At 40.0% G+C, this 144,179-nt stretch overlaps 1 protein-coding gene across 1 annotated transcript; it reads left to right on the top strand.

Annotated features, from left to right (window-relative positions):
* The first annotated feature begins 57,163 nt into the window (after positions 1 to 57,163).
* On the top strand, positions 57,164 to 132,112 carry adamts5 (ADAM metallopeptidase with thrombospondin type 1 motif 5). The gene is made up of 8 exons (XM_003219046.4): positions 57,164 to 58,543; positions 80,456 to 80,588; positions 106,532 to 106,699; positions 117,106 to 117,389; positions 122,364 to 122,547; positions 124,355 to 124,530; positions 125,913 to 126,088; positions 126,803 to 132,112. The coding sequence occupies exons 1-8, from the start codon at positions 57,683 to 57,685 to the stop codon at positions 127,371 to 127,373; spliced, it is 2,553 nt and encodes an 850-aa protein (XP_003219094.1). The 5' UTR covers positions 57,164 to 57,682; the 3' UTR covers positions 127,374 to 132,112.
* The last annotated feature ends 12,067 nt before the right edge of the window (positions 132,113 to 144,179 follow it).

Raw genomic sequence — 144,179 nt, 5'->3', positions numbered from 1 at the left:
CTGAAGGCCAGTGTAGACCCTCTCTGTAACTAGTTTTTATTAATCATTCCTTCATAGTAATTTTCTAGTGTTGGGATTGAAATACTCATGTCTAAAGACTGGATACAAAATTTACTTGGTATGGTTTTACTCGTATATGGAAACAGAGAAGGGAGACATGATAGATTAATACTAATTAGTTCTTGTCACACTTAAGATCTTAATTTTGATATATAATTGCAGAAAAGCCTTGGCTAACTTACAGCAAAATCATACAGATAAATAAGTCCCACTGAGTTTATCACAGTTAATTTCAGACGAATAGGCATAAAATTGCAGCCTTAATATTATTTTCTCCTTTTCGTTTTGGTTATGCTTCACATAAGTTTCCAACATAAGTGTGAGCGTGATGGGGAGGCAGAACGTGAAACGGGACTGCTGATGATATAAGAGGCATGATTCTCTACTCTTAAAGTGATGGTCACCCATGCTTCCCCTCTCAATGTGATTAGGTGGTTAAACCTTCAGCAAAGGTATGCAAGTAAACAAATCTTGCAAAAGAATGAGGGAAAATGCAGCATGTTATAAACATTTTTTAAACATTTAATGAATTGTTGACTTAATACAGATCATGATTTCAAAGATTACATTTTGAGCAATCAGGAAATATATTACTTTTCCATTAAAATTTAAATTTGCCAGTGGAATACACTGCCTCAGAGTGTGGTGGAGTCTCCTTCTCTGAAGGGTTTTGAACAGAGGCTGTTAGAGTATTTGAACTATGTGTTCCTGATGGCAGAATCAGGTTGGACTGGATGGTTTTTGTGGTATCTTCCAACTTTATGATTCTATAAAAATTAATAATGACATGTCTACAATCACTTACTAACAAGTAAATGTGATTTACTTTACTAGAAGGAAGCTATATTAATTTATTACTTATGACTTCTTGTGCAACATCCATGTCCTCATTACTGTTGATTCCTTCTTGCTGGAACAGAGATAGTAAAGTGCAGATGTCCTTTCTGCATTACTCACAAGTCAAGCAATGAGAAGAAAATACCATCTTGTTTCATTTAAAATTCTGGTCTAAAGCCAGGTGGACACAAGTGCAAGCACATTCTTGTATAAATTCAAGTTCCCCAAAGGAAAAACCTTGATTCTAAACTATTAAGATTTGTTTTTCAGGAAAATAAAGTTGCAGTATTGCAAAAGATTCTCAGGACCTCATCACATACAAGTCTATACTCCCTCCCCCCTTCTTAAGCATAGACAAATGGGGGGGGGGTCTACACATTGAGTCTACACTGCCATATAACCCAGTTCAGTGTGGATACTTTAGATTTTATAAGGCAGTGTAGAGGGGGCCTTATACAATACAGTGCCAAGTTTCAGAATGTTTCACCAATCACCTGAAATTTGGGGAAATTTTAACCTTTTTACCATAACATTTTAAAAAAAACACAAAAGAAGGTTCTGGGAATTGAAGTCCCAACCAGTGCACACCACAAGAGAGGTGGAGGATGGGCACAGTCAATCAGGCCTCTGATTGGCTGAGAAATAAATGTGAGAAACACAGAGAGAGAGAAAACTCTACTCCCATCATGGCCTGGAAAGGAAAGCAGAGGCTCCTTCAATGCCCATGTGGTGCAAAGTGTTGCTGGGAAAACGGGTTCCTGATGGGGTCCTCTCTGGAGGAGAGGCTTAGGGAAGCCTTTCTGGCCTTATTTGCCTCAAACAGACACCTGATTTGCGAGGCTGCCCACACTCTGTGGCCTCCGCCTAAGGTATATTGCCACTCAGCTCCATTGTCCCCATTAGCCAAAAGATCTGGCTGGTCATGATCCATTCTGGCTGAGCCTTTGGCTTCCCCCTGTGTAGTCTGTTTTTGGAGGTCCAGCTGCCAGATCGCCAAATTTTCTCCGAATCTGGTATCGCCAAATGGAATTGTGCATACCCCTATTAGGCACAGTCTGCATTTCCAGTTAATAATAACATTTTGTATTTGCTACATTGATTTATCCTATAAATAATAGACTGCACAATCTTATTAATCAGAAGAGCAAATGTGAGGCTGCAAACATATATCAATTTATCCAAGAGGAGACTATACTGAAATCAATAGAACTTACTGCTCAGCAGACACACATATAGTACTGAGCAGCTTCTGTCATAATCTCTGGCATAAACCTGAACATTTTCTATGAAACATTCTAAGACTGAAATTATTTTGTAGGGAGTAAATACAGGTCCAGATGCCTATTGTAGTTTTCTCTATACAATATTCTGCATTTAAAATATACCATGAATTTATGTTCATCTTATCCTTTGATTTCCTGCGTGTGTTTGTGAGTGCATGTGTAAAATCTTCTGTGTTCTGAGGTGAAGTATTTATTGGTGTTCATGAGGTTGATATGTAAATGGGAGTAAATGAGGAAAAAGTAGAGTATGTTTATATTTAAATTGAGTGCTTACTGAAAGGAAATGTAAAGTATGAATTATAGTATGTTTAGAATTTCTTATTAAGTAGCTCCTTTGAAACAAAAGCCTAAGTCATAACTGTCCCTGGAAATATGTATATATTGGTAGATATGATGTATTAAACTTGTGAGTTGAATTTTTTCTGGTAACTTAATCGTTCTGCCTGTGCAGCGGACAGGGATGGTGAGAAATTTCAGTACATTCTTTAGCAAAATTAGCTAATTCCCTCAAAACAGGATTGGACATCGCTTCAGTAAATTCTTTAGCAAAATTAGATAATTCCCTCTAAACAGGTATGGAAATAAAAACATGAGAAAAACCCGGCCTGACCTATTCATCTATCTCGGCTCATGGTTTGGAATGCTTAAAAGAATTAGGATCCATGTGAATTCAGCTGAACTGATGCCAAGTCAGGGTGCATGTACACTGTAGAACTAATGTTAACATGCAACCTCATCAGATGGGTGGACTTTAGCATCCTAGGATGCTTTCACCCCATCTAATGGAAGGAGCCCCATATCAGCCATCACACAACATTGTGTGACTTCCAGCGGAGGCTCCACTTCCAACAGGGGTGAAGGTGTCACCGGAAACTTTTCCCACAACACAGAATGGTGATGCTTCCCCCATGTGATGGGGAAAGTGTTGCCAAGATGGAGCTGTGTAAAGGGCAATGTATTTACCCTGCTGCCCCTCTCCTTTCTTGGTGAAGCCAGGCTTGGTGAAGAGGGATGCTTTGCCTGGCCTTTGTGATAAGGCCCTTTAACTGCCATGGCTTAATGCTATGGAATTCTGGAATCTGTAGCTGTATGAGCCACCAGCACTCTTTGGCAGAGAAGGCTAAAGACCTTGTAAAACTACAAAGGAGGTAAGATGCATGCCACCACAGAAGAGTGGCTATACTCCTTGGGCATATGGACATACATACCAAATCTAGGGCACATTTAAACCAGGCAAAACTGCCCAGTATAGACATGCCAGAAGACATCCACAATTTTTTTTTAAAAAATAATTTTATTATAAGAACATTTACAATTCAATAAAATAAAATTCAATATCAATAGAAGGACAGAAAAATGGGGGGGGGAGTAAAGGGAAAAGGGGAAACACACAAACAAAACAAAAATAAAAATAAAAAATACTAACATGTTGACTTCCACCTAGTTCTAGATATTCATTAAATCTCTTTTGAGTACCCCTTTTCTCTGCTTTTCATGTTATAAGAACAACTATTTTTCTTGAATCTTCTTTCTTATTCAAGTTATTATTCTTACCTTTTCATTTCTTAAATAGTCCTTAATCGGTTGCCAGTCAGTATAGTTTTTCCCCCTTGGTTTGTTGTCACTAAAAAAAGTCAACCTGTCCATATCCATAATTTCCAATTTTTTTAGTATCCATTGGTCAATTGTGGGATTTTCTTTGATTCTCCAATTTCTGGCATAAACTACTCTTGCCTGTTGTTAAATATTAAAGACAATATTCAAAGACAAGGGAGTCAAGGATGGATGGGAGTTTTTAAAAAGTGAAATACTCAATGTGTAAATGCAAACAGTGCCAACAAAGAAAAAAAATAAGACAAGTGCAAAGAAGACAGAATAGATGTCCAAAGAACTTCTAACTGGTCTAAGACTCAAAAAGGACATGCACAAGAAGTGGAAAAGGGGATAAATCACCAAAGAAGAATTCAAATGTATAGCCAACTCCTGTAGGGAAAAGGTTTGCAAGGCTAAAGCACAAAATGAGCTCAGGCTTGCCAAGGACATTAAAAATAACCAAAAAGGGTTTTTTGCTTACATTGGTAGAAAAAGGAAGACCAAGGAGGCAATAGGGCCTCTGCGAGGAGAAGATGGGGGTGATGGTGACAGGGGACAGAGAAAAGGCAAAACTATTGAATGCCTTCTTTGCCTCGGTCTTCTCACAAAAAGAAAGCCATCTTCAACCTCAGCAACATGGAATGGATGAAGGATTAGGGGAATTCAACCCCAAATAGGGAAACAAGTTGTCCAGGAACACCTGGCCTCTCTAAACGAATTCAAGTCCCCAGGGCCAGATCAGCTACATCCAAGAGTATTGAAGGAACTAGCTGAAGTTATTTCAGAACCATTGGCAATCATCTTTGAGAGTTCTTGGAGAACGGGAGAAGTCCCAGCAGATTGGAGGAGGGCAAATGTGGTCCCTATCTTCAAGAAGGGAAAAAAGAATGACCCAAACAATTATCATCCAGTCAGCCTCATGTCGATACCAGGCAAGATTCTGGAAAAAAAATAATTAAGGAAGTGGTCTGTGAACACATAGAAACAAATGTGGTTATTGCTAATAGTCAACACAGATTCACCAAAAACAAGTCATGCCAAACTAATCTGATATCTTTTTTTGACAGAGTTACAAGTTGGGTCGATACAAGGAACGCTGTAGATGTAGCGTACCTGGATTTCAGTAAGGCCTTTGACAAAGTCCCCCATGACCTTCTGGCAAACAAACTAGTAAAATGTGGGCTAGACAAAACTACGGTTAGGTGGATCTGTAATTGGCTAAGCGAACGAACCCAAAGGGTGCTCACCAATGAGTCGTCTTCATCTTGGAAAGAACTGACAAGTGGAGTGCCGAAGGGTTCCGTCCTGGGCCCGGTTCTGTTCAACATCTTTATTAACGACTTAGACAAAGGGTTTGAAGGCACGATCATCAAGTTTGCAGACAAGACCAAACTGGGATGGATAGCCAACACTCCAGAAGACAGGAGCAGAATTCAAAACAATCTTGACAGACTAGAGAAATGGGCTGAAACTAACAAAATGAAGTTCAACAGGGACAAATGCAAGATACTCCACTTCGGCAGAAAAAATGGAATGCAAAGATACAGAATGGGGGACGCCTGGCTAGACAGCAGTACATGTGAAAAAGATCTTGGAGTCCTTGTGGACAACAAGTTAAACATGAGCCAACAATGTGATGGGACTGCTAAAAAAGCCAATGGGATTTTGGCCTGCATCAATAGGACTATAGTGTCTAGATCCAGGGAAGTCATGCTCCCCCTCTATTCTGCCATGGTCAGTTCACATCTGGAATACTGTGTCCAATTCTGGGCACCGCAATTGAAGAGAGATGTTGACAAGCTGGAATGTGTCCAGAGGAGAGCAACTAAAATGATCAAGGGTCTGGAGAACAAGCCCTATGAGGAACAGCTTAAAGAACTAGGCTTTTTTTAGCCTGCAGAAAAGAAGGCTGAGAGGACACATTATAGCTATGTATAAATATGTGAGGGGAAGTCATAGGGAGGAGGGAGCAAGCTTGTTTTCTGCTGCCCTAGAGACTAGAACACAGAACAATGGCTTCAAACTACAGGAAAGGAGATTTCACCTGAACATCAGGAAGAACTTCTTAACTGTGAGAGAGAACTGTTCGGCAGTGGAACTCTCTGCCCCGGAGTGTGGTGGAGGCTTCTTTGGAGGCTTTTAAGCAGAGGCTGGATGGCCATCTGTCAAGGGTGCTTTGAATGTGATTTCCTGCTTCTTGGCAGGGGGTTGGACTGGATGGCCCATGAGGTCTCTTCCAACTCTATTATTCTATGATTCAATGATTCTATGAAATAATATCTCTATTTTTTCCCCTTTTCTATGTCTAACATTCCTAGCAAAAAGTACTTTGGTTCCATTTGTATCTTTATTGGTAATATTTTCTGTACTAACATGTATTTCTCTCCAAAATTTCTTTGCATTTTCACAAGTCCACCATGAGTGGAAGAATGTACCAATTTGTTCTCCACATTTCCAACATTTGTTTCATGCATTTTTGTAACAGTAGGCCAATTTTTCTTTGGGGGGGGGGTGATATACCACCTGTACATCATTTTAAACCAGTTTTCTTTTAAGTCTATTGCATAAGTATATTTAATTTTATGATTCCAGATTTTTCCTATTCCTCTAGCCTTATAGGATTTCCGATATTTGCTGCCTATCTAACCAGGCATTCTTTAATTTGTTCCACTTTTGTCACCCATTCTATTTTTTTGTACATTTTAGTAATAACTTTCTTTTCCATTATCATTATTTTACCCCAAAAAGACAGCCACAATTTAGATTTCAATTTTACAATATAAAAAAAACTCTGTGGTTAATAGTAAACCTATCTTACCTCCTCTGTATGGCTGACACCCTAATTGGCCAGGGAGCTCCAAGCAAGCCCCCAGGCATTGCTGGTGTTCCTACTGATATCAAAACAGAGTTCCACATGACAAGGATGAAGGAAGCGTGTGGCAGTAACACAATCACAATTCATTCCCCTTCCCATTTAATAGTAACAATAGATATTAAGACACCAATCTAGGAGCCAGTTCAGATATTTAGAAACTGGCTCTCCAGAATGACCTTTTGTTTGAACAGCTATAGACGTCACTTCCCAGTACTCAATAACTGATGTTACCAGAATAATCTTTGACACTCATTTCTACATCTGTATGCATCTATTTCTATGTGAAGTTGTGGTAAGCCATGATGTTTTGCTTACTTTGCAGGGCAGGGCATGTAAGACACATCTGTTTCGACAGGCTTTTGAGTTCTGTTGTTGATGTTTTAAAAGGTGCTTTTAGGATGTTTTTAAGATGTTTTTAAGATGTTTTTAAAGATGTTTTTAAGATGTTTTTTAAATTCTTGATTTTAGCCGGTTCTTGTAAGCCGCTCCGAGCCCTAGGGGAGTGGCGGCATATAAGTTTGAAAAATAAATAAACAAATAAATAAATAAATTATTCTGTTTAATGTGGAAAAAGAAAACATTCAACCCTGCAAACTTCCTCCTTGACACAATCTAAACCAGACACCCATCCTTAAATAACATATTCAGAAGTACCCATATAGAAAACCATCATGTGACTCCATTCATTACTGAGGTTTTTCACTGTAGGCAGGGGATCCAATTCACCCAAACAATGGATAATCTTTGTACCTCACAACTCTCAAATCTGAAGGCTAGCAAGCACCCATGATCTGATAAAAATTTCAAGGAGACATTTCTGCTTCTCACAATACTTTCCATGAAATGATTGAAAAGATTTTAAGCAAGAAAATGCTGTTTTGACACCATGCAAATTACAAAACTAGAAAATTTCAAAGTGAAGCAATTACATCTGTCATATCCTAATTATGTTATTGCCTCAAAATGAGCCATCTATTTTCCTTCTGAAAGCATTTGCAAGGCATACCATTGAGCAATTTTTCGACTGTATGAATAATCCACCCATCTAGTTTGCCTCCAAAGGGAGGTCAAAGCTGTTTTTATGCACCCTGAACAGTTGCATTTCTCTCTGCTTATGTAATTCACATGTCAGCCGACTTGAAATACTTCATGCACTATTTGGACTGGCAAAAGAGAAGGCAAGCAGTTTGAGCAATATTTAACATAGTCAAACATGATTGAAAGTACAATTTTTGTTTCATTAGAAGATATTTTTAAACATTTCTTTAAAAATACTGTACTAAAGAATAGCCTAAATACTGAACTTTAAAGGATACATAAAATGTATAATGTCACAAAGAAACTTTAGCAAGGAAAGTTAATAAGCACTACTTTCCTTGCTATAGAAATGCAATTTACTGTAATTTTGAAAGATTGGATTTTCTAAACCCCTAATTGTTCTTTTGTAGGAACTAGCTAACATTAATAATTAAATGTGCATTCACTTGAACAAGAGCAATTACATTTTAACACTAAATTACAGAGGTCATGATCTACTGTATGGATAGTTGGTTTTAGTCGCTTGTAGTGAGCCAAGTCTGAGAGTCAACCTCGACTTCTTAAAGATGGATGCCACATCTTGCTCTCCAAGTAAATTTAAAAAATGGTCAATCAAAGCATTAAAGATCTTGAAATAAAATCTTTAAGTCCTTTCTTAAAATAATGGACAGATGGATTTTAAAGCTTAGAAGCAACCACTGAAAAGGTCCTCCATATTCCCATCAGATGTTCCTGTGAAGGGTTTGCTGCATTAACTTTAGACTCTGGTGTTAACCTGGTTTTATCCTGTATAAAGCCCCTCCTACACTGCTATATATAATCCACATTATCTGCTTTAAACTGAATTATATGGCAGTGTGGACTAAGATAATCCATTTGAAATCAGGAAATGTAGATATTCTGCTTTGATAACCTGAATTGTCTGAGAGTGTGTAAGGGGCCTTAGAAGATGGGGAATGGTCTGGAGTTTCATTCTTGATTAGTGTGGACAGTTGGACTGGATCTAATTTGAACTGGTCCACTGTCCACATGGCCAGGCACCACTGTTCTCTTTTTTCTGTACTCCACAGTTCAGTGAAAAGTGGATGGATTAGGACTGCATTGTTTATGTTGTCATGGTACTTGGCAAAGAGCTCTAGAGAACTCTTGGCCATGGCCTTGCCTTTGCTCACATCAGCGAAAGCATTCACACAACCATGGAAGAGGAAGGGGAAGTCTTTCCTCTTTCACCTTGATCATCTAGGAGCCTTTGTTGATATTGCAACAGCCAGGAACTCTTCAGAACTCTTAGTCAACTGCTGTAGTGACAGGCACAATGGTCTAGGCATGGGTGACCACCCAGTGAAGCCAAACTGGGTTCAGTCCAACTGGATGGACTGGACTCCACTCTCACCACCTTCCTGCCTGATTTGTGTAAACAGCCCTGCAGAATCCAAACTGGACCCAAATTATGGTGTATGTGTAGATGAACCCTAAGATTACAGAGGTCAATACTGATAACGCTATTCGAGTTATCAATATTTGTGTGCCTAATATACACTCACCATTAGTTTGTATGTTAACCTACAGCTGCAACATATGTTTATGGTGACTTCAGTTATTTTATTGTTGCCTTATCACACCCTCTCACCTCTTACAAAATTTTAACCTGCAGCCATTTTCTTCCTCCCGCCCTCCCATTATTTTGTAGAGTCTTATTCCATGAGATGATACAGAAAGAGGCCAGATGGGAATCTTTCAGGTGTGTTTTTTTAGTTGTGTATTTGCGCATTGCAGGTACCTCCAAATTGGAAGATTCTATGATTTTATGATAACTTGGATTGGACTGAAGCTGTGCTTTACAAGCAGTGTTGTAAAGCATTGTCAATTTCTTTTTCATAAGCCAGAATTAATGATTTTACCATTTTTGTCTTTCGTCATGTTGGCGCCATGACATTTTTCACATAGGTGAAATCATAAACTCCCAAGAAAGATTCCCATCAGTTTAGGATTCTTCTTGTCAGTTTTTCCTGATACTTGAGAAACCTATTTTTCAATCTTTTTTAAAAATAAATTTTGAATATTTTTCCTTTCTTATTTATAAATAATAACCAGCTTCTCAAATTGTGCTACAATTACATAGCTTAGTAAAATAGGAGAATAAACTTTAAAGCTGGCAATTGAAAAAAAGATTTTTAAAATAAATACATGGAAATAATAATAATAATAATAATAATAATAATAATAATAATTATTATTATTATTATTATTATTATTATTATTATTATTATTACAATTAGGAGGCATACAACCTGTAGAAATTTAAAGTTGCATATTGGTTTTTTTCATCCATCTTACTTCATACAGTTCAGCAAACATTGGATTATCAAAGCTCAGTTTGGCATTTCAGTTCTGAACTCAAGGCAACTGCCCAGCCAGCCAAACTGAACCTTCCCCAGAGCTTTGTGTGTATGAGCATTGTGTCCCTTAAGTTACTGATTTCTTTTGTAAACATAAGACAGTTTTAAGTCCTGGTGGTGATATCATAATAAATCATATGAGCTATACAAATTCCTTGCCTTTTAATTAAGGATAAGAGATGAGGATAACTGTTGGCAACGTGTGTCAGAGAAAGCAGATTATCAAAATTATTTTCAATTAAATCTCTTTCCTTTTTTTTTTGCTAACAATTGTGTCCAGATGTTCCTATTTTAAATTCTACTATTCTTGAGGCTTAGAACCTTCCTCTTGATTTAGCTATTAAGGATTTGATCCCAATAGTGACTTCAAGGGGAAAGCTTGTGGTGGAGGCTCCTTCTGTGGAGGCTTTTAAACAGAGGCTGGATGACCATCTGTCGGGGGTGCTTTGAATGCGATTTCCTGCTTCTTAGCAGGGGGTTGGACTGGATGGCCCATCAGGTCTCTTCCAACTCTACTATTCTATGATTCTATGATTCTATGAAAGCTAGTGTGGCATATTGTTTTGAGTGTTGGACTAGGACTCTAGGCCCCCTTCTAGACTGCCATATAAAATCCAGATTATCTGCTTTGAACTGGGTTATATGGCGATGTAGAATCATATAATCCAATTCAAAGCAGTTAATGTAGATCATCTTCTTTGATAATCTGGATTATATGGCAGTGTAGAAGGGGCCCAGAAGACCAGCTTTTGAATCTTCATTTACCCATAGGTCCCATTGGGCAGATCATACCCTCTCAGCCTAAGGCAAACATCTTCTGAACATATCCTGCCCAAAAACACCATGATAGGTTTAGTTTAGAGGAGTGGTTCTCAACCTGTGGTCCGTGGCCTCACCATTACTACACCATTGCAACGAGAGCGACTGGTCTCGCAAAACTCCCTTATAGTGCTGAGGCAACAGGGATGTCAGGAGGGGAGAAGCCGACTACCTATGAAAGGCATGACAACAAGCCACTTGACTGCTGCTTCTCCTCCTCCTCCTCCCCCCTGAGTGGAGCCGTTCCATGTGGTGCCTGGAAGCAGGGGTGCCTTGATGTCTTTGTTTTTAGGCCTGTTCTTGGGGTTATAACTTATTTGGGGTGCTGATTCAGAAAATTGTGTTGGATAGACCACATCAGTTCTAGATTATTAAATATGGTTTTCTGTGGGTGAGCAGATGGTGACTACTGGATGGCATATGTTCTGTATCAAAAACTAGAGTTAATGTGCTCTATCCAATGTAATTTTCTGAATCAGCACCCCAAATAACCAAATCAAATCAAAAACTGATTCATAACTCTTTTGGTACTAACGTTGAAGAGTGGCAGGGCCATAGATGGGGGGGGGGGGGGGTTAGGGTTCAACCCCCCCCCCCCCAAAGCCTGGTTTACTCATGTATTTTAAGCGGTTAACCAATTTATGAGTAAACCAGGTTTTTTTAACCTGACACATTTGGGAGAGGGTGAACTTTTAACCCCACCCCTTCTGGCTACAGCCCTGGAGAGTGGTCCCTGGTCAAGTAGCCCCTGGTCAAAAAAAGGTTGAGAACCACTGCTTTCGTGTTATAAATCAGAAACTACTTTAAGGCATACTACATCAGCAGCAACAACAAAACAACAGAAATGAGGAGGGAAAGGATAGGTACTTCCTCTCTTAACCTTTGTATGTTTTTAGAGCCCCCAGGTCAAGAGGTTCCAAAACAAGCTTTAAAAAATTAAAAATTAAAATCAATAGAAGTTTTTTGGGTGAGAGTGAGAAAATGTGAAAAGTTAGCACTTAAAGAAAGAGACTAGACAACAATTTTTTCTTGAGATAGAAATAATATGAGAAGTGCCTTGCTTGTAAAAAAAAAAAAAAGCAACCCAGGGCCCTTCTATGCTTACCTAAAACCCAGGAGGAAGTGGGTTAAAATAACCCACTTTCTCCTAGGACCCTTTTCAGAGAGGCCTAATGGCAGTCCAGTAAGTTTTTATTTTATTTTAAAGCTTTTTTTTGGGGGGGGGGGTCTGGGCTGTCCTCGTTCCAGCAAGGTAGTTACCATGCTGCAATGGGAACAACCCATGGGAAAACCCATTTGGTTTCTTAAACCAGCTCTGAAGCAGGTTAGATATATGTCTGGAAGCGCCCACCATGCATGTTCTCTTTGCTGCTATTTAAATGGTCTACTTGTTTGTCTGTCTTTGAGCTTAATCCTTAATACTAATGTAAGGGAAAAGAGAAATCAACAGAGGACTGCTGTTCCTTTCCTTTCCTCTCCTCCTGTCACTTGTTGTTTTCTAAAAGAGAGCAAGGGAACAGGCAGAAACAGAAAGAAGGGAAGGGTCAGAGGGCTCCATCTGCAGCATGTACTTTGGCAGGTGAATGATGATGTTGCCACCTGATGTTGGCCATATCAAAATTCCTGATTTGTCACCAAATCCCGCTCCCCACAAAGTCATAGATTTTTTAATGCTTTATATTTATAAGTAGAGATTCACTAGTTGTCAAGTATCCTGCAGGGAATTTTTGAATGCATTTTGGCTGCCAAGCCAGCTGCGTGGATCATTTTAATAAACAAGTGATGTTTCCTCCTCTCTCCTTACATTTTCTTACTAATCCCTCCTGTCTCTCCAAACACAACAGGAAAAGAGTCGAACTCCTTTTGGGCTTTTGCACTTTATCCAGATTGCTTCAGGTTTTCACAATTTTTCCACAGGAACTTCTTGTGGAAGAGAAAATACCCCTTTCTTCTCCTGTTTCTTAGAGTCAGCAACAGGATGATTTACCTGGAGAGCAGTTTGAAAGGGCTTTCCTATACCACAAAGAAAATTATATGGTTTCACAAAGGCCACCCAATGGGCTTATAAAAAAGAGGACCACTGAACACCTGTTTTCTTCCAGTAGAAACTAAGGGCCTGTCCAGACAGCCTAATAATCTAGGAGAAAGAAGTGAGGCAAAAAATCACAGTATCTGAAATCAAGTCCAAATATGTAGTGGTCAGTCCCAGCAAATAGTCCCCTGGCATCCTGAAAGGATTGTTTGTAGTGGATTTTAGAAATCTGCAAAATTAACATGAAACATCCTTTGGGAAATTTTCTTTTAAAAATTATTATTGACTCTCTGAGATGTGCTGGACTTCATAAGAGCTGATGCAGATATATGAATGTGTATATTTCTTGTCATTATCTCTCCTCACCCCCCCCCCCCCACTGCCTTTACATTTGTCCTCTTGAGCCCCACTTCCCTTTGGGGTCACTTGCCTGCCATACTGGTGGCCACTGTGTAAAGCTCTGTTTAATTTCATAAATATGAGAACAAAGGAATGGTTGCAGAGAGTTCTCATGGGGATTGCTTTTCATTTGTGCTTCTATTTAGTCACCTGTGTGTCTATGGCTCCATCTGTTTATAGCCCTCACCAGCTGTTTCAGGATATTAAAATAAGAACATCAGCTAGGGCAGTCCACACCAGCATATCGCAATAAAGACTCTTGTTTTTCTTGAGTGTGGTGATGTGAATAAACACATTTTCCAGCTGATCTAGGATTTTAAGCATACCTTTTCAACCCATGTTTTTCAGCTGATGGCGTAATCAGCACACATTTTGGGCAAGCACCATCTAGCCACCCCCTTTTATCCTGGTTTCTCTCAGATTTTAGGGCTTGTGTAGAAGGCCCTAAGTAGCAAATGCCCACTTCTTCAGCAGGGATAATGCATAGTTGCTTCCACACCCACCAAATAATACAATACAATGCCCGCTATTTGCATAATTACTTTAAATGAAAACAATGCAAAGGATTCTGGATGTATACATGAAAACTTTTTTATAGTTCTTTGCCACAAATTGAAACTTCATAGCCCATACCATTAACAAGGTCCAGAAATGTTAGCTATCATCTGAAAGCCAAGTCTGAAGAAGAACTTGAAAACTAGTTTGTAATCCAATCCAACAGAAGAGTAGCAAAAAAGCCCATGGAGACTATGTGGCCAAGTCTGCGCAAAGGAACTCATTTGCCATTCTAAAATACCTCAAGTCAAGAGGGGGCCACTTCATACCTGCAGCACTCAAACTATTTGAAGCCAAACCAGTGGCACAACTCCCTTATGGAGCCCAGCTAGGCCCCTTCCCCGATTTTGCTCCCCTAGAGCTTGTACAATCAAAATTTTTGAGATCAGCCCTGCAAGTAACAAAATGCGTCTCCAATGCCATTCTGTGACTGTAGACAGGTTTCATGAAAGTGGAGGCTAGGGTGTGGTGGTCATAGCTACTGGCTCAGAATATCTCACACTCCTCGTGGTCTTGCCCCACTAACCAGTCCACTTGGAAACAGGCAGTAGCAACGAAAATCTCATCTCGAGCGCCAATTGGATTTAGCCTATGTCCCAACCTTTATTGTCAATTAAGCCAGCAGATATCTTGCGTCCCCAATGGCATACTTATTACTTAACAAATCTGGAGGTTCCCAATCATTGGAGGGCCTCCCCCATGGCTCAATATTACACCCTTCTATCAGCTGTAATTGAGGGAAGAACCCCTAACCAAAGGGACTCTGTCCCTGTGACTCGGGTCAAATAGAAACAACTTAGCAGATGCTCCTCCAGTGCCTGTTCTACAGGGACATTCAATCCAGACTCATCTTGCCCCTGCTATATAATTACCCGGGCCATTCAGGACAATTTTACACCACCCTGCTGCTCTCAGATACCAACCTACAATGCTGCCAGGTTTTGTGCAGCAGCACTTAAAATGCCAGGTGATGACTGGTTCCAAAAGTTAGCAATCTAACTATCAGCTAACTGATCAGTGCTCCCCCCCCAGTCCTCTAGCTTTGTGCCCTGAATGCTCCTACCCCTCCATCAATCTCCCTCCTTCTCCATCCATTTCTAGTCCCTTCCCTTCTCTAAATAGTTTTTGTGCATTAATCTTCAACATACAGTACCTCTGTTTCTAGCCTTTTAGATTTTAATGTACAGTGCTCCCTCACTACTTCACAGTTCACTTTCTGTGGATTTGCTGTTTTGCGGTTTTTCAATAAGCTCTATAAGAATATTATAAATCATAAAAAATTACAATTTACAGCCTAAGGAAAGGAGGAAGGAGAAGGCGAAAGGAGAGAAAAGGAGCCTAAACGGCAACGGGAGGAGAAGGAGGCGATTTATCAACACACCATTGGTTGATAAAGACTTAAAATAGTGTATAATTACTAAAATAATGTATACTTATATAGTGTCCTTACGTTGTGGATTTTCACTTATTGCGGGTGGTCCTGGAACTTAACCCCCACAATAAGTGAGGGAACAGTGTACAGTGCTTTTATTAAACTGTACCCTACTCTCCTTAGGTCTATGACTATAATAAAGAATTTTGAGTTTGATTTCACTAGTTTTTAACATTTGAAAATTTACCTGCTGCAATAAAGTATCTATTTTATATTTGTTTGATACAAGCTATTCTTTTGAAGATTGTGAATAAACAGGAGCTTTATATATAAGCTGGCTACAAATATAATACAAACACTAAAAACTTCACGATCAAGGTGATATTTTGCTGTATCTTTCCTTTGGGATGCAGACAGGTAAGTCAGTAGCAATATTTGTATCTTTGCAGTCTGATACTGTATAAATAAGACCTGATACAAAGTCATCATGACATACTGGAGAGGAAACTGGAGAGAATATACAAGGTAACGAAGTTGAGATCGAGATCACAATTGTAATTTAACAGCACAAAACTGGACTCAATAGGTATCTTAATAGGCTACTTTCATTCAAAAGGTTATGACAATAACTGAACAGTGTATTAATCCAGATATGGTCATGCTTAGTCACGAAAGACGAAAATATCTGGTCAAACTAGAAATATGATCAAACAAAATTATCCCAACAAGCTAGATACTTGAAGAAAGCAGGTGTTTGAGAAAAAAAAGGTGTTCAGGCCAAAATTGGTCTTTTTCAACACCTGTCCGCCTCAATTCTTTATGTTCACAAAACATTTCAAGTTAATTAGTTGAGATTTTGAGCTGAACCAGAAATGGCCCCAAAATTAATGTGGCTATTATTTTTATGGAGTTGGATTCATCTGAAAAATGACTGTCACCAAAACTGAGCAATAACATCCTAAATATTTCTTACAGCCATTGATTAATGTACATAAATAGTTATCTGTTATGTTTCAGTCACTGCCCAACGTTTCTACTAAGTAACATGCCGTTGAATTGTTCACTACATTTCATTTGTAGTGCTTCTTCTTGCTGACTTTTTTTTTAAAAAAAAAATTAACATTCCACTCAAAATCTGATTATGGATGATGTTAAGAAATTATCTTATAGCATCGTGCCATCTAGCTCAAGTTTACTTGCTCTGTCCGGCAGTGGCATACCAGTATCTCAAACAGTTGTTCTTCTTTATCCCAAAACTTAAATCTGGTATTTTCTCTAAGCAAAATGTGTATATTCTACCACAGAGTTATAAATCTTCTCCTAAAAATGTTGTACAACTTTTATATAATGAAAATCTTTTCAATGCCTACTGTGGTATTAAACATTTTCCATGTAAACCAGGGAACTATGAGGAGTCAAACCTAACAGTTAAATAATAGGCTAGTTCCTTTCAGTCCCTAATCTGACGTACAGAGTTGGAAATCATAGCCAGCCCAAAACATCTTATTTCCTAAGGCAAAGTAGCAAATGGACCCTAAATCTACCTAATTTAAAGGATAAGGTGTCTAAAGTCAGTCATGTTGTTTTGGACACATGAAAGAGAAACATTTAATCCCCTCTCTGTCACTACATAACAAATGAAGAACTAATAATTTGCTGCCCTTTCATGACATCCCAAATCTGCTTCCCTAGTTAACTGTTTCATTCTGCCGAATAGTAGGGTCAGCCCTAATAGGAAATGGGATATTTCCTTGCAGATAGGGCTAGAAACATTGACTGAGTAAAGAATCAAAGGTTTCAAGTAATTATCAGAGAGTGATGTGTAGCTCTGAGTGACAATGTCACACCTTGTTTTCAAATACATAAACTAACTCACTGATTAATGGAGTAGTGATTTTATATAGGATAGGTTTTCAGTCACCAGCCTTCAGTCTAAACTGGCTGCTCTGCCATGTATTTCTTCAGCTGCTATTCAGCTTCTGTTGCAATCAGTAACCACTGTTATGACTCTCAACTGACTGAAGCATGGGGGGGGGGGGGCAGCTATTTGAAAATCCCAGTTAAGCAATACTCATTATAACTTGGAAACTTTTACACATGTAGTAGGAGAGAAATGATTGGGGAATGATGGAGGGCTGTTTTACAGATTTTCAAAGTGAAGAAAGAAATTAAGTCACCACTGAGAGAAGGAAAAACAACTCAGACCACCTAGTGTTGATGAAGGACCAGGCACCTGCCTTTAATTGCATGCTTGCAGAAAAACAGTAAAATCGCCGTCTTTAATTTATAATGAGTTTTGACTTGCCTTGACATAAGCTGTGAGAATGGCTGTGGGGGCAATTCGTTGAAAATAACAAGGATGTTCTGTTCTGCATTTTAGCATTGAGAGATCTGGCTTGTGGGACTGAAAAAAGACTAATATGGCCCCAGTATTTGATTGTCTTTGAAGAGTAGATTCCACTTACAATAACATACCTGCCTAAATATTTTAAAGGTATCATATCCTTTCTGAACTTTGGAGCTAACCAGGAACTCTGATTAGTATTTGAGTGGGAGACCAGGTACTATAAGCAACATGTGAAAGGGAAGACTAGCAAAACAACCTCTGAATATTCCTAGAATCATAGAATCACAGATTTGGAAGACACCTCATGGCCATCCAGTCCAACCCCCTGCCAAGAAGCAGGAAAATTGCATTCAAAGCACCCCCGACAGATGGCCATTCAGCCTAAGAAAGCTCTATGAATTTCATGGGGTGGCCCATGAAGTCAACAGACAACGCACACAAGTTTAATTGCTATCACCTTATTCATATACCCACAGGTCTTGTATTTAAAAAGAAGGATGGTCAACACTAATGATTTAACCTGAGACAGCACCAGCATAGACAAACTTGAATAAACCTACACTACAGAGTTATGATCATTTGCTACCATTTTAACTGGCTAGGAAATTCTGGAATGTGTAGCTTGGTGAGGTGCATAAATTTCTTTACTAGAGATCTCTGGTAATGTGGTTCACGGATGTGGCCTAGACTAGTATTTTTCATACTATCTGATGAGTGAAACTGGTATTTTATTCCATAACATGCCAGTAACACATTTGTCTCCATTGGCTACAACTGTCATTTCCTTTTTTCCTGAAATCTCTCCATGGATCAGCTATCAATGGATTATGGCCCAGCACCAGTCCATGAGCCACCACTTTGAATAGTAATAAACCCGAGTATGTAGTCTACACACACTTATCCTTATTCTTATTATACAACTTGCAACTTGGTTATTTTGTCCAGACTTAATAAGAAACCTGTTTTTTTACAATTAAAGAAATTTACCAAAATCTTTATCCAGTAACTTTTCAGAATTAGATGTAGTCACATGAACCCAATGTACAAACACACACTTAGAAAGATATTTTTCTATCTATCACATTGAATGTGGCAATTCCTCAAAGAATGATACTGTCCTTTTTATACCTTCATTTGTTTCTATATCTATATCATCTATATCATCCATAATAAAAGTGAAAACCCATATGTGTGTATGTAGCACAGGCGTCAACTCACATAGACAGCCTCCAGCCTCCACAAACAGGCTATAGTTCCCAGTGCTGAGGAACCACCAAGTCACTCCTTTCCACTGACATTGCCGTTACAGCGAGCTCCATGAACATGTAGCCCAAACCCTGCCAATGTCCTCCCCAAATACGATGGCCCACCACCCAAGGAATACTTTCATTCGGGGACCATTTCATCCTAGATTTTGCATTTTCCTCCACCACAGGCAGGCATCCCAGGGTTCTCCATTGGTGTGGAATTTGTATGACCCTGCCTACTGCCCTTCCCTTTCAAATCTGTCTGCATAACAAACACAGCAAAACTGAGCAGCAACTCAACTTCCTGGAGGATTTTGGGGGATTGACTCCACATGGTGGTAGTTGTCGTTCATCCTGCATCAAGTCAGAGCACTGTGACTCCTATTGGGGAATTTAGAGGTGTTGTAGTTCACCTACACCCAGAACGCTATGAACCCAAACAATGATGGGTCTGGACCAAACTTGCCATGCATACCCGATATACCCAGATTTGAATACTGGTGGGTTTTGAGGGGAATTGGCCTGGACATTTGGGAATAGCAGGTACTGGGATTTATAGTTTACCTGCAATGAATGAGCACTTCAAACCCCACCGATGATGGACCAGGACCAAACTTCGCACACAGAGCCCCAATAACCAACAGAACATATTGGACAAGTTTGGGGGAAAGGGAGTTATAGTTCACCTGCATCTAGAGAAACAGTGGCCCCCACTGACAATGGCTCGGGACCTAACTTAGCACAGAAAAGTCTCATGAACATACTGCAGGGGTTTGTGGGAAAGGGCCTTGATTTTGGGAGTTGTAGTTCACCTGCATCCAAACAGTACTGAACCCAGCCAACGACGGATCTGGACTAAACTTGGCACACAGACGCAGCATTGCCTGCTGTGGATACTGACAGATGTTTCGGGACAATTGCCCCGGGAACCTGGGAGTTGTAGTAGTTCACCCCCATCCAGAGAGCACTGCAGCCAAGCAATCATCAGGCAATGACAGATCTGGACCACACTTGGTACACAGATCCAAAATGGCCAACTCTGAATAGTGGCTGGGTTTGGGGAGGATTTTCAAATAACACGGGCATCACTGAGTCCACAAGCTAGTACTAAATATAACTTGACTCGCTGTTTTAGTGAGCTTTAGAAAGTGAGACAAGGCCTCTAAAATATTTATTAATGATTGTTTTAGGAGACAAGATCATTCCACTCTGTTTGTTATTGTTTCTGTTGTGGAAATGAGTGGGCATAGTGAGACATGGCATCAGTCCTTCTTAAAGCACACTGCTTATGCTTACTCATTAAAGAAGGGAGGAGGATTAATTAATATGTGACATAGTTGGAGATAATTCTGGTTCTGAGTTGCCAGTTTCTATTTTCCAAAATATAAGGGCACAGCCAATGTGTCTTTTCTCAGAAGGGATTAAGCATGTGGTCTTCAGAAAACAAGGGAACATGCAGAAATTGAGAGTGCCTTTATGGAAGAGTAAAGAGATTTGTGAGGGCTTTGGCGGGGAGAGGGTTGCAAGAAGAAAACTCACTGAAAGTAGAGAAGTCATAGAAATGATGAAGCTTTGTCTGCGGCTGGATCTACACTGCCATATAATGCAATTTAGAACTGCATCTATGTAGACCCATATAATGCAGTTAAATACAGTTATCAGGTTTATTGAGTAAATTGCTATTAACGATGTACGATTTTTGAGAACATACAGCAAGCCGTTTCTGTTGTGAGAGAACTGGCTTTCTACAGAGATGTTGCTCAGGGGATGCCCAGATGTGATAGCTGGGAGCCTTTTCTCATGTCCCCGCAAGCTAGAGCTGACACATGGGAGCCCACCCCATCTTGTAGATTCGAACTGGCAATCTTCAGGCCAGCAACCTAACTTTCAGGTCAGTGATTCAGCCAGCACAAGGATTTAACCCATTGCGCCACCGCAGAGAGGCTGATTTCCCCATGTCAATTAGGTAGTGAAACCATTTTCAGGTTTAGCAGCATGCATTGCATACATATCTGAGCAAACACTTCAACATGGCATTGTTTCTTTTTTAAGTGAGCCAAAGGTTTGTTGAATCCGGCTGTGAACTATAATGTGTGAGAAGTTTGAGTTATGGTTTGATTTTAGAAACAACATCTAGTTTTATTTTCTTCAACCTGAAACTAGCTTTTAGTTCCCAATCTCTATTAAAAGATAAGTAGAACATTAGTTATGGATAAAAATAGACAAGCGATTTCACTGAACACTGCTAAAGAACATATTTCCATATGAAAAGAAATCCATTTTTGTTGTGTTATATTAAAATCTTACTGTTTCTTAAATAACAAGCTTTTCAATTGAGCAATACACTTGTTATAGAAAGCTTAACAGTTCTTTCACCATGCTTATTATAATAGAAAATTAATCTTGTTTGCATGCTTTTGTGGAAAATACTAATGATGATCATTAAAAAGGTAGCCGAAAGGCAGAGGTACCTTCAAACATGCTTTAGTGAAGTATATAACTTAAGCAGCTTTGAAGAATCTTTTTGAGCTTTTTTTTAAAAGAGCAACATGAATGATTTAGAAATAGATTACTATCACCCACGCATGTAGCCAGGGAAGGGGGGCTTGAGGGGCTTCATCCCCCCCCCCCGAAATTCTCAGGGTGGTCCGCGAGAAGGCCTTACATTTATTATTTAAACTGTTATGTTTATTCATATCATGATCTGATCACCATGCTCAATATATCCCATATGCATGGGGGTCTTAGGATAACGATACAAAAGGTTTGCTAAGGTAGATCCTCTCCCACCCAGACTCAGCCCCCCCCCCCAACCAAAATCCCAGCCCTTCCCAAATCAAAATCCTGGCTGCGGTCCTGCTATCACCCTATCTATCTTTAGATAGAAAAGTAATATTTCTAGGCTGATTAAGGTCTTTCATAGCAGCTATTTCTGTACCATCCTATTCACAACCATTTTAAATTGGCAAATGGTCATCAACTGCCATTCACTTCTCATTTTACAAGTTTGTTCTATGTTGTTGTTTTTTTTAAAAAAAATTAAAATAAAATGGAAACATTCTGAATCCACTTATCTGATACAAAGTTATAGCTCGATGACTCCACTTTAACTCTCATAGCAATGCCAGTAAAATCTTGGGACTTGCAATTCGGTTATTTGGCAATTTGTCATTTGAGTTCTCTGGCAGAGAATGCTAACTACTTCTCCCTGAAAAGTAAACCCCAGAATTGCATAGGATGGAATCGTGGGGTCATAGCACTATAATTATGCTATGGATAATTAGGATCCTGGGTCTGGAAAGCTGCCTACAATCTTAAATTTCTTACAGGATATCAGATAGCACTCGTGTTGTGGGAATTCTACACAGCAGATAGGTTTCTAGATGCATCCACTATTATTTGATAAATGCATCACAATAACAGCATGTGAATGAGTGGGTGAGAAGTTCAAAGAGCTCCAAAAACCTTGGCAAGAAGCTTGGGACCTAAAGTTACCTGAATGGGCTGGTGCCAGTCTTGACTGTGAGAATAAGAGCTATCTCTAGATTCAGTCTTGGATCTCATACATATTGTATGATGGTCAGTGAACAAAGCCTTCATTTCTGGGGATCAATGGCACAGACAGAGATAGAGAAATAAGTAGGTATGTAGGTAGGTAGGTAGGTAGGTAGGTAGAATCATAGAATTATAGAGTTGGAAGAGACCTCGTGGGCCATCCAGTCCAACCCTCTGGATAATCACATTCAAAGCTCCCCTGACACATGGCCATTCACTGTTTAAAAGCCTCCAAAAAAGGAGCCTCCACCACACTCTGGGGCAGAGAGTTCTACTGCCAAACAGCTCTCACAGTCAGGAAGTTCTTCCTAATGTTCAGGTGGAATCTCCTTTCCTGTAGTTTGAAGCCATTGTTCCAGGGCAGCAGAAAACAAACTTGCTTCCTCCTTCCTATGACTTCCCCTCACATATTTATACATGGCTATCATGTCTCCTCTCAGCCTTCTCTTCTGCAGGCCAAACATGCCCAGCTCTTTAAGTCGTTCCTCATACAGCTTGTTCTCCAGACCCTTGATCATTTTAATTGCCCTCCTCTGGACACATTCCAGCTTGTCAACATCTCCCTTCACTTGTGCTGCCCAGAATTGGACATGGTATTCCGGGTGTGGTCTGACCAAGTAGCATGACTTCCCTGGATCTAGACATTAGACTCCTTTATGCAGGCCAAAATCCCATTGGCTTTTTTGCTGCTGCATCATATTTTTGGCTCATGTTAAACTTGTTGTCCATCCCCCATTCTGTATCTTTGCATTTCATTTTTTTTTTTTTGCCTAAATGGAGTATCTTGCCTTTTTTTCTGTAGAAGTTCATTTTGTTAGTTTCAGCCCATTTTTCTAATCTGTTAAAATCATTTTGGATTTTGTTCCTGTCTTCTGGAATATTAGCTATCCCTCCCAATTTGATGTCGTCTGCAAACTTGATGATCATGCCTTCTAACCCTTCGTCTAAGTCGTTAATAAATATGTTGAACAGAACTGAGCCCAGGACGGAACCCTGCTTATGACACTCCACTTGTCACTTATTTCCAGGATGAAGAAGACGCATTGGTGAGCAGCCTTTGGGTTCATTCATTTAGCCAATTACAGATCCACCTAACCATAATTTTGCCTAGCCCACATTTGGCTAGTTTGTTTGCCAGAAGGTCATGGATGACTTTGTCGAAGGCCTTACTGAAATCCTGGTATGCAACATCCACAGCATTCCCTGCATCGACCCAGCTTGTAACTCTATTGAAAAAAGATATCAGATTAGTCTGGCATGACTTGTTTTTGATAAATCTGTGTTGACTATTAGCAATGACCGCATTCCTTTCTAAGTGTTTGCAGACCACTTCCTTAACTATCTTTTCCAGAATCTTGCCTGGTATCTACATGAGGCTGACCAGACGGTAATTTTTTTGGGTCATCCTTTTTTTCCTTCTTGAAGATCGGGACCACATTTGCCCTCTTCCAATCTGCTTGGATATCTCCCGTTCTCCAAGAACTCTCAAAGATGTTTGCCAGTGGTTCTAAAATACTTCCGCTATTTCCTTCAATACTCTTGGATGTAGTTGATCTGGCCCTGGGGACTTGAATTCATATAGATCGGCCAGGTATTCCTGGATGACTTGTTTCCCTATTTGGAGTTGGATTTTTGGGTTTGGATTTCCCCCAATCCTTCATCCACTCCATGTTGTTGAGGTTGAGGACAGCTTTCTTTTTTGTGAGAAGACTGAGGCAAAGAAGGCAGTAAGTAGTTCTTTCCCCTATCCCCTGTCAGATAGATTGGGTAGTGGCTTTGCAGTACCTTACAGATAGGTAGATGATAGGTAGATGATAGATAGATAGATAGATAGATAGATAGATAGATAGATAGATACGTAGATAGATAGATAGATTAGTGGCTTTGCAGGTTTAGTTAACCAAAGCATCTGCTTATATTTAGCCAGAGCAGGGGCTCATTAATCAGTTACCATCATTTATATATCTAATTCCCTATATGGATACATTTTTATCTATATCTTAAAGTTATATCTTCAGTTGTGATCCACAGAAATTGAGGGCTTTTATTTTACTGAAAAAGCAAGCCATTCATAAGGTCAAAAAGAGGGGGGAAAGAATCTTAAAATATTCCATTTGGTATTTTCCCCCAAGGTCATTGCATTTTCCTTAAGCATTTGCACATATGGTGGCTCCTATCTTTTTTGGATTGATGCTAAAGCTATTTTTATACAGGATTTTGGTCACTCTCTGTTTTGCCATTCAGGTTTTTCGATGAGTGCTTCCTTTTCTTTTAAGCTTTAAATAAAACCCCTCTCTCTTTTCAGAGATTACATTACCATCCAGTGACTCTCCTTTGTTAGAGCCATCTGTCTAACAAAAAAGAGGGCCCTGGTGGCTAGGGCAAAGTCATAAACCACAGAGTTGCTTGGACTTTCTGACTAACTCTTTACAATCCCCATTATGCTAAGCAGCCTTTAGATCATTTCAGCATTGCAGATCATTAAGTCTGATCTTTCTTCTTTCATCACCCAAAGGGCATTAAGCTAATGTCTCCCAAATGAATAGTTTCCAAAAACATAAAAGAGTGAAAATGAGTATCCCTTCTTAGTCACCTGGTTGCATACAGAACAAGAAAACAATGAACAATAATGGCAATTTTTGTCTTCATTAAATGTTATAGCATAAGCCTCTTTGCCTTGTCCCATCATGAAAGTAGCAAAGATTGCTGGGACATTGGCTCTTTTCCATTAGATAGAGAGAAAAAGCTGAAGCAACATGAAAGCTATCCCATCACCAGTATGCTGGATACAAAGACTGGAAAACTAACGGTACCTTTTAAGCCTTTCAAGAAGAATTGATTTTTTTGAACAACAGGATACATTTAAAAACAAGAAACACAGTTTAGGGCAGAAGAGGGTTAGATGCAGTAAGCAAGATGTCTTTTACTTAATTATAGAGTCACTTCTCATTTATTAATTAGGGTTTTAAAACAGAGAAAAGAGAACCAACTAATGGAATAAAGACAAGTGTCCATTTGGAGCATGAAATTCACCATGTTTTTTATCATGATAAAAGTGGTTATATGTGGATTACAAAAATACAGCACAATTTTGTAAGTCAAGTGTTCAATTGTACGACATGGAAATGCAATGAAAATTTAATATTTGGAAACCTGCCTAGAGCTTGCCACAATTAAATCCACCAAACATATGCATGAAACCAGCTAATGTAGTTGGTTCAACAAATTTATCCAAAATACCATGAAATAAATTTCCTTTCCAGAGAGAATTTTCCATTTTATTTTTTCCTGGTGATAATTACTAAGCTAGGAATCTAGTTCACACATTTTCTTGCATTGACCAATATCTGTACAAGTAAAAACACTTGGGAATTGGGGTATTTGATAATTTAGAAGTGAATAGCCCAGCTGATTAAATTGTTTTCAGTGAAAGAGGTCTGACAAATGTCACTTTATCTCTTAAGTAAATTCCAAGTTGAAAATGTACACACTATGCAATCGAAACAGCCTAACTAGGCAACTGGATTATCAGTAATTACTTTACATTGTTATGCTGTTTTTCAAAAAAGATCATTGCAGTTCTGCAGTATAGAAAAATAGATGTGCTATTATTAAGACAGCATGGTTTATTACTCCAGAGTGATCCAGATAATCGTAAGCAATGTATTTTGTAGATCTGTAGCAAATATTGCATCCATTAAATTGTGGTTGAGACATAGGCTGGATCTACACTGCCCTATATCCTAGGATGTGAGCCCAGATTATCTGCTTTGAACTGGATTATATGAGTCTACACTCCCAGATAATCTGAGATAAGCAGATAATCTGGGATCAGGTCCTGGGATATAGTGCAGTGCCGATCCAGCCATAATGACCCGAAACAGAAAAATAGCAGCCAGAGATGACCCATTTGTAATGAAGAACAATGTTCTAAAATCCAATAATTATTATGGGCTTGGGCTGTGGCGCAGGCTGGAGAACAAGCCAGCTGTAACCAGCTGCAATGAATCACTCTGAGTTTGAGGCCCGCTTGGAGCCTATGTTTGTCTTGTCTTTGTTCTATGTTAAAAGACATTGAATGTTTGCCTATATGTGTAATGTGATCCGCCCTGAGTCCCCTTCGGGGTGAGAAGGGCGGAATATAAATGCTGTAAATAATAAACTAGAATTGTAGACCCATCAAATCAGTGGTTCTCAACCTGTGGGTCCCCAGATGTTTTGGCCTTCAACTCCCAGAAATCCTAACAGTTGGTAAACTGGCTGGGATTTCTGGGGACCCACAGGTTGAGAACTACTGCATTAAATCAATAGAATGTATATATCCTATATATACATATATATGTCTATAAATGTTAGTTAAAAATTGACCAAAAACCTGGGTCAATTAACACACAACAACAACAACAACAACAACAACAACAACAACAACAACAACAACATTATTCTTATATCCTGCCCTATCTCTCCAAGGGGACTCGGGGCGGCTCACATGGGGACCAAGCCCAGAATACACCATAAAATATAACAGCAAAATGCATTTAAAACAAATAAATATATAAAAACAAAGGCATATAAAATACAATAAAAACATACTCAATTGACCAATAGCCAGGCGTAGTGAGCATATTCAGGATTGGAAGTAATGGGTCAATGTAAGAACTGTAACTGAACTATCAGAAAGGGACCATCTCCTTCTCTGAGTAGAGTGACAAAAAGTGAAAGCTAAGTCCATCCTGGGAGAACTCAAAAGATTAACCCTCTACTCTCACCATCATAGCACTGCTTCTGGCTTTTTCAAATGCCTGGGTGGAAAATGGAGGTGGCAGTCAAGGGCAGCCGTCCCCCTGGGGTGACATTTGTGCTTTCCCCTCTTACTTATTTATGGATACTATCAAAATCCATAATTTTGGCCCCCAAACCTACCCTCGATTTACAAATGACATTAAATTATACACAAATATATACAGTACACATAATTTTATATGTTGAATTAACAAAGTCCCACTGATTCAAATGTCCTTAATTGGATTTAGGTCAGATGCATCTAGTTGCCCTGATTAAAACTTGGTCTGCATGCTGTTTTAATTGCCCAAAGAATATTAACTAACCCACTCTGAACTATAAGAGTGGGAAATCTTCAGATTCTTGTTCATATGGCAGGTTTCAATTTAATTTCTTTTTCTTTTTTTGTTTCTGATCAGTAGCAGAGAATAAGCTGGAGCTCTCTGATACCCCACAGTCTTCCAGTTCTAGGACCACAGCCATGACAAGGTTGATACAAATTACCAGGACCCGCTACATACCCTCTAACATTTCCCAAGTGAAAATTGTGACAGCCATGGGCAAGCAACATCAGAGTGTGGTCAGAACAGCAAGAGTTATTAATGACAAGAAACACAGAAATTATGGGAGGTGGCAGTAGTTTGCTTTTGCCTGAGGCTACTAATAACGGTAATATTTCATCTCCTCTTCTTTCTCCTATTAACAGAGTTTTAGAAAGTTTCAACAGTCAGTCAAATTGCCCATACAAATGGGCAGGAGGCACCAGCATGGCTTTGGTTCAGGCAGCAAAATGTAGTTTAGCCTTGGGCATGGAGCAGTCCAGCTGAATGGAGTCTCCTGTAGTCACAGAATCACTTCACTATGCACAGATGGATCCTTAAAGGCAGCTTGGCCTCTTGGCAGGTGTTGAAGCAGTGATCAATTTTTGCCATTCCATCACCATGACTGGAAAGACTAAATAGCATTTAGGATCAATCCTGAAAGCCTAATTCAGAAACATGATCCAAGTATTGAGGGAGCTGTTGCATAATTTCCATCACCTTCACTTGGAAGTAGTGATATGCAACAGTTGGCAGAAAGGAGTCTACGTTCATAATGGAAATAAAACCACAGTCTAACAAAGGCATATAAAAGGAATAACACATGTGTGAACTAAACTATTTCAAACACAGACATTTCAGACCCCAGGCCACTAAGTAAATGTCTCTTTTTAGATAGGGATTTGAGGAGTCTGAAAATAAAGCCTTTATTTCTTTGAGAAGGAAAACATTCCTTTGAAATTGTGTCAGATGTCTCACATTTCTGGCAATTCATTTCAGGGTGAACAGGTGAAAACCAAAGTACATTTTCCACCATTTTGAAAAAAAAACCATTTAACTTTATCCAATACAAATTTAAAGCTTTAAGAATGTCAGTTTAACAAAGAATTGATGTTCAGCCTAGAACAGAAGCAAAGTATTTTTTTAAAAAAGCTTTCAATATTACCATATGATGACTTACATTTAATCCTGTGAGCTCTAACCTTCAGCTAGAGACTTCAAATGAAACATGGTTGTTCACTAAAGCTTCCAGGGTCTTATTAATAATAGAATCATAGAATCATAGAATAGTAGAGTTGGAAGCTTTATTCAAATGTTTGCATGTACATGGTTTTAAATCATCTCAAACTATTTCAACTGTTTTAATGTGTTTTTAACTTGTTGTGGATCTGTTTAGCTTTTTAAAAATAAAGTTGATAATTCATATTGTGTTTAATATTTAATTATTCAGAGTAGTTCCATGGTATGCTGCTCTGAACTCTCTAAGGACCTGATCATATGAGCCGTCAGAATTGCCACAGATAATGGCAAATCTGGCAGTGTCCAGTGGGAGAAACATGTTGCCCCATGCCCCACATCGCCTGAATTACCCAGGGCCCTATCCCACAGATGGAAGAATTTGCTGCCCGGTTTCCTCCAGTGACCCCAATGCAACATGGGAAGCCTCTTGTGTTGCCGTCACAATGGCATATGCCGGGTCCTCTTTTCTTTTATGAAAGTCCTGCTGGAATTAGATGTGTGTCATGGGATAGGAGCCGGCGGGCATATGCAGCCACTTTTTACCCCATCTAATGAGGTTGAAAGTAGAGGATAGGATACAATTATTTCAAAAATACATACATACATGTGTAAATATTTTTTTCACAAATAAATTATTTACCAAAACCTTTCCCCAAAATCCTATCAGAAATTAAGAATAACCTTTGTACTTTACCCAGTGAGGAGAAAACACATGCAGAAATTTATTCTCTGTCCCTGTTTGGAACAGAACAGAACAGTTCAGTTTTTTTAAAAAAATTGGGTGACTTACTTAGCAGTGGTAACTGGTGGAAATTATGCTAGTGGAGCATTTAATCTGCTCTAGATTTTCACCAAGTTTTCAAAAGACTTTAAAGGTATCTAAGTCATATTTCTAAGATAGACTCAGCACCTTCATTAGTTACAGGAATTCAGAGTAAAAACCAGACTACTTTCATCATGCTACTGACACAGAAAACACTCCTGTATCTTCAAATTTAGAGCAGGCATGGGCAAACTTTGGCCCTCCAAGTGTTTTGGATTTCAACTCCCAGAATTCCTAACAGTCTTGATCTCAATCAGTGACAATCCCCTTGAAAGTAAATTCTTGAATTTCTGGGAGGATATTACAGAAGATAATCCTGCTCACACTGAAAGTCATTTCACCTGTATCTGGCAGAACAAAACTGTACATAATGAAATACAGACTTTTGAAAGAATATCGAATACCCTCCAATTCCCTGAATTCTAAAAGTCAGAGGGGCTTTACCTCATATATGCAGCATAATTTCACCCTTGGGGAATCTACAGATATGAGCCAACAGTATTTGGCTAATAGTAATGCTATTTTATTGTGAATATCAAGAATATGTTATTGTAAGCACACCTATCATCCATAATCACATCAGTGCCAGCTTCATCCATTCTGGAAAGGCTCACTTTGGCTGAGATGCTTATGCTTAACGACTGGAATGCAATCAACTTTCAACATTGAAAAACCTCCCCACCTAAATCTTTTTATGCTTTAGCTTCCTCTGTAGGATAATAAACTATGGTGGGAGTGTATGAACATATATTACATTAATAAGAGTAACAACCTGTTTCTCATCCAAGCTCATTCTGAGAACTGGGTGCACCTCAATATGCTCATTCCAAGGATTAACTACTTGGAAGCATGAGCTCAGCCTTTACACAATGATTTATATATCTAAATATTTTCCTCAGAGAAAAGCATACATGATGGCCTAATTTCCCATATAATTTAAAATTGTCTTGGAATCATGGAATCACAGGGTTGGAAAAGACCAAAAGGACTATCCGGTCTAACCCACATTCATGCCGAAATACAAAACACTCTTGACAGATGGCTATTTGCTTCTCTCTTACACTATCAAGCAATGCTGCTATGTAATAGACAGAGTAAAATATTGAGCCTTAAACCAAGCACTCTTTTTAATTCCCGAAGTAAAATCTAGACTAATGCATTATAGTTGTTTCTTTTTAACATTTGTGATATGAATTCAAAAAAATCAAAACCATCAATTAAATGCATATCAAATTACTGCATTACATACAGCCTTGAAACTATCCCCACAGGAGGAGCTATGTCAGGTCTGGAGCAATAAAAACTACTTTAACAAATATATTATACCAAAACTACAGTCCATCTGATGAGGTGGAGCTAGTCCATGAAGTTCCAAGTCATAATAAAGTTCTTGTCCATTTAGGTCAGGAGTTACCAACCTGTGGGCCACAGCCTACTAGTGGTCCCCAAGACCTTAAGTAAGGTCTGTGAGATATGCGTGGAAAATCAGCTCTAGATTATTAAATATGGTTTTCTGTGGGTGAGCAGATAGCAACTACTGGATGGTGGTCTATCCAATGCAGTTTTCTGAATCAGCACCCCAAATAACCAAACCGACCAAAAACTAAAGTTGACCAAAAACTGATTCATAACCCTTTTGGTACTAACATTGGAGAGTGGTTCCTGGTCAAAGTGGCCCCAGGTCAAGTGGTCCCTGGTTAAATAAAGGTTAGGAATCATTGATTTAGGTGCTACAATATTCTTCATAGCTTTTCCTGCTCATAATTGCTTATCCACTTGAACAACAAATAATAGTCTTTATAAAGTCAGCTATATGAAATTAAATTTTATCACTATTAAGAGCATATCTTATATTTCATAATCTTATATATGTCTACTCACTAGAAGTGAGCTCCTTTGAAGTCAATGCAGCATATATCTGAGAAGACAGGAAGAGGACCATGTTGTTAATATAAGGGCTTTCCTCTCTCAAAACCAAGTTGATGAAACCTAACTCTTAAGTATTTATTATTATTCCCAATCCTCATTTTTTTCCACAGCAAATATTTCTTGGATGTGTATTCCACCCATTCCCAATTCTCAAATCAGTTCATATTACAGAGAAATAGCATTGCGATAGATATCTTGTGTTACATATTACGGCCAGAGCTTGAATATTTTACTTTTTTGAGTTACCCTTCCAAATTCAATGGACCAGTATGACCAGTGGCCACACTGATTGTGAAATTCTGGAAATGGTAATCCAAAAACAGAAATCTTTCAAACTTCACTGAGGATGTAATCTTTGTAATTACTTTCTCACCACTGAGAATGAATAACTTTTGCAAGCTTCTCCATTTTCAAGTTGGTTATGAATTTGATGTGGGGAATACATTTTTTTTGCACAGAAAATTTGGGTGTTTTGGAAAGGGAGCAAATTTCCTGTTTGTTTGTTTTTTCTACATAATATTTGGTAAGTTTTGAAGGATTTTTTTGTTTTGCAAAAAAGAGTACATGATGAATTTTGTGCAGAAAATCTCACCAAGGTTGGAAAAAACAATTCTTGGGATTTTCCTCATGAGGCTAACTCAGAGCTCAGCAATTCTCCCTTTTTTCTGTAATTTGAATATGCTTTCTATCCTTATTCCCTACATAATTGCTTTCTTTGAGCTAAAGCCTTTCTCCCTAACCCGCTGCTTTTCAATATATTCTAATAGAGTACAGTTCAAGGAAGGCTTTAATGTCACATGATTTCTCTCTGTGTATCATTTGGCCTTTAGCCAAGTATCCTTGTGAGAAATACTTATCATTCCAGTGATAGTTTAGAGGCATATCATATGTAGCTAAATACATTTAGCAAGATATATCATGTGAAGGGTTGGCATGATTTAGCATCTACCCATAGGGTTTCCAAGACTCAAGGCTCTAGCTGAATTGCTGTGTTACTCTGGGTTTTTATGTAGGGAAACAAGTCAGGGGCCTTATTTTTATAGAATATGTGCATTTTTTTACAAATTAGTTTTTGAACTGTTAAGATTCCCTTCAGTTCAGGATTCCCATTAGTCAGGGCTTCCTGACACTCTTTAGACATTCTTTCCACCCCAGATCACAAACTGGTTCTGTGTAGACTTCTCATACTGGCTCAAACAACAGTGACAGCAAGAAGGAGGAGCAATAGAGTCCACTGTGTACTTGCTAATGGGCTTTCTAGGGAGTATACAGGTGACAGTTGTGCTAGGAATAGTAGGGTGGAGAAAGCAACAGTAATTAGAGACAATGCTGGTAAGAAGGTAGAACAGGGGTGGGCAGGCAACTGTGGTACAATTTCTTGCTCTGTAGTGCCCAACAGGGAAAAACTAAAACTGCAGGTGGTCAGAAATCCACTTCTGGTTTTAAACAATGTTCTGTGGGGGTTTATGAAACTAAGCTGTATGAAGGGTGGGATGGAGGCTGTTAACCTATTGAAAAGATGAACTGACATTTCCAGATGCTTTGGGGAGTCATGGTGCTCTAGGAGCATGGACTGATGACTGGAAATAGATTTATGGATGAGTGGGTAGTAGGGGGCATAAAGACTGACCAGGGCCATATTTGCCCGCTTCCCTAAAAGTTCTTTTAAAAACAAAACAAAACAAACAAACAAAAACAACCTAGAACCAGAATAAAAAGATATCTGTTAGATACATTTTCCAGTTTTGCTTATAGGAAAGGCTTCAGTGAGGGAAAGGAATGTAAGGCATTCATTTCTGGTGAGACAAAATCTAAGATGCCGCTGTAGTCTTTGAAATATTATATCACACATACTAAACTGACATGTTTAATTCTGGGTGTATGGAACCGTTAATGAGAAGTAGCTGACACAACCTTTCAGTTATTGCCATGAAGCTGATTTCGTTTGGAAAATATTTGAAAGAATTTTAGTCCACCTCCTCAGTTTTTGGCTTGGCCAAGTCATTACATGTTCATACCAAAATGGAAGAACAGAAACACTAATCACATTTTGGTTTCCAGCAGAAACTTGATTCTTCCCAAAGTGTTCATTTGGAAAGCAAAAATGGATTTTCTATCATATAATTATTTGATCTGTAACTATCCATGTCCCACAATATGCATGCATGTTTGTACATGCGTGCAGGAATGCTTGTGTGTCTGACCCAAAGGACCTTTGATGTTTAAAAGATATTGCTGATTGACTTTGGTAAACTGTGGCCAGACACAAATCATGTAAGTGATGTGTAAGTTGCACTCCTTTGAAGGGTTCTTGTTATGTCTTCAATATCATTTAGTAAATAAATATGTGTTACAAATGTCAACACAAGTTTGGCTTTGTTTTATGGATTGTGTCCTGTTCATTTAGAGTTAAATGGCAAAAATAAATAAACGGGAACTAAATGGAATCTAGTGTCACTCCTCAGCTTGTTGATAGCAGGTCCGAAAGCTAAGAACACTGCCATGTAACACTTTGACTTGTACTCCTATCCCACAGAATTGATAGACAGTTGGGGAGAATAGCAATCCTGTTCAATTTTCAGGATCTTTTAGCAGTTTTTACTAATTTTAAGCATGGGTCTCAGGGTGGTAACTAGTGAGACTACATTGGATAGTTGCTTTCCAATCAGAGAAATGAATATGGTACCCTGAAGGTCAAGGAGTGGGTCTCTGTGGAGAGATCAGGGAAGGAAGGGAGCAGAGAGAGAGAGAGGAGGGGATCGGGGAGAAGTGGGGGACTTGAGAGCACAGGATCGAGGTAAGGAAGATGCTCAGAGAAACCCCCAGACCCCAAAGAGTCCAGGAAATGAAGATCAGGCAGTTTTGGGAGGGTAGATTTCTCTCCCCAACCCCAGGCTTATGTTTGTCCCTGATGGAGGGGAAGCCAGAGGTTTCCAAGTTGCATTTTGCCAGGTTTCTGCAGATTTCAGGTAGGATTGATGCAGAGTAAAAGAAAAAGATGCAAGCAAGGAGTGGAGGGCAATGCTGATCGCAAATCGTTAATGTTTATTGGGGAAGAAGGAAGTGAGGAAAACAACCAGGCACATGGTCACATGCCTGACCAAACCAAAAGGAGCTTTCTCACCAAAAGGAGCTTTAAAAATCATCATTATTTTAATAATTTTTCTCCCTTTTCCCAATGGACAAGGGATGAGAGGAAGGGAAGGATGGGGGAAACTAGGGATGGGGGAAAACATCTGAGAAAGTCAGGCAGGAATATTGCACTTACTTGGTGGGACAACGGGGCAATCCCTTCAGCCCGTGCCCCACAATGCCCATGGCAAGGCTTCCCCATTATTTGGGGGAAAGCGCTGCCATGGGACTTCCCTCTGTACTGGCTCCTGAGACCAGCAGAACACAGGAAGCCTCCCGTGTTGTGGAAGAAGCTTCATAGGACACTTCCTCCACAGTTCAGGTATGGAGCCCCAAAGGAACTTGCCCTGCATCATGTGATGGGTAGCATGGGGCTCTATGCCTGAACCGCACTGGGAAGTCTCCTGCGGCACCCATCACAAGAGGCAGGGCAACTTCTAGTGGGGCTCCCTGCTTGAACTGTGGGAAAATGTCAGTGTCGTAGGACACTTCCTCCACAGCTCAAGCAGGGAGCCCCACCGGAAGTTGCCCTCCATCATGAGTTGGGCAGCGTGAGTCTCCATTCCTGAACTGTGCTGGAAGCTTTCTAGGACACTTCTAGTGATAAGTGTGATGAGGTTGATAGTCTCTGCTATGTTCTTTTTAATTCTTCAGAATGCATGATTCTCTAACATAAAGAATAAAGAATTTGTGTCCTTCCAGATGTGGAAATACAAGTTTCATTATCTTTTGCCACAGGATAGGACTAATTGAAATAGTAAGTAGTTCTCTTATGTTGCAGGTATAAAATGTCAGAGTATTAGCAGCGCAACAGTAGTTGGATGGAATCAGTGGAATGCAGAACGAAGTGACACCCAGAGACATTAGTAAAACTATATACAAGTTTTACTGTAAGCAGTAATAATCAAGACAAACAGGCTTGCAGGCAAAAGACGAACACAAGACTCAACACCTAGGCAGACAGAACTCGACTCAACTCAGAATTGAACGCAATCAGCAATGCACAAACACTTGTGTCTGGATACTCCCTAGCTCCAGCCACACATCAAGGACTTCTTAGTAATTAACTCTTTCCAGACTATAGTACACTCTGGATGATGCAATCAGTATGCAATACAGGCAAGACACAAATTGCATTTAAACACAACCAATACACAAATCCCACATTAACATAAATATCTTGTATAAAGGATCCAGAATACTTATCAGCCCCATAAGGCATGGAATATGTCAAATGGTGATGCAATTCATAATATAAAACATTTGGAGGACCCCAGAGTTCTCCCTCCTTCAGGCATTGATTTTGTCCCCAATAGTGTCATAGCTGCTGAGAATGAACCCAACACATGAGAACTACAACGTTTCCTTACATTGTAAGAAAACTAACTAACCAGAATGCGGATACAGTAATTTACAGAAGTAAACAGAAGAAAGTTCAACTAAATTACACCCACAACCACTCTCCTTGAAAGATGTTCCTGGTATACAAACAGCTTAGTTCAAATCAGAAATAGAAGGCAAATCCACATAAACAGGGAGGTGGCTGACCACACTATCCCAACCTCCTAAACACTGAAAAACAATCTGTGATGGAAAATCTGAGAAAAAGAAAAGAAATTATATGAATTTCACCTCTTATGAAAACCACAAATTTAACACTAGAAACAAGAAAATGCAACAATTTGACAAAAAGGTCAACCAAACCACAGGGTTTCAGTGACCCCATATTTTAAGAAGTGCATCCAAAGAGGACTAATTAGGGTCATGAAGGATCTGGAAACCAAGAACCTGGAGAAGCCTGGAGAAGAGAAGAGTAATAGACATGAGAATGGTTATCAAATTTCTAAAAGTCTCTCGTACAGAAGAGGGAACAGGCATATGTTAGACAGGAATGCAATCAGATGGTAGACACTGCAAGGAAGCAAATCTGGGCTACACTTTTTATAGTGTGTGCGGGGAGACTACTACTAGGGAGATCTCTTCAGCATTGAGCACACAACCAGAGGATTGAACGAAAATATAAAATCTATTGAAAGTCCTTCTGCATCAAAAATATGTTCTATTAGCCCCGATGAAAAAAATGTTTCAATTCTCGTTTCTAAAGTAGGCGCTTCGATATAGAAAGCATTTCCAATTTTTTCACCCAAAAATTTCGGATATTTCCGAAAATTCGTAATGATTCTAAATGTTTCTAAAATGGTGGACACACATGCGCAATCGCCAAAAAAAGGAACCTGGGGGGGGGGCTTTTACAGGGCTCTCTCGCCCTCATTTCTTGAGCTATCCTCATCAAATTTGCAATGCCCTTACAAGTTGTGCAAAGATACTTTGAAAACTAGAAATTCCCTTGCTATATTTGTAAGCAAGAAGGACACTGGAAATCAATGGTGTGTCTGGCTATGTAATCCCACAAGCCTCAACCCAATGCCTTCAATTAGAAATGGACCAGTGACCACCACACCAAGCAATGCCCTGGCAAGGAGTGCAAAGATACTTTGAAAACTAGAAATTCCCTTGCTAAGAGAAAGAACCAGCAACAAAACCCTAACCCTTTCTCCAAACCCCTCTGTGGGAACAGCCAGACTGGGCCCCTTCACCCTCTTTCTCTCTCTCTCTCTCTCAAGAGGCTTGCTTGCTCTCCGTTTGCAGACCACCACCCTCTCTGCGCAAATCCCAGCCCAGAATGGCTCACCCGGGCTACACAACAGGCTTTTATGGCAATCTTCCACGTGGACGCAGAGGACCCTATCCTCCACCTTTGTGTCCATCATGGAAGATTCTGATTGGCCGGGGAGCGGCAGCCATGTTAGGCTGTGCTAAGCTCCCATTCAAGGTAGGTTGCAGAAACAAATTTTTAAAAAAAAATATTTAAAAATATATATTAAAAATTATGGACCATTTCTCAGAGCGAGGGAGGGATGGTTTCCTTACAACTACTGATTTGAATTTGGTGTGTGAACAACAATACTATTTCAGTGTAGTGCATTATATATAGGAGTGGCATTGGGGCAGCTGTAGGGCTTCTAGGTTATTTTGATGGTGTGATGAGCCCTAAGAGGTTTGTCCCCCCCCCCCCCCCCTTCATGGAACAGAGCATTCTTAATTTTCTTGGAGATATCACCCTTACATAATCTTATGGAACTTAGAAAATCTTTCAAAGCACCTTGAACTGTAAATTATTTTTTAAAGAAAATATTAATACTAGCTAAAAGAAGGAAATGACATATTGACATGCTACCTTTGTTTGTGAGTGTGAGAAAAGTGTTAATTCCTGTTTTCAGAGTGGCATTTTGTGGAGTACTACAGATGTGGCTAGGTCCAAAACCACTATTTTGGAATTCCCCATCAATGAGGGGGATACAAAAGAACACTGATTGAGAGATTGCCAGTAGATTGAATTTCTTTTCAAAAACACAGTTCTGGTAAATGTTTATAACTCTAACTACTGTAGAAATCCTGTGATCTATAGTTTTCACTTTATTGCTCTGCGATCCAGCAAAGCCCAAATACCAAAGGCTGGAAAATGAAAGAAATTTGAGCCATTTAATGTAAACAAAACTCCCATAGTCCCACTGAATGCTTGCATACAATGCAAGTTTACCTGTGGTGAGAGAAACACATTTCAAAAGACATAATGGCAGAGCAAATACTCGCAGATCAGAGTTTTACAGTGCTTCCATATACTTTACTTACTTACTTACTTACTACTTACTTAGGCGATCCCTCGTAGCTCGAGGACGATTGTCTTCCATCTTGAGGGTGGGTTCTTAGGTGGCTGAAGAGACTGATTCTTGACCCGCATGTTCTCCCGCAGTGAGGACATCGGTTTCCAGGTGGAAGGCGGTCCCGGTCGGGGTTAGCTTGACGCTCCTTCCTCTTGGCACGTTTCTCCCTTAAACCCTCCGTTCGTGCCTCTTCGAACTCCGCAGCACTGCTGGTCACAGCTGACCTCCAATTAGAGCGCTCAATGGCCAGGGCTTCTCAGTGTCTATGCCACAGTTTTTAAGGTTGGCTTTGAGCCCATTTTAAATCTCTTTTCCTGCCCACCAACATTCCGTTTCCCATTCTTGAGTTCGGAGTAGAGTAACTGCTTTGGGAGAGGGTGATCGGGCATTCGGACAACGTGGCCAGTCCAGCGGAGTTGATGGCGTAGGAGCATCGCTTCAATGCTGGTGGTCTTTGCTTCTTCCAGCACGCTGACATTTGTCCGGCTGTCTTCCCAAGAGATTTGCAGGATTTTTCTGAGGCAACGCTGATGGAAATGCTCCAGGAGTTTGGTGTGACGTCTGTACACAGTCCACGTTTCGCAGGCATAGAGCAGGGTTGGGAGGACAATGGCTTTATAAACAAGCACCTTGGTATCTCTACGGATGTCCCGGTCACCAAACACTCTATGCTTCATTGTGAAAAATGCTGCACTCGCAGAGCTCAGGCGGTGTTGTATTTCAGTGTCAATGTTGACTTTTGTGGAGAGGTGGCTGCCAAGGTAGCGGAAATGGTCAACGTTTTCTAATGTTACACCATTAAGCTGTATTCCTGGCTTTGCAGAGGGATTAGCTGGTGCCTGTTGGAAGAGCACTTTGGTTTTCTCGATGTTCAGTGAGAGGCCGAGCTTCTCGTATGCTTCTGCAAAGGTGTTTAGAGTGGCTTGTAGGTCTTCTTCTGAATGCGCACAGACTACGTTGTCATCAGCATATTGGAGTTCTATAATAGATGTTGTGGTGACCTTGGTTTTGGCTTTCAGTCTGCTGAGGTTAAATAGCTTGCCATCTGTCTGATAGATGATTTCCACTCCAGTGGGAAGCTTCCCATCAACAAGGTGAAGTATCATAGCGATGAAGATGGAAAATAAGGTGGGGGCAATAACACATCCCTGCTTGACACCTGATTCCACCTTAAATGGGTCACTTGGGGAGCCGTTGATGTCCAAGACTGTTGCCATCATGTCATCATGGAGGAGCCGCAGAATGTTCACAAATTTGTTCACCCGATTTTTTGGAGGATGGTCCAGAGAGCGCTGCGATTCACTGTGTCGAATGCCTTTGCAAGGTCAATGAATGCCATGTACAGAGGTTGGTTTTGTTCCCTGCATTTTCCTTGGAGCTGTCGTGCAGTGAAGATCATGTCCACTGTTCCTCTGGAGGGACGGAAGCCATTCTGGGATTCTGGGAGGGTGTCTTCTGAGACAGGGAGAAGGCAGTTTGCAAGGATTCTTGCAAGGATTTTCCCAGCGGAGGTTAGAAGGCAGATACCGCGATAGTTCCCGCAGTCTGTTCTATCCCCTTTCCTGAAAAGGGTGATGATGGTAGCATCCTTGAAGTCTGCTTGGATTTTCTCGGTCACCCACACCTTTTCAATGAGCTGGTGGAGTTGTTGTATCAGCTCAGGTCCACCCGTTTTGAAGATTTCAGCAGGGATCCCATCAGGTCCGCTGGCTTTGTTGTTTTTTTGTTGGCAGATGGCATTGCTAACTTCTTCCAAACTAGGCAGTGCTGCAAGCTCATCCCTGGTTGTTGTTGCAGGATTTGTGAGAGGGTCTCTTCGGCCACATTGGAGCTGCGATTCAGCAGGTTTTAGTAGTGCTCTTTCCAACGTAGTGCAATTGATGTTTTGTCCTTCAGAATTTTGGTTCCATCTGATGAGCATAGAGGCTGTATTCCATGGTTTCTTGGTCCATAAATGATCTTTGTGGCTTTGAAAAATCCCTGAGCTTCATGGGTATCTGCAAGGTGTTGGATTTCTTCAGCCTTCTTTGTCCACCAGATGTTCTTGAGTTCTCTGGTCCTTCTTTGGACCTCAGCTTTTGCACTGGCATAGATCTTTTTCTTGGCAGCACAGTTGGTGTCTCTCTGCCATGTTTGGAAGGCTTTCCTTTTGTTATCAATTAGCTGTTGGATCTCTTTGTCGTTATCATCAAACCAGTCTTGATGTTTCTTAGTTTGGTATCCAATGGTTTCTTCGCAGGCTGTGATGATGGAGGTCTTCAGTTTGTTCCAATGTTCCTCAACATTTTTGGGGTGTTCTGTGAGTAGATGATCCTTGAGTGTTGTTTGGAGAAGGGCTCATTTGGAGGGCTCCTGAAGGGCTTGGGTGTTCATTTTGCGCCTTGCTTTTCTTCCTTGGAGTCTGTGTTTGGGGACGATCTTGATAGCCATCGTGGATCGGATTAACCTGTGGTCCGTCCAGCAGTCATCAGCACCTGTCATGGCTCTTGTGAGAAGCACATCGCGGCGGTCTCTGGCACATGTGATAACATAGTCCAAGAGGTGCCAATGCTTTGACCGAGGGTGCTTCCATGATGTCTTGAGCTTGTTATTCTGGCGGAAGAGTGTGTTGGTGATGAAAAGGTTGTGCTCTCCGCATTTGGTGAGAAGCAAGATGCCATTTGAGTTGCTGTTTCCGACCCCGTCTTTTCCTATGATCCCTGGCCACAGGTCAGAGTCCCTTCCAACTCTGGCATTAAAGTCCCCCAGGAGGATGATTTTGTCCTCCTTAGGTATCTCCGATAGGATGGTGTCCAGCTGACAGTAAAAATTTTACTTGATGTCTTCATCAGCATCTAGAGTTGGTGCATAGGCGCATATGATGGTTGCCTGTTGGATTTTGGCAAGGTTAATTCGGAGGGTTGAAAGTCGTTCATTGATGCCAGTGGGTGCTTCAGTCAGGTGCTTCACCAGGTCGTTTCTGATAGCAAAGCCAACTCCGTGTATTCTTCGCTCTTCTTCAAGCAGTCCCTTCCAGAAGAAGGTGTAGCCTCCCTTTTCTTCCTTCAGCTGTCCCTCTCCTGCTCTCCGGGTCTCCTGAAGGGCTGCTATGTCAATCTTAAAGCGTCCCAGCTCCCTTGCAATGATAGCAGTCCTGCGTTCGGGGCGTTCACTGTCAGTGTTATCCAACAGTATCCGTACGTTCCATGTTCCAAAGTTCATTACTCTTTTTTGGCCGCAGAGTGGTGACCCCTCTGGATGCGGCAGTCCAGTCAGGGTAGGAGAGGCAGACTATGTTTAGGGCATCTTTTCTAGCCCCTTCCCCGTGTGGGGTGAGCAGAGCGGATCCTAAAAAGGGCTGCTCAGTCATGGATACAGCTGCCGGACTACTCAACTGCCTCGGTCCTTGAGGTAGAACGACTGAGTCCATATCCACCGCCCATGTGCCAGTCTGTGACTAGGGGCTTCCAGATTTCACAGTCCTGCCCCCTGTCACCACTCGCTGATCATTTTTATTTTTGTTGGAAGACGCCTGTGCATGATTTTTTTTAATGTGTGGAGGTCAGTGCACGGCCGGTCAACACACAGTCTTCACAGAGTGAGGTTCCAGCAGTGGTGTGGTTAACACAACGAGAGTGGCTTCTCAGTCTGTTGCAGCCTTCTTCCGCCTTCACAGCCATTGTAACATGTACCATGTTATCCTCTGCCTGCTCCGCCGTTGAGGTCTTTGGGTCTTCGGATTGTGCTTGGTCTGGAACCTCCCCTGCGGCCACTCCTGGGAGTGCCTCACTCCAGTAGTTGTGCCCACAGGTTCATCGGAACACGCAAGCCCCCTCACCATGGCAAGGTGACAATCCATCGAGGGGGACAGTGCTTCCATATGTAGCACATTAATTAGGCAGTTAGCTATAATGGCTTTTACTACCTCAATCATCCAAATTCACTTATTTTTTAAAACCTTCATGTCACATTTTGGGAGAAATATAAAGTATTTCAAAAACAAATCCAAGAGTGACGATATCTTTAGTGAATTTCCCCCATTTTTCTAATATTTTTAAAGTATATGCACACATTTGCTGGAGCTTGGGCATAGGACCCCTATGAAAGTGAAAAGCCACACATATTTTTGTACCTAAAAGCACACCTCTCTAGGAATTTCTACGACTTCCAGCATGAACCTGTAGTCAACTCCTTCTGGAAGCTGACCATAGAATCACACTAGAGAACACAGAGTTGCCTAGAGAGGTGTTCTCTATAGATAGCTGTAGGTCCTCCAGCATGCCAGAAAGAAGTTGACAACAGAGTTACACTGGAGAACCTAAGAACTCTTAAAGTTTTCGATTCAAATCTGTGAGTAATCAAATATGCAAAGTCAAACTGTAAATATAGACATGTATATGGATTCATGGAACAAGAGACCTTATTCTTCCCTACCTTGAATACAACCTCATTGTAGGATTGAATTAAAAGAGGCTTTTCACAGCCACCAAATGCCACAGAGGACATTATGTAGAGGGCACAATAGTATTTGCTTATATAGTACCTGACATATATAAATTTCACTTGAATGATGCATTGAACCAAAAATACAAACTCATAATTAGGCCTGAGCATCCTTCTCTTCTATTTTTATATTTTACTTCATCGTGATTAAAATGTAAAAACTTTTCAGTGAAAATTTCTTAGCACATTATTTTAATATGTTAATTTAGCTTACTGAAAATAACATATTATTATTAATATATCAATAAATATTAATATATTATCCCAGGTAGCAATAATAAATCATATTCTTCAATGGGTCAGTTTTTCAACATTCATATACAAAAACCTTGACCACCTGTTTCTGATTTGAGATCTACCAGTCTTTTCACACGCTACCAATGAGCCACAGGAAATTTGAGGTGAAAACTAATTTTGTTAGATTTTGCTGTCACCAATAAAATAGCCATTTCACAGCTTCCAAGACTTGTTAGATGAGATGTACCTCACCTCAGCAATTTTCTCCTTTGCAAGGCTTGGAAAACATTTCTGACAAATAAAGTATGTGCAAAACACACACATTTTAAACAGCTAAAAATTGAGACAATGTAGAGGAGACATCATGCTTTAGTTACAAGTTAGTGTTGTGTAGTGGTTTGAGTATTGGGCTCTGGAGGCTGTACTTCAAATCCCTACAATCATCAAAATCTACTGGGCAACCCAGAGCAAGTCATACTCTCAGCCTCAGAGAAAGATAATTGCAAAACTTAAAATATATTAACAGGTGTATACAAATTTCAATGCTAGAAGGAAAAATAAAGACTTGCAACTTAGTACGAAAGAATGACTGGAATAAAATGGAAGTGGAATTCAGGGAAATGTAGTAGAATCATGGTGGAAAGGTTTTTGCATCCCTACAGAAAAACTCTCCTTAAGGGTTTTGTTACATAGTAAGTAAGTAAGTAAGTAACTGTATTCTTATACCCTGCCACCATCTCCCGACAGGGACTCGGGGTGGCTAACAAACAAATACAACAGTTAAAACACATTACAGTAAATAAAACCACAATAAAATCGACACTATAAAACAATACATTACAATGATCATAAAACTCATTTAAAAGCATAAAATAAGTACAGACATAGTAAAATGGAATGTACCACCAGGTTAATGGAGGGGGGTAGTATGGAGGGGACATTTGAAGTAAAGTGCAGTAATATTGTTATAAAGTGCTGTGGGACAAACGACAAGATGGAAAAAAAATTAATCGTTTACAGGGGATGGGCGTCCGGTTAATTATAAAGAGGGAACAGAGTGTGAGAAATATATTGATTTAATTTAGGACATGGGGACTGAGTTATTCAAATGCGCAGCGAAAAAAACAAATTTTTAACTGCTTTTTAAAAGATGCAAGGGTGGGAGCCTGTCTGATCTCCCTAGGGAGGGGGTTCCAGATCCGGGGGGCCGCAACCGAGAAGGCCTGCTCTCTCGTCCCCGCCAACTGAGCCTGCAATGGAGGCAGGAGCGAGAGAAGGGCCTCCCCCGATGAACAAAGAGATCATGCAGGTTCATAGGGGGAAACATAGGCAGAATTTTGTATTTAGAGAATCCTGCAATTGGCCCTGCTATGATGGGGACTTGGAATACATTTTCTTCGACATATTAGATTGAAGATAAAAAAAAATCCATTTTGAAAAATCAGAAAACTTTAGAATGTAAAGAAAGACAGTGAAATACTTAAGTATAATTAATCGATGACCACAAATAGAAAAACTGCATTTAAGAAACAGTAACGTGATAAGACTAAATAAAGCAAATGTTTCCTTTTTTTGGTAAACTCATGCCGGGTTGACTCTCCCACCTCCCACAACAACATTTAAATTCTAGGGTAAGGGAAGGCAAAATGTAAATTGAGAAATACTGTATATATGACCTCCCATCAGTTCTCCCTCAAGGTTTCTGACTTTCAATTGTTTAACAATAGCAAGACCAAAAGGCTTCATTTTCTTCTTCTGTATTAAGATGTTATCATACTTTCCAACTGTACTAATTGGACTAGGACAATCTTATTTATTTATTTATTTATTTATTTATTTATTACAATATTTATATCCCGCCCTTCTCACCCAACAGGGGACTCAGGGTGGATTACAATAAAACGCATATATAAAAATTATACAGTGCCATATAAATCAGTTACAAATTATTAACTTACATCAGTATTCATGAACCACATCCCATGAGGGTGGGGGACATGGAGGGAATAGCCTTCTTTGCTGTAACATTTCATTCTAGTCCATTTATAAGGAAAATAAATAATATATTCACCCCATCACCTGCAATGTATTTTTTTCATTTCTACAATAATCCTCTGTTTCTCAGCTATCATATGGCTGTAGTCCCTGCCCATAGCACTTTCATTTTTTAAATTAAAAAGAGGAAAACCTCAGTGTTGTGGATATCCCACAGGAATGCTCACACTTCGACATCACTACAATGATTTAGCACAAGGGAATCTGACAGCTCCCATGCCATGTTAAACTAAGCACCTTTAGCCATTTCTGTGCGAATTGGAAACTCTGAAGTTGATTGCTCTCTGACTCCAAAACCTTATACACACTTTAAAAATAGTTCAAAGACAGAGTCCCTTGGGGAAACTGCTGGAAGGAGTCTTGCATTGTATAATGGGCTCCAGGAACATATTTAAATTGTTTAAAAGTGTGTCTGATGAGGTCCTTAATCTCTGTATGCCCGTATACAAGTATTCAACTGCTTTTAAAATGTCACAGTTTCTATTTCCTCTTCCCACTTTCCCTCTTTGTGCTCAGTTTATTTAAGATGGTGTAAACTGAATTCAATATGCAAAGTAGTTTGTTTTTAACTTACTTAGCAGGATGAGAGGAGAGGAGGGAAGAATATATTGCTTTCTAGTAGGCTCAGCAAAAAGTAAACAACTGCAACCTAGCTTTTGTGTTCTCTGAAAAATAAAAAAGTCATCTTGACCACACTCTGATGTTACTTGGCTACATGTATCCCCACTTTCATCCATGAAATTTTGAAGAATATATGATATGGAAGAAAGAGAGGCAGTAATGAATTCTGAGATTTGTACTCTAAAATGAATTCATAACTTTTCCAAATTCCCCGTATTCAAATTTGTAAGGCCATGGATTGCCACTTTCTGCAAATCTACAACTTTGATGCAGAAAGCACTATTGCTGACAAATCGGTTCATAATTTACTGATAAATTAACAAGTTATTGCCTAGTCTACATAGAGACAACCAGCTTTTGTATTGTTTCCTCTAATCTAGACAGTGACATTTAGAAGTATATTAGTTTGTTGTTCAATATAGTAACATATTTTATAGCCATTTCAGCATTTCTAGGTCACCAGGGACAGGAAATAGATCTTTGTGGGCTGAAAGAAGCTGAAAACTGATTCACCATACATTTAGTTCCTGGAACGATTGAACAGAATTGCTATCTGCTTGCAGGAAACTGCAAAACAATTTAAGATTCCTTAGTCTGTCTTAAATGACTTACACAGTAGTGTCCTTTGAGATTAACTGCTTCCATTGTCTTATATTACTTTTCAATTATAATTTATCAGCAACAGAAGTATACAATTTCTCTTTCTCTTTTTAAGACAGGGCTTTCAGGTTAGATGAGAAAATGAGCCACACAGAACAATGGAGGAAATGAACTGGAAGAAAAGCATGAATACACAACATTTCCTCTGTCCGGCCATTAAAACAGAGCTACATAATGGATTATTATGCTCAATGCAACACCTGATCCTAAGGGAAAATAGTGAGAATCTCAAGTTATATCACTCTTCTGACTATAAGGGATGTATTGAAAACAACCTTGCAAGGTGCAGCCATGCTTTGTGGCTGAACCATACTCCCAAACCTTGCTTTGATTACAATTGCTGGCAGGCTAAACTGAGTATTTTTATATTATTTTTTATAATATTATTTTGGGCAAATATGAGGGATAAAGCAAACTTTAAGCAGCGGAAATTGGCCAGCTTCTATGATAATGCATAATCATTAGGTTGCCTGCCTTGGATGGAGAAATGAACATTACAGCTGTGATGAGACATGGAAACAGAACTCTAGAGCTGGCTTCATTTTTTACAAGTGCTAATATTACCAGTCTCTCATAGGCTATATAACTATGTGGAGGGCATTTTTTTTTACAAAAGAGAATTCATACACACACACACACACACACACACACACACACACACACACAATGGTTAGAATGATTAAAACTGACATGATTGTCATTTTTGGAGGAAATATCATCACAGTAAATAATTTCTATGCAGAAAGTCCCCTATTGATTCTCTGGCATTGCTGGTTAAATGGAATGTAACTATCTAAGAAGCAGGGTTTCAAAAGGCCGTGATCTGAGACTATTCTGCCACTCAGAATAGATACTACCGGTTTACAGTGTTAATAGTGATGGCAGTCAGCCCTCTGTATCCACAGATTCTGCATCCATTAATTCAACCATCCAGAGCTTGAAAAATTTTTTTTAAGTAAAATGGCTAACTTTGATTTTGCCTTTTTATATAAGAAGTACCATTGTATATAATGGCACTTGAGAAGCCGTGGGTTTTAGGCTCTATGAGGGCCCTAATGGATATTGAGGGTGTACTGTATAATTCCCATGACCCTTCAGATATTATTTAACTATAAAATCCACCATGAGCATTGGCTAACTGCAATGAATGTAAGAACTCCCAAGTTAAACGTCTTGCTGATAGAATCACAATAGAAAAGTGTTCAGAAACCCTGTACAGATACTATCATGTGGACCAATGGCATAAGGTAGTGTAATATATTCATGAGGAAGTAGGGTGCTTTGTTGAATGCAGTATGGAGGTCTCACATGATCAGATGGTTAGAGTGCAAGAACAGTACTTGAAAGATTCAGGTTCAAGTCCCCACTGTCCTTGGGCAAGCCTTTGTCAGAGTCACCCAATAAGGCTGATTTTTTTATTTTGTTTTTTGTCGTACCAAAGATCTTTATTATTTCAGCATTACACTTAGTTTCCATTAGTGTTCATACTTATACACGCTTCATTTTCATGTAACATTTCTTTTGTCGGCATTTTCAGTCCTTTTCTTATATAGACATTCAAGAGGTGTCCATTAAATGTTTCTGGCATTCATAGGGCTAGTGTGAAGACAAAGTGAAGAGGATCCCTGGCCATGTTGATCTATCTGAAGGAATATAAATACAACAAATATCTAGATCTGCATGGATGAAGGTTATGGCTTAACCTATGCATATCAGTAATTGACTTGACAATGGATATATCCATACTGCTGAATTTTAGCAGTGTGATGCCACTTTAACTGCATGGCCTTATTCTATAGTATTGAAGCCACAATTTGGAAATAGCTCCAGGCAGTGAGACCTGGAGCCACCGATGGCAGAAACCTAGGCAGAAGTGATTATCAGCTCCGGTGAGATTTCAGCTGGTTAGCTGCCCAGGCTGCCCTATGAAAAAATGTGCTTGGCAAGCAAGGAAGACAGCCAGAATACAAATCAGATCAATAGACAAGAATGAGGAAATTTTAATCATATGATTAAGATGCCGGTCTGTGGTAGATCACAAAGAGACTGACAGCAAAAACAGGGTTTTATACATTTCCAACATTTAAATTTCCCACCACCCCAAACTGGCTGGCTTGCTTGTGATTGGCCAGCCAGTTCCTCCTAGGGTGGCTCCCGCAACGAGAGGCTGTCTCCCGCTGACCAATTGGATGATGTTCCCCACTCTGGGAATTCCTTCAATCACAGGAGGAGGGGGGACTGGCCAGCTGGGGAAGTGTCAAAACAATAGAACAATGACGGTAAATGAGTCTCTTTTGTAAAAGAAAAATAATAAAATGATTCAGGCAGTACTGCCTTCCTGGTGATTTTATTGTTCTGTGAGGTCCAGCTGACAGGGCTCCCTCGGGGCCATCTGGTGGTTCCAGATTCTAAGTGTCCTACCAATTGTCTTTACAAAAATTTAATCATGCAAATATTGCTGAGGAAGGGAGCTGAAGAGAGGAATAATCCTCATCTGGCATGATGGGCAGTCGCACAGCCAGATCACAATGAAGGGTGGCCTTTCTTCCTGGGCGGGTCGTCAAAGGAGTAGTTGAAGTCCTTTGGGTGACCCTGCGATTATGGGTTGCAATTGTCCATGCAAATGTAAATGAATTGAAGCATGGGAGCTGGATGAGAGTTCCCTTGCTGTGATGTCCTCGGTAGCTTGGATTGCTCAAGAGTACACAAGAAATATTAATATAGACAACATTGAGGAAACGGGATCCCAGGAGGGAAATATTATATAAAATCATAATATTGGGAGACATGCAGGATTGGGGTAAAGGAAGATTACAAGGAATCATAGTGATATTTATCTTAACACAGTGAGGTGAATATAGTCTTCAGAATCCCTAGATTGGGTTAGGTCTCAAAAGAGGCCAGAGAGTGTGTTCTGAGATAGGAATATAATGAAAAGAGAGAGCTTAAACTATCAAAGGCTTTCTAATGAGGGGACCAGCGACCCAGCGAAAGAGAAGAAAGTGAGGAAAGGCTGCTTTGTAGCAAGGAGAGATACATGATAGCTAGGAAAGATACATTGTAGCAAGGAAAGGCAAGAGAAGCACAGAGTTCAGGGTAACCATTTTATTAAGGAGTTATAGGCAGTCTGAAGCTAGTTTCCCAATTGTCTGAACAAGCGCTGAGCCAAACCAGTGCAGTTGAAGTGCCTGCAGCCTTTGGAACTCTCCGCTGCAGGTACAAAGGAAACAAATAATAATTTTGCCTGGGAGTCCTCGGCAACAGATTCCTCAGATTTGTAATTCCAAAAAGTATTCAGAATTCTGTGAAAGGATTGGTGCTACACCATAATACAAATGCCAGGATTCTGTAGGATGGAGCCATGGCAGCTGAAAGTGATATCAAACTTCTGTAATTCCACAGTTCAATACACTTAATAACCAAGGAAGCTATTACCCAGAGAGCTTTGAAAGTTTTCCCCCTAAAGCAACAGTAGCAAAAAAGATCACATTTGAAACATACATGGATCCAGTTTAATGAGTCCCTAATCTTCATATAGTTGTACAGGAATAAATGTTTGAAGGTTTAATTATACATTTTTTCCTCTGACAGCAAAATAGTTTAAGGCTTCAACTTCTTCAGTTGGAAACTATATCATGACATATATCTTGTTTTCAAATAATTTTAAAATGTATATTTAAAACAAGTCTTTTTCTCTTTTTAAGAAGAAAGGCCTTATCTCCATTTTCAAAAGGAACATTTAACATTTTACTCTTCCATTGATATGCTTGCTGCAGTTTATACAAGAAAGAGTAAGGGTCTATAAGCATCCGATACTTCCTGTAGACAGATGCCTCCACCCAACATGTGTTTTAAACACATTGCATATTAGGTTCAGTGGTCAAAAATTACTCAGTCATTTTGCACAGTGATTTATGTGAGTTCAGCAGTAGTTTTCAAGGTAGAAGTGTGTGACATGAGGCCTCCACAAAGTACATACACTTACAGGAAACAAAATATATATTGAGGCTTTTTTATTATTATCTTCGCTTGCAGGGAATATCAATTAAAGTAGATCATATTGTGGGTGTTCACAGCATTAAATTATTTCCTTCTGGCACTGACTTCTGCAGCAACCCAGAGATGCACAGAGTGCATGAAATTTTGACTAGCACTATTTTGTACCCCTCACTCATTTCATGGAATGCTTCTTCCCCAGGTAATCCAACAAGAAAACTAATTACTTTGTGCCTGACCTAGCATTAACACTGAACCCCATATAGCTATTTGTCTTAGTCCTTGTGGGATATGTGAAGCTGATGTAGGTTTTCAGCCTGCTGAAATGGTCGGACATACGATATGTTACTTACGCACACACACAAACCACTTACTAAAACACAAGGCCAAAGCCAAAGGCGTTTCCTTGACTTCCCACGCTGCTGTCCTTCAGGAAGATATCACTGATCATAAAGAAAAGCAAAACCTTGCATTTTAAAGCTGCAGTGCTCCACAGGGGGAGAAAATAAAATCTGTTTTTAAAAGAAGTAAAAGCAATTCCCGATATGTACCCAACTTGCCTCCAGGCTATTAAAAGACTTTATTCATCCAAACAACCATATCCAGAGTTTCATATTTGCAGGTTACACTTTTCTCAGTCTTGCCACCTTCAGAAACATATTTGATGAGGATTCTTGGTGGACACTATCATAAAGCCATAGGCTGCAAGCCATTACACATTTTATTTAGAGTGGCCATCTTAAATTAATGTAATAAACTATTTTGAAGAAGTAACTTTACAGCACTGCAAAGTATGGGCAAACCCAGGCCCGGGGGGCGGAGGTGGCCCCTTGGGCTCTTTATTCAGGCCCTCCTCTCTCTCACTGTCCTATCAGCATGAGAATGTGGTGGCTTGTTACATCCTCATACTGAGAGGAGAGCCAGGGCAGTCACAGGAGGCCTCAGCACCAGTCCTTGCCAGAGCATCTTCCTGGCCTTCTTGACCTGTGCCTTGGCCTCCACTACCATTGCACTCAGCTGCTCCTTGCCAGCATGCTCCCCTTGTTCCAGGCCTTCAGCCTCGGCAATGAGGAGGGTGGCTCCTTCTCCACCTCCTCCACTGTTGCCTCAGAAAGAAGAGCAGGAGCAGGAAGGAAGGAGAGCCCTGGGCAGCCATGTGTGCCTGCATGGCGTGTCAAATCCTACTCTTGACAGGCGGAGGCCCAGGGCTTCCCTTCCCTTACCTTCTGCTCCTGCTCTTCTTCTTTTCAAGGGGAAATTTGCCCTTGAGAAAAGCACCAGATCTCATCTGATCCTGGATACTAAGCAGGATCAGTCTTGATTGGTACTTGGATGGGAGACAGTCAATGAATTTCAGAATAACATATACTAATGAATTCATGAAGCTTCATAATAAAATTTGTGCTAATTACTTTCTGAAAGCAATTTAGTCTATTTTGGAGGAAGGAAATGGTGCTGAAACCATGCATCTCGGGCATAACCCAAGGGTAGATGCAGCCATGGACCAGGCAAGTAACTGCATGTGAAACCCTCCTCCTGCACCACCACCCCTCCCTGGCTTCCATACCCTGCTTCAACTGCCCTCAGCCTCCCCCACACACCCCTCTCTCCAGGCCTGGCCCACTCACCCCAACCCACCAGGTGGCCCCCAAGTTAAAATGTTTGCCTATGCCTGCCCTAGTGGATCTAAGAAAAGTTAGGAATATCTTCATTGGCTTAGCCAAACAGCAGAAAACGTTGTTACATTTATAATTTAAAATCATCTAAAATCAGATGAGTGCCAACATACAACAACTTTACAATGGACAGTGTTTGGAGGAAAAAATAGACTAAAGGTAAGCATATTTGTATGTTAAGAACCATTCTCTTTCATAAAAAAATTCTGCTTGGCACAGATGGTGGAATTCTAGCACTTGCAAAGCACATGAAACTGTAGAGATCCAATCATACAGGTAAGAGATACGTGCCAGAGCCAGACACCTTGCTTGTTTTGGCAACATCCATTTATAGTGGAACCTCATTTGACCTTATCTTCAGGAACATCAGCAGGAATTATGATATGATTCCTTTAATTTCTTACATCTGTTTTTGTTTTTAAAGGGAGGCTCTAATCTGGGTTTCTCCCTTTGAGACTACAGAGACTAAGTGTGGGTGAAATAATGAAATCGCAATTAACCACAATCCAGATACCTCGTGTAACTGTCTGTACAAAGGGTGCCTTGCTGACTCATGAACACTGAGGCAAAAATTAGGAACAGTATTTGGAAAAAAAAATACTTCTCTTGGATTGTAACAAAAATGTGGAGCTTGTTTACAAAAGGTACTAAATTCATCTGAGCAAACTTTATAGGAACCGAAAAATGTGCTAAGGATAGGTATTGTTTTGCTATAAAAATGCAACTTTCCAAGCTCTGTACTGAAGTGATTTTATACATTTTGATAGTTTTGATCTGTGAATGATAGTTTACTCCTAGCCAACAATGTGCTGCCACCTATAACTAATTCTTCATTTTGTGGGCTTTGATAGTTTTTGGAATCACACTCCACAGATGGAGTCCACTTGGTTGAAGTGTAGCATGCTAGCAGCAAGGCATTTCTGTGACCTGCGATAATTAAAAAAAAAATCTTTTCCAAAGTCTGGTTGGGGTGGGCACAGAACAGGAAGAAATCACTCTAGGTTCGTCAAAAAGAAGGGTTAACTCTCCTTAACCTCGGGGCTCTCCTTTAGGTCTGGGAGGAAATTACAGACTTTCCAAACTAAGTGACAGTTGGCTTGGGATAATGACAAGTGAGAATCCCAAGCAGGACAGATAAAGTAGGGAAGGGAGAAATGAAGGCTTTGTTTTTTCTTCAGCTAGCACAGATGGAGCAGTGGTTGAGTTACCCATGAGATAAGGTCAGAGTTATGGTGCATTTTTCCTCTTGGTGCTACTCGCTAGCAACTCTACTCCACCATCCAAATAATCAAGCACTCACTTTCTACTTGAAAAATACCAGAAAAACACAATATATTAGAGCTTTCAAATGATGTGTCCTGAAACGTTAGCGTGTCAGCTGCAGTGTGTAGGTGTGTCATATGAGAATAAGTGGGAACATCTAAGTCTGTGTGAAACAGAAAGAAATCACATATTAAAATATATAAATGAAAGATTTTCATGAGATATATTGTGTCCCCATACATTTCATCATTACAATATATGTATATGTTCATATTGCTTATAAGGGGTTGGTTTAACCTCTGGTTTACTAGTAAAACTGCATTACTGTATCTCCTTTACTTACTTATTTACTTATTTACTTAGGCGATCCCTCGTTGTCTGAGTATGATGGCCTTCCAAGCGTAGGGTCTTGGCAGTGGGTCTGTGGGTGACTGTGGAGCCCTATTCTTGATCCATGTTCTTCCACAGTGAGGGCATCAGTTTCCAGGTGGCAAGCGGTCTCAGTCAGGGCCTTGATGTGCCTTTCTCTTGGCACATTTCTCCCTTTTGCCCTCCATTTGTGCCTCTTCTAATTCCACAGCATTGCTGGTCACAGCTGACCTCCAGGTAGAGCACTCAAGGGCCAGAGCTTCCCAGTGCTTGGTGTCTATGCCACAGTTTAAGATTAGCGTTAAGCCCATCTTTAAATCTCTTTTCCTGTCCACCAACCTTATGTTTTCTGTTCTTGAGTTGGGAGTATAGTAAGTGCTTTGGAAGACGATGATCGGACATTTGAACAATGTGGCTAGTCCCGTGGAGTTGATGGCATAGGAGCATCACTTCAATATTTGTTTCTTCCAGCATGATGACATTTGTCCGCCTGCCTTCCCAAGAGATTTGTATCTCTGTATCTCTAAATGATGCATGTCTAAAATGTGTGTCACCAACATGAAATGAATGACCCCAAACTGAAGAACGAAACAGAAATATGAAGAGACTAGACATAGCAGATGTCTCCAATCAGTTATCAAAGAAGAAACAGTCTACTCTTGCTGGAAATGGAATGTAGCACAATGGTGCCCAATCTAGTTTAATTTTGGGGCTGAAATGAGTTGAATATGCAGTTGCCACAATCAGACAAATGCATAATAAATTATCCTGTCTCCCATAATAACACCTGCACTTTAGGGGAAGGGTGTGAAAAATGTTTATTGAGAAACCTGCATAGATCTCTAGATGCTTTGGTCATACCACACCTGGAATCACACTGTGTCCAATTCTGGGCATCGCAAATGAAGGGAGATGTTGACAAGCTGGAATGTGTCCAGAAGAGGGCTGCTAAAATGATCAAGGGTCTGGAGAACAAGTCCTATGAGAAGCGGCTGAAAGAGCTGTGCGTGTTTAGCCTGCAGAAGAGAAGGCTGAGATGAGATATGATGAGGGCCAGGTATAAATATGTGAGGGGAAGTCATAGAGATGAGGGAGCCCTGGAGATTAGGAAGCAAAACAACGGCTTCAAACTACAAGGAAAGAGATTCCACCTGAACATTAGGAAGAACTTCCTAACTGTGAGAGCTGTTTAGCAATGGAACTCTCTGCCCTGGAGTGTGGTGGAGGCTCCTTCTTTGGAGGCTTTTAAGCAAAGGCTGGATGGCCATTTGTTGGGGGTGCTTTGAATGTGATTTTCTTGCTTCTTGGCAGGAGGCTGGACTGGATGGCCCACGAGGTCTCTTCCAACTATGATTCTATGATTTGCCATAGGTTTCCCCCCTCCCCTTCAAAGATTCTGACTGTCAATCCTTTAGCAACAGCAAGACCAAAAAGGACCCAGAAAGCACACAACTCATCTGCTATGGCACCTTCACTGACTGCCAATTTGTTTCCAGGCCCAATTCAAGGTGCTGGTTTTGGCCTTTAAAGCCCTAAACGGTTCAGGTCCAACTTACTTATCTGACCGCATCTCCTCATACCAACCTGCCTGCTCTTTAAGATCTTCTGGTGAGGCGCTACTCTCACTTCCAACGCTGTCACAAATGTGACTGACATCAATGAGGGAGAGGGCATTTGCAGTGGCTGCCCTGGCCCTGTGGAACACTCTCCCAAAAGAAATTAAAAGAGCCCCCTCTCTTTCTTCTTTCAAGAACCAATTAAAAACTTTCCTGTTTAGACAGGCCTTTAGTGAAGGAAGCGAAGCTGGAATGATAAGAAACACCATCGTGTTTATGGCCTGGAACAAAATGCAATATAATCTGACATGATGCCACAAGAATGTGAATGTATATTATTGTTGTTTTTAAGTGTTTATTTTATGATGTTTTATACTTATTGATGTATTTGGATCATTGTTTACATGATTTTAATATGTTGTAGGCTGCTTTGGGTCCTAGAATCATAGAATCATAGAATAGTAGAGTTGGAAGAGACCTCATGGGCCATCTAGTCCAACCCCCTGCCAAGAAGCAGGAAATCGCATTCAAAGCACCCCCGACAGATGGCCATCCAGCCTCTGTTTAAAAGCCTCCAAAGAAGGAGCCTCCACCACAGTCTGGGGGAGAGAGTTCCACTGCCGAACAGCCCGAACAGTGAGGAAGTTCTTCCTGATGTTCAGGTGGAATCTCCTTTCCTGTAGTTTGAAGCCATTGTTCCGTGTCCTAGTCTGCAGGGCAGCAGAAAACAAGCTTGCTCCCTCCTCCCTATGGCTTCCCCTCACATATTTGTACATGGCTATCATGTCTCCTCTCAGCCTTCTCTTCTGCAGGCTAAACATGCCCAGTTCTTTAAGCCTCTCCTCATAGGGCTTGTTCTCCAGACCTTTGATCATTTTAGTTGCCCTCCTCTGGACGCTTTCCAGCTTGTCAACATCTCCCTTCAACTGTGGTGCCCAGAATTGGACGCAGTACTCCAGGTGTGGTCTGACCAAGGCAGAATAGAGGGGGAGCATGACTTCCCTGGATCTAGACGCTATTCCCCTATTGATGCAGGCCAAAATCCCATTGGCTTTCTTAGCAGCCGCATCACATTGCTGGCTCATGTTTAACTTGTTGTCCACAAGGACTCCAAGATCTTTTTCACATGTACTGCTGTCTAGCCAGGTGTCCCCCATTCTGTATCTGTGAGGGAGAAAAGTGGGATATAAATATTTATTATTATTATTTTATTATGACACAGCAAACAAGATAGATATGCTGGATTTCATATCACAAAATCACAAGTCAAACACTTCCCAAGTGTCTAGGACTGTGTGATGTATTTTCAGATGATGTGCGCAGATCCCAGCAGGGTGGCCTTTATTATTATTATTATTATTATTATTATTATTATTATTATTATTATTATTATTAGAGGTTCGTTTTCCTCTTCTATAAAGAATAAGATGCTGTCATGCACTTCAACTGTACCTACTTGTCAGGAATCTCAGGTGTTTTTGTGAATTACTGTGTAGCACATGGATGTGTGTCTAAAAAGTGTCACCAACATGAAATATCTGCCATATAGTATGAGTCTTCATATTTACTATGCATCTGCAGAGAGAGGGGGAAGAAAAGTTTTCAAAAGGTAACAGTTTAATGTCGCTACCTCTCCTTATGGCACTCAAAAATGGTATCAGAACAGAGACTTGGAGGGTGGAGTGGAGCTAAAGCTGGCAGTGTTTGTCAGAATGGAAAGAAGCTAAGGGCCGAGGGAGAGCCACCTGACCGATGGAGGCAGAGTGCTGTCTTGGCCCCTTCCCCTTCCTGGCCCAAGCCTTCCCCGGTGCCCTCTCTCCCGGCTCCTTCCTCTCCCTCCCTCCCCCTCCCCCTTTGAGCGGAGGAAGTGCGGTGGGAGGGCTGGTTTTGAAGCTCTCCCTTTAAGAGGCAGCCTGCAATGACGAGGGATGAAATTGCCATTGCAGGATGGCATGCCGCTATAAATTCATTGTTCCACCTCCTCGCATCTTCACAGCTCTCGCCCGTCTCCTCTTGTTCGCATCGGCAGACTGGGGATAACTCCGACGGGGACGGGGACGAGAGCAGGAGCAGGAGCAGGAGCAGCATCCCTTGAGCTCCGGCGGAGGGGAGACTTGGCCGGGAACTTTCCCCCCGAAGGCGCGCCTCGCTTGCCTTGCTCTCTTGCTCGCTCTCGAACGGAAACCACCTCAGAGGCCAGGAGGGGAGGGAGAACTCGGCGCGGTCCGGGGCTTCTCGGAGAGAAAAGGGGAAGCGCTGCAACTTCTCGGATGCCGCTGAGCTGAGGAGGGAGCCGCGGAGAGGGAGACGCCAAGGCGGGACGCCGTTGTCACCCGCGGCTCGTAGGGCTCGCTTCTCCGGCGGCGGCGGCAGGGGCAGGGCCAAAGGGCAGGGGAGTCTCGCACCATGCTGCCCGCGTTGGCCTCCTGGCTTTTGCCACTGGCCGCAAGCCTTCACGCCGCCGCCGGAGTGCCGCCGCCACCTGCCCCTGGCGGGGATCGGGAGAGCGGCGTGGTGGAGAGCGTGGACCGGACCTACGCGGGCGGCGGCAAGGTGGGCTACCTGCTCTACGCGGGCGGGCAGCGCTTCCTGCTGGACCTGGAGCGGGGCGCGGGCGCGGGGCGCTGCTTCTACCGGGGCACCGTGGACGGCAGCCCCCGCTCCCTGGCCCTCTTCGACCTCTGCGGCGGCTTGGACGGCTACTTCGCGGTCAGGGACGCCCGCTACACCATCAAGCCCTGGCTGCGTCCGCGGGAGCCCGCCGAGGAGCGCGTCTACGGCGACGACTCCGCCCGGGTGCTGCACCTTTACTTCAGGGACCCTTTCCGCTTCCAGGCGCTGCCTGCCCGGCCCAGCTGCGACACCCAAGAACCGGAAGAACCGTTGGCGGCGTTCGGCCCGGCCAGCAGGGCGGCGCTCCCTCCGCGGCGTCGGCGTCGGCGGCGCTCCATCTCGCGGGCGCGGCAGGTGGAGCTCCTCCTGGTTGCAGACCCCTCCATGGGCCACAAGTACGGGCAGGGCCTCCAGCACTACCTGCTGACCCTCGCCGGCATCGCCTCCCGCCTCTACGGCCACGCCAGCATCGAGAACCCCATCCGGCTGGCGGTGGTCAAGGTGGTGGTGCTGGGGGACAAGGAGAAGGGCCTGGAGGTCAACAAGAACGCCGCCACCACCCTCAAGAACTTCTGCAAGTGGCAGCACCAGCACAACCAGCTGGACGACCAGCACCAGGAGCATTACGACGCCGCCATCCTCTTCACCCGAGAGGTACGTTTGGGAAGGGGAGGCATGGGTCCTCCGCCTTCAGCATCACTCGGCAGGAAAAAAATGACATGCAACGACAACGATACAGAATTTATTATTTATTTATTTAAAACATTTCTATTCCACCCCTCACTCAGGGCAGAGCACAACATAGATATGGCATTGACAAGCATTCAGTGCCAGGACATAAAATAATTATAAACATACACAAACGTTAAACATTAAACTCAGTTTTATTTACTTTAAAATCAGCTGCTTAAACCAACTCAGAGGACACCATGCTGGCTCCAGTCAGCAGAGTAGGTTTCCTATTATTGCCTCATTGTACTGCCCCAAAGATTTGGTCCCACAGTTTACCATCTTTCTAAAGGACAGGAGGGAGGGGGCTGATCTAATCTCACCAGGGAGGGAGTTCCATAGGTGAGGGGCAATCACTGAGAAGGCCCTGTCTCTCATCTCTGCCAATCATGCCTGTGATGGTGGCAGGAGTGAGAGCAGGGCCTCCCCGGAAGATCTTAATCTCCATGGTGATTCATAGAGGAAGATGCGTTCGGACAGGTAAATTGGGCAGAGGTCATTTAGAGGGATGCCTGTCTCCATAGCAGTAGGTGTGAAAAAGATCTTGGAGTCCTCATGAACAAGTTCAACATGAGCCAACGATGTCATGTGGCAGCTTAAAAAGCCAATGGGATTTTGTCCTACATAAATAGTATAGTGTCTAGATCCAGGGAAGTCATGCTACCCCAGGTTCCGTCCTGGGCCCAGTTCTGTTCAACATCTTTATTAATGACTTAGATGAAGAGTTAGAAGGCATGATCATCAAGTTTGCAGGCAACACCAAATTGAGAGGGATAGCTAATGCTCCAGAAGACAGAAACAAAATTCAAAATGATCTTAACAGATTAGAGAGATGGGCCAAAACTAACAAATTGAAGTTCAACAGGGACAATGCAAGATACCCCACTTAAGCTGAAAAAAGGAAATGCAAAGATACAGAATGGGAGATGCCTGGCTCAACAGCAGTACATGTGAAAAAGATCTTGGAGTCCTCATGGACAACAAGTTAAACATGTGCCTACAATCTGATGCGGCGGCAAAAAAAAGCCAATGGGATTTGGGCCTGCATAAATAAGGAGTCCAGTGTCTAGATCCAGGGAAGTCATGCTACCCCTCTCTTCTGCCTTGGTCAGGCCACACCTGGAATACTGTGTCCAATTCTGGGCACCAAAATTTAATGAGGATGTGGACAAGCTAGAATGTGTCCAAAGGACAGCAACTAAAATGATCAAGGGTCTGGAGAACAAGCCCTATGAGGATCGGCTTAAAGAGATGGGTATGTTTAGCCTGCAGAAGAGAAGGCTGAGAGGAGACATGATGAAGGCCATGTATAAATATGTGAGGGGAAGTCATAGGGAGGAGGGAGCAAGCTGGTTTTCTGCTGCCTAGAAGACTAGAACGTGGAACAGTGGCTTCAAACTACAGGAAAGGAGATTTCACCTGAACATTAGGAAGAACTTCCTCACTGTGAGAGCTGTTCAGCAGTGGAACTCTCTGCCCCAATCTGGTAGGGGCGGGGATCCCTTCTTTGGAGGCTTTTAAGCAAAGGGTGGATGGTCATCTATCACGGGTGTTTTGAATGCAATTTTCCTGCTTCTTGGCAGAATGGGGTTGGACTGGATGGCCCACGAGGCCTCTTCCAAATCTATGATTCTGTGATTCTGCTTCTGCTTTGCAGCAGGTGTGCTGCACTTGCTTCTCCACGAGGCCCTTCTGGGGGTATCCATTGAGTCTTTCTCAAAGTCAGAACTTTCAAAACATTTCACCTTGGTGGCTTTTGAGACATGCATCATTTCACCACACAATAATTTGGTTCGACTAGCAAACCAGAGGTCAAACTAACCCCTTGCAAGACATACAGACACATGAATAAATTGCAATAACAAAATGTATGGGGACAAAACATATCCAGTGGAAACCTTTAATTTATATTTTTGAGAATAATTAAATCACAGAGATAGAAGGGTCCTCACAGGCCATCCAGTCCAACCCTCTGCCAAGAAGCAGGAAAATCACATTCAAAACACCCCCGACAGATGGCCACCCAGCCTCTGTTTAAAAGTCTCCAACGAAGGTGCCTCCACCACACTCTGGAGCAGAGACTTCCACTGCTGAACAGCTCTCACAGTTAGGAAGTTCTTCCTAATGTTCAGGTGGAATCTTCTTTCCTGTAGTTTGAAGCCATTGTTCAGCATCCTAGTCTCCAGGGCAGCAGAAAACAAGCTTGCCCCCTCCTCCCCATGACTTCTCCTCCCATCCTGATACATGGCCATCATGTCTCCTCTCAGCCTTCACTTCTGGAGGCTAAACATGCCCAGCACTTTAAGCCATAGGGCTTGGTCTTCAGACCCTTGATCATTTTAGTCACCCTCTGGAAACATTCCAGCTTGTCAACACCTCCCTTCAATTGTGGTGCCCAGAATTGGACACCATGTGATTCCAGGTGTGGTCAGAATAGAGGGGTAGCATGAATTGCCTGGATCTAGACATTATACCCCTATTTATTCAGGCCAAAATCCCATTGGCTTTTTTGTCATTGCATCAAATAGATGATTTGAAAAATAATGACATCCTTTTCCAATATTTTTGTCATTTACGAGTCATAATATGTAAACATCTGCAAGAATTTAAATCATGTACAACACTGAAAAACAACTACTTACTATGTATGAGGTTGACACAATGAATATATGTTAGAAAGTTAGATAAAGACACTCACACTTCATCTTCAACATTTTTAAACTTCCATGTTTCAGTGGTATTGCATATTTCACATGGACTCAAGAGGTTCCTCATTACATTCACACAATGCATTTACACACTGCAACCAACGCACTAATGTGCTGTGACACAGTTTGGAAAGCTCTGTTCTAGGTTATCCATGGGGTCCTCTTCTAAGTTATCCATGGGGTCCTTTTCTGGGCTCCATGAATCAATGGCTGCATCGTTTATGTCTTTGAGTTTGAATGTTAAGCCCCCTCTCTTGTAATATTTCACAAACTGTCAGTCAGAGTTGTCACTGAAGACACATACCACCACCATTAATTCAGTTTTCACCACTAATTGATTATGTCACATGCCAAAGATCTGTTGGGACTCCTACATGAAAAAAGGTTGCAATGGGACTCACCTCCCTCCTGTGAGCCTACTGTGGGAAAGGAATGTTGAACCTTTTTCTATTACATCTCATATTGTGTGCTTAGGACATTTAAAATAACAAACAAAAAGTTAAATTCAGCCACAGCTTCCTCTTGCACTCATTGCCCAAGCCATTTCTCATCTCAGGGAACTCAGAAATGTTTTTACTTAAGGTCAGCATGGAGACTTGAGCATTGGCAGACAGATTGTTATTAATTTTGTCCACTTTCAAGTACTTGGAAATTACATTTTCCCATTCATTATCATTCAAGTGATAATGAGAAGACATAACTCACTATAAAGGATAGTAATTCTTGGTAAGGAAGGAAGCAGTGGGAGAGAAGGAAAGCACCATTAAAGATAAATATACTCAATCAAGGAAGCCATGACCCATGGCTCCCATTTGTTGTGAGTGTTTTGATTGTGTATTCCTAGATGTCGAGGATTTGGACTGAATGGCCCTTGTGGTTTTTTCCATCATTATTATTTTGTGACCCTGAGTCTACAAGATTGGAACAAAGCTGTTGAAGAAAAGGTGACTTGAATGTCTCTCATTCATAGAGTCATAAGTCAAAGTCAACGTGATCACAGTTAAGAACAAAAATCATTCAAATAGCCTCAAGCATGATTCTTACAAGGCAGTATGTACTGACAAGTGCCCTCCATGTGGCCAGCCCAATTTAGTCACAAGTAATTGTGCCTAGAATAGATTGTAGGCAGTCTGTTATTCCTGGGAAGATTCAAGAATTCCTCCCTTGAGGCATTATCAGTAAAAAGTGCTCTAAAAGGTGAAACATTAAGCAATATAATGAGCGATGATTGTGGTTTATTTTGCATTTTTTACTCATAATTTCTCACATAGGAATCTTGGTGCCCAATTTTTACTGTTTCATAGGTGGAAAGATGTTTGGTGCCCACTAGCCTACTCTTGAGTGGGCCTTTGGTTCCCTCATTTTAGGGTCCATCCTAATGTGTCCATGGGAAGTAAAAGCCTAAAGACTTTACAGGGAGATGGTGCAGCAAAAGTTAAATAGTTAATAATATTACAGAAGAATCAGGAGCTAGCAGACATTCCTAAACGGTGTGCTTTCCCAACAGTGGTTCTGAAATTGTATTTTTCTAAACTTTGTTAAATGAACTACTCCACTCCATTGAGTTATTCAGAATCCCACAAGCAAGATGAAAGTTGCCTTTTTGACTCTTCTCCGCCAGTGTCCTTGATGCCTTGTAGCAATGAGGTAAAAGCTTTGTGTTCTACATGTTTATTGAAAAGGTCTTTTCTTAGTGTTCATGTCCTTGTACTACGTTCAACCTGATAAGTTTCTCATAAGGCTTTTTCATGATTGAGGTTTGTCCCAAATTCCCCTTTGTTGTTGTTGTGTGCCTTCAAGTCATTTCAGACTTATCATGACCCCAGAGTGAACCTATCATGGGATTTTCTTGGCAAGATTCGTACAGAAGGGGTTTGACTTTGCCTTCCTGTGAGGCTTAAAGAATGTGATTTGCCCAAGGTCATCCAGTGGGTTTCTTTGGCTGAGCGGGAATTCAAACCTTGGTCTCCAGAGTTGTTATTCTACACTCAGACCACTACACCACACTGGCACTCAAATTATCCTCAGATAAATAGTACTAAAGAAGAATCTAATAGTGTACCTTCTATATGACAACATTCCAAACCAGTAAGCATTTCTCATTTAATAAGTTTGATATTGGTACTGAACAGATCCATTAGATTTTCTCTGTGTAGATAACTTAGCACATGTCTAGTTAATCATTGTTTATATCAACACTGCCATTATATATTAATGCTGAAATCCATGTTGAAACGTTCAATCAACACTACTAATAATGTAAGTCATGGATAGAGAGGAAAGTTAGAAAGTCTATTTACCAGAAAGTATTGTGGTGGTGATGTGTCTTTAAGTCATTTCTGACTTATGGTCATCCTAAGGGGAACCTATCATGGAATTTTCTTGGCAAAGGTTTGCCCTTGCTTTCCTCTGAGGTGAAAGAGTGTAACTTGTCCAAGGTAACTCATTAGGTTTACATGGTTGAGCAGGGATTTGAACTTTGGTTTGCAGACACCTTTTCCAGCATCCAAAGCATTAAACCATTTTGTTTGGTCAGGGAGTGTTAGTCTTTTGTTTTTCTTGATTCATTTTCATTTTTATTCACTTCCAACTAGATTCTAGGAAACCAAAAAACTATCAATGCCTTTGGATTATGTCCAGATCTGGCTTGGTTGAGATTACTTAGGAACAAAATGTGTGATGTAGACTTTAGGGAGCTCTCAATTTCCTTGCTTAGTTTCTGGTAATTTAACATGGCATTTCCAGCATGAAAAGAAAGTAGCAATAAAATTGGAAAGGCACAACATGTGTGGCGCATAAGAGGAGGATGTAAATTCAAACCACATGTAAACTCAGCCGGAGAAAAGTAGTGCACCAGGTTAGGTGAAGGGTGGAGTTGCAATGCCTCATTATCCTCAGGATGGAAACTGGTCTCTAAATCCGTTACAGTTCTAAACTGGCAAATATGATCATCACAGCTTTTTGGATGAGTTTTGAATGATACTTGAGAAGCATTGGCTGAACTGGGGAAGGAGGTGTGGCTCATGTGAACATGTGGCAATGTTTATGCAATAGGAACTTCTCAACACAAATGTCCCCTTCAGTGTGCTCTTCTACTTTCCCTTCCTTAATTCAGAAAAACACATAACTTTCCATTAGTTCCCTTCCTCTGCTACATCGCTAGAGTGGCTGCCAGAAAAAAGGAGGCTTGGGATGTTTTGTGGAATGAGCTACTCCAGTAAAGGGGTAAGGAGAAAAACATCACCTAGTCTGTTTACCACTTCTAAATACTTGAAATAGTCTTGATGTTCCTGCCGTGCTGCAGTTGTCCTGCATGTTCTTTCTGTTCATGTCTAAAGCCATTCATTTTCAATCATAACGTACAGGACTGGGAAACATCTCCAAAATAGTCATGTTTAAATTGGACCTTTAGAAATACAAATAGTGTTAGATATTTTTATCTTGAGAGAAAAATTTTCTTAAAATAACTATCTCATAAATGGTTATATATTTTATATTTTCCTTTTCATTGCACCAAAAGAGCATTTACTTTCTATCCGATTCTCATACATAGCAGAAATGTTAATAGAATTATAGAGTTGGAAGAGACCACAAGGGCCATCCATCCAACACAGACCTCACCATGCAGAAACACACAATCAAAGCACCCTCAACAGATAGCCATCTAGCCTCTGCCTAAAATCTTCCAGAGAAGGAGAATCTACTATGCTCTGAGGCTGTATATACCATTGTTGAACAGTTTGAACAATCAGGAAGTTCTTCCTAATGTTTAGGTGGAATCTCTTTTCCTGGAGTTCAAATCCATTGCTCCCTGTCCTAGTTTCCAGAGCAGAATAAAACAAGCTTGTTGACAGCAGGAATCACATGGCACTCTAGATGTCAATGAATTACATCTCTCATCAACCCTAGTCGACTTAGCCAATTGTGAGAAATATTGGGAACTGCAGTTCAACAGCAGCTGGGGAACCATTTGATTGACACCACTGTTTAAAATAATTCATATAGCTAAGGTGGGAGGTGTCACATAACTATTTCTGAGATGTATCTCTTAAATGTATTAATATTTCCTGTATCAGTAGCATGTGTGCTGACGTACAGATGATTTTATAACTCATTAGCTGTGTAGAGCACAAATCCTATGTGTGATAAGCTGTATGCAGATTTCCTCAGGGGAATTGTGCTGTGCAAACTGGCAACTTGTATCTTACTTGTTATTGGTTTAATAATAGAATCATAGAGTTGGAAGAGACTTCATGGGCCATCCAGTCCAACCCCCTGCCAAGAAGCAGGAGAATCTCATTCAAAGCATGCCCAACCAATGGCCATTTAGCCTCTGTTCAGCCTCCAAAGAAGGAGCCTCCACCACACTCTGGGGCAGAGAATTCCACTGCTGAAGAACTCTCACAGTGAAGAAGTTCTTCCTAATGTTCAGGCGGAATCTCCTTTCCTGTAGTTTGAAGCCTAGTCTCCAGGACAGCAGAAAACAAGCTTGCTCCCTCCTCCCTATGACTTCCCCTCCCATATTTATACATAGCTAGGGCAACTAAAATGATCAAGGGTATGGAGAACAAGCCCTATGAGGAGTGACTTAAAAACCTGGGCATGTTCAGCCTGCAGAAGAGACAGAGACATGATAGCTATGTATAAATATGGGAGGGGAAGTCATAGGGAGGAGCTATTTAAACATATAGTCTCTGTGAATTTCACCTTGTTCCACTGATATTTCCTTGTGGCCTTAACAGGGGTTGCTAGTTTGGCATCCAAAGGGCCATTCCTACAGCATGCTGCTGTTATTCCACTTTAATGGTTCTATCCTATGGATTCCTGAGATGGGTGATTTAGTAATGGGAATTTAGAAGACAGATCTTCAATGTCTCATCAAACTACAAACCTAAGGAATTCATAGGATGGAACTATGACACTTAAAGTGGAATAATAGCATTATGATTCTGTAATAGGAATGGGCCCCTGGAAAAAATGCTTGATGAATCCTTGACTTATAATTTCCTTACCAAAATAAAACCAATTTTTTTTCTTCTGTTCACTTCAGTTGAACTATTGAGTGGTATAAACTGACATCTAAAATGTGCATTTTACATTCACTGGTGACATATCAGAACTTGTTTGCTTCAATGAGAAAGTGTGGGTTTTTCCTTTCACTGTGGGAAGAAAAAAAGATGCTCGGGAATGAAGAAATGTGCTAAGAGTATTCATCAAGGAGCATCAAAGACTGAATGACTCACTGCCCATTTGCAGACTGGAAGCCTGAAAAAGAGTTTAAAGGTAAAAATGTCAGAGAAGAAACATCTCACAGGGCACAGCTGTTTTTTTTCCTGAAACCTGCTGTTTTTTACCCGTTACTTTTTTCAGCAAGGCGAGAAGTAGCAGCCCTTGGCATGAACATTCAACTTTTACAACTCTGTTTTGAATGTCTGAAGCATGTTGCTTAGCAACTAGACGCTTTGCTACAGCTCCATGTTTTGATGGGCTCCAAACGCGGCGCTGTTAAGTTTTTGTACACCCAGATGCCTTCTTCTAGGTTGCTTGTTTTTCAGTCGTTGATCAAACGTATGAGGTACATTTTCCATCCATGTTTATTACTCCAAGCCACCTTGAACTTCAGTAGACTAATATTTGCATATCATTTATCAAATGAGCACATTATCATGGTCACATAGTTCATTAAGCCTAAGCTTCATGCCTTCACGGATATTTGAATTGCCTTTGGATTCAATGTGATTTTGCCAATGGCACTTTGCATTAAGAAAACATATTATGTTTGACAAACAGATTACTTTAAAAAGAAAATTGGAACATGTATTCACTGGACTCTTATTGTGCTATGTTTGCAGGTTTTTCCTTGCCACATTTTTTCATTACAGTGATGAGGATCTTATAAACAAACAAATTCATTAATTCAATATACAGTAGAGTCTCACTTATCCAACATAAATGGGCCGGCAGAATGTTGGATAAGCAAATATGTTGGATAATAAGGAGGCATTAAGGAAAAGCCTATTAAACATCAAATTAGGTTATGATTTTACACATGAAGCACCAAATTTTACACATGAAGCACATGTTAGACAACAAATTTGACAGAAAAAGTAGTTCAATACGCAGTAATGCTATGTAGTAATTACTGTATTTATGAATTTAGCACCAAAATATCACAATATATTGAAAACATTGACTACAAAAATGTATTGGATAATCCAGAACGTAGGATAAGCGAGTGTTGGATAAGTGAGACTCTACTGTATTTACGACATTTATGTCCTGCCCTTCTCACCCCAAAGGGGACTCAGGGTGGCTTACATCATCGGCATTATTCAATGTCCAAACAACAGCAACAATTAAAAGCAATTAAACAACAATTTAAAGCAACATTAAAACAACATATGTAAACATTGGATGGCTATTGTGCATAGATCCAGTATAAGTATACAGGTATAAGAAAGGTACCTATATACCTTCACTAATGAAGTAGATGTTTTCTTAGGCATTACTTCTCCTAATTTCATTCCAGAGGTAGAAAAAGAAATAGGATCCTATACAACAGAAAATAAGAGCAGTTCAACATGTTTCTGCAAACTTTCTTCAGAAGTAATAATACACACATGTGAAACAAAATAACCAAATCAGGTAAGCTTTGCCTAAGTAATCAAAAGCATTTTCATTATTCTAGAAACAACTTCAAAGCTTCTTCCAAAATGCAATTGGGGTGATTTTTTTTATCAGCTTCCACTTATGTTTTCCATATGTGGCCAGAATTATGCTTTGATAACATACTGGGAGTAGGTGGTGAGGCAAACTAATATGATTTCCTTTTTTATTTTTTTATTTTTGTTATTCACACATGTTCAGTAGGAGATTCTGGAGACAGCTGGTGTTTACCTTGCTGGTTTTTACAGCTACAGTCGGATTGGCTACTTTCTTTCCTGGTTCAAGCTTTATTCCATTGTTTACTGCAGACACCTTATTGCAAACTAGTATTGAAAAGCTGTGTTTTTCTCTCCTTCCTTCACCATCCTCCAGTGTGGGTGCTGCTAAAAAATTCCAAATAGCCAAATGATGAGGAAAAATGGGGAACTAGGCAGGCATAAAGAGCCTTTTGTAAATAAGATCTTTGTAAGAGGCTTTTTAAATAGAGGTATCCCTGTGTTATTTATTCGTTCAGTTGCTTCCGACTCTTCGTGACCTCATGAACCAGCCCATGTTACAGTTCCCTGTCGGCCATCGCCACCCCCATCTCCTTCAAGGTCAAGCCAGTCACTTCGAAGATACCATCCATCCATCCATCCATCCATCCATCTTGCCCTTGATAGAATTGTAATCCATTAAATCTTCATTTCCACTTAATATGGTCAACACTCCATATCCATAGATTCAACCATCTATGGCTTTAAAATACCCGTGCGCCCCTCAAAAAAATTCAAAGTGGAAATTTGTATTGAGAATCTCAACTTCAACCAACTTTCCCCCCATCCCATTACAAGAAGGGAACCTAAACTCACTATAAAGAAACAGAGAGAGAACACAGAATGTAACAAGATGGAGGAATTCAACATTCTATAGTGGTTGATGTAAAATTGGTCATGGATCATGGTTCCTGTACCTTTGATGGTACTGCAGAAGAGCGAATTTAGTAGATGGAACTTACTGCTGGAATACCTTCTTCTACATAAATGCAAAAGATGCAGGAGCACTGTTCTCTTTAAATCTGGCAACCTTCATGATTTCTCCTTACAAATCCTGACTTAAGCCATTATCTCATAGTTTGTTCTCCTGATTTTGTAAGACTGATTTTGATCATTCAAAACATGTATTCAGATTGATTCGAAATATCTTGCCCTTTGTGGAAGTTTTTTAAAATATTCACACTATGAGTATCATTGGTTAAGTGCAATTATCAGTCAATTGGTTAAGCATCAATTCTCTCTGACCATGACTAATATTGGTTATTTTCTTTGCCAACACTGCGTATTGACCCAAACAATGTTTTTCAGACAGCCTGTCACAATGCAAACACATATTGGAAGCAAGCTTTAGCTGTCTGAACCAACTCAATTCTTCTCATGATTTAAGAAAGTTTGGTTAGTGCCAATGGAAAAGCCACCCAATGTATTTCAGTCATTACATCATATCAGTTAAATAGAAGCACTGGAAGGGAGAAGGAAACAAACATTTTGAGCTCAGCCCAGTTTTGTTTGGTTTTTTTCCCTCACCCTTCTTTGAGTCACATAAAACTGTAGAAGAGATTTCTCACAAAAGATAAGAGCAGTCTTCTCTTTTATAATAGAACATGTATATGAACTCACTGTGTGGGATCCAATTCAATATCAAAATGAAAGTGTTACTGAAGCTTAACAGCAAATGCTGTTATATAAGTTCTGCAAATGATTATTCATTGACTGAAATATATGCTTTCTTTGGCATTGTTTTCAAATCCTTTGTTAACATGTGCTATAAAGTGGGAGTTGGGGAACACTGATTCTACACTATGCCATTACCCACCATGTAAATTACATAGTTTACCATTTCAACTATGCCACTGTAGCTGCCTAAAGCTAATGAGAAGGCAAATCCCCAGAGACCTGTCTCTATTGTAACACCAGCTGATCAGTGTAATACAGTAGTACTGTATTGCCATTCATTGGAATCTGCTAGAAAATGACAAAGGAACTGGCATCTGTAACAAGGCAAATCATTAGTGCTGCCATTCTCAAAATATCGTACTGCAATTTGAGTCCAAACCATGGTTAATTTGAAACCATCATGATTCATATGATGTCTAGTTATTTTTAAACCAATTCAGCAAGTTCAGAAAGGTCCCAGGTTCAAACCCCGGGAGTGGCGTGAGCGGCCGCTGTTAGCTCCTGCTCCTGCCAACCTTGCAGTTTGAAAACATGCCAATGTGAGTAGATCAATAGGCACTGCTCCGGCAGGAAGGTAACGGTGCTCCATGCAGTCATGCCGGCCACATGACCTTGGAGATGTCTCTGGACAACGCTGGCTCTTCGCCTTAGAAATGGAGATGAGCACCAACCCCCAGAGTTGGTCACGACTGGACTTAAGGTCACGGAAACCTTTACCTTTACCTTTTCAGCAAGTTATGGTTGTAACTTGAGCATGGTGGGCTTAGCTCAGAGGTCAACAAACTAAGATCCGCAAGCCAGATGCGGCCTTCCAAGATCATTTACCCAGCCCTGACCTAAACATTAGACATAGGGTCACCCTAAGTCTGAAACGCCTTGAAAGCACATAGCAACAATAATCCTCATTATCTTGACTATTTCATCAGCCAAAAGCAGGCCCACACTTCCCATTGAAATACTGGTAAGTTTATGTTGGTTAAAATAGTTATTTATTTTAAATATTGCATTGTTTTTTCATTGTGTTGCATAAGTTCTTAACAAATTACCATGCTCTGTGGACATGACTGTCTCAGAATGGTAGTGGTTTCATGTTAGGTTTCATGTCAACAGGTATTGAAATAGTTTCTGGAATTATCCAAGGTGCTGAAAGGTTTAATGCCTTGGAAGGGTCCTCTAAAGGTTGGAGTACAATATGGAGAAGTTTAAGCAGCCTGCTGATGAGATTGCCAGGCATGACTAACTCAAAGTTAGAAATAGGCATGAGTGGCTTCCAGGTGAATATAAAAAAGGATCAGGTGCTTTTTGTAAATCATAAAAAACATAAATGGAGCTTTTTAATTTATTTCAAATGAAAACAGCATTTTCCTCATTTACTCCCATAAAGGTTGTATGTTAGAAGAAGTGTTTGCAAGAAAATAATTAGTGATGTTACTTGTCATGTGCTATTTTTGGGATAACAAAGGCATAAGGTAAAGGTAAAGGTTGTCCCCTGAAATTATGTCTAGTTGTGTCCAACTCTGGGGGTTGGCGCTCATCTCCATTTCTAAGCCAGCATTGTCCGTAGACACCTTCAAGGTCATGTGGCTGGTATGACTGCATGAGCGCTGTTACCCTCCCGCCGGAGTGATACCTATTGATCTACTGATACTTGCCTGTTTTCGAACTGCTAGGTTGGCAGAAACTGGGGCCAACAGCGGGAGCTCATCCCACTCCCCAGATTCGAACTGCCAACCTTTCAGTCAGCAAGTTCTGCAGCTCAGTGGTTTAATCCGCTACGCCATCAGGGGCTCCTAACAAAGGCATAGCAACATTATTTTGAGAAATGATGTACTACCCTGTTTCCCCTAAAATAAGACATCCCCAGAAAATAAGACCTAGTAGAGGTTTTGCTGAATTACTAAATATAAGGCCTCCCCTGAAAGTAAGACTTAGCAAAGTTTTTGTTTGGAAGCATGCTGGCCAAACAGAAGACCAGAGCATACAGGATCGGTAAATGTACGTACCATAGAGTGTTGTACATGGAAATATTAGTAGTAACAAGAAATCTTGATAGGATTCACAGTTTGTCTGGTTATGCTGGTTTGTGATGACAACTACTGTACAGTATATAATAAATGTTCATTTTTTGTTCAACAATAAATGTGAATTCTTTTTCATGGAAAAATAAGACATCCCCTGAAAATAAGACCTAGTGCATCTTTGGGAGCAAAAATTAATATAAGACACTGTCTTATTTTCGGGGAAACACGGTAAGAACTTTTCAAAGTAATTTCTTGTATTTCAAACTATTTTTATTCTTAAATCAAGATTAGTACCTTGCTACTAATGAATGTGTATCTAAATTTTCACATATTGCATTCATTTTTATGAGGAATGAAAAATTCAAAAACATTCTCCCTGAAATTGAAAGAGGCTTTGCCCATTTGGAGATTTCTTTAAGTGCAGTCATGTCACTCCTCAGTCTTCACCAAGATGAACAGTCCCAATTCCTTCAGCCTTTCCTCTTGTCTTTCTCTAAATGAGCTCTGACCTGTCTATTAACAGATCTACATTGATCCTGGAGCTGATCCAGCGCAGTAAATGCCGGATTGACTCCAGGATGGTTTAGACTGCCCAGTGACACAGGATGGCACTCACCATTATCTGCCTTCAGTAGTTTGGGATATCGTTCATCTGGTCCTACAGATTTTTACTCATTTGAGTAAATTAGATGATAGCTTACTATTTCCTTATCAATCTTGATTTGCCTAGGTCTTCATAGAAGTGGTTGTACCAGCCACAAAATCCCATAATATGGAGGGACTCCTGTTCAACATCTCACCTAATCAACCTTGTCCACATCCATAATGTATGTTTTATCTCTTCCCTTTCTTGGCTTTTCATTTCTATATACAGCACAACAGACAGTTATCATTCTCGAACCACTGAACAAGCTCAGTCCCTAATGTGCGCATATATTCCTTGAATCAATAAATATACCTGTGACCCTAGTTCTTCTCAAAAACTAACAAATATGACAGAGTTAGAATTTATGCTATCTTTTCCTAGTCTTTAAGGGGGCACATGGTTCTTCATTGGAAGTTCAAAATTTATCAATCTGTCATGGCATCTTATTTATTTGTTCAACATATGTTCTGCCTTCTTCCCAGGAATATGAGCTAGAGCAACTCAGGCTAAAATGGAACAGAAAAACAAAAAAATACAATACTAAAATACATTTTAAAAATGTATAATATTAAAGCATCATTGTTTTTTTTAAAAAAAATAATAAAAATAAAAATAAAAGTTTCTTTAGAAAACAGCATCATTCTTCATTTTGAATTGTTTTTGTCTCAACAGCTGGTCAATTTCCAGAAGCCTGTCTAAGCAAAAGTTTGCTTGCCAACAGAAGTACAGCAATGATGGGGCAATCCTAGACTAGTATTTGATCTTTAATCTTAGTCTAAGACTAATCATTGCATCAATTAACCTACAGAACTTGCTTATAGACAGAGCTTATTATTTTAAATACATGTTTTATTTTCTTCCAGTGCAAATGGAGGGCATGGGAGATGCAGTCTGGCACCCCACAAAGGTTTAAAATTCCTCTCTGGATACTCATGCACATACTTAAAGTTTTGTCCCTAGGTTTCAAAGAGTTTCAGAAAGCTATGAGAAGTTTGGTTACAGATAAATACGATTATAGGAATCCTTCAGTAGATATTCTTTTGAGTCCTCCAATACCAGAAGTACTGTAATGAAAGCTAGATAGCCATCATGCTCTGGCTTGATCATTGGATGAAGACCCTCAAAATGATGGCCCAAATCTCTACTTGGCCATGGAAACTCATTGAATGTCATTAAGGCGTCATACTCCCTCAATCTCAGAGGGGGACAAAGGCAACTCTCTCCCTGAATACACCATATAGGTTCATTTAGGATCACTGCAAGTTGAAAATTACTTAAATGTACACAACAACAATATCATCAACAACAGCAAAATCACCTGTAAAAATCTGGACCTTAATCTAAGGTTCAGATATTTACAGATGAGAGCCCTGTGGGGACTGACCTCCGGGATTGCTTCTGCAATTCCGGGGGTCAGTCCCCACAGCCATCCCACTTCTTTGGGCTCCCTAATGTCCAGAGGAGTAGGATGACACCCCCTCCCAGCCCCCCATTCCATCTCCCAAAACTTACCTGAGTGGCCTGCCAGCCACCCCCTCTGGAGAGCTCTAGTTGCATCAGAATGACATTTCAGGAGGTTGAGGAGGTAAATTCCTCCCCCCACCCACACCTCCTGAAGCATAATTCTGATGTGACTACAGAGCTCTCTTTAGGGGCAGGCCCCTTGGGTAAGTTTTGGGAGAGGGAATGGGGGGCTGGAGGGGCCTGGATGCCCTTCCAGGTCAACCTTTGGTTGACACAGATGATATCTAGCCACCCCCCAAGGAAAAGCCTGGGTTTGGCAGTTGAAGTGGGGACAAAGTCTTGAGCAGAATTGGGATTTTATATCTCAATTCCTTTCAGGATTTTCATATGTCTGGAAGAGCCCTCGGTATGACCATGGATAGCTCCTTCAACCTTTCACAGAAACATGTTCAGTCATGATAAGCAAGGTATTTCTTTTTTTTTTCATGAAAGTATTAGTTTTTTTTTCCTTTACTTTCACGAAGCCACAAATTTGTTCACAAAATTTTCAATACCTCTGCCTAAATCACGTATATTTGTGAATTCTGGCACAGGCAAAGCCAATTTGTGAACTGAGGAGAAATTTGGCTTAGTTTCTTAGTGAAACAGAGGCACTGGCTGCCTCATGGACTGAGTGATATTTTCATGAAATGTGCAGTTTCTAAAATATAGTCAAACATATATGTGTATGGAAACACATGCACATACCTAAACAACATTAGTTAAAAATAGGTGTCTGTAAGACCCTGTAGTACTGTTGCCAGCATTTTAAGTGTAAGAGGTTAAGTATACATAGCTAAGAGTCACTACAGGATATTATTAATAAAGCTAGTTTGTGTATATAATTTTCATGGAAGTGGTGAGTTACTAAAAGGAATATTTGAATTAAACAGGGAAATCTAGGATTTAGAGAAAGAAGGCGTCATGCTGATAGATTTCTTGGCTTCTTTCTTATAAAAACACCATGATTGAAAAGGCATTTACTAATTCACACATTTTATAAACTATAGAATTGGCGTGATTGGACTTGCTCTTAGGAAACATTTGAATTGTTTTTACAGGTGTTGTTTTTGATCAAGATTTTACCACTTTACCATTCTAGTTCTTTCTTGAGCTGCCTTGGAGTGCATACAGCTTGCATAGTGAATTCTGAACAGCCAGGGGCTCACCTGTTCAATTTAATGGCATAGTTAGAACATAGAGGTAAATGAAGTAGGGGCTATTCCATATACTGTATATGTAGTGGAAAAGATTACACATGTACACTTCTGTGTGTAATCTATATACAGTACATAAATATATGCATATAGGCACTGGATATATGCAATTGACATAACAGATAGCTTAATTTACTGCATTTTAATTAAAATATAAGCAGAAAACGAATTTAGTGAGCAGTTCACCAATATTTTATGTGCATGGATAATGTCTGTGCCTTCCACTTTTGCAGGATTTAGAGGCCTAGGACTTTTGCAAAAGTGGAAAATGTTGAACGAAAAAATAATAATTAAAACCTAGACAATACCTCCCTAGAAATCTCTCATTTCTTCACTGTGATGTTATGGTCAACTTCTGCCAGATCCCTAGAGGTAATATATCAATCAAATCTGCTAACAATCAAAACTACAGAAGTTAAACCTGCAAATGTGGAGGGCCGACTGTATAGGCCCCATCTAATCTGCCATATAATGTAGTTTTGAACTGCATTATATGGTTAGTGCAGACATACAACAAAATTCAATGCAGTTAAATTGCATTATATTAGTCTCTATACTGCCCATATAATGCAGCTCCTAATAGCATTATATGGCAGTGTAGATGGGGCCTTTCACATTCACAGAAATTGATAGGGCTCAAATGATGACTGACTCTTCACATATATTTCTCTGGAATCTGTCTTCAGCTAATTTGGAGTACTAGTATTGAATGTCATCCTCATAGCTCAGGACAAATAATAGCCATGGTTTTCTTCCTTCTACAGAAAAAATGAATATTTGTGTGAATTTTCATCTTTTCCCACAGCTAAGAAGCAGATGTGAATCTTTTGTGTGTGAGAGAATTAGGTGTGCATCAAAAATATTGTTTCCAGATAGCCGTATATGGGTGTGGGTTGGTGGTTGCTATTGTCTTTTGTAAGATTGCATTTTTTATCCACAGATTTCCCACAGCAACCTTACACAACAAATATCTTTCGTAAAATAAAATCTTGCATGGAAAATAGCAATTTTATTATTATAAAAACATGTGCCTATTTCTTATGAAAGACTCTTGGATTTTTCAGAGAAAAAGTGTAAGACTTTCATGATATAAGATTGCTCTTTCTTTTTTTCTTTCTTTTTGTATAAAGAACAACAACCTTGCACAAAGATGCATGTGGCTATCTGGAAATACAATTTTTGTGCAAAACTTTGGAATTCTCAAGCAAAAGTATTTATTTGCATAGAATAATTCTCCAGAGTGTTTCTTGGGTGTCAGGAATTGCATTTCCTTTTTGAGACAGAAGACATAAAAGTGAATTCTTTCCATTCTAATCCATACTACGCAGTTATGGCTATTTGATACCTCTTTAACTGGTGTGCCTCCATCCTATGGAATCCTGGGCTTTTTATTTCATGAAATGCTTATAATTTTTTATAGGTGTGATGGCCTCCCTTGAAATACAATGTTAGACCTCCCAAACAGGATTCCATGTATCTCTCTAGTAGTGTTGTGCTTTTGTATGGAATTGCTGTTCATTTTGTGTAGTTTCATTCGTGTTGTCTCATTTTTGTATTTGGTTCCCGTTAATGAAAATGAGCTGCCTATACGATACAAATTTTTGTCTGGCTAACGAAAAACATGAACATTTTCATGCCATTGGCAGCAATGGGAGGGCTTCCGAGGCTCATCCCCCCCCTCGGTTTTTGAGCTAGAGGGGTGAAAATCTCCACACAAGGAGGGCATTTTTATCCCTTTTAGCCCACCAACTTTTTAAAAAATTAAGCTCTTCCCCCAGGGTACTATTGTTATTCATCATATTATTATTATTAACACCCATTGGTACACACCAGATGTAATGCGGAGGCTTTCCCCTCCCAGGCTCAGCTTGGATTCCCAGAGTAGTTAGCTATCCTATCTATCTATCTATCTATATCTCAGTTTCCACACATGAGATGTAAAGCAGAGGCTTTCCTCTCCCAGGCTCAGCTTAAATTCCTAGAGTAGCTAGCCATATATATATATATATATATATATATATATATATATATGGCATGTGCGATCCATTAAAAATGGTTCAATATTCGCTTCGAAAGTAGGAGGTGCTGGTGTGCGATCCATTAAAAATGGTTCAATATTCGCTTCGAAAGTAGGAGGTGCTGGCACTTCTTTTCTAAAGTCATTTTCAAATTTTGAAGCGAAAAATTCAAAACTTTGTGAAAATTCAGAATATTTGTATGTACCTCCTTAATGGCGGGTGTGCATGCGCATGAAGGAAAACATTATTGTCCATAGGGAAACTTGAAGGGCTTCTCTTTTTAGCTATCCTAATGAAATTTGCCACAGTAGTAGAACACATTTATCACTGTTAGCTCACCAAATCTAAGAACAGTTGACTTATCCTCAGATTTTTGGCAAATTTTCAAAGTTTTTATAAAAAACATTTTTAATAATTACAAACATCTGTTCCTGGTTTGGAAGTGTTATTTCCTGTTTCATTGGGTTGTCTTTACTTTGAAAGTCATTGTTCTACTTCAGAAACTTTGTTTTTGTGGCTGAAACTATGTTAAATTGGTGGACAGAGACTCGACAAACCATAATGTGCTATTTTTTATAGGATGATGTCCCTTGCGCAAAGTTTTGACAGTGTAATAAAATTTTGCCATGTTTTTATGACAGAACCGATTAGGAAATGACATTTATCAACAAGGAACAGAAATAATAGCACACCATCAAATCACTCCTGACAGATGGCCATCAGCCTCTGAATAAGGAAATCTGTTCCTGGTTTGAAAATGTTATTTCCTATTTCATTGGGTTTTCTGGGGTTGAGAGTGTGTGACTTGCCCAAGATCACCCAGTGGGTTTCCATGGCTGAGTGGGGAATCAAGCCACAATCGTAGTCCAACTCTCAAACCACTACACTACACCATGCTTAAGAGCCCCATAGAAAGCAATAAGGAAGGGAAGGGGGATTTCTCTCCTGGATAGCACCATGCGTAAGAGCCCCATAGAAACCAATCAGGAAGGGAAAGGGAATTTCTCTCCTGAATAGTTTCTATGGGGCTCTTAAATCCCAATGCTAGCCAGGAGATTGGTTGAATTAAAACACTTTCTCATATATCCAAAGGTTATCCGAAGGTATTCCAAGGCATGGGCGCCAACGCTTCAAATTGGAAGGTTAAATTTGAAGCGCCAAACCACTTTGGAACCCCGTTTGGAACCCAAAATAGATACAATTTTATTACAATTAACAACGATTCTGATAAATTTGCCCATGCCATATATATATATATATATATATATATATATATATATATATATATATATATGATTAACACCCATTGGTACACATCAGCTGTAATGAGAAAGCAGCCCTCCTTCAGTACCTGCTTATTGTTATGGGGCAGAAACGAAAGGAAAACAGAAGCAAGCACGAGGACGGCAGCTTTCATTTTCATGTCGCCTCTCATTTCCTACAAAAATTTCATCATTCGTTTTGTGTAGATGATCAAAGCAAATGAAGGAAAAAAATTGCACACATCTTTACTCTCTAGCCTAGGTTTCCCTAGTCTAGAGAAATCCCAAGATGGTTTACAGATGAGCCTATGATACTTAAAGAGGTATCAGATTGCTAAAACCGTGTGCTGTTGGTATCCAGTATGTCTTGGTCCAATCTGACAGCTGCATTTAGATGACTGTTAAGCCATAGTTTATCTTGAGAGGAATAAGTCTAGCCTCTCCCCATTCTTTCAACTTTCCCTCCTGGTTCTCCTAATAATGCCACAGTGAAATCAGAATCCTTTTGAGGGTGTATACTTAAACATAACTTGGTTAAAGTATGTTTAGTGGAACATAACAATCCTTTATTATTTAAGCAGTCATTCAGTAATACAGGCAAAGCACTGCAAAGTTTGTTCATTCGTTTTAACACAGCTACAGAGAGTTCTCAATCTGTTGGAATAAGAAAACCGAACAGGCGCATAACCCATAAAACATGAATAATCATCTGCTAGGATCCTGTGTGCCTCCATGAACTATATCTATGCTTTGCCTACCAGCTATAAATGTATGGTTGCTTTCATAGTCACTTATTGTGGAAATGTGGGGGAAGATCTGAATTAGGGACATATGATGTTTTCACATTTCTTTGGCTACTTTTAAATTTACTTTGTCTCCATAGTTAATTCCTGACTACATTAACAAAGTAAAGATTGAAGTGGGTTCAAAGATTATTTATTATTCCAGTCATTTGACTATGGATCTCATAAAGAGGCCAAAGATTTGGCCTTATAACTGTAAATAAACCCTATAACAAAGTTATTTTGGTAACTCTCCAATGCCTGAGGTTAGGCAAGTTAATAGAAAATGGAGAGGAAACAGCACCTGCATGCTTGGGGTTTTATGTTGGAGGAGCCCTTGAAAGGTTTACAAAATCTCATAGCTAAAAGCAGCAGTTGCTAAAATGACCTTCTTCACCAATAATCAGTATTGGTGATCATTTACAGGATTGGACTGATATGTCAGTTTTGGGGGTTTTTTTCTCACACTCTTTTAAAAAAAAACCTTTCTGACAAATGTGTGAAGAATTTTAATTTAGGACTATCCTGTGAAACACAAAACAAGCAAAATGTTCAACCTACTGCACTGGCCAAATTTGAATGGGGCCGGTATTTCAGCCATGCAGCTATTACACGTGAGGGATTTGTCAGGGAAAAATATGGAAACCCAAATTCAGGGCCTCAGACATGTTTGAATATACTTGATTCAAAGCCAAGAGCTTGGCAGAATCCAAGCCTGGAATACTGAATCTGTCAGTTTCACTTTCTGCCACATTCAAAACTTTTTAATGAATGTCTTTCTACTCAATTTATAGGGGAATGTATTCGTTGTGGTTACTGTAACAAATGTGACATTATTATTTATCTCTAAAAATAGATTCTCATGTTGATCTGTATTGGAAAAAGAAGATTGGAATGCCACCTCTTGGTCCATCAAGGCATACAAAAAAATTGCCCTGCTGTAAGCAGTCACCATATGTCTGGAGATGGTTAGGGAACTCAGAATAATGGTGCTTTTCAATATTAAAATAGTACATGGACAATAAGGATGGGTGGTTAGTTTGAGGGCTGCTTCAGCTTGTTGCAATAAATGGAAATAGTTTCCATTTGGACTTAGCAATTGTCATTGGGGGACTCAGAGCTCCTCAAACAAAAAGGCCAGCATGCAGCTAAGTGTTGCCTTTGTTGTTGCTGGTCTTGTGTCAGCATATTGTCATCATCCAAGTCTTGCTGTTTGCAAAGAGCTTATGGCTCATAGCTGTCAGTGCCTGTGGGTACAAAACTCGACTTCAAATGCTTTCTTTCCCTTCCCTTCCTCGGCAGGATTTATGTGGGCATCATTCATGTGATACTCTGGGAATGGCTGACGTTGGAACCATATGCTCTCCTGAGCGCAGCTGTGCAGTGATTGAAGATGACGGCCTCCATGCGGCTTTTACAGTGGCTCACGAAATTGGTATGCAGTGCCTTTTTTGTTCCCTTGCCAAATACAACACTTGTAACAGCTGCATTAGGAACCAAAATACTTTGCAAGTAATTCCAGATTTTACCCTGGTTCAGATATACACTTGGGGATTAAAGCTGTGTACATATGCACTTTGGGGTTAACTAATAGGGATCAGGAGGCAAGTGGAGGTACACAGTAGGTGTTTCCTTTCTGACAGTGTCACTTTTAAGCAAGGGTTGGAGTAGAAGTTGGAGGACTACTACTATCCCTTTCAAGGAAGTACTCATCCCTCTTGAGCACCTTTGCCAGGTAAACAGCTTACTCTCTCTCTCTCTCTTTGAACATATACCCGATTAAGTAGATGACAGTTTATTTTACACCACATCATTCCTCTGAAAGGGAAGGTTACCAATATCTAAAATAAGGAGCAAATTGAGGGAATTGGAAGGCTTTAAACCATTCCTTCCACCACAATTTCAGACACTATTTTGCAATATAAATTTCTAGTCAGGGCCTTGTCATATGAACAGGGATTACATCAGGGAGAGCCAAGTGTTAAATTCCACTTTCCTTTCTACAGTCTCATTAGGGTCCAAAAATCCATATCAAGCCATGTGCACTTTGTAGTTAAAAAGGAGGGGAAAGCATCTTTAAAATAACACTCCTATGGACCTCTTGTTAGTTTCCACTCAGTACATCCCATCAAATTAAGTGTGGCTTCCTTTTGTATAGACATGTGCAGAATTGCAGTGTTTTTAGTTTGGTTTTTTAAAAAAGGAATGACAGCAATGTGAATACAAGAGTTAACAAAGGACAAGCAAACCAAACATAAATGCCCAACTCCATGCATCGCTTTTTGCACCCTCTTTTCTTCATTGAGGGCTGCGGGTCCTAACATCTTATGTCATGACTGGGTCCTGCTACATGCACTGTTTTTATAATCTTAGACCAGCACACAGGGAAGGAGATAGCTGTGATGTATGAGCTGTCTGCTCAGGTGTAGTTCCTTCCATAGTGCATTTCTATTTGGGCATGCAAAAATGGTTTATTTTATGAAATGTAGAGGACCAACAATATGTTATTGCAGGATGGGCAGGGTGAACCCCACAAGCAAGCAAACAAGAGGGTGAGTGTGATCTTTCACGTCCATGGCTGGGGAGTGGGGAGGGCATAGACCCTGGCCTTCTAGAAACCAACCTCTGTGTTACTGTTATTACATTTCCTAAAGTTTCCAGCCTAGAACGCCTATTTCTCTTTCAAGAGCGTCTGAGGTCAGTGACTACTAATAAAACACATTTTGTGAGATTGTTTTTAATATTCAATCAAAGAATATTAAATTCCACAGTACTGCATCCTACCTGCTCACTATTTGAAAGCTAATTATACCCCCATTCACATTGATATCCTTGCAGCAAAATAATGATACTCCCAAAGCAAACTTTACTTTGGTTTGGCATAAGGTACAAGACAAATCAGTAGCTGGCGCACTCTGAAAGTTCCCTTTGCCTTGTTATTCCCTTCCAAGAATGTAAAGAAAAAAAATGCCCTGTTTTCCATTTTTTTATTTTTAGTGTTCACTCTGCTCTGCTGTGGCAACAATATTCATGGAAAACATCTTTAGTGACAGAAAAGGGATCTGCCTTTATGTTAACACGCAAGGCAAACAGAAAACCTGAAATACATTGCCAACTTTGTTAGTAAGCTGGGACCCCAAGTCCCACCATGCCTGTTATTTTAAGCAGGAATGTCCTTCCTCCATGTTCTTTTTTACAAAATGACATGAGAGTTGCCTGGTAAAATTCGGCTAGGTTTTGGAATGTTCTTCTTTTCCTGTTTCCTCTCGCTCCTTGTAAAAAAAACCTCTGCTGTATAAATTTACTTTCAGCTGTTCTCTGCCTAAACTTTGGATGGATTGTCTTCCTCTTCTGAAGAAAAACTTGCATACTTGTGGGTTCTTTGGGCTTTCAAAGATGCAGCTGCTGTGTTTGTGCTTGTGCACTGCTAAACTGAATCTGAATGTGGGAACATGCATTCTACATCTTTCATGCTATCTTTACAGACAGCTCCTAGAGAGAAAAGTATTTCTGAACCCTAGCTGGAGATGTCCAGGACTGAACTTGTGACCTTCCACACCCAAAGTGGGTGTTTACCACTGTGATCTTTCATGCAATATCCTTTCAAAGGAAGGAAGGAAGGAAGGAAGCTTATATAGGTTGCAGATGGGTGTGCATGTTCAAAATTTCACATTTGCCCAAATATATGTCCTGAGCCTATATATAATGCTGAGGAAAATGGAAGGAAAAAGGAAGAGGGGCTGACCAAGGGCAAGATGGATGGTTGGTATTCTTGAAGTGACTAGCTGGACCTTGAAGGAGCTGGGGGTGGCGACGGCCAACAGGGAGCTCTGGCTGTCCATGAGGTCACAAAGTATCAGAAGCGAATGAATGAATAAACAACAAACATCTCCTGAGCCATGGGATGCCTCAGTGGCTTAGATTATACCGTGGTTGATAAAGGAGGTGGGGGAGATAAACTGATGATGGTGATGACACACAGAATTCGATTTCTTGAGTAATTCTAATATCATTCCTAACATCAGACACTCTTAAAAACAAATTGAATTTGGAAACATTTTGGAAATCGAACTGAAGTTAGCAAGCATGTAGTAGTAGTAGTAGTAGTAGCAGGAAACTTTGTATCACTTTCATCAAAAGTATAATAAATGAGGGAGGGGGACCCACTGACAGTTCATTTTGAAACAATAACCATGCCAGTCTGTTTGAGCATGAGAAGGGGCTCATGAAGCTCCCTTGAAATCTACTGATATAATTTGGCATAAGCTTTTGTTTACTCTGCTCCATCAAATGTATGCAGTAGAGCCTATATGGACAAATATATATACAAAATTACAAATGGGATGTGGGTAGCATAAAATGTAATAGAAACTCGAAACACATTGGTGTGGTGATGGGATGAAAAGGATCATCTGAGTGGTAGTTAAAAAGTTCAGATCAAAGGTGGGAAATAAACAGATTTCTGGAATACGAGCATAGACAAGTAAGCAAACACATGTATAGGATTAATTGGTGCTGGTAATTCAGTAGTTGGTGTTGGTGTATTCAATGAAAACAAAAAGTTTGAATTATGTTTCTTCTGCACTACAGATACCTGCTTTGACATTAGAGAACTAAAAATGATATGTGGATACATATTATTTTGTTATTTGTTTCTACCCTTCTGTTTAGGAATATTCTAACTGTCCTGTGATTCCTGTGATGATCAAGTAGAAAGTGGTTACATTACAATTTAGTTGCACTCAGCTTGGGTCCCATCTACACTGACCATTTATTGCAGTTTAAAGCTATCTTCAACCTGTGACAGGTAGACAATGAATGCCCACAAAGCACATAAAGAAAACCCTTAATGCACATTAGTGCTCTGTGGTTTGTGTAAACACTATCTGAGCCTCAAACCAGTTTTAGAGTTTCTTGTGTAATCATCTGCACAGCAAAATCTCTTTCTTCAGACTGGTTTGAAACTGACGTATGTGGTCAGTGTAGATGTGTCCTTACTGGCAAAATAGAGATTAAATAGGTTCTTTAATTGTTTATTGGAATCCACTCTGTGGGCATTTATTTGTTCTTAAGCTATTTGTTATTTTGTTTTTCCAAAAACAGGATTGTGGTATTCAGTGTACAGTTGTTGTCCTGATACATACGTTTTTAGTTCCTTTCCAGTGCAGCTATGTATTCTCCATTTGCTCTGTATGACTAATTCAAGTGAAAATATAAATGGGCAGGAGATTTTATATATTTATATATGTATGTATGTATGTATGTATGTATGTATGTATACTGCTATAGTGATTTCTGGTGATTTCCATGTCAAGGGGACAGTGAATCTATCCAGGTTATTGAATCTTTTTGGGGAAGGATGGGATTCAGCACCTTATATAACTCCTATAAATCTAGAATAAAATCAGGACTATATCCAGAATTGTTGTAGTTTGACACCCCTTTGAATGCCATAACTCAATGGTATGGAATTCTGGGATTTGTAGTTTTGTGAGCTATTATTGATCCTTCTGTGTCAGATAGATCTGGTGTCACAACAAACTACAAATCCCAGAACTATATAAGATGGAGCTGTGGAAGCTAAATTGATCTCAAAGTGCTATGATTCCATAGTGTGGATGGAAGGAGAGAACAGGTTTCTAACATGAGGGCCAGCAGCTGCTATGTCTTTGTTTGACAGCCTTGGCATTAAAGAGCTAAGGGTGCTCTCTTCTGCACAATTACTGAGAATGAATATTGTCAGTTGAAGTATTGTAAACACTTGAGTTTCAGCCATTTGACATGTAAGGTGTCATTTGGGGTTTTTACAAATTTTAAAAAGGGAAAAAGGCCAAAATTGTTCCAACAAATCTACTCCATTTGAGTTTTTATAACTTTTACAAATAAGATGGTTCAACAGCTTCTCAGAATATTCCGCTGCATGTGAACATGTACTACATTTGTTGGCTCTAGGTATATGAGTAGTGTGGAATACACTTGAATTTCCTTCCTTAGGCGATCCCTTGTAGTTCGAGGACAATTGTCTTCGATTTCTGTTGTCTTGGGGGTGTGTCCTTAGATGGCTAAAGAGACCTATTCTTGATCTGCATGTTCTACCACAGTGAGGGCATCAGTTTTCAGGTGGAAGGCGGTCTCGGTCAAGGTTGGCTTGATCGGCCTTTCTCTTGGCATGTTTCTCCCTTAAGCCCTCCATTCGTGCCTCTTTGAACTCGACAGCACTGCTGGTCACAGCTGACCTCCAATTAGAGCACTCAAGGGCCAGGGCTTCCCAGTTCTTGGTGTCTATGCCACAGTTTTTAAGGTTGGCTTTAAGCCCATCTTTAAATCTCTTTTTCTGCCCACCAACATTACGTTTCCCATTCTTGAGTTCGGAGTAGAGTAACTGCTTTGGGAGACGGTGATTGGGCATTCGGACAACGTGACCAGTTCAGCGGAGTTGATGGCATAGGAGCATCGCTTCAATGCTGGTGGTCTTTGTTTCCTCAAGCGTGCTGACATTTGTCCGCCTGTCTTCCCAAGAGATTTGCAGGATTTTTCTGAGGAAAATTTTTCTGATGGAAACGCTCTAGGAGTTGAGTGTGACATCTGGCGTTTCGCAGGCGTAGAGCAGGGTTGGGAGGACAATGGCTTTATAAACAAGCACCTTGGTATCTCTACGGATGTCCCGATCATCAAACACTCTCTGCTTCATTCTGAAAAATACTGTACTCGCAGAGCTCAGGTGGTGTTGTATTTCAGTGTCGATGTTGACTTTTGTGGAGAGGTGGCTGCCAAGGTAGCGGAAATGGTCAACATTTTCTAATGTTACACCATTAAGTTGTATTCCTGGCTTTGCAGAGGGATTAGCTGGTGCCTGTTGGACATTTTCTTGATGTTCAATGAGAGGCCGAGCTTCTTGTATGTTTCTGCAAAGGTAGGTCTTGTAGGTCTTCTTCTGAGTGTACACAGACTACGTTGTCATCAGCATATTGGAGTTCTATAACAGATGTTGTGGTGACCTTGGTTTTGGCTTTCAGTCTGCTGAGGTTAGATAGCTTGTCATAGATGAATTCAACTCCAGTGGGGAGCTTCCCATCAACAAAGTGAAGTATCAGCGATGAAGATGGAAAATAAGGTAGGGGCAATAACACATCCCTGCTTGACACTTGATTCCACCTTAAATGGGTCACTTGGGGAGCCGTTGCTGTCCAAGACTGTTGCCATCATGTCATCATGGAGGAGCTGCAGGATGTTCACAAATTTCTCAGGAGGCTGGTCCAGAGAGCGCTGCGATTCACTGTGTCGAATGCCTTTGCAAGGTCAATGAATGCCATGTACAGAGGTTGATTTTGTTCCCTGCATTTTTGTTGGAGCTGTCGTGCAGTGAAGATCATGTCCACTGTTCCTCTGGAGTGACAGAAGCCATTCTGGGATTCTGGGAGGGTGTCGTCTGAAACAGGGAGAAGGCGGTTTGCAAGGATTCTTGTGAGATTTTTCCCAGTGGAGGTTAGAAGGGAGATACCCCGATAGTTCCCGCAGTCTGTTCTATCCCCTTTCTTGAAAAGGGTGATGATGTTGGCATCCTTGAAGTCTGCTGGGATTTTCTCGGTCACCCACACTTTTTCAATGAGCTGTTGGAGTTGTTATATCAGCTCAGTTCCACCCTCTTTGAAGATTTTAGCAGGGATCCCTTCAGGTCCGCTGGCTTTTTCTTTTTCTTTTATTGGCTGATGACATTGCTGACTTCTTCCAAACTAGGCAGTGCTGCAAGCTCATCCCTGTTTTGTTGTTGTGGGATTTGTGAGAGGGCCTCTTCGGCCACATTGGAGCTGCGATTCAGCAGGTTCTGGTAGTGCTCTTTCCAGCGTAGTGCAATTGATGTTTTGTCCTTCAGAAGTTTGGTTCCATCTGATGAGCGTGGAGGCTGTATGCCATGGTTTCTTGATCCATGGATGATCTTTGTGGCTTTGAAAAATCCCTGAGCATCATGGGTGTCTGCAAAGTGTTGGATTTCTTCAGCCTTCTTTGTCCACCAATTGTGGTCCTTCTTTGGACCTCAGAGTGATTTTCCTCCCCCCTCTCCTAGCGCATCATTGCTACATGCCAGGAGGGTGTCAGCAACAGAGAAATGCTGCCCCAGTAAGTTATTTTAATATTTTTTTTGAAATACATTTTTATTGTGATCTTTTATCTTGCAAGAAATACAGTGGCTTGACCAGTATTAAACAAAATTGGACATAGACAGTGAACATATAACCCCCCTCCCCCCGTTACAAAAAGAAAAAGAAAGAAGAAAAAGGAGAAAAACAAAACAAAACAAAAAAAACCCCAAAGGAAAAGGAAAAAACACATTCATTAAAATTGACTTCCATCTATTATCTAGTGTTCTTTATATTGTTCTCTTGATGCATTCAATACTATTCAATTTCCTCTTAAGTTCTATTCCTCTTTTAACCTGAGACATATCTATCGCCCATTGTTACTCATCTGAAGAGTGTATGCATATATTCTATTCTCACCTTGCAATTTTCATTTCTTAAGTAATCTTTAATTAGCTCCCAATTTGTCGCTTTTTTTGGTTTACCCTGTGTATTTGAAAGTAAATATGTCAATTTATCCATGTTCATAATTTTGAGAATTTTAATGAACCAGGCATTTAAATCTGGTCTGATTTTCGTTCTCCATTCTTTCGCGTATATTAATCTTGCCGCCGTTGTTAGGTAGCAAAATAGGATTTCTTTGTTTCTATCCTCTAAGTCTAGCATTCCTAATAGCAGTATCTTGGGGTCTAGGTTAATCTTAATTAATAGGATTTTTTGTATATTTTGATGTATTTCTTTCCAAAACTCCTTGGCTCTCTTACAGGTCCACCAACAATGATAGTAGGTGCCTTCCTGATCTCCGCATTTCCAGCATTTATTGGAGGGTTTTTTTTATAAATTTTGGAGAGTTTTTGGGAAGTTAAATGCCATCTGAAGAAAATTTTAATCCAGTTCTCTTTAAGATCTGCCAAGTATGTGCATTTTAGTCTTTTGTTCCAGCATTTCTCCCACTCCTCTAATCTAATTGGGTTCCCAATGTTTCTTGCCCATTTGGTCATACACTCTTTGATGTGGACTTGCTCTGTAGTCCACTCTAAAAGCTTTTTATAAATTTTTGATATAATTTTGGATTCTAATTGTATTATTTTGTCCCAGCATGTCTCTTTGTCCTCAAATCCTGTCTTCTTATCTTTGTTAAAGTAATCTTTAATTTGGGCATATTGGAACCACCCTATATTCTTAAAGTCCTGACTTAACCTCTTCTGTGTTTTGGGTTCGTAAGTTCCCTTTTCTTTGGTTAGTATGTCTTTGTATTTCGGCCAGGATATTCCTCCCGTTTCTCTTCTTTGGCATGCTTCTAAGGGGGAGACCCATAAGGGGGTTTTCATAAATATTCTTCTCTTATACTTATCCCATATTTTTATTAGGGATGACCGAATAAAATGATCTCCAAAATTCTTTTCTATTTTTCTTTTTTCATACCATAAATAGGCATGCCATCCAAAACGGAGGTCTGCCCCTTCTAGCGTCAATAATTTGGTTTTTTTTAACATTGTCCAATCTCGAATCCACATTAAACCACAGGCCTCATGATATAATTGTAGATCTGGAAGTGCCAATCCCCCTCTTCTTTTTTCATCAATCATATATGCTCTTTTAATTCTAGGTTTTTGTTCAACCAAATAAATTTGTTTAATCTTTGTTCCATTTTTTGAATCTTACTGTGTTTCTAATTATCGGGATGCATTGGAATAAGAAAAGCATCTTCGGTAGGATTGTCATTTTAATTGCCGCTATTCTCCCCATGAGTGACAGTTTCTGATCTTTCCAAATTTCTAAATTTTTTTGAATTTCTTTCCATCTAGTGTCGTAATTATTTTCTATCAATTGTGAATTTTTGGCTGTTAGTATTATACCTAAATATTTTATTTTTTTACTGACTTTAATTCCTGAAGTTGTTGTTAATTCCAACTGTGTTTTCTCAGTCATATTCTTTGTTAAGAAAATGGTCTTGTCCTTGTTTATTTTAAGTCCTGAAATTTTCCCAAAGTTTTCCAGTTTATTTAGCCAATTTCCTACCGTTTTGACTGGTTCTTCTATAATACAGATTAAGTCATCGGCATATGCCTTAATCTTATAATGTTCCTTTCTGATTTTTGCTCCCTTTAATTGTGTGTCATCTCTAATCGAATTGATTAATGTTTCTAGTGCAAAAATAAACAGTAAGGGAGAGAGAGGACAGCCCTGCCTAGTTCCTTTTGAAATTTTAAAGTTTTTTGACTCTATTGAGTTTATTCTTATTTTAGCCTCTTGTTTGTCATAAATTTTGTTGATAGCATTGTTGAATTTAAACCCCATATCTAATTCATTAATTAATAGTTTGAAAAAATCCCAATTTAGACTGTCGAAGGCTTTTTCCATGTCAATCGCTAATAGGGCTATTTCTTCCTTATTGCTTTTTTCGTAATATTCAATGATATCTACAATTTCCCTTACGTTATCTTTTAATTGTCTCCCCGGAAGGAATCCTGATTGTTCTTCTTTGATCCAGTCCTTTAAGACTTCTTTCAATCTATCCGCTAAAATGCTTGTAAATATTTTATAATCTTGATTCAAGAGTGAAATAGGTCTATAGTTCTTCACGTTTTGGGGGTCTTGGCCTTCTTTGTGGATCATTGTGATTGTAGTGAATTTCCACGAGTCTGGTACTTCGTTATTATCTAGGATCCTATTCATGATTTTTTTTAGATATGGGGTTAGTTCTTCAATGAAGACTTTATAGTATATCCCCGTGAGTCCGTCTGGGCCTGGTGCTTTATTCCCATCTATTTTCCTAATTATTTTTTTGATTTCTTGATCTGAAATTTCTTTATTTAGTTCTTCCCTTTGTTGGTCCGTTATTTTGGCTAGTTTTTGCTTGCCTATAAAGTCAGTAATTTCCTCCTTTTTTATTTGGTCCTTGGTGTATAATTTACTGTAGAATTTATTGAACTGTTTAGCTATCTCTTGTTCTGTGGTGTAGTGTTTACCTTCTGCTTTTATTTCTGGTATATATTGGGACTGTTTTTTCCTTCTAATCCTCCAAGCCAGCCATCTACCTGATTTGTTTGCGTACTGGAATTGTTGTTGTTTAATAAATCTTAATTTTTTTCCAGCTCTTCCATTTCTAGACGTATCTTTTGTTTCTTTAGGATTTCTAGTTCTTGTTTTATTCTTTTATCTCCTGGGGTTTCTTTTAGTTTTTTTCCCCTGATTTTGATTTCCTCTAAGACTTTATTAAGGGCTTCTCTTCTCTGTTTATTTTTTTGGGCATTCTGTTGTATAAAGTGTCCCCGCATTACCGCCTTACTGGCATCCCATAATATTTGCTGCGTGACTTCTTCAGAGTCATTTATCCTAAAATATTCCCTGATTTTTTTATTCTTTATAATATCATCCTCCGATTTTAACAAGTTACCGTTTAGTCTCCAAATTCGTGTTTTCTGGGTTTTGTTTATTATAAATTCTATAGGGCAGTGGTCTGAGTAACTTCTTGGCATGATTCTGATTTTTGAAATTTTGGATATTAGTGATGTTGACATCCATGTCATGTCAATGCGGGACCATGACTTATGCCTGTTAGAGAAGAAAGTGTAATCTTTTTCTAACGGGTGGTGGATTCTCCAGGCGTCCTTTAGGTCCCAGTCTTGTAGTAGTTTTTGAAAATTTATCGGTAATTTCCCATTTTTCATTTTCTTTCCCACGTTACCGTCCCCTTTTTTGTCTAAATCCGGATCAATTATCCCATTAAAGTCTCCCATTATTATTAATTCCTCAAATTCTTGTTCGGCTATTTTATCTTTTAATGTTTTAATAAAATTTGTTTTAGGGCCAGTTGGAGTGTATACATTACATAATAAGAGTGTTTTGTTATAGATCTTAATTTTTACTCCAATCATTCTCCCATCCTCATCTTTGAAGGCCAATTCTGATGTCCATTTGGGGTTTATGTATGTTACTACTCCTCTTTTTTTCTCCGGGGCTGATGAGATATATTCATTACCGATATTTTTATTGATTAAGTGCCCTGAATGTCTCTGTTGTATATGGGTCTCCTGAAGAGACACTACATCAAATTTGCATTTTTTGAGGTAGTTGAATAATATTTTTCTTTTATTGGGGGAGTTTAAGCCATTTATATTATTTACATAACATTTTAATTCCATAGTTTAACTTTGGTTGGCTGCATCTTCCTCTCGTAGCTCCATTTCCGGGGTTGGCGGATTAGTCTTAGTTTCAGTCTTTTCCGGGGAGATTATTCTAGGTTTCTTTCTCTTCCTATCGCTGTCTTGTCCGGTTTTGGTGGGTTCCGTTGTTTCTTCCATTAATCTTTTGTAGAAGTCTTTGGCTTTGTCCTCGGTCGTTAGCCAAAATCTCTCCTCTTTATATGTTGTCATCATGCCTTCCCTCCTCTCCCATCTAAATCTAATCTGTCTTTTTTCAGTTCCTCAGTGAGGAAGAGATATTTTCTTCTCTTTTGTATTGTACTTGTGGGAAATCCTTTAAGTATTGTAACTTTTTCTCCTTTGTATCTAATAGTGTTTTTACTACTGCTTTTAAGTACTTCCTCCCTGAGTTTTCTTTTTGAGAATTGTACAATTGCATCTCTTGGTACATGATTCTTTTTTGAAAAATTTGTTGTTATTCTGAAGGTTCGGTCGATGTTTTCTTCCATTTCTTCATCTGTAGTTTGGGTCAGGTCTGCTAATAGTTGGGTTATTACTAGCTTCAGATTTTCTCTTGGCTCTTCTGGGAGGTTTCTTATTCTTATTTGGAGGTCTAGTTCTTTTTGTTCAATTTTTTCCTGTCTTGCTTCTAGTTTTGCATTTTTCGTTTCCAAAATGTCTATTTTTCGTTCGTGTTTGTCCTGTTTCTTTTCCATCTTATGTTCCTCTTCTTTTATTTCTTTAATACTCTTTTGAATTTCATTCATTTCCTTTTTCATTCCTATGAGTTCATCCGATAAGTCCCTCTGCATGTTTAGCATTTGATCTTGAAACAATCTTTGATTTTCTGTAATTTTCTGAAGTTCCCTCATAATGTCTTTTAGATTTGGGTCCCCCGGTAATGAATTTCTTCTTTCGAACATTTTCCTGTCCTCCATTCTTACTTTCTGTGTAGCCATTTCTTTTTTGGTTTTCTCAATTGGTTGAGTTAGTTGGAGAGTTTGGAGGGTAGGGTCGTTTGGGCCTAGTTTTAGTTTAAATCTACTGTTCCAAAGGATGAGCCTAGAGGGTCTTAATAGTTAGTCCGTTAATAAAAAGAAAAAAAAGAAAAAATATTGAGTCTCCTCCCCCCTCCTTTTTCTCCTGTGGCATTAAACTTACTTAGTCTTTTGAGCTCCCCCTAGAGCCTTTTGGTTGGTGATCCCTTCTACCTCCTTCTTTTCTTTTCCCCAACTTCTTATATTCTGTCCTTCCTTCCGTTCGTCTGCTTCTCCTCCTCGCCTGTCCCTGCACCTCCATCTGCTTCTCGTCCTCGCCAACGTCTGCTTCTCGTCCTAGGTCTTGTCGATATCCCTCATCTGCTTCTCGTCCTGGCTCCGTCCGGATCAGTCTGGGTTTATTTTGTTGTCCGTTGTTGTCTCTGCCGCCCGGGTTTCTTTCCGTTTCAACCTGTCTGGAAGTGCCTTTGCCTCTCTGTTGCTCTAGATGTGTATCGCTTTTCCTTCTCGGGCTCTCTATCTCCCTCTATCCGGGCCACTTGCCACTACTCCCCTCCTCCTCTGCTCCGTCCCCCTTTATCTTCCCTTCCTGTTGTGCTCTGCGAATTCTTGCCGGGTCCTCCCTTAGCCGAGCCCGATATCACGTGCTGTACTCTGGACGCTGTTAGGACCTTGCCAAAGTTCTGCCAGACTATCTGAGCGACAGCTCCTGAGACATAACAATCTTCTCAAGGTCGATTGTGGCTCTCTAATCTGATCTCCCAAGGCCGAGGTTTTTAGTCTCTCGTGGCTTTCCCTTTCCCCCCCCCCCCTTCCTTGCATGGAGTGTATATGCAGCTTTTACCAAATTCCCTGGGTAAATTAAGTATGTCCGTTGCTTATATTTCTTCTGGGTATAACTACTTCTGGTTGTCTTTAAGTTGACTATTTAATCTATAGTCTGTTCATCAATTTTCCAACCTTCTTAGTTGATCCTTTAGTTGGTGGCTGTTTGCGGGAGCGGATCACCGCCCGCGCCGCTTCGTCCCGTCCGCCACCCTTTGGTCCCTCGTCCGGACCCCTTTGACTGCTCTCCTTGAGGGAAAACAGTTCTTAGGGATCATTGGCGGGGCTCCAATGGGTTTAGTTGGGTTTAGTGGTTCCTTAAAGCCGCGTCTTCTGTGTTTGGGCTTCCCTTAAGTTCCCTTAAGTTCTTTCCTTTTCTTATGAGCCGGTAGTCTCAGTTTCTTTTCCTCTATTCCTAAAAGCCTTCTCTCATACACCAGATATAGATTTCTGTTTCGTACACTCACTTTCATGTTCGTCCTCTTTTTCTTCTTGGTGAAAAGTACGACTAGGCGGCTGTTTGCGGGAACGGATCACCGCCCGCGCAGCTTCGTCCCGTCCGCCAGCCCCTGGTCCCTCGTCCGGACCCCTTTGACTGCTCTCCTTGAGGGAAAACAGCTCTTAGGGGTCTTCGGCGGGGCTCCAATGGGTTTAGCAACCTCTTGAGCCTCAATCTGCTCAAGAGGGGGAGCTTTCAGCTCTACCTGGACGCACCGGGAAGCTGGTGCTCATGGAGCCCTCAGCCAGCCGCCATGTCGCCGTACCCGGAAGTCTCAAGTTATTTTAATTTTTAAAGGCTTTGGGGAGATTGGGGAGAGGGTTGGTGTCCTCACAGTTTTCCAAGATAAATCAGCTTGAAAAACTCAAGGCGGCTGTCTGGACTGCCCCCTTAGAAGTCCAAGACTTTTGAGGGGGCAGTCCAGATAGTGGATATAGTGGATCCAACCTGTGCCCTTCAAGAAGGCACGGATCTAATCCACTATCAAATTAATTTGCTACAAAGCAGGGTTTTCCTGTTTTGTGGCAAATGAATTTGTTTTTACGTGGGGCATCGTTTGGACATCCCACTTGAAAATACGGAAACTCCTGCTTTTAAGGGGCTGTCTAGATGTGCCTTCAGTGGTAGAAAAAATGTGAACATGAGTAAAACTGAGATTCTCCCATCTGTATTTAGAGCTTGTTCGACTGTAAGGCTTGTTTAGCTGACAACTTTCACCACTAGGCAATAATGTCCTAAATATATTTTAAAATATAAAGGACAGTATATGACAATGCAACATGAGGTGGTACAGCATGCCCTCTATGAGGAGGATATAAGCATGACCCATTTGGATGTCAGCTTTAGACATTTTACTTAAAGCATTTCTTAAAGAAAATATGTTTTTTAGTAAAATAAATCACTTTGGCTAGACCAGTAGTTCTCAACCGGGGATCCCCAGATGTTTTTGGCCTACAACTCCCGGAAATCCCAGCCCTGCAGATTAAGATCTTCCAGTGAGGCCCTGCTCTTGGTCCCGCCGCCGTCACAGGTGCATTTGGTGGGGACGAGAGACAGGGTTTTTTCGGTGGTGGCTCAGCGGCTGTGGAACTCTTTGCCAAGGGAGATTAGGGAAGCCCCCTCACTCATGTCTTTTAGGAAGCAGCTGAAGACCTGGATGTGGGACCAAGCTTTTGGCCCATCCTAAGATACGGTTGATATAATCTATAATAATCAATAATAATAATAATAATAATAATAATAATAATAATAATAATCTGATGTATTCATTGGATTAATGTGAAGTTGAATACAGACTAGGTCTGACTTTTGGCCCAATGCTACTGGCCCTGTTGTAACGGTCACACAGTGTTTTACTGTTTTAATGGGGTATGATATTGTTTGTTAAGTGTGTTTTTACGATTGTTTGTTTTTACTATATTTTGTATTATATGTGGCATTAATCTTGCCATTATGTAAGACCGCTCTGGGTCCCCCTGGGGGAAAAGAGCAGTATATAAATTATTTATTTATTTATTTATTTAATAAAAATGATTTCCGTTTCCAGCCTTTATTGAGATACTGTATTAAGGGGAGAGTGATCACACCAGGCATCTGTAGTAGAGAGCAAAAAATACGAGTCAAATGGTTTAATTATTAAACTGATCTTTCTGCAGACTTTAATCATGTCTGTACCTCAAGGGAAATCTCATGTGAAGAAAGATTCATGGGGTCAGGCTGAAGTTAAACATGTTTTTGCTCCTCTCAACTTCAGAAAAAGTATGTCTGCTGCAGAATGATGATGGATAAAGTCAGGAACACACTTGTCGTGCAGGTCCAGCAGTCTCATTAGTGATCACATTTTTTTCCAAAAATGTTATTGGACTTCTACTTTGGCATTTAGAATTTGTGTTTTACTGAATTAAAAAGACATGTCCTTCCCCATACTGGTCCCATTTTATAGTTGGGCTGCCTCTATCTCTTCTCCTCAGGCAGTCCCATTTTTCACCCTGCTCCAAAAGCACCACAGAACAATGTTTTTGCCTTTACTTTGTTTGGCAAAACCTCAGTATTCAGCAGAAGCCAGAATCCTTTTGGGACATGACACATTAGTGTAAAAATTAGTTGCAGAACTGAGCTACACCTTCTCATGGGATGCATTAGCTTGGTCCTTAATACCAATGCATTTTGCAAACACACATAGCACCCTTAGTCTCACTTTTGATTTAGGGTATGGGGAACTATTTGAATGTTTCACATTGGGTGAGGCACAAGGCTTATTGTGCAATCACGCACAAAACTGGTATGTATTTGCTCTACATTAAATGTGTATAGAAAAATGTATTGGCCTAAATATATTCAGAGTATTTTATAGAGTGCTTATCATACCTAGTTTAGTAAAAGAGAGCTATGAAGCTCTGTAAGGATGTGTTGACAATGCTATGTATAATACATCCACAATCTCAGGAACAGTCTCCACAACAATCCCACCTCTGGAGGAGGGATGGCAATGCCATCCTTTACCCCCCCCCCCTTTTCTATTTTAAGCAACATAAAATTAAGTAGTTACCAAGGCCAGAAGCTTCAAAGCATTCAGTTGCACCTGGAAATAAGATAACAGAGCTTTCGATGGGGAATTCCCCCCTTTCCAGGTGCATTTCTGGGGAGGGGGGAGATGACATTGCCCTCTCTCCTCCGTGGGCTGTTTGAGACCACAGAGGTGGGATCATAGTGGAGACTTCTCCTGAGATCGTGATGTGCTCGGATGTTGATCTCAGGAGCAGTCTCCAAACACCTCATACCTATAAAGATAAAAAGCTTATTGAAAAGTCCTGATTTTTGCAGGGTTTTTTTAAACCTGGAGTGAACCTGGTTAAACTGGTTTAACCTTCAGGCTAATCCAGAAAAAAAACACATGCTTTAGGCCTGTGTAGATGGGCCCTGAGAATGGAAAATAGAATCAAGTAGAACTAATCTGTGGCCAAGAGTATCATATATAATAACAGTTTTCTAGCTGACAGTCACTTGTAAATAAAATGGTACCATTTCAACAGAATTATACAGGTTTCAGGTCATTTTAACTGCTATAGTAGCTAAGGAGTCATATTTTAGTGAGGTGTTTAGAATTGTCTGCTTTAAATTTCTAATTCACAGCCCAATGGTTCAGGGGAGGGTATGCCGTCACACCCAGGCACCTTTTAAAGCTTTGAGATGTGCTTCTTCCTTTGCCCAGGTGAACTGCGGGGCCTTACTTAGAGGCTCTGGAAATCCCAGTAACCAAAGGCACTTCAAGTTGAACAATCAAACAAAATTTTATTTTCACAAAGTCTATGACAGACTTGGCACACGTAGTTAAGGTTGCAAATATAAACATTCAACTTATAAAACCTTGCAGATGTTCCTTTCTTGCTTTTCCCCTTTAGTTGCTGGTTTAACTTCCTCCAAATGCGAAGAGATCCTGGGATCCTCTTTACCCTAGCCCTGGGCTATCAGAAAGAGCAGGTCTATAGCTATCTAAGCTCCAAGCTAGTTTTTGAGTGAAGTAGGTAGAACTTCCTCCAGTGGCAGAGAAATCCTGAGATATTCTCTGCCCCAGTGCTAAGCTACTATTTTTTAGAAAGAACAGGTCTTTCCCTATTTATGCTCAGCACTGGTTTTAAAGGCAGGTCAGTACTTATGATGGCTTTGTCAGAGTTGGCCTGGCTTGGCCACACAAGCACATTTAAGTTCTTTCTTCTTCAGTCTAGAAGGCAAGAGGCTTCTCAAAATGGAGCCTTCTTTCCCCAGGAAAAGGGGCGGTCTCCAGAACAAAAAGATACACTTGCAAGCTGAAAGCAGCAGAGCTTTGCAAACTGAAAGCAGCAAAGGCCTGCATGCTGGTTGCAAACCTCTTAATGGCTAGCCATCAAGGTGCTGCAGAATCTGCAACAGCCCTGGAAGAAATGCAAACATGCTATTCCTACAACTATGAAAAATGCAAACCAAACCTCTGGGGGATGGAACAAAGGGCAACAGAGCTGTAGCTCTGGGAATTCTAAGACTGGTTCTACACAGACACTATAATACAGTTTGAAGCTGGTTTAAGGGTGTGGTGTCCACAAAACATACACCTCCAATACATGCTGCAGTGCACATCAAGCCAGAAACAGTGCATTAAAAAAACTCACCAGAATGTCCAGATTAAGCCAGATAATGTGCTCCAGCCGATCAGAGTATATCAACAAAATATCTCTGCATTTTCCAGTGACTGCCTAGCCATGGATAATACAGTTCCTGGGTCCAGTCTGATCCACAATTTGTGATCAGTCTCAGTCTCACACCAATTCCTGGGGTGTTTATGTAGCTGCTTCACAGTGAAACTACTTTGTTTTATTGCACTTCCAACTGCATTATAGTGTCTGTGTAACCAGCCCTAAGTACCTACTAAACTACAAATACCAAGATTCCTGAAGATGGAACCACAGCAGTTAAAGTAGTAACAAATCAACATGAGTGTGTAATGAGGGTATGAGGGTATGCTTTGACTGTTGCAGGACTGGGGTTGCAAGAGGATAGAACAAAATTTCCTGAGCAATGTTTTGTTTCTGGCCTGGCTTTTTGTTTGCCTGATTTTATTGTCATGAGGTGTTTCTATGCACAGAAAAAAAATTGTACTCTCTGTAACAGGTGCACTGAAGTTTGGCTTTTGCTTTCTTTGATTCAGTTATCCATATATGGATATAGTTCTGATGCCAGCACACTGTGCTCGAAATGCACACAGCTTTGTGTATAGCACCTTATTTTAATCTTACAAATTACCAACACTGCAATGTGTGTGAATAATATTTTGGTAAGAAACCATAAAACCAGCAGTCACTTTTTTTATATACCACTACTGAATGGGGAGTCTTTTGAGTTGAAGGGTTGTCAGGTTAGCTTTGATAAGAGCAAATCTTAGGCTAGACAGGAGCAAATCTTTTGGAGTCCTATGGGCAAAAGAAACAATTGTGAAGGATGTCTTGCTTTCATCTTTTTCTTTCACAGAGAGAGATAATGTTTGGGCAAATGTCCAGGTGTCTGAATCGGGCTCTGTGGTTTCTTTTTAAAAAAAACACCAAAGACTATAATTAACCCACAGCTGTTCTTCTGACATCTGTGGGAAGAAAATATTTAATGCATTTGCATTGTTAGTTTTTTGTACAGTTCCCAATTCATATATCTGGTGCTAAGAGCTTTTGCCCTAAGCCCTTGTACACATGCTTGCTCTAGTAAGAAAAAAATATGAGCACTCAGCATTAAGGCTTGGAGAGAGGTTAGCAATAGGGCAGAGACATCAACTCCTGCTGAACTGAAATTCTGGGTGTAAATTGGGCAAAAAGCTGCTAGAACAGACAGTTTATATTATCGCTAGAGCTCTTCTGCTTGCCTAAAAATCTTTTCATTAACTTAGAGGGTCAACTAACTTTCTTCCACCTGCTGAATATGTGATAGCTTCAATATCATTCCCTCCCACAAAAAGGCTATTTTACAGGTGGCTTATGGAGAAGAGTAAACTCATTCCATCAGAACTGTCCCAAGATATATTGCCGCCTGAAGCAGAATAGCACATGGTAGACTCCCCTGCTCATGGTCTGTGATATCCAAAGCCAGCCAAGTTATTTTTGGTCATGATGCAGAAAACAGCTCTCCTCATCTGTGCCAACAATAACTAAAATATCTACCAATTTGCTACCTTTTAATGATGCCCCAAATGGGCTATTTGAAGCAGCCATTGCAAATAATTCTAGGGCCAGCCCTGCATTCAGCTCAAGGTAACACGATATTTCAGTGCTACCGAGCTGCTATAAGACTTTAACGCTTGGGCATTTGAAATGTTTTTTTGAAAGAAGGATCTGATTTTGCCATAACACAAAATTCTGCTTAATGAGTGTAAGATCATGTTAAAATCAAAATAGACTATTCTGCCAGAGACTAGGGAAGTGCCTCAGACACAACAGCATCTTTATGGCTGTGGTTAAAGGCTTTCTGTGCTGATTTCTGTGTGAATTCACCTCTGGGAATAATTAGACTAGGCAAAGTCATGTTTTCAAAAGCTACAAGCAGCAGTGCTTGAAGCCATGAGTTCCAGCCAAATATCAGTCTCCAAGCCCTCAGGAAATCAGTAAGTATTCAACTGGGCTTGACCTCTGTACTTGGCATCATAGCATTAACAACCCAAAGTGCTAAGCATGGCCTTCAATCTATGCAGCATTTTTGCCTGCTTCAGCAACTAGGACTGAAACAGCAGGAACCAGTGAAATTTCAGAAGCCAGATTCCTGAAATTTTACTTTGAAATGGGAGCTGTAATGTAGTGGAATAATAAAACCAGGGTTGAGTATGTGGAGAATTTTCTAATGAAGCAAATACTCTCAACTAGAGGAAGAACTGTTCAGGATCCTAGCATAGCTATTGTATCAAGGTGTTTAAACAGTGATAATTTGCAAATCATTTTCAAAAGGTCATGTTCCAGGTCTAAAGAGAGATAAGTTACAGAAAACATCTTAATGGGCCCACCAAAGCCACCAAAAGGAGTTATAGAAGCCTAAGCAGAGATGAGTTGTTAAGAAGGGGAAATGTATTAATTTCCCACAATGCCTGCAACTGGAAATTAAATGGCTGTTATATCCATTTGCCAAAAGCTGTTCAGAGCATGAGACTGTTAGAAAATGAAAAGGGGTCAAGGGCAAGTCTTACTAATGAGCTCTGCTTGAGTACTGTGACTTGGAACCTCTTCACACAAAAGGCGCTTTCTCTTCCACTATGAGGAGGAAAGTGTAGTTTGAGTAGCTCTGATGGAGCTACCTGCGCTTTTATCCCCTTTTGCTGTATGATGGCAGAAAGGGTGGCAGGGCAATCCTTCTCATGGGGGAAGGAAAAGGGATCCAAAGGACCCTCTCCTGTCCCCTCCCTGTGATGAGGGGAGTGCACACGGGGTGCCACAAACCACCCCGCACAATTTCCCTTTCGCTGGCAATTACTGGCACAACGGCACAGCCCGAAATGGCCGTATGAAGAGGTTATTGGACTGCTGTCCATATTTTTGTGCTATTTTGATTAGGTCATAGGCTGACAGTATGTATTTTTATGCCCAGCAGCATGGAGCAGGGGTAGAAAGGAAGCTGCCTTCTAGCAGTTGTTGGACTAATTCCCAGCACTCATCATTGACTATGGTGGATATTGCTGATAGGATCTAAAGCAGGGGTTCTCAAACTGGGGTTCCCAAATGTTTTTGGCCTTCAGCTACCAGAAATCCTAACAGCTGGTGAACTGGCTGGGATTTCTGGGATTTGTAGGCCAAAAACATCTGGGGACCCCAGGTTAAGAACCACTGATCTAAAGTCTCTTGAAATCTCTAAAGGGCTACATTTTTCTATTCTGCTATAAATGTTTTGAGGGATACACCCTATAACAGAAATGATCCTTTGCTGTGTAGCTTTCACCAAATGCTTTCCAAATAAAGGAATTCCTGTATGTATCCCAGTAATCAAGTTACTGCATAGACCTGAGTGTCAAGAGGATCACATGTTAGTTGCTGAATTAATTTAAAAAGTAATCTCACTCCCTCCTACCTAAATTATTCTATATGGAAATCATGGCAAAGGCCATGGCCACACTGGAAAACAGATACTTCATGCAAACTGTGATTTTTCTGAATAAACATATCACAAGTACTGTAGCTTTCTTATTACTAAGAACTTACTGGGACTGTGGACCTATCTACACTGCCATTATAATGCAGATTGAACTGGATTATATGGCAATTTATACTCAGGGCCCTTCCTGCAGGCCCCTCCGGTAAATTTGGAGGGCTAAATGGGGGGTTGGACGACATTCCAGATAAATCTTTGTTTGGCCCAGAATGTCATCTAGCCACCCCACCCAGAGAAGCTCAGGATTTGGCTTGGGGGACTAGAACTCAAGAGGAAGTGGGTTGTTTTAACCCACTTCCTCTTGGGTTTTAGTGTAATGTAGCAAGTCCGTCATATAATTTGGTTCAATGCAATTCACTGACCACATAATGTGGTTCAAAGTACATTGGAGCTGTTGCAATAGGGGGGTTATCCGCTGATGTTGGGGCAGCGGCGTGTGTCCCAAAACGCTTGCTGAATTGATTTATCAATCCCAGCCTATTTAGCCACACCCCTGTAGCCAGAAATAAGGAAAAAATTCCATGAGATGTAGGTGTTCTTGAATGCTCAGTACCTATCAGGGAAATTAAACATTCCTTGGGTTAAAAATCATGTTTTAGTGTGTCATTTCTTTTCATACTTGCATAAAATTATCACTTACATTTTCTTGAACTCTAAATAAGGAGGAATTAGTAGAGCAGTTATTCACTGTTTCCATCATTTAAATAGTGGAGGATATAAGGAAGAACTAGCTACTTTTTAAATGGAATGCACTGGAGAAAGTTGACATTTCCTCTGATCTGCTTTTTTAAAACCACTTTAAACATTACTGCAGTATAAACATTAGCTCACTGGTAAAATTATATGTCATTTTCACTTAGCCATAAATATCAATACTAAAAAGGTATCATTAAATGTGTGTGTGTGTTTTTTTAAAAAAAAATGCATAGAATTATTGAAGGGACTCACTGTGGTATAGTGGTCTGAGTGTTGGACTAGAATTCCAGAAGATTGGGGTTTGAATCCCCATTCAACCATGGAAACCCTCTTGGAAATTCACACACACACCCTTTGCCTTAGAAGAAAGTAATGGCAGATTGCCCTGAGTAAATCTTGTAAAGAAGATCCAAGGAAAGGGTTACCATAAGTCAGAATCAACTTGAGGACACATAATAACAAAAACAAATGGAATTACAGAGTTGAAAAACCTCAAGATAATTTAGGCCCCCATTGAGTAGATGTAAGAAATCCAGTGTTATATCATTACTGATGTGTGTATGCATCCCATAGTTTGGGGAAATGTTTGTAGATGTTATATCCGATCCACTGTTCCAGATCTAAAGTTTTACAATTGAATCATCCTCAGTAGGTGTAAGACAAATGCAAAATATCATTATCAAGTTTTCCAAGATTTTTAAATTAGCAAGTAAAACTATGTAATGTAAAGCGGCAAGGAATCTAGTGGCTTCTTTAGTCTGATTTATTTTAATTCCAAGCCAGAGACGTCTATTGTCTCATTGAAAGAAATAAACACAAATAAAACTGCAAACTAAGAGTGGAATAAATCCTTAACATATTGTTTTGATTTAGCTAATGGAAAATCAACAAGAACTTAGCAGTCTCTGTAAATATAACACACATACTCCAAATGTTGTTCATTTATAAGTCACTGCCCTGCTAGCTGCTGACTGTGTAATCTTACATTCCTGTTTTTCTTTACAATCTTGTATCATTGCTAGACATCAAAGAAATATTTTCAAAGAACAAAACCATAAAATTCAAAGCTGTATTGCATGAATGCACTGTATTTAAGCAGATTGTTTCATTTTAATTAGTGCTGAACTGAAATGTGCAACACATTCCTTTTTTGCTGTAAAAGAAAAGAAAAGAAAAGAAAATAGAAATAGGAACTAGATTTCTTGGGGAGTAAAGAGAAGTTCAGGACACCTGAATCTCTGATAGAAGGAAGCATCCCATCTGGGTTCTTGCTACCATCAAGAAGGTCACGCCATGTGTGGTAGCTCCAAAGGCTATGTTACTGGATCCTCCTATGCTGATCTTAAGTCCTTCTTTGGGGCTTAAGAAAAAGTAATCTCCTAGGTACTTAGTTCCTGTGTTATATTGAAATTGATACTGTAGTGTTATCACCTTGAATTAGACCTCTGTAGCTTACTTTCACTATTTTAGAACAGGTGGAATTTAGTAACTTCTTATTGTCCTTGTCAGCATTAGGGCAACATAATGCTGCCCTATCTGCAATGTTCTGGTGATCTCAAAGGAAGTATATTGCAGTAGTCTGATTAAAAGTTATCATCTGATTGACCAGCTGTATCTGACATTACGCAAAACTTGACACCAATGCTCTCCTGTTACAGATTTGAATTGACTGAATATAGTCAGACTATATACTTTCTCTGCTGAGGAGTTACATAGCCTGAAACAGGCCATCAGCTTAATTCATGGATGACCTAGGGACTAAACTTGATCTAAATTTGGCACCTGAATGCACCAGCACCGCTTTTTAATTTCCTCTGCATCTACATTCTGGAATTAATGCTTACATTGCCATGGATCAATGATGTGGAATCCTGGGAATTGCAGTTTTACAAGGTATTTAGCCTTCTGTGCTGAAAAGTGGTGCTCCCTCCCCATATTATAAACTTCAGGATTCTGTAGCACTGAGCCAAGGTATTTAAAGTGGTGTCAAACTACATTATTTTCATAGAGTATATGCTCCCTTATTGGAAAAGACAAATCTTCTTTAGAACTTCCAGTCCAGAGAGTCTTTACGTACCAAGATTTAATTTCAGAGAATATGTCCTCATCCACGCTTTTTGCCTCCAGTGCTTACAAAACAGTTTTCACAATATGCAGAAAAGCATTTTGACTGTAGCATAGCAGTAGTAAACTTGCAAATCAAGGGTTGTTGCCCATTCTTTTCGTAAAATAGGATCAGGAAAATTGCTGCCCAAAAACAACAGGCATCCTCCAGGGCTTTCTGACTACTTTTCAGATTTGACTGGGTTCACTCTCCCCTTCCCAGTTTTGGAAGAATCACCCATAAATTGTCAAAAACAACTTCTGGAAGCCATCATGGAGTTGGTGTGCTGTGTTAGGATCTGGAGATTAGGTTTATTGTTCTTTTGATCTTGTTTAATGTAGTGTATATTTTCTTTTATTGTGTTGTTAAATGTGCTATGATTTGTGGTTCTATTATATTTTGTTATATTGTATTGTTCTGGGCATGGCCCATGTAAGCCGCCCCGAGTCCCCGTTGGGGAGATGGTGGCGGGGTATAAATAAAGTTTATTATTATTATTATTATTATTATTATTATTATTATTATTATTTCAAATCCCTGCTCAGCCACGGAAACCCACTGGGTAACACTGGGCAAGATTAGCTCAGAAGAAGGTTACAGCTGAACAATTTTTGTCAAGAAAATAGATTCACCTGAAAATCTCCAAAAGTTGGAAATGACTTGAAGGCACATTACTACTACTACTCCTGGAAAAGTTATTGATGCCTTACCCTGAAATCAGAGAAAATGTTCCTCATTGTAAACTATCTGTTTTTTTTTTGAAAGCTCATCGCCTGATGCAGGTGGAAATGTAATCTACTGGGGTGTGCAGGAATGAAAACCACTCTTATACTACCCTTCAGAGTTCCATAGAGGAAGCATTAACAAAGGAAAGTGAGTGCTCGCTTCGGCAGCACATATACTAAAACTGGAACAATACAAAGGAAAATGAGCTGTTTAGCTTGCTCAATGCAGATACTAGGAACAATAATCATATTCATAGCTTTGACTTTAGTGCTGAATTGAGAGTGGGAATATAGTTTTATTTGGATAGCACTAAAAAGACATGTGTAACATATGATTGGACTTGTCAGAAAAAACTCACTGCAACTTGCCAATGAATACGATATGACATCAGTACCACAAATTTCAGTGATGTGTTGAGTGTAGCCTGGCCAGATTTCCTTTGAAACACCTAATATCTCCTGGTGCCTCCTGTTTCATAACTTTGAGACATTTTCTGAGATAACATCAGATATGGAGACAGAAAAGTGAGTGTCATCTTCATGTTTCCTAAAGACATCCTTTGTTTTGGGTTGGTCTTTCAAAAGTGCTTGGCACTGACAGAGGGAAAAGATGTTACAAAGCCCTCTGTGTTAGGCATACATGGACCTACAACAATTTGAAAACCTTTATGTTCTGGCACGTGTGCATAGGTCCTTCTGTAACCAGTGTAACTGTAAAGATTTGTTGGGAATACCTCTAGATCTCAGAAGCCATGTTTCACATATACGAAGACAGCACAGTATATCTCAGTATAAGGAAAATATCTGCCAACTGAGTTACACTCTGCAAGCACTATCCTTTTCCATACACTCAATACCATCATAGAAATATATTAAAAAGAGTTAATATGCACACCTATTGCCGCAAGATGCATCATTGTGCTTCTGCAACATACACAACTGCACTCCCACCCCCGTCAACTGGATACATCTGTTCCAAAATGTCCATGAAAAATCACTTTACCTGTGTGGTGCAACTTATGATAGCCAGTGTATCCCACTCTTTGCATCAAAGTGAGAGAACAGTCATGTTAAGAAGTTTTGGGCATAACAAATTAAGGACTGCACAAATTATGGCACACATATATCTCCCTTCGAAACATAAGAGGGGCATGCAGAATACTGATGTCATCCAGCCCCATTTCCCCCCAATTGCTTTATATAGAAATGTGTTGATCTTGGGGGAGGTGTGTCTGTCCCAGAATCCTCAGGGGGCAGTACAGTGTTCCAGAAAACTGTTATAATGGAAAAATAAATCTGAAAGTTATATTTTTGGAAAAAAAGTGTTAGATATGTAATGATGTTAGATAAATAGATGGGTAGTTATAAAATTTATAAGGCAGTTATACAGCTTCTAAACTTCCAGAAGAAATAATTACTCATTTTGCCTAAAAAAAATAGCTTTGGGCTAGAGGACAAAGTCTGTGAGCCTGGGCCTAGGTGTACACTGTGCCCATTTTTAACAATGTTTATTTTAAGTGTTGTAAGCATACTGGAGTCCCAGATTGGGATGAAGATTGAAATAGGTGTGGAAACAATCAGATTTGGGAAGAGACCTTAGTCTTTGAATGTATGCTTAAAGCAGTAAAATATTATCCTTTACTGTTTCCTTCTTCTAGGGCATCTCCTTGGACTTTCCCATGACGATTCCAAATTCTGCGAAGAGAACTTTGGTTCCATGGAAGACAAGAGACTTATGTCTTCCATTTTAACAAGCATTGATGCTTCCAAACCATGGTCCAAATGCACATCAGCAACAATAACAGAATTTCTGGATGATGGCCATGGTATGTATGGGTATCGTAGCATTGAATCTCTTTCTGAATTATGTGTATTTCTTGATTATTTAAAAACAAGTTTAATGTTTTGTTTTTAAAGAGAAAATTGATGTTATTCTAATAAGAGCTGAAGATACTTTGAGTTGTTTTTTTTTCTACTGGCTATGATAATTATGGGAACTATCTTGTTATTTGACTCCCAGTGTGTTAAATGCAACACTGTTATGCCCTTAATACTTTGTGACTACTATCTAGTCAGAGATAAGACAAACAACATAAATTGAGTTTGGGCTGGAGGAAAGAGTCTGTGTGGGAAGGCCTGGGAATACACTGTGCCCAACCCATTACATATGTTAAATAACACTGAAGACAAAATAGTACCCTGCGGAGCCAATGCTGTAAATAAGAATGGAACCTTCATAAACCTCCCCCTTACACATAGTAGTAAATAATGATAGAAGCATCAACAGATTATGAGTAAGTCAAAAAGATGTTTTAGATTATAATTGAATTCATTGGAGTAACAATCCTGTGAGTTATGCCACTATGTCTAGAATCTTGTTGATCACATATATCAGCTTTACCTTTACTCCAACAGTTTCACTTTTTCGGATGTTACACAAGGACTGTATTCTTATTATGGTTGCAGCAGTGATATTTTGTCAGCATACCCATTTTACGTAGAATAGCACACCCCCCAGTGTACCTTGTCCAAAGTCTTGTCAACTGTTGCATGTTGTGACTGTGCAGTTGATATGATGTGATTTACATGGACTGGTTGCACAGTGGTATAATCCAATTTTACAGGCAGTGTTCCACATAGTTATTTTAGCTATGCTTGTACACCACACAACCCCCCTATTAGAACTTTGCCTCTTATCACCACCTGACTAGTGAAGAAGTGAAAGTGAGTTAACCATAGCTATGCAGCACATTATATGCTGAAGTGAAAGTTTCAATCCAGGACTGTCTAATTAGATGAATAGATGGCTTCAAATCACTATCATTTAATTTATGTCACAAATATTAGTATTTTAATATTCTGTGTTGACTTCTCCTGAAAAATGCTCTTGATTTTCATTGTGTTGCTAAAGCACCAGCTGCTCTTAAACAGCCATTTCAAATTCCAGAATGGTGAGATAAAAATGACCTAACTGAACGAATAGATCCAGTTGGTATGGCAACTGAAATGCTTATGGGTGAAAAACATATTGTATGCATGCTGAACTTGTAAAATGCAACATTTTGTGGGATAGTTTTCAGCATTGTATGTCAGACTGATGTGCAAAAATAATTCTCTCAAACTTCCTGCTTACTTATTAAGCAGTTAATGAACAGCTATGGTTGTCTTTTCCCATTCTACATCTATGTTGTTTCAGTTTTAAGTTAAACATACTACACTACACATACTACTACATACTAAAACTAAGACCCCTTCCACACTGCCACTATATGCCAGGATCTGAGCCCAGATTATCTTCTTATGCAAGATTATCTGTCAGTGAAGACTCATATAATCCAGTTTAAAGCAGAAAATCTGGGATCAGATCCTAGGATATATGGCAGTATAGAAGGGGGCTAAGTTATACCATTTGGAAAGCAATAAGCTGGCTATAAAATCTTTTCTTTATTTGATTTATATCTTGTGTACAGGCAGTCCCCGAGTTACAAATATTCGACTTACAAATGATTCATAGTTAAGAATGGGGGTGAGAAAAGAGCAAGTTAGAGAAATCTTGCCCTAGGAAGAAAAATTCACTCCTGAAAGAGTTAATGGGGAAAAGGGGTCTCCACTGAAGCTTTAGCACCAATCTTTGTTTCCATCAAAAGCCACATTTTTCAAAATCCAATTATCACAGGAACAGGAAGTACAGTGAAATCTTCTGAACTGGGGCACAGACACCACAGGGATGTTAACTATTTCCTATGCTAGCCAAAGGTTACATTATATATGTGTGTGTGTGTGTGTGTGTGTGTGTATCTCTTACACACATATTTGGCTGGAGTTACATTTAAAAGTGTACTTGTTCTGATTTACAAACAAATTCAAATTAAGAACAAATCTACGCAAACTATTTTCTTAGTAACTTGGGGACTGCCTGTATATGCACACACACACACACACAAAAGGAAAACACAAAAGAAGTTCACATATAAAAACACAAAATACAGTCTAAAACACATAAATAATGAAAGCACAGATCCTGTGAAAAGCTTCTTATGCAGAAACTAATTGGTTGCCAAAAACCCTGCCAGAATAAAAAGACATTGCCTCTTAGCAAAACAGGAAAGGGGGTTTATATTTATAATGTTAGTGTGGTTCCAAAATATAGCCACCAAGAGGAACTGGTGATGATATGACAGTCTCACTATGCTGCTATAATTTAAGAATGAAACAAGCACTAGGCCAGTATAATTAGAATGGCATAAGACAAAGAAATCAGCAGATGTGAGAGAACATTAGGAAATAATCAGAGGACTAGACAGCTTTTAGGCTAAATTCAAACATTTTATCCATGTTCAATTCTGGCATCAAGGCACACACTAAAAGAAGACTTACAAAAAATACACTACTGTAAGTGTCAATCCCTATTGACACAGTTGTTTATTTTGCTGTAAAACTTACTTTGGTGTGTCCTTTGATGCTAGTCAAGGGATTGGCCTACAATGCCATTTCCCCATGTCAGCTAATAAAGGGACTTAGTGGGAAGTCAGGACAGCTTTGTCCCCATGGTCATCTTGCCTTTGTTGGAGAATTATGCAGGAACAGATCATTGTCTATTGAAAGCTTATAAACTCTAAGAAGGGAGTAAGATTTCGGATTGTGAAGATATCCTTCCATCTCTACAATCAGGAGCCCTCAAGGGGGTGATTGGGTGATAGGGAACTGAGTAAAAAGATATTCATCTGGTGCACAAACATCACAAGGCTTGGAATGAGGAGAAGATTTATAGGTTGGGTCTTGGAAAATTATGAAAGCCCCATCACATGTGTCTTCTTTTTGCTGTTAAGTGTGTGTTGTAACATGTAATTCTTCAGTTCTAGTCTTGCCTTTTCATCCCTCTCCCATACTTATATATTTATAAGAGGACATTTGCAGTCTCATCACAAAGGGCAGATTTCAACGGCATTCACTGGCTCTGTCCTACATCACCTACGGAGCCCATCGGCTCCCATCAAATGATGCCAGGACAGCTCTGTGGGTGATGTAGGGCAGCGCCAGTGCATGCCACCACTGTGGCAACATGGGAGACTCCCCGTGTTACCATAAGAAGCCATGGGGAGAAGCTGGAGATCAGCACTCCCCCCCCCCATGGAATCAGCTGAAACAGGAACCGGGTGATGTGGGGCATCGGTGCTGATTTCCCCACAGCCCCTGACAATATGGGGTGATTCCGGCAGTTGTGTGACAAGCTTGTTAGACCAGAGTCTTATTGGTGACCCTACATTGGAAGGGTTGTATAGAAAGCTTTCCAGTCTTTTGACGCCCACTAAATTTCCATAACTGAGCAAGGATTTGAAATAAAGTCTAAGGCCACATCTACATTGCCATATAATGCAGTTTCATAATGTAGTTTAACTGCAATGAATTGCATTATGTTGTGGACTACTCTTCTGCTTCTGAGGAGGAGGAAGAACAGGAGGTTGAAGAGGTAGCACTTGGAGATTTGGGGCCAAGTGTTGAGGAAGGAGAAGAGGAGAACATACTACAAATCCCTACATTTTTAGAGCGGTGAAGGGCAAAAGAAGAAAGAAGAAAGTGAGCTAGAATCACAGCAAAAATGCTGAGCAATCAGACCTTGCCCTAGAAACATCTGTGCTAGGAGCTAAGGGCTATAAATTAGCAGCAAAGCCAGTCATCAGTGCTGGCTGCAACTGACTTACTTGGTTTGTTTGTGTTCCAATTTCCATGCTACAGATCCAGAGCTGGCTTTGCAAAAGACTTCTTGCAACAGACTCTTGTTCTTGTATATTTTAAGACTTTTTTTTGCCAAAGACTCTTGCTCCTGTCTGCTGTGAAGACTTGTGCAAAAGACTTTTGTTTCATGTCTGCTGTAGGACCTTGCATTGCTTTTGAACTTTATCTTCTGTTTCCTTTACTGCCATTTGCATTATTATTATTTTGCTGAAGTAAAAGTTTTTTTGTTACCTTTGCTGGTGTTGTAAGGCTGTTTCTAGAGCAAAACAGGACACATTATATGAGTCTACACTGCCATATAATGCAGTTCAATGTAGTTAAACTGCATTATGAGACTGCATTATATGGCAGTGCAGACGGAGCCATAGTCCAGTGCTCAAATTGGGTCTCCTCTATCCCAATGTTGTCTAGACAAAAATTGCAAGGTGTAGCTAAGGCCTATTAGCTTGAAATCCCCCCCCCTTCCCTCCAAATGGTCATGAAAATAGCAACCGCCTCTTCAGTTTAATTCAGGTTTAAATGTTCTCCTGTATAGTGCTTATAATATGAAAAGATATATTGGTGTGCCATATAGTTCAAGCAAAAAAACACTTGCTTTGGCAATATGGCTGTAGCAAGAGGCAGGCTTCCACACCTGTTCCTGAAGAAGCTCTGTAGACTATAATCTTGAGCAATTCTGTTTGCAGTTAGAAGGGTGTTTATCACACACAGCCCTTATGATTATTTGTGGCCACCAGCTGTCTTCTGGACAGCTCTACCAACCTTTACATAGGCCACCTTCAGCATTTTTCCGTCTGCAGGTATAGCAAATGCCAAATTGCAAAATAGCTGATTTATTTTTCTGTTTATTGTTAGAATAAGCAATGTGGTGAATAAATGTTGAGGGTCACTTGCTAAGCTACCAAAAATACCATTTTACCCATTAATTGCAACTGAACAGCAATAAGAAAACGTGTGTATAATGTATAAATGTGTTTGTCCAGAAGCGGGGACAAGTTGTTTTTGGAAAAAATAAGTCAGGTCTCATATTTATTCTTTACTTAATAGAGACCTAGTGTGAAATTGAACATTTTGCACTCCATATGCATTTGCACTGAGAATTTGCATGTACATGCCTAGCTCTAGAAGGGGAACAGCAGACACTTCTCTAGACAAATGAAATAAGGATTTTTAAAATGTTTGTTGTGCTCCATTATAATATGTTGGCATGGGGAAGATGAAGCATCCAATCAAAAAAAAAAAAGTCCCGAGTTTGTCATATTTGCCACAGTACACACAGATGGCAATACTTAGCACCTTTTCTAACCACTGGAAGCTACACTTTATGTAAAACTATGTAAAAGTCAGGTGTCTTCCACCTTCTTGCCAGATGTTTCTTGTGTGTATTCAGGCATGCTTTTGTTTTTATCTTCTCTCTGATAGAAGAAATTCTTTATAGGGCAGAGACCTGAGGTTGGTTTTTAATCACATGTCCCAGTATTTTGGGGGAATACCTACATAAGTGACATTTTCAGGACTGTTGCCTCAATTATGGCCTCCTTATATGACTATTTGGAGATATATGCATGAGTCATAACACAATTACCAGTGTTGATCCATATTATCTTTTGCAACCAAAATAAGACATGCAATAACTACTAGGTACTTACTGGGTTGCTGTGAGTTTTCCAGACTGAATGGCCATGTTCCAGAGGCACTCTCCCCTGATGTTTCACTCACATCTATGGCAGGCATCCTCAGAGGTTGTGAGGCCTGTTGGAAACTAGGCAAGTGAAGTCTATATATCTCTGGAATGCCTAGGATGGGAGAAAGAACTTTTGTCTGTTTGAAGCAAGTGTGAATGTTGCAACTGGTCACCTTGATTAGCATTGAACAGCTAATCAGGCCAGCTAACACCTCCCAACAAAGGATTCCCCCAGACAGGAAACAGCCAGCCTTTGAGTCACCCTGGAAATTCCACAGATATATAAAGAGATTGATCTCACATGTGTGGTTAGAGTGCTATCCTGTAGTCAGAGCAGGTCCAAGGTAATTTTCAAGTATAGGCGAACAGAAATTTTGGCACCCCCCCCCCCAAAACCAGTCACTGAAAAATAAAAGCATTGGATAAGCGAAAATGTTGGATAATAAGGAGGGGTTAAGGAAATGCCTAAATAAAGAACAACACTCAGGGGAAATCCAGACAGGAAGAAATCAGGGACAACTAACACCTCCCAAAAAAAGATTCTCCCAGGCAAGCAGAAGCCAGGCCTTGAAGTCACAGGGCCATTTAATGTTAATCAAGGTGATTAATTACAATTTTCACACCTGCCTCCCAACAGACAAGAGCTCTTTCTCCCACCCTGGACATTATTCCACAGACAAATAAACCCCACTTGCCTTGCTTCCAACAGACAGCTTCCAGATGGCCCACCCGGCCCACTGGAAAGGCCAACGGGGGATCCAGAAGGCCCACCCGGCCCACCGGAAAGGCCAACGGGGGATCCAGAAGGCCCGCCCGGCCCACTAGAAGGGCTGACGCAGGCTCCGGAACCCACGTCGGCCATTCCGGTGGGCCGGGCGGCCTGAAGAAGACCCGAAGAAGGCCTGCAAGGTCCGAAGAAGGAGGCGGGGGTGGCGCCATCCTCCCGGGGGCCTCACTGCACCCCCAGAATGATTGCGCCACCAGCGACCGCTTAAATGGCCTTGCCAGTAGTCCACACTTCTCCCCGTTCTATTGAAATTATTTTTAACAGTGGGACATTCTGAATGTCAGCTTCATCATGAAGTGCTCACACAATGATTTTCCCTCACTTGAGGTCCAAATGACAATATGGCATTGCATTGGTTAATGGAGTGTCATCCATGAGCTTGCATTGCAAGAATTAGATTTGCTTTGTGTTTATGGCAGTTTCAAATCTCCCTTGCCAATTTTTTGCCCCACTTGCAAGACTTAAATCTTTTTCTACTGTCACCTGCTCCTGCCAAACTATGGGACAACGGAATTGAAAACTTAACATGTTCATTGTGTGATAGGTGTTGTTTGTTATGTGAGGATTCATGCAACAAATCTGTGGGGAAAATCTGGAGTTCATTAAGCTACATGATGCTTTATAGTTGCACTATATTCTGCTCATTTTTTCTGGCAACCTGCATATGTTGTGTTAGAGCGTGGTTTGGATGGTATCATAATGATGTTATGACTGCCAATGCAGCTTGATTGTGTCCTAAACTGTATAGTCAATATGTGTAAGTGCAAGTGGTAGCTGACCAGAGAGCTTCTCAGAGTGTTATATTTCTGTGCTCTGTCATTTGTTTCTAGAACAACACAGAATCAAAACTGTGTTACACTACTGTTAATCTCAGTCCACTTTTCAGGTGCTTACAGACAGCCGCATAATCTGGGACAAATAAGTGGGGCAAAAAATCGCAGTCCCTGGCAGCAAGTCCAAACATGGAGCTGTCTGTCCCAGTAAATGCTCCCCAGCATTCTGACATGCTAGTTTGTCATGGATTTTAGAAATCCACAAGATGGACAGGAGACATCTGGGAGAAGCTTACTTTTGTTCTTAATTTACTCTCTGAGATGTGCTTGACCTAATAAGCACTGATGCAGATATCGTAATATGCACAAGCAGATATCTTGACATTATCTCTCCTCACCCTCCTGCTACTGTTACTTTTCCCCTCATGAACCCCATTTCCCTTTGGGGTCACTTACTTCCCATGCTGGTACCCATTTCATAAATTCAAGCTCTGTTCAATTTCAAAAACATCAGAACAAAGGAATGATTGCAGATTGTTATCGTGGGAATTACTTTCCAATTGTGCTTCTATTTAGCCACTTGGGTGACCAAGGCTCCATTTTTTACAGCCCTCATCAGCTATTTCAGGATTTTAAAATATGGACATGTGCTGGAGCAGTCCACACCAGTGTATAGGAACAAAATCACGTGTTTTACTTTAATGCAGGGATGTACAGTCATACAAATAAGCACATTTTCCAGCCAAAATCAGATTTTGAGCACACCTTTTTAACATGTGTTTTTCAGCCATTAATATGATTCAGTGTGCATTTTTGGCAAACATTATTTAGCAACCCTCTCACCCCTTTTTATCCCAGTTCCGTTCACATTTTAGGGCCTGTGTAGAAAGGCCCCTACATTACCATATAAAATCTAAATTAGCTGCTTTGAACTGGATTATATGGTAGTATAGATTTGTATCATCCATTTCACAACAATGTGGATTATCTGATTTGATAATCTGGATTATATGGCAGTGTAGAAGAAAAGGGTCTTAATGGCATCCTGGCATAGTGACTCATGGAAACTCTGTATAAACATATCTATATGCAAATGTTATTGCTGTGCTCACACAAGCCATTTTGTATCCATACATTGCTCATACCCCAAAATGTAGTAATGGGCAAGAAAGATAAAGTTTTCTTTTCAGGCCAAATAGCAGGGAGACAGTACTGCAGTGAAACATATAATGGGAAGAAATCAAGAAATATCTGATGGGTAAAATGTGCTCAGGGCTGTCAGAGAACAGATAAATGGGAACACACGTCTTAAGTAGAGAAATAAATGATGAAAAAAGTGTTTACTACATTTAAATTATGAGGGAGAAAGCAAATAATCACAGTAGGTGAAAGGAGTCATCGCTAATTTTCATTTAAAAGGTACGTCTTGAAATCTGGCAACTTGGACTCCATTTCTGTCACATTTTCAAAAGTAATGAAGTTTGGAAGAAATGTATGTCGTCTTTGCTTTCATGCATGATCAAATGGTAGTTGAGTGTTTACAGAGGGAGACTGGTAGTGGTAGTCTATTTTGGCCCAAGAGAAATGAAGTTTCACTAAACCACAAGCACCCACACAAGGTTTGTATAAGATATTCAGTCTTATAATGGTATAAACAAAACAAAAATGAGTTCAGGTTGGTTATAATCTTGAAATTTTGCACAGGAGTAATTTACTTATATTGTGGTTGGGGGATTCTGTTTCTTTTCTCAAGACTGTGAGTACTATTGTTTGTGTAGCCCAAATGGGACCATGTAGGGAGAAAATGAAGGTTTGAATAGGGTTGGATGGACCTTGAGATATGCAGAAGTCACTAAAACAAACTAACAAACAAAAAACCTTTTATGAACAAAGTTTTTGAGGGAAAATGCTTCTACTCTTTGAAACAAAATAAAACACCCCACTGAGAACTAAACATGTTCCATGGCCACAGAATGTAAGGAAGTGCAAATGAGGGTGGCAGATGAAACTGAATTGCTAAAGTCTGAGAAGTACTACTCCACATTGTAACAAGGTAAATCCTTTGGCTTTTTTCTTCAAGAAAGGGGGCACTAGGTCAGTGCTTAACATCACAGTTAGCAGCATTTTGCTTCCTGCCATTTTCTTCACATCTCTAAAAGACACAGAATGTTTACTCTTGAGCCTTGTGGCTTTCTTTGCTTTCCAGGTGTGCCCAGGGAACAGTTGCCATCAATGTTGCCTTTCCTCTGCTGATTCCTTTTTGTTTTGATTAAGAGATTCCTTCTGCCCCCAACTCCGTTCTGAAATGGTTCTGTTGGCTATAGCTCTATGCCATGCTTTCTCTGGCTCTCGTTAATACGGTTTACCTTTTCAAAAGTGGTCTGCCTCAAAAAGTTCAAATGACAGTTTTGTTTATGTGGAAATATCTCTAGGCTCCTTTGATAATTATGGAAGACCCCAATCACAGAGTGTCTTCATGGACATGGAAAAGAAAAAGAGTTAGTTCTACATCCTTCTTTGAAGATGACACTCCAAATCAGAACACCCATTATGTAGATAGCAATGCAAAAACATATACTATAGCTCTGATTTACAGTTCTACTTTCTTCATTGAAACTAGAATGATCAAAGATCTAGAAATCATGCCCTATGAGGAGCAGCTTAAAGCGCTGGATATGTTTAGCCTGCAGAAGAGATGGTTGAGAGAAGATATGATAGCAATGTTTAAATATTTGAAAAGATGTCATAAGGAAGAGGGATCAGGGTTGTTTTCTGATGCCCCGGAAACGAGGACTCAGAGCAATGGGTTCAAATTACAGGAAAGGAGATTCTACCTGAACATTAGGAAGAACTTCCTGACCGTAAAAGCTATTCAGCAGTGTCTCAGATTGTGATGGAATCTCCTTCCTTGGAGGCTTTTAAATAGAGGTTGTATGGCCATCTGTCAGGGGTACTTTGTGCTTTTCCTACATGTCAGGGGTTGGACTAGATGATCCATGTATTTTCCAACTCTATGATTTTGTGACTTCCAAAATAAGATCATGAATTTGCAGTCTATAAAATAAAGTGTACTCTATTGTAAAAGCAAAAATGTGTAACCATTAGTTACACCGGGGTTATCTTAACTAAAATGCAACTGAAGAGTGAATAGTTGTGGAATGAGATTGTGGTCACTTTATCTAGTTTGGATGCCTGGGGGTATTGTATGCAACATTGGGGATGTAAATTATAAACTTGGTTGTGTGCTTTCAGGTAACTGTTTACTGGATCAGCCACGAAAGCAGATCTTGGGCCCCGAGGAACTTCCAGGACAAACATATGATGCCATTCGTCAATGCAAACTGGCATTCGGATCTGAATACACAGTGTGTCCTGGAATGGACGTGTGCTCTCGTCTGTGGTGTGCAGTTGTTCGCCAAGGTCAGATGGTGTGTTTGACCAAAAAACTCCCTGCAGTGGAGGGGACACCCTGTGGAAAAGGAAGAATCTGCCTTCAGGGAAAATGTGTTGACAAAACAAAGAAAAAATATTATTCGGTATGTTGCTACTTTAACATTCAAATAATAAGAATCAAACAGGCTCTAATCATGCTGGGGGTCTGTCTTCAATGGGCATAGATGTTTGCCCTCCAACCCTCCGAAATAACGAGACAAGACAAGTAAACTTGGGTTTAAAACTGGGCAACTTTATTGATAGTTACCTATTTAACTTTAATTTGGAACTAGGGCCAAAAATCCTTAGCCATCTAAGAATTTGGTAAGGCATAAGCCAATATCAGTGGTCATACCCGACCATCCATTAAGACTGAATTTAGGGCGAAACACCAGGTCCCCAGTCTATCTAAACCTGGATGACCTAAAGGGGAATGTTTTGGAGAGTTTTGCCTCCGAAACAAATGAGGTCAAAGTCTCCCATTCCAAGGCCATAATCGTTCACCCTCGCCGGGGCTGTACAAACCCTAAGCGAGGATTCACGCCTCTGGCCAACACCAAAACAGAGGTGCCTTGTGGTGCACACCAAAATAAGAGATTCCCCTAAGCATTCCGCTGACCACCTAATTAAATGACCACACCTCCCAATTTACCACTCCACACAGTATAGGGTAGGCAAAAAAAAAAAACCCTCCCAGAACATGGGAGGGAAAAAATTCCTACCCGGCCCATCTAAGCGACCACACTACTGCTATACTGTTAGCGGTGGGCGGGTGGGTCGAAGCTCCAAAAGTGAGTGAACCAAAAGGCAGGCAGCTTCCTAGAAGCTCCGCCCCCTTCCAGAAGTCTCTCCTTCGTTGGGAGGGGGCAAATCCACTTCCCTCCCCCAGCTGCGCGGGTGGGGGGAAGTTTATTTTCTATGATTTCCACTTTTCTTCAAAGTGCTTCCATGACACTTAATTGTCATGGCTCCATCCTATGGAAATGTGGTATATACAAATTGGCATTCTTCCAGATTGGTCTAAAGAAGCATGAACTCTTGCAATGTCCTCAGGCTTTGTCAGGTATTACTTCCATGTCCACTCATTCCATTCCTTTTCTGGCCTGTTTGCAGTAATTTCTTGGATCTGCATTAGGGTTCTTAGAAATATTTTTAACAGAGTGTGGTTTAATAAGGTGATCTCATAATATAAAAGGTAAATGTAGTCCTCTGTTATAGTCCAAAGATGGATTATAATTTTGAAAAAAGGAGGTAAAAAGATGAAGAGGAGCCTTTTTATCTCTACCTGATCTCAAAATGAAAAGAATCCTAATTGCATATGGGGATAAAACATTGTAACCAGTGCTGGAAATTGTCAAAAAGTAGTCCATGACAGAAGAAACATAATTGAATATTTTAAAAAATATCAAGAACTGCAGCAACAAATACCATAACCTCCAGTAATCTCCTGATACTTGAATGCTTGAAAGGGTCTTTGGTGGAGTACAGTCAACCCTGCATATACATAGATGATTGTTCCAGCGGCCCCTGTGGCTACCATAGTATGTGGATGCTCAAATCATGTATATAAAATATAAATAAAATGGTCAACAAACAAGGTACAAACCAGATCACATATCAGTGAGCTGTAAATGACCTGCCAATCAGGTCACACGGGTAGTGTGAAGCCAGTGGAGAAGAAGCTAGGACCAGACCACCACATTCCCTGCTCTCCCTTAGCAATGCAACTGCTTCACTCTCCAGCAGTAAAGAGCAAGCAGAAGTGGAGGTCAGATCCACAGTTGGCTGGATTTGTGGATATGGAACCTATGGATACGGAGGACCAATTGTACTTACAATTTTGTGCCTAAAGCTGTACTGTAGGTTTGGGGAAGGGTGAACTAGAATTCTCTAACTGTTAATTTTAAGTCCTTCACCAAGCTTCAAGTCTCAAGATTCTGTCAGATACAGCCATACCAGATAAAGTTACTAATTGTTCAGTGTGGATAGTAGAAATGTGCACGAAAATTTTTCCTTCATTTCCTTCATGCTATCATTCCGTTTTGACCGTTTGTCTACACAAAATGAATGATGACATTTTCATAGGAAACAAGAGGTGACACAAAAATTAAAGCCACACAGTCATCGTGCTTGCTTTCATTTTCCTTTCATTTCTGGACTGTAACAATAAGCAGGTACTGACAGAGGGCTGATTTCCCATTACAGCTGATGTGTACCAATGGGTGTTAATAATAATATTAATATAAATAACGATACTTATTCTGGGAGCCTAAGATGAGTCTGAGAGAGGAGTGTCTCCCCATGACATCTGATGTGTGCCAATGGGTGTTAATTTTATACACACACACACACACACACACACATGTGTGTGTGTGTGTGTATACCTACTCTGGTAATCTAAGCTGAGTCTGGGAGCGGAGTGCCTCCCCATGACAGCTGATTTGTGCCAATGGGTGTTAATAATGATTATATATAATAACAATAGCTACTCTGAGAATCTGAGCTGAGTCTGGGAGAGTCATGCTTCCCCATGACAGCTAATGTGTGTCAATGAGTGATAATAATAATAATAATAATAATAATAATAATAATAATAACAACAACAACAACAACAACAACAACAACACCACTCTGGGGAAGAACCAAATGTTTTAAAAGTTGGTGGGCTAAAAGGGATTGAAATGCCCTCTCTGTGTGGTGATTTTCACCTCTCTAGGCCAAAAACCAAGAGCGGGGGTGAACCTCAGAAGCTCTCCCATTGCCACCAATGGCATGAAAATTTTCGTGTTTTTCATCAGCCCGACGAAAATTCGTATCGTATAGGCGGCCCATTTTTGTTAGCAGGAACCAAATCTGAAAATGAGGTGACATGAATGAAATTACACAAAATGAACAGCAATCCCATACAAAAGCACAACACTAGTGGATAGGATACAGTTAATAAGGAAACTCTTTCTTGTGCACTTCAAAGATTGAAATTCTTTCAAGATTTTAACTGCTACTGTACACATATTCTACTGGTTCTATAGCATTTTCCAAAACTGTGCAAATATTTTTAGTTCTCGTTTTGTTTGGTAGAACAGAAGAAAACCTACAGAAAGAGAGATACTAAGAGTTACAGTTCAAGATTAACTTTTCCAAATTGTTCAGACATGCAGAATAACAACAAAAAAGGCTTTTTTGCTTACGTTGGTAGAAAAAAGGAAGAACAAGGAGGCAGGCAATAGGGAACTGCGAGGAGAAGATGGGGTGATGGTGACAAGGGACAGGGAAAAGGCAGAACTACTTAATGCTTTCTTTGCCTCGGTCTTCTCACAAAAAGAAAGCCATCTTCAACCTCAGCAACATGGAATGGATGAAGGATTAGGGGAATTCAACCCCAAATAGGGAAACAAGTTGTCCAGGAACACCTGGCCTCTCTAAACGAATCCAAGTCCCCAGGGCCAGATCAGCTACATCCAAGAGTATTGAAGGAACTAGCTGAGGTTATTTCAGAACCACTGGTAATTATCTTTGAGAGTTCTTGGAGAAGAGAAGTTCCAGCAGATTGGAGGAGGGCAAATGTGGTCCCTATCTTCAAGAAGGGAAAAAAGAACGACCCAAACAATTACTGTCCGGTCAGCCTCATGTCGATACCAGGAAAGATTCTGGAAAAGGTCATTAAGGAAGTGGTCTGCGAACATTAGAAACAAATGCGGTCATTGCTAATAGCCAACACGGATTTACCAAAAACAAGTCATGCCAGACTAATCTGATCTCTTTTTTCCATAGAGTTACGAGTTGGGTCGATACAGGGAACGCTGTGGATGTAGCGTACCTGGATTTCAGTTAGGCCTTCGACAAAGTCCCCCATGACCTTCTGGCAAACAAACTAGTAAAATGTGGGCTACACAAAACTACGGTTAGGTGGATCTGAAATTGGCTAAGTGAACGAACCCAAAGGGTGCTCACCAATGCGTCGTCTTCAGCTTGGAAAGAAGTGACGAGTGGAGTGCCACAGGGTTCCGTCCTGGGCCAAGTTCTGTTCAACATCTTTATTAACGACTTAGACGAAGGGTTAGAAGGCACGATCATCAAGTTTGCAGATGACACCAAACTGGGAGGGATAGCTAAGACTCCAGAAGACAAGAGCAGAATTCAAAACGATCTTGGCAGACTAGAAAGATGGGCCGAAACTAACAAAATGAAGTTCAACAGGGACAAATGCAAGATACTTCACTTTGGCAGAAAAAATGGAATGCAAAGATGAAGGGAGATGTTGACAAGCTGGAAAGCGTCCAGAGGAGGGCGACTAAAATGATTAAGGGTCTGGAGAACAAGCCCTATGAGGAGCGGCTTAAAGAACTGGGCATGTTTAGCCTGCAGAAGAGAAGGCTGAGAGGAGACATGATAGCCATGTACAAATACGTGAAGGGAAGTCATAGGGAGGGGGGAGCAAGCTTATTTTCTGCTGCCCTGCAGACTAAGACGTGGAACAATGGCTTCTAACTACAGGAAAGGAGATTCCACCTGAACATCAGGAAGAACTTCCTCACTGTGAGAGCTGTTCGGCAGTGGAACTCTCTCCCCCAGACTGTGGTGGAGGCTCCTTCTTTGGAGGCTTTTAAGCAGAGGCTGGATGGCCATCTGTGGGGGGTGCTTTTAATGTGATTTCCTGATACTTGGCAGGAGGTTGGACTGGATGGCCCATGAGGTCTCTTACAACTCTACTGTTCTATGATTCTATGATCTCTGCACCTCTTTGGTTTATCGTTTAGATATATATTCTCCCCTTCAATAATTTAATCAGAAAAACTTTGTATGAAAACACAATAAAAATGTTTGAAGACACAGTAAAATAATGAATCTGTAAAAGAAGCAAAGCCCAGCAAATCTGTACAAGCAGCATGGCAGTGATATTCAGATGAGATCATCAAAATTGCTGCATTGTAGGTATGGAGCATAATTCTACCTCAGTTTATAAAGATGAGACAGGAGATATTACAAATGCAAATACAAAGCTGATGAACGTGAGCTATGACTTTCTTTTCTAGATTTGATGTATTGTCTTTTATAACATGCTACGGTTCATATTTCAGGCTTCAAACCATGGGAATTGGGGGTCCTGGGGGCCATGGGGCCAATGCTCCCGTACATGTGGTGGCGGCGTTCAGTTTGCCTATCGTCACTGCAATAACCCAGCACCTAGAAACAACGGTCGGTATTGCACTGGAAAGCGGGCCATCTATCGCTCCTGTAATGTCATGCCTTGCCCTGCAAATGGTAAGTTTTCATGCATCAAAAGTGGATTTTTTTAGGTGTGCAGAAGATAGGACTTGAATCACTGGTATATCCCTATGCCATAGCAAAAAAAAAAAAGACTTCTGGCTCTTGGAACCGTGCTTATAAAATGAGTGCCCCTAAATTTTACAGCTACAATGAAGAAGATATTCAGAAAAAGAAATCTGCCTAGAAGCCCTATGAACTCTGTTAAGTTCTGGTATTCAGAACAAGTCAATGACTCAGATTTGTTACAATAACAGGGGTGGTTGTATGATTATTGGCTAGCATCATTTTCAGTGGTTAAAAGATCATAAGCTCGGTATTTGATTTCAAAACTACAACAGATTCATATCATGGTCATGAAAAATCAAACCTGACCTTAAATGCTATACTACTATTTTCAGTTAGGCCCAGCCAAAGAATTTGCAAATTGTAGCACTGGGAAATGATTTAAGAGAAGCAATTGCAAGAGGATACTAAGGAGGGTCTCCAACTGCTTATTCTCAATGTTCCTCAAGACTGGGTTGCAGACGTCTTTTCCTAGCACTCTGGTCTTCAGCACATTGAAACCCTTTAGTTAAGGTGCTGAAAAGGTAGGCTTTATGGCAGGGGCATCATCAGATGTAACAATGACCATAGAAGTGATGGTATAGGATGATGTTGTTATTTCCAAAATCTGAAATACTCCAAAATCTAAAATCCCAAACACTTCTGGTCACAAGCATTTTAGATAAGGGCTGATCATACCTGTATTGTTGTTGTCTTTGCTGATGATATTATTTCTGCTGGCACTGCTCTGCTGTCATGTTGATTACAAATTCTAGTAAAAAATAAAGTGTGATTTATTTATTCAGCTATATATAATGCGTCTTTTTGCTGTCCTCCATTATTTTTATAATTAGTGTACAATTAACATATTATTATTAAAGATGAAAATAAGTGCTTGATTCACCAGAAAGATTTTTGCTTAGCAAAAAGTTGGGCCTAGTTTTTCTACAGTAGATATTCCATTGCAACATTTTGGGATTTTCTTTTCTCCATAAAGATCTTTAGGATGTATTATCATGTAATGATTTTTTAATTAATACATTTTTTCTAAGCAATTTCCAAATAGTTACTTTATCTGACAGGCTTAAAGACATAGAAATTAAATATTTGTTGTTTATTTGTTCAGTCACTTCCAACTTTTTGTGACCTCATGGACAAACCCATGCCAGAGCTCCCTGTCAGCTGTCACCACCCCAGCTCCTTCAAGCTCAAGCCAGTCACTTCAAGGATACCATCCATCCATCCATCTTGCCCTTGCCCTCTTCCATGTTCCTTCCATTTTCCTCAGCATTATTATCTTCTCCAAGCTTTCCTGTCGTCTCATTATTTGGCCAGAGTATTTTATCTTTGCCTCTAATATCCTTCCCTCCAGTGAGCAATTGAGCATTATTTCCTGGAATATGGACTGGCTTGATCTTCTTGCGGTCCAAAGCACTCTCAGAATTTTCCTCCAACACCACAGTACAAAAGGATCTATCTTCCTTCGCTCAGCCTTCCTTATGGTCCAGCTCTCGCATCCATAGGTTACTATGAGGAATCCCATTGCTTTAACCGCGGACCTTTGTTTCCAGTGTTGTCTCTACTCTTCACTAGAACATTATTTGTGTTTATAGATGAGTTGTATATGAGCTGTAAACCTTTCATTGTCTGTCTTGTAATCTTCCAACAATGGAATTTGCACATTAACAAAATATGCTGGCACAGAAATAATATATTTATGTTCATGAAAAGTAATGAACCAATAATTATTTCTCTTCAGCTAAAGCTTTTCGGCAGGAACAGTGTGAAGCAAGGAATGGCTATCAGTCAGATGCAAAAGGTGTCAAAACCTTTGTAGAATGGGTCCCCAAATATGCAGGAGTGCTCCCAGGAGATGTCTGCAAACTCACTTGTCGAGCCAAAGGAACTGGCTACTATGTAGTTTTCTCTCAAAAGGTAAAAGTTGCTTCTATAACTACTTATCTTTTAGATGTAAATGTTTTGTGGGTTATAGTCCTCTGTATGGTATAGAGGACTTCTGTGGTGAGAGATTGGAGAATAACTGTGGCTTTGCATTTAAGTGCAAAGGTAAATGGAATTCCATGTCATGTATCATAAATTATTCTACTTTCCTGATTAATCTTGTGAAATGGAAAACTTTGGTAGCTCTCATATCCTGCCCATTACTGGGCTAGGGTTGGGGGGATTCTTATAGAGCAGGGGTCCCCAAACTAAGACCCGGGGGCCGGATGCGGCCCTCCAAGGTCATTTACCTGCCCCCCACCCTCAGTTTTATAATATAATATTTTTATATCATTTTAAATAATATATATATTGTGTATACATATAATATTAATAATATAATGTTGTACAATATAATACTAATAATAATACCATATAATAATATTAATTTTATATTACATATAATATTACAGTATAGTGGTATCGTTCAATAAAGTAATATATAATGCTAATATTTTGCTATGCTAATAATATAATATATTGTATGTACAGCTGCTCTGAGTCCCCTTCGGGGTGAGAAGGGCAGGATATAAATGTAATAAATAAATGTAGTAAATGAATAAATAAATAATTTTAGACTTTTTAGGCTCACCCAAAGTCTGAAATGACTTGAAGGCACACAACAACAACAATCCTAATTAACTTGACTATCTCATTTGCCAGAAGTAGGCCTACATTTCCCATTGGTTAAAATTGTTTTCATTTTTAAATATTGTATTGTTCTTTCATTGTTGTTGTTGTTTTGCACTAAAAATAAGACATGTGCAGTGTGCATAGGAATTTGTTCGTTTTTTTTTTTTCAAATGATAATTCAGCCTCTCCACAGTCTAAAGGATTGTGGACCGGCCCTCTGTTTTAAAAGTTTGAGGACCCCTGTTATAGAGTGACAAAATATTAGCAGGGAAATTAATGTCCTTACTCATGTTTACCCTTTCATACTATCCATCTTGACAAATAATACTATGACTATGGTTCTGAAGGTTCTTCAAAACTCTGCCACTCATGTGCAGACAAAGGCAGAATGGAACATTTTAGTGTTTGGTAAACTGCTAGACAGTCTTCCCTAGTATTGATTATGCCAGATGTTTTGAACTAAAGCTCACTTAGAATGTAGGGGATGATAAGAGCTATAGCTCACAACATCTGAGGAATGTAGTAATGAGGAAGGTTGCTTTAAATGTATAAGATTTGAAGGCCACTATCAGTACCTAGATATGTACCAACAGCGATAAAGCATATAAAAATGTTCACCAATGTATCATTCAGACATAAATCTTCAAACTTCCGTTTTAACCAAAAGTAACTTTACTTAACAGGTAACTGATGGAACTGAATGTAGACCATACAGTAATTCAGTCTGTGTTCGTGGCAAATGTGTGAGAACAGGATGCGATGGAATTATAGGCTCAAAACTCCAGTTTGATAAATGTGGGATCTGTGGTGGAGACAATTCTAGCTGCACAAAAGTTATGGGAACATTCAATAAAAAGAGGTAAGAAACTGAGAATATAATCATAATCAGTATTGCACAACACTTGTTGACTGCTGTTTGAACAGAATAACCTAATGATGTCCAGGCACTATAAACTGAATGGTTTATAGTGCCTGAACATCTTAGAATGTTCAGGCGCTCGCTCCCTCTGTGTGTGTGTGTGTGTGTGTGTATATATATATATATAATCCATCTTGAGTAGTGTTAAGATCTTTGAGAGAGTGCTTCTTTCTATCCAACCACTGTCCCAGGTGCATGTAGTATGGACACAGAACATAACCTGCTCCAAGTCTGTAGAAATTCCTTCCCACATGAAGTTTGGTTGACTCCTTATCTGCTCTCTTTTCATTGGCAAACAAATACCTTGACCACCAAAAGTTCCTTCCCAAGCCTGTCTTACAATATTTTTCACAAATGTCTAGTTGTCATGTATTTGTTATTTAATAAAATAACTTAATTCATATTGTTTTTGTGGTATTCTGATTTCACAAAGTATCCTTACATTCACTAACTATAAATAAGTAAAGGGGCATGGTTTATTCTCCTTAGTTTCAGTGGGATATAATTAACTAATCTTCTTTAGAGATGAGCGAAAAATCGATTCTAGGTTTGACACAGATCATAATCAAGTGAATAATACATTTACATTGGCTTCAGTAGCTTAAAACAGACCCTGGATTCCTCCCAACTAACATGTACCTTTCTTTATTTCAGTAAGGGCTACACAGATATTGTGAAAATACCAGAAGGAGCAACCCACATCAAAATACGTCAGTTCAAAGCTAAAGATCAGACAAGGTTCACAGCTTACTTGGCCCTGAAAAAGAGAAATGGTGAGTACCTTGTCAATGGGAAATACATGATCTCAACCTCAGAAACCATCATTGACCTCAATGGAACTGTCATGAACTACAGTGGCTGGAGTCACAAAGATGATTCCCTGCATGCGATGGGACATACAGGCACAAAGGAGATCCTTATAGTGCAGATTCTTGCAACGGATCCAACAAAACCAGTGGATGTACGCTATAGTTTCTACGTGCCAAAGAAACCAACGCAAATAACAAACTCTGTTACAAGCAACAGCAGCAACAACAAATTGACAGCTCCACTCACGCAGCCCCAGTGGGTGACTGGACCATGGCTTTCTTGTTCTCGAACGTGTGATACAGGCTGGCACACAAGAACTGTACAGTGTAAAGATGGAAATGAGAAATTAGCAAAAGGATGTCCTCTATCTCAAAGACCTTCAGCATTTAAGCAGTGCTTGCTCAAAAAATGTTAACCTGTGGTTATGGGCTTCTTCAAAAGGAGTCTCATTAAGTCATATTTGACACATTGACGTAAGATCTACCGGGGTGCGGAGAAAAATGAACACTTCAGGATACTTTCATATCGTCTGAAATTATGGGCAGAATCTGCCTATTTGGACCAAATGAAAATATGCACTGCTCTGGGGATCTTAATATGTCAAATGCACTAAGCATTAGTTGTTATAAAGCCCTTTGTATCTGCAAATAAGAAGAGGATAAACCAGTGAATGGGTGATCATGAGATATCTGAAGGTTACAGAATCATCTCCCCTTTTTCACCTACCTCTAACTCAATACATCCTTAGACAACTTGTCATACCACAACAGCTTCTTTTTATACTATTTGTAAATAATTTCACTTTGGTATGTCACTTTATGTCACTTGCTGTTCTTGTGAAAGGACAACAGCTTTTCTATTTGACAAAAATGATTGACCAAAGTGTGTCTCTAGCCATTTTGGGTTCCTTCAGGTTTTTAAAGAAATGGCTGTGGATACTTTACTGAAAAATTAAGAGCTTGCTGCTTTTAAAAATACATTTTTGACAACAGGAAATACATTTCCATTCTAAAAATTTCCTGACAACAAAGTTTTGTTCTAGCTTAATGCCTTTCTAATGAAACAGATTCATACAAATACACCTCTGCAGCAATAAAACAGCTGCTTAAATATATCTTTAAAATAAACAAAAAGTAAGAGGGATACTTTTTCTGGATTAACAATTAAGATAACAAGAACAATGAAAATGACAAAAGACTCAATTGTGTAGAACAGGAGTTGGAACTGTTCAGCCCTCAAGAGATTGATGGACTTCATCTCCTAGCATATCTCACAATGGATTGTTATTGTTAGGGTTGCTGGGATCTCCAGTCAACCCATATCTGGAGCTGCACAATTCCCATCTTTGGTGCAGGAGGTAGACAAATGGAGAAGAGACTATTGGGAGGGTAGTCAGTATAGGAAATGTTAGAAGCAACATTTCTTGGGAATAATTCATCAAGACTGTATCAAGAGTTGGAAGTCCAGACAGGTGTCCTTTTCTCTATGTCTCTTTCTCCTAGTTCTCCCAACTCAGCAGGCTGCCAGGAAAGATATCGCTCTCATAAGTCTGCATAAGGCCCTTGGGGCCACAGGTTAACCAGTCCTGAAAGAGGTGCTGGCTCATGTCTTAACCATCTTCAGACTCAGATAATCTGAAACTTATTCATACATTGTTTTAGTTTCACCAAGGCTTCCAGAAATCTAACATATAATGAATTTGTTACCTACTGAAAATCTATGATGATGTTTAAAAACACACGGTAGGTCTTGCAGATAGCAATATTTTATACAATCATTTTAATTCTGGAACTATATATTCCCACTCAGCTACCTAGTCCAGAGATATGCACATGATCAGATATGAACAGAGATCTTTTAATTGCCCACAAAACTCAGATATCAATAAACAGTGCATTGCTAAGAGCACTCATGCACATTATTTGCTGTTGCTGTGGATATTTTAGTTTGAAATTGTTTTCAACAAATGGAATATTTTATTTTTGAACACTTTGCTTATTTTTGTAGATTAAGAATGCAGTTCTGTACCCACTCTCTTGGGAGTAAGCACTATTGAAGGCACTATTAAAGTCAATGGGATTTACTTTAGAGTAGTCATAAAAATGATTAAATAGCTTCATAAGAGCCACAGGAAATTCAAGTCACATTTTGATATCATTGTAGCCAGTATTAAGTATTTCCACAGTGCAAAGTATTTTTTTTCCAATCGTAGAAAAATATTTTTCATTTTAGAAAGGTAACGTAAATACCTCATCTGAAATCTAGTGAAATCAATTTACTTTTGGAACATATTTATATATTATGAATGAAAATATTAAATATGGAGATATAATAGAAATGAATATAGATAGCACTTCTGTTCTCAGTGCCTTACATAATTATTATAAGTATAGACAATTCTAATTTTGTAAATTTCTATTGAAATTCTTCAATCCACTTTAATGGATAAGGGTTATATCAAAAATAATTTTCATTAGAATTTTGATCTAAAATCTTTGCACATGTATGTGTGGCTCCAGAACCAAGTTCTGATGTTGATCAGAAATTGTGATCAAGATGCATAATTCTATGCATAACATTTCTGTTGTTATGCCGAAAAAATTGAGGAAAATAGTTCCAGTGTTAAACCACTCCATTTATATAAACCTTGTTGACTTGCATGAGGAGAACACTATGTGAACCTAAATAATTAGATAGTTGCATAGTATGAACACTACAATTCAGTAGAATTACCATGTCACAGTTTCACTTCTGTTCTTGACTAGTACTATAACTTTGTAAAAGCTACTCTTCCATGATGACTGGTAGCTGTTCTTTCACACCACCAGATTATCACCAGTTAAAGAATATGGGTGCACTTATTAGATACACCAACATAGAGATTGGACTAGTGGACATTTATTTTTAATCATTTAAGCAAAAACATTTTTCTGCAATGCAGTTCTAACCATGTGCAATTATATATGATTAGTTGCGGCAGAATGGAATTTAGATAAAGAGCTATGCACTATGAGTGAATAGTATCTTCACCTGTATTGGGAGCGGTCAAATTTGGTGGGCTACAAGCTATTTTTTCACCACTAGCTACCATACCCAGTCCATAGATGCAAGAAAAGAATAGGTCCTTGCTTTGATGGGGGGGGGGGTGTCCCGCCTGCCTTGCCCTACCACCAATTCTGATCCATTGTACCTCAAAGCAGGTCCTGCAATGGGCATAAAGGAGCCCACATTTTGGAGACACTTCCAGGACCCCAACTATTTTAATCCAGATTTAGACTGTATATCCTAAACCCCATGCAAAAACACCAGGTGCTTAGAGGTTTTTCTTTTAAGTTTTTATAATATCCTGGGCTCTGAGAGTTGGGGAAAAACTGCCCTATAGCGTTATAATATTTTTATATAATTAAATGTTTTCTGGATTGCAACATTATGTGTGATATCTGCACTGTCAAATCTTTCTATGATTGTGGAATTCAGAGAAACGGTAATTTACTAACATTTTTTTGAGTAATACCCATTCCCACTTTTGAAGGTTCTTAGATTAATATTTTTCAGCTTTTCTCTGACAAAGAAGGAGGATGTCAAAAGAACAAAACAGAAGACAGGTTTCAAGATGGTGTCCATTTTTACTGCTTATTCTGTCAATATTATTTCAGACTACATCTTATTCAGCACCATCTTAAGGCTTTCCCCCCTTTTTCCTTTTAGTATATACTTATATTCTCATGAAGAGAATCTGGAAGGTGCTCGAAATATATGATGTAGAATCAGTGAATCACTTTTCCTATACACTTTTGACACAGTCGTGGGAAGCTTTGGATTGAACATAGTCCACTTGGGAGCAGGAAAGAGAGAATTCAGAGCGCTACTGGAGTTGATAGGCTAAGCAAATTGGTGGCACGGAGGTCTAATTTACATGGCCCAAAGAAGTTAGACTCAGATTTTATAAAAGCATGAAAATAATGTGAATTTTAGTTTTCTAACTGTAGCATGATAATTTGATGGGAATGACATGTGGTAGTCATGGTTAATTTTTGCAAAAAAAAATTGAAGGAGGTATATTTGTTTCTACATCCTGCTGTATCACTACTACTTTGTTATACCTCCATATTTCTTTATGTGTTCATTCAAATGAGAAACTAGTCCCAGTGGTGTCACTTTATACTTTCGTTCTCTAAATGAAGTTAATCCCAATTATTTGGGATGTACTCGGTGCCTAGATATTTTCATTGTAACTCCTAGAAAAATGAAAGTCTACTGAAATCCCAACTAGTTTCATGGCTCTGGGCGGCTCTGCAATTAGTACTGCCATGCCAACTAGCCTATCCATTGATTTGGCAAAACATTTTCAAATTGCCCTGGAAAAACAAGTTGTAATGTTCAATAGCCAGTGTAGTGTAATGTTTTGAGTGCTGGACCTGATCTCAGAAGACCAGTATTCAAATTCCCTCAGCCATGGAAACTCACTGGGTCGCCTTGGGCAAATCACACTCAGCCCCAGAGGAAAGTAATGACAAACCCTTCTGATGAAATCTTGCCAAGAAAACCCATGATAGCTTTGCCTTAGGGTCACTATAGCTCAGAAGTGAAAGTATACAGCAACAACAATCATCCATGCTACATGATACTGTATGGTACACATACATGATAGTAGCTTGTAAAAAATCTTTTGAGCAAGGCTAGACAGTTTATTCCCCACAGAAATTGTTTATTCCATGGAAAGAAAGTGGCAAGAAGATACTGGCAACTGGTCACCCATGTAAAAATAGTAATTTTCTTATAAAATTACATATGAAAATAAAGCAACGTAGCACTGAAAAATAAATAATTTATTGTTTTTACAAATTCGTATGTGAATGATGTAATGGATTTATTTATTATTTAACGTGAAATGCCAATTGTGAAAATTCTTCTATATTTAAATTGTTTCACTATCACTTCTTTGTCTGACTTTCTCTCCTACTTTTCTTTATTTAATTTATGCCTTTATATTTTAATGGAAAGTACTATGTGAATTTATCAACACACAGCACTGGTTGCTTTTATGTTGTTGTTTTTTTTTTAATGGAATGTGTGTGTGTGTGTGTGTGTGTGTGAATGTGATACATGCTGATGTGAGTATGGTCAATGGTATAAATAAAATATTTGGGTGTATGACAGTGTGGGCGTGAAGATATATAAAAAACAAAATACTCATGCATATATATACTTCCATGTATATGTATATGGACACTGACAATTTTCAACAATGACTTCTTTAAAAAAGAAAACATTTATTCTTGTTGTACTTGTTTGGTGAAATCCAAAAGGTTTCAATATTGCTTAGAGCCCTCCCATTTCACCTTATTTTTCTAAGGTTAGAGAACAAGTGTGCACTCAGCTTCCATGTGGTTTAGTGAAAAAGAGACTTGCAACACTACCAATTTCTAGCCTCCACCCATGCCCACCCCCACCCCCCCAAAATAAGGGGAGTTGCTGGTTTGATCAAAATTGGCTTGGACCCCAGTGGATTACGTAATACCAATGGCTTTTTGTATTAGTTCGTTGTTTGATTTGATGTGCGTAAAATAATGATGGTTTGTGTCACTTCCATAAGCAAAAGCAGCATTTTTGCAGACCACCATACCTGAAGCAGTTCACTTTTAAAGCTGTCTGCACTGGTGTTATTCTCTTGAAAAATTCAGCCTAATCTATAGCTTTTATGCAAGTTGTGTTGTGAATTCACTTTGAGTTTTAGTATGAACTTCAAAAGAAGCTATTTATAATGCTAAACCCAATATAACACATGGGAATGACCAGCCACAATTTTTGATAGATAATGACTGTTCCCTTACTAAAGCATAGTTACCATGTGCAGGACATTTAGTCCCATGTTATATTAGTCATTAGTATTTTTATCAGATAACTGTGACTGGCATTATGGCCATACTCATTGATTTCAGTAAGGTATGAATGACACTTTTCTGATAACTATGATGCTGGCTCATCCATTGTCCTTCTCATTTTGAAGTCACATTTAAATCACCTAAAGTAAGTAACTTAAATAGGGCAATATATCTGGGGTTTCATAGTATAGCTGCATTATTAAGACCAGAACCAAATAATTTTTCTCAAGTATGAATATCTCAGTTGATTCTAAAGATGTAATGGAACTGATTCCATGTTTTTCTCAGCAAAACGTGAAGATTGGGGAGATCTCTGTTAGCTCGTCCCCCAAAGGAACAAGTACTAGCTTATGATTTGCCCTTACTGAATATGGCAATGCCCAAAAATGGCTGGAGAATGATAGAAATTATAGTTTAACTATATCTAGAGATCACCAATGCCATAAATCTGGATGAAAATGATGCATTTCCTGTGCCACATAGCCTGGCATAATCATGGCATAGCCTATCAATTGAATGGCAATTTCTATGATGCAGATCTTTTCTGGGGCAGTAATATGCAAGATAAATAACACAAAATATAAATGATCCTAAAATGTTTCAATTTTGACTCAGCTTGGAAACCGCCATGCCCTCAACCATCTCCTTTTGGCAAACTGTCAACAGCTGGTAGTTCGATCCACTTGATTCCAAAAAAGTAATACATGGTCCAGACAGAAAAACTCATGCAGCTAAAAAGGTGTGTGTGTGTGTTTTAATGTGTTTCTTCTTGAGAATAACCATTAGCCCTAGAAATTATCACCGTTTCACAGCAGTCAAAGCAAATGAAAAACCTGGCACTACAGTAGAGAAAGGAACAGACAGTTCAAGTCACTTATATATTGTGGAAATGTCTGTTCAAATCATTTCGTTGACACCACTCTGCACACAAACAATGCTCTTAATTTCTCTCACATTACAAATGCCAAGTTTTTGTATGAATGCATCTGTAAGAACCAGAAATCCATATTTTTCTAGTGAAATCCCATTCATGTCTACTCAGAAGAAAGATCCAAGTTCAATGGAGATTACTCCCAGGTCAATCGATATATAGGAATGTAACAGAGTGTGAATCAAAATGTAAAATAAAAACAAGTGAGAATTGCAATTTATTTACTTATCAACACTTCCACATAACATATGTCTCAATATATGGTATCCAAATTAAGAAAAGCGGTTTCATTCAATTTTCCCTTCTACACACGTTTATGTCATTTTTGATGACTGCAACTCTTGTCTAGTTTCACAATACAATATTTTGTTTTTTGTATTAGCAAATACACACAAGAGTTTTGTTTTATTATGTTTTTAACCTGAATATTGCCTTACAGTTTAATTTGTCCTTAAATATGTGTCCTCAGATTATTAGCATATAGAAAAAATGTAGGGGGACTTTGAGAAATCAACACTTCTAATTTTATACTAATTCAAAAATAAATTAGTATGTCAATTATGTTGGCTGCAGTAGAGCAGTTTAGAAATAAAAGCAAGTAGTTACTTTGCCAATTGTAAAATAAAGTCAGCATTTTACACTGATAGGGAAATCTTGAACAACAATATTCTTAAAATGGTGAAAAGATTGCTAACACTTCTAATTCTGAATCATTTTAGCTTCACAGTTGAATTCAAAGCTGAAACATAAAATACATTTTAAATCATACACTCCAAAAAGAGCAGTTGAAAAATTGTATAAAGACATTCATAAACAACTGAATAATTAGGCATATACAGTAAAACCCTGCTTGTCCAAGCCCCGCTCATCCGAGCCTCCGTGCAATCCGAGCAGGTGAACAGGGAGGGCCGCAAAGGCCCTCCCCGTTCACCTACTCGCTGGCTGGCTAGATGTGCATGTTGCTAAGTAGATAGCAAGCTACCTAGCAACAGAGATGGGGCACCTCCCAAGGGGCGAGTGCCCCGTGCGCGTTGCTAGGTAGCTTTCTATCTACCTAGCAACATGCATGGCTGGCTCCTTCGCCACGCCAGGCTCCGGTGCTGCCAGCCCCCAGCATGATGGAGCTGAGGCACGGGCGGGCAGGTGAATGGGGAGGACTTTTGTGGCCCTCCCTCTTCACCCACTCAATGGCTGGGCCCAAGTGGCTGCCAAAGGGAGAGGAAACCTGGTAAGGTATGGTTGCTTACCTGTAACCGTGTTTCTTCCAGTGGCCACCTCTGGAATTCACACCTGTGGTATCTCCAGCATCCGCGCAGCTGTTTTGGATGATCTCTTGCAAAGCTTTTACCTAATTGAGGACTCCAGCCCCGCCCCTCCCCAGTAATAAAGCCAGGCTACAGGGCTTGAGGCCTTAGTTCCGTACCATGAAAAGCAGTCGCACTAGGCATGACAAATGTGGGGAGGATGGGCGGGTTGTGTGAATTCCAGAGGTGACCACTGGAAGAAACACGGCTACAGGTAAGCAACCATACCTTCTTCTGCGTGGTTACTCTGGAATCCACACCTGTGGTAGACTAGCAAGCTTAGTGATGGATGGTGGGCATCATGCTAGTGTAGAAAAAAGGATTGCCCTTACAAAATGTGCATCCCTTTTGGCTGCCAGATCCAATTTGTAATGCATAATAAAAGAGTGCGGTGTCGACCAAATGGCCGCACGGCCAATGTCATCTAATGGCATGCAAAAATGCCATTGAGGCAGCCATTGCTCGGGTGGAATGTGCATGGATCTGAACAGGTAAGTCCAGTCCTGCCATCTCATAAGCTAATCAGATAGTTGAAACTATCCAAGCTGCCAATCTTTTAGTGGAAACTGGGAGGCCAATAGTGTCTTGACTATTGTCACGGTACTTGACAAACAATCTTGGTGATTTCCGCAATGGAGCTGTGCAATATACATAAAAAGATAGAGCTCTGCACACATCGAGGAGGTGCAATGATTGCTCAAGAGGTGTAGATGGATTTGGAAATAATGCAGGTAGCACAATGTCTTGAGACATGTGAAACTGAGATGCAGCCTTGTGTAAAAAAGAAATGTCTGTTCAAAGGACAACTTTGTCTTTATGAAACTTAAGGTAAAGATCATCAACCCTAAGGGCAGTAAGCTTGCTGGCATGACGAGCAGATGTAATTGCCACCAAAAAGGCCATTTTCCAGGAAAAGTAACTCATCTCTGCAGTGGCCATAGGTTTGAAGGGAGATTTTACTAGGGCTGAAAGGACAATTTCCAATTTCCAGGAAGGAGAGACAGGGCGAACTTGCGGCCGAAAGTTCCTGAAGCCCTGCAAGAACCTTCTCACGAGTGGGTCAGCAAAGGGAGAGGGTAAATAACGTTCCTTCTTGAATGAGGTTATGGCAGCCAAATAAACTTTGAGTGATGATAAAGATAGTCCTAAATCAGATAGAGACATTAAAAACTGATGAACAGAAGTTGAACAATGGTTGAACTCCCTGCTGTTGAGCAAAATTACAGAAACGATGCCACTTACAGATATAGAAGTGCTTGGTGATAGGCCGAAGAGCAAGATCCAAAATGTTTCTCACTGTTTGCTTCTATGCCTAGGATCGTCTTCTGCAGCCCTTCTCTCACCAGCAAATGCTGCATATACACAGACCATTCTTTGTAGTTATGGTCATTTAATTTCTCAATCATTGTCAATGAATTTGAGGCAGCCATTATCTCACCTTCCGGAGACCCCAGCTCTCGAGTTTCAGCCACTGATGGTTCCACACTTTCAGCAGCATCTGGCAGTCTCCCCCTCAAGCTTCAAGATTTATGGCTCCACTCTTCTCACTTCTGGCCATCAATCAGTCAGGCTCCAGCACGCCCCACTTGCCGCTCTGCTTCTACTGGATTCAATCTTCCACCGAAGACACACACCAAAGCAGGCTCACCAGAACAGCGGGTCTCGTCTCTGGTCACACTCGCAGCTACAAATTTCTCTCCACTCCAAACTCCAGAACTCTGGTCCAGTCTAGGCTCTGGCCAGTCTAGGAACTGGTATCTGAGCCCATAACCAATTATCAGAGTAATTCGCAGCGCAGCAGTAGTTGGATGGAATCAGTGGAACGCAGAACGAAGAGACACCCAGAGACGTTGGTAAAACTATACACAAAGTTTTACTGTAAGCAGTAATGGACAAGACAAACAGACTTGCAGACAATAGACACAGGACTTGACTTCTCAGCAGACAACAGAACAGAACTGATGTAATCAGTAATGCATATACACTTGTGTCTGGACTTTCGTCTGCACTTAGTTGGTGCCAGCTCCGCCCCTTCCTGAGCCTCTGTCAGAGGAGCGGAAGATCTTTTTGCCGCCTTTTTCCCTCCTACCGAAGCGGTGAGCGAGGAAGGAGAAGGTGAATCTACAGCCCCAAGGGCTCTGCTTAAAGTAGCTTGCGTCTCTACAGACGCGGCAGCAGCGCGCGAGGAAGCCAGATGGTCACCTCGGCTACACAAAACAGAGGGGATGGGGGTCTCCCTGGGGCAGCTTCCCCCCACACCCCATGCATTTAAGGGCTGCAGTAGCAGCAATACTGGCCTTAACAGGAAGGAAAGTCCAAGTTTGCAAAGTCCAAGGGATAAATAGGAGTCCTTAGCCAAGTCCAGAAATCCAAAGTCAAGAGGAGATATAATCCGATGTTGCTGCTTTCGTGGACAAAAGGAACTAAGGCCTCAAGCCCTGCAGCCTGGCTTTATTACTGGGGAGGGGTGGGCTGGAGTCCTCAATTAGGCAAAAGCTTTGCAAGAGATCATCTGAAACAGCTGCGTGGATGCTGGAGATACCACAGGTGTGGATTCCAGAGTGACCACACAGAAGAATCCGAGTGATCTGGGTTGACCGAGCTGAGGTCCACCCGTTTAACTCAGACTACCGAGGTTCTACTGTATATATATATTTGTAAGTGGCCCATGCTAGTATATCATTTATTACTTTGATTACATCAATCTATGTCCAAACTTGAGTTCACTAGACTTAATAATTTATATCATTACACTTGCATGTTTAAGTATGACAGAATACAAATCATATTTTACAATTCATTTAGAAATGTTTGATCATACTGTAAGTCATGGCATATAGAATGAACTACCAAAAAATCTTACAAGATTACTGTCCTTCAGAGAAGACTTATCAATACAAATTTGGTTGCAGAGAAACAGATATCTCTTTTAAAAATATATGCAGTATGCACAGATAATTAAATAAAGAGTGAGATGTCCAAGATTGCCTAATAAAAACATTTATGAGATTTTACTGTTGGAAGACATCTACAAATTAAATTGGTTCTGTATCACTACCCTGATAATAAAATGAAAAGTTTCATTTTTGGATTACAAATTCCAGAATCCTCAAGACAGCATGTCTGGTGGCTACAATTCTGTTAATCCAAAAAGCAATGTGTCAAGTTCTGACTAAAACATATGCACTATACTAAGCATTTCACGTTCAGTTAAGACATATATATTCCAAATCCTTCTTCCTTTTGACAGGGATGGCTGATGGCTTTCATATCAACAGGTCAGTGAATCCACTCCACGTTTTTGTCTTAACTAATGAATTTATCCCAAAATGCTAAATGTACATTGGGATTACAGCACCTTGCATAGATTCTCTGAACTAAAACCTGGATGAATTTGCTGACCCACCAACTTGGAAGTGACAAGCTGCTTGTGCCTTTTCTTCTTCTTTCTGAATCCCCTATTTTCATATCCTGATGCTGCAGAATATGGTCCAGTGTCGAATTGCATTCTAGCTAAAAAATAACACTTCTAAGAAGAATGGTGCTATAATCACCCAGTCTTTGATACAAAGATTAATACCAATCAAAGCCAAAATCAGCATTCCCTGGCCTTATATTAAGCATATTGATTACTATTTATATTACTATTAACTGTTATACTCTCACAGATATTGTACATACATCCTAGGAAACTGAAATTTCTGTTCCTGATTTTTTTTCTTTGGAAGAATGCCTTATCATGATGGATTAACACTGCATAACACTAGAATGTCAGCCACTGAATAAAGATTTGTACTGTATGAAACGTTAAAGTCCAATGTCTCATTTTGTAAACCTATGATGAACAATATATGATGAACATATAAGTGACAGGTTGTAATCTTTACCTGATTTTATGGCTTCAGTTAAAATAATAAACTGTGTCATAGAACATTGTATACATTGTCCTTTTCTCCAGTAGCAAACTGAAGCTAGATAAAATTTACTTTGCAAAGTGTACAAGGGTCATGCAGCTTCTGTTTCTAAATGTACTACCTTTTATGGGGAAAAAAATAGCTGCTGTTAACTTAAAGAATAGAACAAGAAGGAAGTGAAATTATTCTTGTGATTAGGAAAGCCAATTATCATTAGTGCAACAATGAGAAGAAAACAAAACTCCAGAATATTTGTAATCCCCAGTCACCATGCCAAAAATTCAGAATACTAATATTTATCAAGAGATTTTTCACCAGAATGGGAGGTTTTCACATTTGTATCCTATCCAATGATGTCATTGCATTAGTAAGTAGGCATTTATACAGTTAGAACAAGAACAAGGTTCTAGTGCAGTATTCCATTGCTTGAGAAAAACCCTATCCTGTTTCCTTTGCTACCAGTCACACAGTGGATAAATCCAATGCCACTGGATTGTTCTTTCCTCTGTCATCTTATATCACATTTTGACAGAAAAGTGAGATGTATATTCAAAAAATAAATCAACAACCTAAGATAAACAGCCCGGAAAACACACAACAACCTATAAGATAAACTGACAAAGCTGTGTACGCCACTATAATGTTGGAGTTAGGCTTTCAAAAATATTAGTTGGAGAGAAAATATGGGAATTTAAAAATAAATACAGCCAGGCCTCTCCATTTCAGAACATTATGAAACAGTGCTGTTAAGTGGATGTAACAAAAATACAAATAGCATGTTGAATGATGCTTACACATAATATTTGGTTTTCATATGAATTCCCTCTTCCCACTTTTTCTACAGTACCCGCCAGGCAATTGTTTTGTTGCTCACAAAACTAATAGTCTTGATTTGCCTGGGACCGTAGCCCAGGGAGAACATTTCACAGTACTTTAATATATTGTCCAGAAATAACAGGGTTACACCTATGAAATTCTGGCTGAGTCAAATTCCTTCCCAATTCCCGGTTCTATTTATGTGGCAAACTGCTGCTACCCTCTAGTTGCTTTCCAGCCAACATCATATTTGAAGTCTGTATTTTCTTTTTAGTTACAGCCCTGTTAATGACACATTTATTTCAAGAAAAATGGAGCAAACAGCAGCTGCTTGGGGTCTTATTTCAATCACCACATATGATCTATACCTGTGGATACAGCTTCCTTTGATAGGAATCAAAGCCAGAGGTTCCCAAATGTTTTGGTCATGGAACCCTTCAGAAGACATTTCCCCCCGCATAATCCTAACCCTAACTTTTACTAAGTATTATGAACCCACAAAGCTCTTCCTTCTTTCATCTACTCCTATTGCCTGAATATTTTATATAACTTAGTAGGTTTGGAAAGAAAGAGAAAATATTTTAAATATAACCACAAACACGCGATTGCCCTGAACTGAATGTAGGAAGTAGTGGTGTTTTGGTATTCATAAGACAAAGAATCTTCTGCAAGTTGCTAGAAAAGTCAAGAGTGCTTTAGCATGAACACAAGGAACATTCTCAAAACTTGCATGCATTTCCCTGTAGAAGTCTGAGATGCCGGGCTGTGATAAAACAACTTTTATTGGCAAGTAGATGGAGATAACCCACTCTTCCCCTTCCTTTGCATTAGAGACAATTGAATTGTTGATCCCATGTGTTTTTATTTTTTAATCCATTTTAAATTTAATTTTAAAGATTTTTCGTGGAACCCTTACAATACCTTTGTGGAATCCCAGGTTTTGATGGAAGATAATTTGGGAACATCTACTTTATGGCAAGTTTTAGAGAGACAACACCAATAGGACAGACATTTTGCATTCCAGAATGGAGAAGTACAGGCCTGATTTGTTAACTTCAAAATATAATGGGGAAAATTGTTGTCTTTAAAACACACACACACACACACACACACTTTTTGATCTTTTGACATCTTGACATCTTTGGTTAGATGTTTATAACTTGTGTTCTGCTTTTCTTTCAAAATGATTTTGGGAATTGTTCACTTTCTATAAATAAGTGTATCATTCTCATTCAAATTGCTAAGGAACATTACATGCCAATAAATGTAAACACATCTCAACCTTTTTAAAAAAAGAATGGAAAATAGTGTTGCTGGAGATTTAGAAAAAGAAAGCAGCAGAAGAGGAAAGGTTAAGCTTTTAGTCACCTCTGCATAACAAAGTTGTGTGTACAACTTCTTCCTCGTGGGTTGGGTATATATGAGGAATCTGAGTTTTGGGAAACCCTGCCAATTTATACTTATCAACTCTATCAATTTGTCAGGGACAGTCCTGATTAATCCTCCTCTTGTCTTTCAAAACAATTCAGATATCCAAAATTTAGTGCAGCTGTGACTGAACAGTAGCATGTCTATCTGAACAAAAATGTCAGCAGGAAAGAGTTCATGCAGAGCCATACCTAAAGGGAAGAGAAAAGGAGGTCATTGCCATTCCAAGTAAAAATTCTGCCCCCAAGGAAATTTTCCTTCAGTCCTGAAATTTCTTACATTCCGGTCATCTAAAACAGCAGCTGAGCATTTACAAATACAGTTTAAGCATCCAAAGAAAGGGAGCGGGCAGGTTACCCTGGGAATGTGAGTACAATAAATGTAAGAGCTCCAAGTATGGATGATTTTCAATGACTCTCCCTCTGCAATGCTAAAAATTTGGTGACTGAAGGAAAATTTCAGTGGGGAGTGGCAATGACCTCATTTTGCCTTCTCTTCCCTGTAGCTACAAGCCAGAGTTCACAATCTTAATAATCCAGGTCTTGTTTCACACTCAAAGAACATGATAAAGCAGCAGGAGGTTCCCAACTCACAGTGATTTGCATAATTAGCGAACACATTGCATGACATCCAGATTAGTCTCATCACATTTCCAGGAAATGGGCTATGTTAATCCTAAATGTGAGCCAAACTAACTTTAGTAGCAGACAGAAGCCAAAAAGGCTCTTGTCTTGAACTAAAATATTTATAACAATTTATATAGTGCTACAGCATATCTATGCAGTTATTCTTCTCCAATATATTCGAGGCCCCATCTAGACTGTTGTCTAATGCAGTTTGAACGGCATTGAACTGGATTATATAAGTACACTGCCATATAATTCGGTTTAATGCATTTAATCCACATTCTGAAACTGGGTTATATGGAATCATAGATGGGGCAGTTAATTTACTAGAATGTTTCCATGAAATTTAAAAAAAAATGTGTATTTAGTTTTAACATATTTCCAAATATTATACAGTTTATTGTCTTTCTGTTGCTGTCTAGAAATATATGCCTCATCAGCTTAGATCACACTTCCTTATGAACCAAATCATTATGAGGTTTATTAATAAATAAATATGTGGTTAATCTAAATATATGTGCTCCCCAAACAAATTCCAACTCAAAAAACTAGGGTGTGAACCACTTTGTTGTGGTAACTCCTTGAGTAGCTGTTACAGATATCCCCCATGGAAATGGATACATCAAACACCATTGCTTATATGATTCTTCATGATCCTGGGGTGTTTGATCCTTCAAATACCCCAGAGCTTCTCAGGTAGAAAGAGAGGTCTTTATTTAAGTTCAGAGAGTCCTCAGAAGGTTGCTGCACAGATCGCAGTAGTAGCTTTCGAATATAGATCTTGGTTGGATCCATGTAAGTGGCTGCAGAATAGTGGGCAAGTCTTAAGGATCATGCAGAAAACACTAGCAAATCAATATAGCAAACAAAAATTTATCATAAATTAACTGCAGCTACCCAAATCCACTATTCACCTGGCTGCATTCACAATGAGTCAAAGGCTTATTCACAGCCCTTTCTGGGTTTCTTTGGGCTGCCAGTTCTCTTGTGATGACCTATACAACTTGTGTCTAGGTTATCTGAAAGGCCATATTCTCCTCTATGAGCCAACACATGTTTTGACATCTTCTAGTGATGCCCTTGCCTTCACCTGATCATCTTCAAATGTACATCTGGTGGAAACACAGGATAGAGTCTTCTTGGTGCCATGCTCCATTCAGAACTTAGAATCAGCAAATGTCAATTTTGTCTTTGAATACTCAAGTAGGTGGTCTCTCCTCTGCTGAAAAAACCAGATTTAGATTGTTTGGTTCCCTCCAGCTACCGCCCAGTTTCGAATCTTTCATTTCTGGGCAAGGTGATTGAGAGGGCAGTAGCGGTGCAGCTGCAGCAGTTCCTAGATGACACAGCCGGACTGGATCCTTTCCAGTCCGGCTTCCGTGCGGGGCATGGGACAGAGACTGTATTGGTTTCCATCACAGATCATCTCTGATGCCAGCTTGATCAGGGCGGGTCGGTGCTGCTTGTCTTATTGGATCTCACAGCAGCATTTGACACAGTCGATCACAATCTTCTGACCCACTGCCTTGCCGTTGCTGGAGTTAGGGGGACAGCTTTAAATTGGCTGGCCTCCTTTCTTCACAACCGTGGACAGCGAGTGGAAAGGGGAGGCCTGGTCTCTGAGAGGTCCCCTCTACATTGTGGGGTTCCTCAGGGGGCCATTCTCTCCCCTCTGTTATTTAACATCTATATGCGACCACTTGCTCAGCTGGTCCGAGATTTCGGGCTCGAGTTTTATCAATATGCTGACGACACTCAGCTTGTGTTAAAGATGGAGGGCCGACCAGAGTCTGTACCCGACAGTTTTCATCAGTGCCTCGAGGCCATTATTGTATGGTTGTGTTCCAGTAGGTTGAGGGTGAATCCAGCAAAGACGGAGATCCTATGGCTGGGCCGACCGGGCAGTGGGGATATCCAGTTGCCAACTCTGGATGGCGAAGTGCTACGCCCGTCTCTACTGGTAAAGAGTCTGGGAGTCCTCTTGGCCCCTTCATTGATGATGGAGGCCCAGGTCTCCGCCGTTACCAAAACTGACTTTTTTCATCTTCGGCAGGCTAGACAGCTAGCCCCCTATCTGTCTAGGGACAACCTGGTTACGGTGATCCAGGCTATAGTCATGTCGAGACTGGATTACTGTAACGCCCTTTACATTGGCCTTCCTGTGTCGGTGATCCGGAAGCTCAAATTGGTGCAAAATGCAGCTGCCCGGCTCCTTGCAGTAGTCCCAATGAGATGCCACATAACACCAATCTTACGGCAGCTGCACTGGTTACCAATTGAGCACCGGATCACTTTCAAAGTGATGGTGCTTACCTTC

Source organism: Anolis carolinensis, chromosome 3 (genome assembly GCF_035594765.1).
Source record: "Anolis carolinensis isolate JA03-04 chromosome 3, rAnoCar3.1.pri, whole genome shotgun sequence".
Taxonomy (NCBI): Eukaryota; Metazoa; Chordata; class Lepidosauria; order Squamata; family Dactyloidae; genus Anolis; species Anolis carolinensis.
This window is presented reverse-complemented; position numbering and strand designations above follow the sequence as displayed.

Coding starts and splice junctions, on each gene's coding strand:
- adamts5 (XM_003219046.4), top strand. CDS start 57,683: ATGCTGCCCGCGTTGGCCTCCTGGCTTTTGCCACTGGCCGCAAGCCTT. Junction 122,548..124,354: donor CATGCCTTGCCCTGCAAATG/GTAAGTTTTCAT, acceptor ATTTCTCTTCAG/CTAAAGCTTTTCGGCAGGAA. Junction 126,089..126,802: donor GGAACATTCAATAAAAAGAG/GTAAGAAACTGA, acceptor TCTTTATTTCAG/TAAGGGCTACACAGATATTG.